Below are 144,179 nucleotides of genomic sequence, written 5' to 3' on the forward strand. Positions count from 1 at the left end.
AACTAGACCATTTCAGCTAATGGAAAATATGTGATCCAAAAGTTAAAATTGAAACTAGCCCTGCGCCGATGACCCTGATAGTAAACTAGTGCTAATTCAAATGGGTTAACAACATAGGTCATCCAAGGATTCAAGAGGCAAAGTATCTGACCTTCAATTGTTCAGTTTAAGAGGAACATACTATCATGAAGTATGGGTTCATACTTCATTATAAAACAGGACAGGAAAAAGATCACAGAGTCTTCTTCTAGAATTCTTTCCAAACCCCCAAAACAATTCCATGACTGGGAGAGAGGAGGGGGGGGGCTTAAAAATGGAAGTGGCCAGTAGCATTAAGAGCAACTGCCTCTCCTGGGGAAAACATTTTTGAACTCAATCTTTCTTTTGTCAACTTCTCCTGCTACATCAAATTTGAGCCCATTCTGTTCAGTTTTCAGAAAACTCTTCTGCTGTTGGACCAGCAGGCAGAATCCTAATTTCCTTCACATAATTCCTTGATAGCATTCTGTTAGACTGGGGAACAAATCAGGAAAAACTGAGCAACTGTTTATCAGCTCAATTGCTTATTCAAGGTGAACAATTTTGTAAAACACTGGCTTACTGTGATGTGGGAAAGCAAGCAGAAATCTCTTTGTGCACTTATCTAAGAATAGGTCCCATGACAGTGCCTGAATTCTTGAACCATAACCTTTTGCATGCAATGCTGTATGATTTCATTCTCCTTAGTCAACCAACTGTGCTTAAGTAAAATGAAATGTGTGAATCTAATCATCATGGCCAAGCCAGGAAAGAAAGAGCATAATGGTTCATAGCAATAGTCTTTTTTGGGGGGGGCGGGGATCTGTGCTGCAAGTTCTAAACTCTTATGGCTTCCTTTTGGAAATATGCAGTCACTGAGCATGCAAATAAAACTGCTGTGCTCAATCCTTTTGTGAGGGATTTACTGTACTTCAGAGCCAATGTGTATGGCTTTGTTCTCCTAAAAAGATGTAACATTTGCGTTGCTTTTTGATTTAGCAAAACTAAATAATGTTGTAGCATTTTCAGTTAAATTGTCTTTTTGGAATCTATTCTCCCACTGAAATATTATTTTGCCCTGGGAAAAAAATTATGTATTTATTTAGCGCATGGCATGGCATACGTGAACGAGCCATATATAGTAACATTTTGCCTAGAAATAGTAAAAAGATAATAAAATGTAAATGCTTCTTATATTGAAAAAGATATTTTCATTTCTAGCAACAGCTTTCCTTCTTGTAATGCTAGAAATGAACACAGAACTGCAAGAAAGCAGGACTTCTTTTCTAACCAACTCCAGCAATGAACACTGGAATCGTCCACTTTGATCCTTCATGCAAAACAGCGATGAATTTTATTGTGGTTTTGAGTGGTGCTGCTATTAAGACGTCTGCAAGCACTTTGCTTTTAAATGCTTGCTTTGATACATCTGCCCCACTAAACATTTGAATGCAGTTGCCAATAACTAAGAATGTTTATATTTTCAGAAGTAAAAGGGTTTTTTAAAGGTCCAGTCAAGGAGGCTAATATGCAATTTCTTAAAAGTAATGTAAATATTTCTCTCACAAGCACATAATTAAAGAATAATGTTATAGAAAGAAATATACATTTTTATCTGAGATACTGGAAAGTTCCTGTCAGCAATGCACAATAATTATAATGGACAAACTATCTTTTATAGGAAGCAACTTCCAAGAGATTCTAGAGACAAGATAAATAATGTTGGTTACAACCTAAAAGGTAATTTGCTTTTCATCATCATTCTTTTCTATACGTTGTAGAGTGGCCTGTATATACTGAAGGACAACTTCCCAATTCTCACAAAGAGGTACCTAAAATATGATGATGTGCATACCAGATTATACACCATGCTATGCCACTGCTTTTCTTAACAGGCAAGTCAAGGTGGAAAGAATTTTCTTAAAACGTTGAGTTGGAAGCTCTGTTAGCTTCCAACTCAGCATAGTTTCCATCTTTGCATAGTTTCCTCCATGCAATAAATACCCTATCATTAATTTATTGGACAAGAACTGCAAAATTTGTTCATTCATGTGATGATCCCATATTTTCTGAGCATTCAATATAAAACTTTCACAAGCAGTAGATTCCTTGTTATATTTTGATTACTAGGTGGTATCTTAGTTTGGAAATCTAGATGCTATTACCATTGATGCAAAAAGGAAGCAAATGACTCTTTTTTGCTTTCTTGACAACAGCAAAATAATTAGAAACTGAGCTCCAGATGTTATATGCTGGCATACAGAGAAATTGCTCTAGCCTCTTTCTCATATTGTGATTCTACTGCATGCAATTTTGTTTCAGAGAAGCCAAACCGGGTGGCTATAATTTTATGTAGTGCAATATATTATAATCACTTGCTGTTTCTAAAAACCTTACCTTAGTGATTACGTTTTGTTTGTATTTTATTCTGGGGGAAGAGAGGCTTGTTGGAAAAGTCTGGCAGAACCATTTGGAACAAAAGGCTTGATTGCTATTGTCTATACATCCCGGGGAATAATGAAATGAAAGGGAAAAGAATACTTTCCTCCGCTGATTAAATTGATTAGCAAAATTCCATTGAGAGAGTCTGCTAATGAACTGCCTGTAAGATTTAGAGAAGTCACACTGCCAGCAATAGGAAAGAATTGATTGAGCCAATCCAGGGCATGATGAGAAAAATAAGGCGTTTTGAAGTACATAATGGATACAAAGATCATAGTGATATTTGAGCAACAGAAGAATTCAAGAAGTCCTGTTATCAGCAGCAACTTCCCTTTTGGCTATAGGCCACATGATCAGGAAGATTTTAATGTGTTTGAGCAACATGGTGGAACTAAGATAACATACAACATACGACCGACAATCTTTGCTGGCATGGCGAGTTTCTAGTTGTTTTGGAACTGTTGGTGAGACCGTTAAAAGTCGTTGGTGCTGTTTGAATTTGTTCTACCAGCAGCAAGATCTGACTGCTGGCCCAGTGATGGATTGTATTGCAAATCAGGGCTGTTTCCAGGGGAGGCAGAGGAGGAGAGGACCTGGAGCTTATGGAGCGAAGGAACTGTATGAGGCTGTCAGCAGGCCCAGAGGAAGAGAGAGAGGCTTTTGGAGGAGTTGGTGGCAGTGGCAGCAGCGTGCTCCAGGGGCGAAAAGAAGCAAGGCCTCTTAAAGGAAAAGGTGGAAGAGTCAGGATCAGAAAAAGGAAAGAAGGCGAGGTTGTCAGAATACAAGCTAACTTGAGGGCTAATCCACATGGAGCCCCATTTCCATCTGTCCTGTTTGCCATCTTTCACTCCCTAGAGACTAAAATGGACAATGTGAAATTTGAGTGGGCCACAAACAAGGAGTATATATTGGAGGTGGTGACCCTTTGAGAGCTGTATGCAACGAAATTTCATTTTGATGTACGCCGATTGGTGTACATTCAAAGTGACAATAAAGTTATCATTATCATTATCATTGAGAAACAGGCAGGTGGACATCCATTTGCATTTTTTTCTCTTTAGACCTATCTTGAGTGCAGCCAGGAATCACATTAATCACATTTTTTAAATATCACTCCCCCAAACATACAGTTAACCTTGAGTCTTGCAGGCCTACTGCTTTCCCTCATTTAGTTGGCTGAGCAGTGGCTGAGTTTCATTTCATTTCCATTTCTTTTTTTCTATGACCTGCTTTGATTCCTTGGTTTGCTTAAGAATATTTTTTCCTATTAAAAAAGCTACTGAGCTGCCCAGCATGATTTCACATTTAGAATGGTATAGCTAGAAATCTTTTTTGAACTCTCACTGTTTAGCAGCAAAAATTGTGCCAGTTTCTCATCAAGACCAGTTCTGCAGTTTTTAATGGCCAATTAAGGAACTCACAACTCTGTGTGTGTGTGTGTGTGTGTGTGTGTGTGTGTGTGTGTGAGAGAGAGAGAGAGAGAGAGAGAGAGAGAGAGAGAGAGAGAGAGAGAGAGAGAGAGAGATCTTATTTAACACTCAGGCTAAGTGTTGTCTCTACAGGCTCTTTTCAAATTATTTGACCACTGCCCTCTGTAATAACAGCTTTGGCATTCCTTCAATCTCCCCACCAGCATAGCTAGATTCATTCCTGGGAAACCATTTTCTTTGCTAATCCTGAGTAGCAGCATTCTGGATTGTACCCATAAATCAGAGGGCATTGCTTCATGTTCTTAACGGCCTTGATTTTTTTTTAATTCTGAACTTAAGATTCTAAGATAGTTGCCTGTATAAAATGTCTACATAAGTCCTTTATACCAGTAATTATACCAGTAATTTATGAGTAATCCAGAAATGAAGTACTCTTGCTTTATTTTTCCCCTTTTTCTCAATATAGCAGGTTTATTTATTTGCATTCATATTCACCTTTTTCTTTAGAAAAGTGTGGTGCAAAACATGTGGGAGACCCAGCAATTTTATTGACAAGCCAACAATCCTGTGTTGTCCGTTGGCTGAGAAAAAACAATGCAAAGCTACTCAGGGAAACTTGTGGCCACGTGGGAATGTGAAACTGGATATTTGATCTTCATTAGATTTCCTTAGTCATCCAATACACTGATATATTTATCCAGTATCTTTATTTTTCGTACTGTTTTCTGCTGAATTTTTTTTCCTATTGTTAGATTAGGAATTTTAAAATTAGTGCCAATCTTTATGCTTTCCTCTTTTAAAGTTAATTATTGCTTGTCCTGTTCATTTGTTTATGTAAATTGGTGGATCTCTGTGAAAAGTAAAAGCGGCCATATCTGCAAGGAACTATAAAAGCGGGGATCCAGATATTATTACTGTTAAATGTATCATTTATCAGGACCAAGAAGAATGTCACAAAATAGTGTGTTATCTTTTAATTAGGATAGATATTACAAAATATCACTCTTGTCAGAATGTAATTTTCACTATGTGTTAACATAAGCGCATGTTGTTTTTCAATAATTTTTGAAATTTGTGAATTCTGAAAGGAAGTTTGACTGTTATTATTGTTGCTCTTTTAAAAAAAAACGATTTCCTAAATATCACAGACATTTGCTGTGGACATGATATGCTCAGATCAAGTAACAACTAGATGAACTTCAAGTTCTTGCATAATTGGGACGTGTGATTCAAAAACTCCGGTATCGGTCAGTAATTTCAAATGGCTGAGCAGATCTTGGAGACCAGACAAAATCAAAAAGGTTAAAAAGATGTTTCTTTTGCAATGATATATATTTAAAAAATAGTTCCTGCCCTTTGACAAAGAAAACAGCATATTAAAAAGTAGAGACATCACCTTGCCGACAAAGGTCTGTATAGTCAAAAACTTTGTTTTTTCCAATAGTAATGTATGACTAAGAGCGTTGTACCGTAAGAAGGCTGTGTACTGAAATGATGCTTTCAAATTCTGGTGCTGAAAAGACTCTTGAGAGTCCCTCGGAGGACAAGGACATCAAATCAGTCAATCCTAAAAGATATCCCTAAAGAAAATCCTGACTGTTCTTTGGAAGGCCAGATGCTGAAGCTGAAGCTGGCTAATGTGCAAAGAGGATGTTGGGAAAGATTGGAAGCAAAAAGAAGAGGATGGCAGAGAGTGAGATGGTTACTGTCATCAACATGATGGACATGAATTTGGCAAACTCAGGGAGACTGTGGTGGGGGTGGGGCTGGCATGCTATGGTCCATGGAGTCGCGGAAAGACGGCATGACTTAGCAACTGAACAACTTTGACAAAGAAAGCATGCCTAGAGAATAAAATTGCAGGAACTGCGCCAAATGTATTGAAAAATAAAAACTATTCTAAGCATCTTTTGTTTCTTCATCTGAATACCAAATACCTTTCTTGCTTGAAAATTGTGCGTGTGGTGTGAAAATTGCCTCATTTTTGAAAAATGTTTCTTTTAGTTTTGGAAAAAGAAAATAAAAAGGGAAACTTCTCTTAAAACCTTGAGGAAAGCAGCTTTCATCTCTTTATGCAATACTGCAACTACAAACTTTTGTACAGGTAGTTATGCAGAAAAATACACCTGCAGGGGCCTACGCACAAATTACAGCAATGCGGACTGGTTGGCTATACACGGAATCTCTTGTATTCTAATGTGATGCTTCTGATGTTTGCCCAGCACTTCTTTGTAATATTGTCATTTGTATTGACTTTCTTAATTTGATTTATGTTGGTGGCTGCTACTGTTATGATCGGGCTACTTTTTGGAAATGCTTCTATAAATGGAGACAAAAAATAAGGCAAAGACTTATGTCAGTTCAGCTGCACACCTAGAGATGGCCTCCACACGGTCAATGCCTTTACTTGAATTCCTCCACCCCCCCAAAAAAAATTCCTACTCTACCTTATGGCTTTCTGCCATTAGAGTGGCAGAAAGTGAAGAAGAACTAAAGAGCCTCTTGTTGTGGGTGAAGAAGGAGAGTGCAAAACTTGGGTTGTAACTAAACATTAAGAAAACCAAGATCATGGCATCTGGCCCTCTCAATTCCTGGCAAATAGATGGGGAAGAAATGGAGGTAGTGACAGATTTTATTTTCCTGGGCTCCAAGATCACTGCAGATGGGGACTGTAGCCAAGAAATTAAAACACTTGCTCCTGGGGAGGAAAGCAATGGCAAATCTAGACAGCACACTAAAAAGCAGAGACATCACCCTGTCAACAAAAGTGCGTATAGTCAAGGCTATGGTCTTCCCAGTTGCAATGTATGGCAGTGAAAGCTGGACCATAAGAAAGGCTGAGCGCCAAAGAATTGAAGCCTTTGAACTCTGGTGCTGGAGAAGACTCCTGCGAGTCCCTTGGACTGCAAGGCGTTCAAACCGGTCAGTCCTAGAGGAGATCAACCCTGACTGCTCTTTAAAAGCCCAGATCCTGAAACTAAAACTCAAATACTTTGGCCACCTAATGAGAAGGAAGGACTCACTGGAGAAGAGCCTAATGCTGGGAAAGATGGAGGGCAAGAGAAGAAGGGGACGACAGAGAATGAGGTGGCTGGATGGAGTCACTGAAGCAGTAGGCGTGAGCTTAAATGGACTCCAGAAGATGGTAGAGGACAGGAAGGCCTGGAGGAACGTTGTCCATAGGGTCGCGATGGGTCGGACACGACTTCGCAGCTAACAACAACAACACCTTATGGCTCGTTCCGTTGAAAAAGTTTGCTCATCTTCCAAGAGAAGCTCCTTCCTTAAACTCCTTTACACACGAGGAAACGCGACGCATGCTCACTCGCGCCTCCAGAGCCTTAGAAGAGGCGCCCGCCTTACCGTAGTAGCCCCCTCCGCTCTCGGGGACCGGAGGCGGGGCGATGATGGCGGGGAGGAACTCCAGAAGGGGGCGTGGCTGGCTCAGGGAGCGCCGCCCACCCAGACCCGGGGAACTCGATTCGGGCAGGGAAGAATGGTTGAAGGGAAGCGCGAGCCGAGGTGCGAGGGGGCGGCGGCGGCGGCGGCAGCGCCCGAGGATGGATCCGCCTGAGGTGTGGGACCCTTATAGCCGGCCGGCCCGCCGAACCCAGTGGCTGGTGAGCGCCTTGGCTTACCACTACGGGCTGGACCGGGGAGTAGAGAACGAGATCATCGTGCTGGCCACGGGCTTGGATCAGTACTTGCAAGAGGTCTTCCACCACTTGGACTGCGAAGGCGAAGGCAAGATCCCCGGCGAGGACTTCCAGAGCCTCTGCCTGGTGCTGGGGCTGCAAGACGACGACGACGAGGCGGCCGCCGACCCGGAGGAATGCGCCGGCCTCTGCGAGAACCTCTCGCCCGAGCTGACTTTCCGACAGTTCCACGCCAAGCTGTGCGGCTACTTCAGCACTAAGGCCGGCTGCAAGGCGCCGGACCAGGGCGTCCCGGGGGTGAGTAGGCTACCCCTGGGCAAGGAGAGCGAGCACATCGAGACCCAGATCCGCCTCCGCAGTCCGCTTCGCCGCCGGCGGGAGCAAGCTACGGCGGGGCGCAGGGCGGTAAGCAGAGGTTGCCCGGCGCGGAGCAGCAGCGCTCGGTCGTGCTCCTCCTCGCCGCCCGGCTCGTGCTCCCGGGAATGCTACGAAGAGATCGTGGCGCTGGAGCAAGCGGAGGATCGCATCGTCAAGCTGGAGGACGAAAATGCCAGCCTGCGCGAACTGGTGGAGGACATGAGGGCGGCTTTGCAGAGCAGCGATGCCCGGTGCTTGGCGCTCCAGGTGAGCGGGCGGGGAAGTCCTGCTGCGCCGCGGAGCCCGAAGGGATCGGAAAAAGTGCGCCTTGGAGCTGTTGAGCCTTCCTTGCCGGACCCCGGTTACACTGCCTGGGTGGGCGTGAAGGCCCCAAGCTGAGCCCCCAACCATTCCCGAGTGTTCTTAATTAAACGCTTTTCAGACGAGATTGCAGTGGGGTGTGATAAATCCTGAATGCTCACCCAAAAGTTGCCCACCGGTCTGCTCTGGGAAAGGGCGCCTGAAGAGAGGAGGAAGGGGAAGGGTCCTGGAGAATGTCCTAAATGCCTTCCTGAGGCCTATCTGCCCTTCGGGAGAGTGGGGTGGCTGCCTCAGGCAGCACATTTTGGATGTGGTGAAGTTCAGCAAACTAATAATTTATCTTATTAGTTAGCAATCTCATTTGCAGCCAGGATGGGAAAGGTGTTGCAGCCAATTTAAACGTTCAGAATGGGGGGGGGGGGGACGACCCAATGGTATTTCTATTTTCTTTCAGGAGAATGGTGAAATGTTGGGAATCAGCCCTCCCCTGGTAAACAAGTGGAGAAATATGCTGTGGGATGGTCTGTTGTGTATAAAGCATGCACTTTGACTTAGGTGGGTTTTCGTGAACTGCCAAAGTCAACCCTTATCGTTATTACATAATAGGGAGTGAGTTTTATTGCCATAGTGGGATATTATAAGAGAAGGGGAAAGAGTAAATTATGACAAAGAAGCAGCCCTGTTTTTTTCTAACAAGTCATATGGAGAGTGCAGCTCCTTTATTGAGCTTTATAGGGGTATATTGTTTGGTGTTGACATATTTTGAGAATGCAAATTCTAATTGACTAAGAAAATAGCAGTGATAACTTCAAAAGTCCTGATTTCTATCCATCCTCCAGGGTTAGCAAACATTCTTGTGATGGGAATCATTCTAAAAAGTTTGTAACTTTTTAATTTCCATTCAAACCTGGTTTTCTTTATATTGTGTTGAATTGAAAAGATTACGCAACAAATATTGCTTAAAATTGCTGACAGTTATTGGCTTTGGGGCTGATGCACAAATATTTTGCTTAGCTTTTGTCTTCTCTGAAGTCTTGTTAGTGGCAAAAGGACAACATGGCACATAAACACTGTGGTCTTCATATATGATATACGGTAAATGAACATTGCGTTGACAGCACTCTACTAGAAATTCAGAGAAGCATGTTTCAGATGCTGTGTACCTACTTCAGCACTAAGTTGCCTGCAAGCTGCTGGACCAGGACGTCCTGAGACCAGGCTACCTCTGGGCAAGGATATCGAGACCCAGATTTGCGGTCAGTGGGAGCAAACTGTGGCGGGGTGCAAAAATCGGTTTAGAATAATCTCAATTGACTGCCGTTATGTTTGCAAGTTTTGCAACAAAATAATATTAATATTTATCTTTGACTGTCCAGTCAAAGATAAGCACTTCTGAAGTTTCATTCTGAAGCACTCTTCCACGGCTTTACTGACTTTGATATATTTCTGAATAAATGTAATTTTGGTTGCACTGGAAAATTCATTGACTTCAGTGGGAAAATCCTACCTATGACTCGACTGAACATATAATAATAGAGTAGAGTTCCCCAACCTTTTCTGCTTTGTGGATTGGGAAGGGGGAGGGCATGGTTCTGTGCGAGCAGCAGGCCAGCACGCTCGCCCACTGTTCACACAAATGGGGATGTGTGCGCATGTGCTCACCCACCACTTCCATGGCCCAGTTCTGAATGGCTCAAGGCTTTGAGATGGGCTGTGGCCCAGAGATTGGGGACCCCTGAAAGAAAGTATGGAGGGCAAAGATGAAGAAAGAACCTGCATTTTCCTATTGAAAGGATATACTAGGGAAGGTCAGATAATATTAATATTTGAAGACTTGCATTCATTTTCATTCCTGCACATCTTTTCAATAACAAGGAGATTGACACTTTTTAATATAAAAGAGGTTGGGTCCTGATAGCATAGCTTACAATGATAAATAATTTCATGATTTTAATATAACTTCAATGCAGAATTAAATATGCTGGCTTCAGTAGATTTAACAATTCAATTAAATTTACATGCCCATTAAAATTTAATTGCCATTAAGGTCAGTAGTCTTTGTTCACAGATAGGTAGGTAACATAAGCAGAAATCTGTTTGAAGCAGCTGTCTGTCTAATACAGATCTATTTCACAGAAAGTCCACTGAATTCAGTAGACTACTTTGAAGCATTTTCTTTGATATGCTTATATTTTGGAATAACTCTGTGACTTAGTAAATAAGTAGATACATCTTTTCCAGTAAATCACTTTATCCACTTCTATTTTAATTGCTCTCCATGTGCATCTGGAGATGCATATATTCCTACCAAGAGCCAAAGATTTATGATATATGCAAATTTTACATTTTCACTGTTTTTGATGGATCTACTCATCAGGGAAATTCCATCTTGTATCCTGCCTTTTCCTCTGGCTCTCCTATTCATTTTGTCTCTACCACTTGTAGTAGCATGACTTCTTTACTCCATATCCCCCCCCCATCTCTTCTTTCTTTAAGCTGTTCCTAGAATTCTCCCCGGACATCCAAGAGTTCAAAATAGTACACCTACCATGTTTTTGTTATGGGATCCCCCTGTCAGGCAAAACAGGAAATTATCTTTATTACATCCTGTCAGCTTTGTAATACTGGCCAGATCTTGCTGCTGTACAGAACACAGGGAACTAACTTTAAATAGGCAGTTGAATCCTTAAAAACCCCATGAGTTTTAACATTTTAACAAAAAAAGGAGAACAGCTGTATACATATAGCCAACCCATCAACAACCCAAATGCTAGCTAATAAATCATTTTCATTATTGGCTTGTTTTTGTGAAGCACTATATTACTTTTTAATGTAATGCTTCATTTTATTTTAATGTGCTGTTGCAGCATGAATCTAGATTTAGCAACAGTTTTGATGCATAAATAAATGAATAAGTCCAACTATACCTTAATGCTTCAGCTGAATGATATACTCTATTTTGATGTCACAATTTTATCTCCCTTTGTTTGACTTATGGGGTAACTGTTGATAGCTCTTGGTAACCAGAACAAATTTCTGGTCCTCTTTTCATCCAACACCCACTGATGACCCACTATCCCAGGGGTGTCAAACTCGCAACATCACTCGACGTGTCATGATGTATCACAACTTTTTTTCCCATTGCCAGCAATGGGATGGGCACATTTTCACCATGACACATCCGGCCCACGGGCCGGCAGTTTTGACACCCCTGCACTATCCTAAGAGCCAACTTTCTTTCTTTGGCTTCTTCCTGTCAAGGAAAGAGAGTACTCCTCCTCACTGAATTCATTGCAGTGAATGCAATGGTGTGGAAAGGAATGGGATTATTTCTGCTTTTCTTTCTCTACTCTACTATTTGTGGGAACACCTGCATGTATATTACCTGGGTATGCATGGGCGACTTCTGCTGATGCCTGTGCCTGCAAAGGTTATAAGCTGCCCAGAGTGATATTAGTGAAATAGGCAGCATAGAAATCCAATACATAAATAATACAGGTTACTTACATTCACTTACAGTAGAGCCGATATCAGTAGGTGAAAAAGCAAAACTTAGAACATGCATGAAAAACACAGAATTATACATTCCCTTTCATAAATTAAACCATGCAGATGTGGGAACAAGGACAGTGAGAGAAATCCTTTTCCTCCTCTGCCCCCTAACCATAATACTATAAGGAGTCCTTTGTCCCCTACAATACTCCCTTCCCCAAAAGAACCATTGACCATTCACTCTTGGATATCCATCCAGTATCTTCGCTTGCTTTCAGTTCTGTACAGTTTTAGAGAGCTTTTGGAATGTGTTGAAGAAGTTCTGGATACCCTTATGAAAAAAATGCTGAGTTTGAGTAATACTGATGTTGAATTGAGTACTATGCTTTTCATGATTTGTTGATGCCTTCAACACCCCTTACTGGAAATACAATAAGGCGCAGTTTTTCAAATACATTACCTTAATGAAGACAATATTGGTATAAGCAAGATATTGTTTTTATACTATACACTCTTAGCTATGTATTCTACTTGACTATACTTTAATAACTTCTAGAGCAGTCTTCTCTGGCTTGGTGATCTTCAGATGCATTAGATATCAGCTCCCATAATTCACAGTCAGCAATGTGGTACACTTCAAGTGCAGCATTAAATAGGATTAGAATGAAAACTACTCAACCTTTCACAATGTCCTATTTTACCAAGAAATTAAGACTACAGTTTCTCTTGGTAAGCATTCATAGTTATATTGACATATTTTATAATGCAATTTTATGTGTCTTGACTCAGAACCAAATGCACCTTTCGTTGAAGTAACTGGATTCATGATTACAATCTTAATGCATGTTGTTGCCATTCAAGCTTGTTTGTTTAATCTGGAACACGTTCCTAAATTTTCATTGGAACGCAGAGTCGCGTAATCTAGGTAACGAAAATGGTGGTAAATTCTACTTAAGAATATGCACACAAAAATTCTCGTGTCAAATAATGCATATAGAAGGCATGATGGGCACTTGCGTGTTTGCTTCAGCCATTGGATGATGATCATTTTTCAGCTACTGGTACATTTGTTGAAGACTAATGTATTAATTGCGATGAGAAGAAATGTCTTTGTTTAAAACCTTGACTGCTCCTAATCAGCTTTTTTTTCCATTTTGCTCCTGATGATTGTAGGTGGGATTGTGGAAGAGCCATGCACAGCATAAGGAAAATGGGACTTGCTTTATAGGCAGCCGGAGACAACAGGTTAACAATAGATTTCAGACCTCCAAGTGCCTTCAGAGTGTTCTAAAGGAAGTTGAATTAATCCGAACTTCTAGAGATGGACAAATTGAAGAAGCAATTAGGTTTAACCAAGAACTGGAAAAAGAACTAAGGAGCTCTCATGAAGCCCTCATAGCCCTGGAAGGTTGCAACCACAGCTTAAAGAGAGAGCAGGCAGAAATGAGGAAGAAAGTTGAAGAAGCAAGATGTGTTATCCTTAACAGCCTTGGAAAAGTAAAGGAGCTAGAAACTAAAGCCCATAAAGTGTCCCAACTGCAGACCTATATCCAGCAGCTAGAATCTCAGCTACACTATTATAGGTAAGGCTGAAAGTTTAAAACTAAATAAATATAACAGACTGAATGCAAATGTGGTTTTGGAGCCCTAGCTGAAATGTGGGTAGAGAATTAGCTGCTACAGTACTTAGTTATTTTCTTAGTAGGGACTCATTGCAAAGCTTTACTTATCTTCTCTCTAGTTAATGTAGCAGCAAACATGATTTCCTAGTAACAGCAGAGACCACCAAAGGAAATCCCAAAATGCCGTCGACAAAAGTTAGCAGATGTCAACAGTCTAATTTACCAGGCATTATTAACAGTATTGAGGCAATTGATGTTTAGAAAGGGTAACTTGTAATCTAATGGGAGAGGCCTTTGGAAAAAACCACACACAGCTGGTAAGCATTAAGGGCATTGGTTATCCACAATGCAACTTGATTATTCAGAGCTTCAAATTAATATTAGTTCAACACTGCACTTTGAGATTTCTCTTGCTTTGGTACTGCATAACTTTTCTTTAAACCATTCAAAACGTATTTCAAGTAATATGTCAAGTATTTTGTCCAAGATACAGTGGTTGTTATGCTTGTTTATAAGCAAACGCCTTGTAAAATCATTTTCAAAATTAAACATTCATAGCCTTGTCAGCTTTGCCATCTGCTACATGCACAATAATAATTATTGGGACTTCATATATGTTCAACTTTATGACATAAATTAATCATCTGATTTGATATGTAGATTTGAGTAATAATTTCTCCATCTTATAGTCAAGATGAAAAAAAACCCAAAACCAAAAGTGATACTGAGAAATGGGGTCGCAATACTACCTTGATAGGTATATTGTATATTAGTGCTGCCCAGTATTGCTTTCAGCTTTGCCTGATGCCCCTGGTAAAGAAAGCTAATGCAAAAGGCTGCAACAGGGGTCAAAAAGGGTCATACTGAGGAAAGGAATGATGTGATGTTGTAACACAAGCCTTTCCTTTTTTCTGAGTGCAGCACAACATCTCACGCCTATCTAAAGGGGCAGAACTTCCACTGCAACACCACAATGCTGCTTTTGTCCTTTTCATGAAAGCAGCAAGATCCTGTGGACATTGCTAACCAAAAGCTGCTTCTTCACCTGTAACTGAAAAGTAAAGGCATCTCTATAGCAGCATTTCTTAGCCTTAGCAGCCTTAAGATGCTAGCTGGAGAATTCTGGAACTTAAGGTCTACACATCTTAACGTTGCCAAGTTTGAGAAAAGTTGCTTTATAGTAAATAATGCATGCATGATTAAAACAGGTTACTAAGATTGGGCTGTAAAATAGAACAATCAGTAGTCGGTGTCCTTCCATGCATGATCTTACCTTTTTAATGAATAGATCTAGTAATGTATTTTCATTGCTTCCTTTGGGTGAAATCCATTAAAATAGACATGGATTTCATGGACATCTCTGTGTGAATATACAGCCAATATACTATGTTTGAAAGAGGCATTTTGTTATGTATTCTATCTATTTATGTGTTATAGGTATGACCAGGTGCTAGATGTCTAAAACTAAATTTGATGATTCATGTGTTACTTTCATTATCATTGGCATTGAATTTTAGCCTCTTAGTTTACCTTAAAGCAGAGGTCTTCAAACTTGGCCCTTTTATGACTCGTGGACTTCAACTCCTAGAATTCCTCAGCCAGCTTGCCTGGGAGTTGAAGTCCACGAGTCATAAAAGGGCCACGTTTGAAGACCCCTGCCTTAAAGCAACAGTGAGGGTTAATTATAAGAAGTCCACGCCACATAACCACTCAATAAAGTTTTGTTCAAGATATAGAATATTAGACAACAAAGCCAGGAATATGATTAAGCAGTCAAATAGTTGGCTTTTTTTAATGCTGAATCTAACAAGGTATTCACTTTACAGTTTTTTTTCTAACCACGAGAACAGTACTTACATTTATGCTGTAAAGAATATATTAGAGCAACATGTAACAATATTCTAAGCAAGCACCAATATTGAAATTTCATTCAGTCCTACTGAAGCCTGGAAGGGTTATTGCTGCAATAAACCATAATAGGCTATAATCTATGGCAGGGATCCCCAACCTCCAGTCTGGGTACCAGCACTGGGCCACAGCATGCCAGAAACCGGTCTGTGCAAACAAGCAAAGCCCCATACGTGGGATGGAGGAAGCACACGAAACCGCACCCCACTCCAGTCCACGGAAAAACCTCTCTCCACAGAACTGGTCCCTGGTGCCCAAAAGGTTGGGGCCCACTGATCTATGTGAACTGATCCAAATACCATTGACATGTTATATGAATATTCTGTTTTATTTTTCCATCTCTCTGTGATGCTCAAAAGTAACTATAAATACTTTTGGTAGCTTAAAATAGCCATTTCCTTTGTTATTCTGTTAGTTCCTTTCCAGTCATTTTATAGGGTTTCAGAATGAGTTATTTGCATTGGCAAGGTATTATGTCTGAAGTTGGAGATTGGTTTAAAACTAATAAGTCATGGTCATTTTTATTGCTATCATAAGTGTTTTTTTTAAAAAAACATATTTGGTGAAATATAGATTAAAATAAACCTACCCTAAATGTTACTTTTTTCCTGCCATGCATTGATGCTTTTGTCATTGACATGTTGCTTCTCCTAGCTTACATTATTGATGAATTCCATTGCTGTTACTAGAACTTGATTCATATTATAATTTCAAATAGGGATTAAGAACTACCTTTACACCATGAGGAAGGGAAGATTTATAAACAAGTGTATAGCCCTCTTGGTATTTAGGAATCAGATTTAGTATTGGATTCTGGCCTTCTAGTGTGCTTTTCCAACTTTTAAATGTGCATGAAGTTCATCCTTTTGGGAGGGGAGATGGGCTAATTTAATAAATAAATATGGACCCAGGCTTGTTCAGGAAGAACTTTTCACAACTGGGATTGTCACATGTATAAAACTTATGATTAAAAGCAATTCCTTGCAATGAGACATCACTGTGTGTTCAGTCTTCTTTTGGAAGGCATTTGAATGGACTGAACTGTAAAATGCAGAATATGACTCCAGTAATTTAATCCTGTTTTTAACTATCCTGTAAGATACTATAAGTGCTTTTTAAGTAGAAAAGGAAAAATAAATTTATTGATGTAAATCAGATACAGTGTTTAATTTAATAAAAGAAAGTAAGAAGAAGATGGGGGAAAATTTTCCTTCATAAAATGTAGGATTGTGGAAGAAAGTTATAGGAAATAGGGACTGTTTCTCCCTCTATATCACATGTCTTTGTTTATTTTATTTCTATTCTGTCCAGAAGCCAAAATTAGTCTAGGGCAAGTGGGGCCCACATATTTATTTTTTTCTCATTGTGGAAATATTCTTCCCCCTCTGTTCTGAAGTAATTTCAACCTTCACTATTGGAGGATGAGGAGAGAGAAAATAGGATATACAAATAATTTACACTTCCTATCTTTTGTGCTGCTTTAGTGTGATGCAATTTTGTTCCAAGAGAAGCATTCTAGTTACTCTTACATTTTTCTTTATACATTTATTTCTGATGCAAAGATATCACAAATATCAGATATCACAAATGAAGCAGAGCAGAACATTCAAATGGTCTAAACTCATTTCCCAAAGTTCTAACTCTTAACAATAGCCCAGTCTGAGGTTGTTTTTGTTTGTTTGTTTGTTTTGCAGTAGATCCATGTGTGGGAGGTTCATTTCTGGCTCATGATTTGTGTATCTTTTTTGTTGTTGTTTAAATTGTGAGGTAGTGTTTGCAGTTAATCGTTTGTTCTTTAATTTGTCCACAGAGCTTAAATTTGCCTAAGCATCACAGGGATAAGATGAAATCGAGGGATTGCTTCATCCATCTTCTAGGTCTACATTGGATAGAAGGTTAGAGAATAAGGTTAGGAGAATATATTCAGGTTATTTCAATACCATCTTTGGGTACAATTTAGAATAGAATAGAGCTGGAAGGGACCTTGAGTTCTTCTAGTCTAGCCTCTTGCTCAAGTAGGAGGACCTATACCATCTCAGACAAGTGACTGTCCAGTCTTTTCTTAAAAATCTTCGATTTCTGGAGGCAAGCTGTTCCACTGGTTAATTGTCCTCACTGTCAGGAAGTTTCTCCTTAATTCCAGGTTGCTTCTCTGTTTGATCAGTTTCCAACCATTGTTTCTTATCCTGTCCTCTGGTCCTTTTGTTTGGTTCAGGTAGACAATGACTCAGAGTGGTTCACAATGAAAAGAGTTTATTCAATACACATAAGTCAACTGACAACTGTCAAATGTTTCAAGCTTTTATACTAGAACTGTTTAAACTGTAACCAATCATCAAACGCTATTTTCCCGCTTCTTTGCAACTTCAACCAATAGTTGCACCAGAATCTCCCGCTTCAAGAACCTTCTTTTGCAACCTGCTATTTACATGTTTGCAACTATTTACAGACACAACACCCCTTACCCCCCAGTTGTTGTTATTTATGGACATAGTCTCTTAAGTATTTGGGTGGCCTATGGACCCTTGATGGATATCTATTGCTTTGGATACCTAAGTCACCTCTATCAGAATGTCTGCTTGGTTGGCTTACACTGGTGGATCTGGACTCTTGACTAATTGGCTCAGATGCTTCTCTGCTAACAAGTTGTTGTTGTTGTTGTTGTGTTTGATGTTGATGTTCAGCTAATGCTGGTCTGCTCGAAGGGGGCAGCTCCCAGTCAATTTGACTGTGTTGTTGGTTATCTGTGGACGGACTGGTTTGAGTTTCTGCTTCCCCACTAACTGGCAGGTTGTTATCACTAAGCCATGATGCACTGTTCCCCCGGTGTATACTTTGATCCCCTTCAACTGGCATGCAACCAATAGTTCTCTTCCTTAGCTGATCTATATGTCTTTTGCTAACCCTATTCCCTTCCCCCTCAATAGTGTAAGACAAGGGTCCCCTTATCTCAGTGACCACCCCTGGGACCCATTTGTCCCCTTGTGTATAATTCCTGGCCCAGACTAGGTCCCCAATTTTGAATGATCTATTTGGGATGTCCGGTTCCGCACTTGATGGTAGTCTGTCAGGATGTAACCTGTCCAGTTTGGTGGTTAATCTTTTTCCCCACCTTATTTCTGCTGGGCTTTTTCCGGTAGCCGTGCAAGGGGTCGTATGTTGGGTCAGCAAGAATTCTGCCAGTCTTTGGTGCCAATCGCCACGGATGATTCTCTTTAATGCATCTTTAGTAGTCCTCACGTTTCGTTCAGCCAAGCCGTTGGTGGACGGGTGGAAGGGTGCTGATGTTGTGTGTTTAATCAAGTTGGCCCTGAGGAAATCCTGGAATTCAACAGAGGTGAATTGGGGCCCATTATCTGACACAATTACATCAGGTAACCCATGAGTGGCAAAGAGGCCCCTTAAGACTTGTATTGTTTTACCAGAAGTCGTTGAACTGACGGGTACTACCTCTAGCCATCTAGAGAAACTGTCCACTACTACAAGAAAGGTTAACCCTTGGAAAGGTCCAGCAAAATCAATATGAATCCTGGACCAAGGATTCCTGGCTAACTCCCACTTATGAGTACGTGTGTGTTGCAGCTCCGGTCTAGAACGCTGACACAAATAACAATTAGAAACACATTCTTCAATGTCCTTGTCAAGTCCTGGCCACCATAAGTGACTCCTAGCCAATGCCTTCATACGTACCATTCCAGGGTGGCCCTCATGTAGTTCTAGTAAAATTGTAGGTCTGTGGATTTCGGGAATGACAACACGGTTTCCCCACAGAACACATCCCAAATGGGACGATAGTTCATCCTTTCTTCTGAAATAGGGAATGTACTTGGCATCCGGGTTAGTACTTGGCCACCCACTAAGGACCCAGGCCATAATTCTTTTTAGGATATGGTCATTATTTGTTGCCGCAGCAATATCTTTAGTGGTTAAGGGGCAATCAGGAATGTCCTGTAAGGACATTATTTGTCCCACAGGAGCAGGGTCTTCCTCAGTGTTATTTAATGGCAGTCTGCTAAGGGCGTCTGCATGTCCCATTTCCTTGCCCGGTCTGTGTTGAAGGGAGAATGAATATGCTGAGAGGAAAATTGACCACCTCAGCATTCTGGGCGACATTATTTGGGGTGTCTGTTTATCAGTTGTAAACAGTCCCAATAAAGGTTTATGATCAGTGAGTATGGTAAAGTTCCTACCATAAAGGTAATCATGGAACTTTTTTACTCCTGCCACGATTGCTAATGCTTCCCTATCAATCTGTGCATAATTCCGCTCTGCTTTGGTAAGCGTCCTGGAATAATATGCGATTGGCTTTTGAACGCCATGACTGTCCAAGTGGCTGATAACAGCCTCCACACCATAAGGTGAAGCATCGCAAGCTAAATAAATTGGTTTATTTTCAATAAAATGGGTTACTGTTGATTGGCTAGAAAGAATATTTTTTAATGTTTGGAAACTAACTCTATGTTTGTTAAGCCACTGCCACGGGGTTTTTTTATCTAAAATGTCTATGAAGAGGTTCTGCTATGGCAGCTTTGTGTGGCACGAATGTGTGGTAAAAATTAACTAATCCAAGGAAGGCTTGTAATTCAGCCTTGTTCCTTGGTTCTGGTGCCAATTTAATTGCCTTGATTTTATCAGGGGTAGGATGAATTCCATTTTTGTCTATCCTAAATCCTAGAAATTCAGTGGACTTAACCCCAATGCAACATTTTTCCTTTTTTAATTTCAGTCCAGCCCTCCTAAACCTTTCCAATACCTGTTCCAGACGCTCTGCTAATATTTCTTCATTTCTTCCAGCTATCAGGACATCATCAAAATAAGGGCATACACCAGGTATGCCCTTATTTTGATGATGTCCTGATAGCTGGAAGAAATGAAGAAATATTAGCAGAGCGTCTGGAACAGGTATTGGAAAGGTTTAGGAGGGCTGGACTGAAATTAAAAAAGGAAAAATGTTGCATTGGGGTTAAGTCCACTGAATTTCTAGGATTTAGGATAGACAAAAATGGAATTCATCCTGATAGCTGCCCTTTAAGGTCCTCTCCATCACTTCTTGAAAGATGCCTGGAGCTGCTGCAATACCAAATTGCAGTCTGTGGACTCGGAACGCCCCCTTGTGGGTAACTATCGTTTGAGCTTCTGCAGCCTCTTCAGAAACAGTTAATTGCAAGTATGCCTGCGCCAAGTCTAACTTGGCAAATATGGCGCCGTCCTGTATCGTGGCGAGGACCTGCTTCACCGTCGGGACCGGGTAAGCGTGTTTTTTCATTCCAAGGTTCAGGGTGGCTTTGTAGTCAGCGCAGATCCTCACATCCCCGTTAGGTTTAAGGGGTGTGACGATCGGCGTTTCCCACAAACCACCCTCGACTGGTTCTAGTACGCCTTGGCCTACAAGCTTATCGAGCTCGGCCTCGATTTTTTGCTTCAGGGCGAAAGGCACCCTTCGGGCCTTAAGCCTGATGGGTTTAACCGACGGGTCTAAATTAAATTTAATTGGGGGCCCTTTGTATTTACCTAAAGACCCATCGAATACGTCTGCGAATTCATTGCAGACTGATTCGAGGGTCTTATTTTTACTAACTGTATTTATTCCCCCTATCCAAATGCCCAGGGCAGGGAACCAGTTAAGGCCTATTAGACTAGTCCTATGGCCTTCAGTAACTATTAAATCTAAGGCTCCCTTAAACCCCTTAAATTTAACACTAAGGGTAATTTTTCCTTTTATTTTTATTGGGGTTTTTTGGAAGTCGGTTAATTGGATTTTGGTTGAACTAAGTGGAATTTTTCTGCCACTTATCTGTTCAATCCTTTCCAAGGTTTCACTAGATATTATGGACACTGAGGCCCCTGAATCTATTTCCATTTTGCAAGGAACCCCTTGCAATTGGACTATGATTTTTAATTTTCCTTCCGGAAAATTATTAATCTTTCCCTTCCTACTATGATTAACTCGCGCCACCTCCCCACGGTTCAGAAATTTAGCCCACGGTCTAGGGGTCTCTTTGCCACTATAGTAAGGGGATACCTTACCCTCGGGCCAAACGTCGACTTCATGTAGGCGATTGTTGCGTGCACGACCCCTGCAGATGGCTTGGATGTGGCCGGTCTTCCCACACGATCTACATCTGGCGGTACGAAATCTGCAAGTTGCGCGGGTATGGTTGCCCCCGCAGCTGCCACATCGGTTGTCGTTGTCGCGCGGTCTCGTTGCGGTGTCTTTCCATTGTCGTTGGGTTGCTGTTACTTGTCGTTGTGGTGTTGTGGTTTGGAATCGGCGGTTCGGTTCAGGCCCGTCGCTACGGGATGGTTTTGGCGTCATTTTTCCAAACCGTCTGGTGACTTCGGCGATGTCATCTTCCCATTGCTGGTCCACCTCCCCGCAGTCCACAAGGCCTTCTTGATTGATTTCGGCAGACGCAGCCATGCTACTACGGGGGGGGTCGCGATACTCGGTGGATTCATACGTTAATAGTTCATCCAGTACTTCTTGCAAATCGCCAGTGGGCTTGGCGATTATTCTATTTTGTAGATGCTCGTCTCGCAAGCCCAGTACCACTCGGTCCCGAATTCTGATTTCCAAGTTGTCATACTTGCATCGTACTGCGGCTTCTCTGACTGCAGCAACGAATTTTTGAATCGATTCGCCCGGCCTCTGGTTTCTTTTTTCGAAAATACGACGCCAAAAGAGTTCGGATCTCCTTGGCGTGAAATGTACTTTTAGTTTAGCTAACAGATCGGCGTACGGAACACTTGAGACCGGCTGTGGTTGACAAAGTCCTACAGAGATCCGATATACTGGTGTGCCGCAAATTGTCAGTAACGCTGCCGCCTTTTTTCGGTCATCCGTTATCCCGTTAACAAGCAGGAATCCTTCGACCTGTCCTACATATTCTTCCCAGTCCTCTGGGAAGCTTGGGTCGAATTCTTTTAAGGACCCAATTTGCGCCATTCGGAGAATTGTTGATTCCGCCGCGGCTGCTTGTGGTTGACTGTGACTTCTTTTCAAAATTGCCGCCTTTGCGCAGCTGTTCCGCCGAACCTTCTCTGGTCTGCCGTCTATCCCACCCTCGTCGCCAGTTGTTTGGTTCAGGTAGACAATGACTCAGAGTGGTTCACAATGAAAAGAGTTTATTCAATACACATAAGTCAACTGACAACTGTCAAATGTTTCAAGCTTTTATACTAGAACTGTTTAAACTGTAACCAATCATCAAACGCTATTTTCCCGCTTCTTTGCAACTTCAACCAATAGTTGCACCAGAATCTCCCGCTTCAAGAACCTTCTTTTGCAACCTGCTATTTACATGTTTGCAACTATTTACAGACACAACACCTTTAGTGAATAATGTGACCCCCCTCTTCTTTGTGGCAGCCCCTCAACTACTGGAATACTGGTATCATGTCTCCCCTATTTCTTCTTTTCTTAATGTTGAGCAGTTATTACTTTCTCTAAGGAATTACATTCCATAATGTTTGTAATGAGGGATTCAGAGCAAGTTGTTTCTATTCTTGCTGTGGAGATTTTTCATTCTATGATCCTTGCTCTCGAGATTTTTTGTGCTCCTTTAGAAATTGTGTCTTATAGGCAGCTGTAATAGGATGAAATAGTACCAATATATGACCTATCAGGATAGCTTAATATCAGCCACAGGATTAAAGATTATTTCATGACATATTCATTCAGGATGCAAATAAATGATTTAAAGAATAGCATTGTCCCTGAGGATCTCAGCTTGGCCAAGTGTACCCTTAAAAGCTTGATTTCATATCGCCTGGTAAAGACCTTCAAGGAAATGGCTGAGAATTCAGAACTATCAAAATTAAAAACTGATTGTTTCCAGTGGCTTGCAAGCTTCTTTCTGTCATTTTATTTCTTTGCAATTAAATCATCCCAAGTACACCTGATTACCCAACCAGGACTCACACACTATAATATAGGTAAATTAGCATTCATAAAGTAGGTACATTAGCATTCATTAGCAGCCATATGGCCTGGACCTAAGAAAAGTACATAACTGCTTTTTGTACTTGAATCTTTGTCAGCTGCCCTACCTACCTTGCTTGTTAAAGTATAAAAGAAGACCACCACCACAAGAAGGAAAAACTACCACTTCCATAACACTGCAAAGAAAATTTCATTCATCCAGATAAATGAATGCTCTCTCATCTTCAGAAAGACGTCTTCTGAATTTCTTAATGTGCAGTTATAACATCTGCACATTAACATCAGGGAACATCTGCTGCCGGCATAAAGCTCCCTGCGCCCTGTGCGTTCCCACAGAGAGGGCCTCCTCAGGGTGCCACCGATCAGAGAATGTCGATTGGTGGCCCCCAGGGGGAGATCCTTCTCTGTGGGCGCTCCGGAGCTGTGGAATCAGTTACCGGTAGAGCTCCGGATGGCGCCCGATCTTCGCTCCTTTCGTCGCGATCTCAAGATGTTTTTGTTTGTACAAGCCGGCCTAGCCTGATGGGATTGGTGGGGTTTTTTATTCTTTGTATTCTTAATTTTATCTTTGGGGTTTTATAATTGTATATCAATTGTTTTAAAATTGGGCAATCATTTAATTTCTTTTTAATATTTGTATTTTGTATTTTATTCTTGCCCTGTGAACCGCCCTGAGTCCTCAGGGAGAAGGGCGGTATAGAAATATTATTAAATTAAATTAAATTAAATAATGGCAAAAGTATTTCCTATCAGCAGACTTCACACCAGTCACAGCAATAAATATCAACTGTCCAGAAACTTAAGTTCCATATTCAATAATAGCACAAACTTCAGAGGCTTATTATAGCTAGATAAGTTGCTTTACTGCAGACAATAAATAGTAGATATTTATCACATTTGCATGCTGTTTACTGCTTATTGTAGAAGTGCTGTATATTGAAGAATTAGGAATCAAATATTTGTCAGCCACAGGTTTAAATCGTGGGACAACTTCTGTGCTTTTAAGTTAAGAGATTTTGGGTTGGTTTTTCCCCCACACACTCTTGAAAATCAGAAAAATCTCTTCCAAGTTTATAAAATGCTTCTTTGTGGTCTGAGAATCAATGGCTTCTCTCTTGCCAGTTTCAACCGTAATCAATAATAAGGCCCTAAGCCTATAGTACTTTCAGGTTAATATCAGTCATTTAAATCTTGTCTGATGAACAGATGGCAAACTGTACTTTAGACCAGATGGCAACCTAGCTGCCGTATTTTGCATAAATTGCAATTTCCAGGCACTTTTCAAGAGTATGCTGTGGTAGTTAATTAGGGAATGTAACAGGGTGTGGATAACTATAGCGAAATCCCACCGACTCAGAGCAATCAGAAGTGGCATACTAGTTATAATGTACCAATGCATTTCCAAAAAATATACCCAGTCTATTATCAAATTTCAACCATGTTCAACAATACCAAGTGGTTCTGTGGATTAGTTGTAAGTAGTGATAGAGCCAGAAACTGGATAGAGGTATTATCACTATCAACATCCCATTGACTCCCTCCTTTTGCTCCATTTCTACAAGGAATTACTACCGGTAAGAGAGATCACAGTGATCTTGCCGCTATCCAGCTTCTGGCATAAGTCATTCATCAAAGTGACCAAAACAGTTTAAGTGACATAACCAATTATTTAAGTGAATGGATATTCTTAAAAAGAATATAATGTGCTAGACTATCATGTTTTCAACTGGCAGAGAATATTCACTGTTAGTCTTATATGTTTCATGTAAAGACTGCTTGAATTAAAGTAAAAAAACTTTTGTACAATGCCTTTCAGTTTTAAATTTATGAAAATTATGATTAGTGGAGTTGTATCTTTTTGGAAAAAAGACTGCCAAACTTCTTGCTATACTCCTTTTTTCTCCTTTGTTTCTTTTTTCACAACATATTGTGGGATGACATATTGTTTAACATTCTGTGAATTGGGGCAATTCCATGGAAACACAATATAGTATCACCCACAATTCTCAGTGTTCATTGAAGCAGACCTACATTTGCACAGTCTGAGAGATTCCAGAAGCCTGTGTGGGAGCTGTTTGTCGTGCATATTGTAATTGTCACTTAGCAACCAACATTGTGATGCACAATTTATGTAGGCTGAGATACCAAGGTCTGTGAGCTGTGGAGTGGAAACGAGGGGTAAAATCCCCCACAATACGAAAACCAAAGGTAGTCTATCACAGTATGAGTGGTAGATTTTTTTTACCTAACAAAGAATCTACTAGAATTTTTTTTAATGTTATAATAATATACCATATGTAATTTGTTGTGTACCATATGTATAATCTCTTGGAAATGAAAGCTATTTTTTCTTATAAATATATGGGTGTTTTTTTGTTTAATTTAATATTTAGACAACTTAAAGCTAATTTTGAAATTCCATCCTACACTCTGACATGTATTTATTTATTTTATTTATTTTAATCCCATTTATATCCCGCCCTTCTCGGAAGACTCAGGGCGGCTTACAATCTAAGCACAAATCAAATGTGCTTAGCAATAAGGATCATGAACATTTTTCAGTTCAGTGTGTGGCTTGCCAGGTTTTTTGGCAAAAGGTCTTTTTTCCCTTTGCATTTGAAGTATTTTGTTCTCTCTACCATAAAAACTAAGAAATACTACCACAACTACAACTACTACAACTACTACTACTACTACTACTACTACTACTAATAATAATAATAATAATAGTTGAGACCTTGGAGATCTAGTCCAACCCCCTGCTCAGACAGGAAACCCTATACCATTTCAGACAAATGGTTGTCCAGTCTCTCCTTAAAAACTAAGAACTAAAGTATTGTCCATTCTGGTTTTAACATTCTTTACTAAGCAGCATTTAGTAGCTCTATCTTGTTTTGACCAGGTGATAATAATGCAGTTCTAAATGCTAAAAAGATTTAGTTCTAGAATACATTTCTGATATGTTCAGTGTGGGGAGTAGAAGTTAAACAGTTAATCACTTAAATATGAGCCAGCAGTGTGCTGCAGCTGCCAAAAAAGCCAACACAGTGCTAGGCTGCATTAACAGAGGGATAGAATCAAGATCAAGTGAAGTACTAATACCACTTTACAATGCCTTGGTAAGGCCACACCTGGAATACTGCATCCAGTTTTGGTCACCATGATGTAAAAAAGATGTTGAGACTCTAGAAAGAGTACAGAGAAGAGCAATGAAGATGATTAGGGGACTGGAGGCTAAAACATATAAAGAACAGATGCTGGAATTGGGTATGTCTAATTTAATGAAGAGAAGGAGAAGGGGTAACATGATAGCAGTGTTCCAATATCTCAGGGGTTGCCACAAAGAGAGAATCAAGCTATTCTCCAAAGCACCTGAAAGCAGGACAAGAAGCAATGGATGGAAACTAGTCAAGGAGAGAAGCAGCCTAGAACTAAGGAGAAACTTCCTGACAGTTAGAACAATTAACCAGTGGAACAACCTGCCTCCAGGAGTGGTGAATGCTCCAACACTGGAGGTTTTTAAGAAGAGACTGGACAGCCATTTGTCTGAAATGGTATAGGGTTTCCTGCCTTAGCAGGGGTTGGACTAGATGACCTCCAAGGTCCCTTCCAACTTCTTCTTCTTCTTCTTCTTCTTCTTCTTCTTCTTCTTCTTCTTCTTCTTCTTCTTCTTCTTCTTCTTCTTCTTATTATTATTATTATTATTATTATTATTATTATTATTATTATTATTATTATTATTATAGTAACACAAACACAATGCATTTTTCAACCTTAGAATATTTTCATGTGTCTGCCTTTGTGCTCTATGCAAGGAACAAAAATACACTTCACATGTCAACATCCTGCAAATGGTGTGTGTGTGTGTGTGTGCACGCGCGCACGTGCACGCACAACTGCAGTCCTGTAATCCATGTGATCCATTTGGCATTCCTGTCAAGAATGGATGGGCTATCTCCTTGGTAATTAAATATACCAAGCATGAAATCTATTCAGTTCTCCAAAGTGATTGATTATCAGCCTTTGTTGCAGAGTGCTGCAAATACAAAGTGCTTAATAGAATATAATAAAGCTTGTATATCTTTTCTGACATTTATAGAATTCATTGGAAATTTTCAGTAATCATGCATGAAGATTGACATTCACTAAAATTTGATGAATGAATATTTAATGTTCCAGTGTATCAGATGGTGAGAAAAACTAATTAGCTCCTGTTTCAATGTGCCACCTATGTCAGTTTGCTAAATGTCTCCTTTGGTGATAAAGTGCTGGACTTTTTGCTGAATGCTGCAGAATGGTTCCTAGGATTGTGTTTTATGATTGTACTCTACAAAACTCTATACAGTTTTGTGTAGAATAACAATATTTCAACTAAGAGTTGTCTCTTCAAAACTGTCTTGGAAATGAAGTGTCGCTAAGTACTATTTTGTAATTCCCCACATCTGCCGTTCAGCCACAAACTAGCATGACTATTAATGTTAAATAATGGAGATAGATACCCTTAGAGTGATGGATGCCACTGGAAAAGCTCCCAAAGATAAAGTTTCACTACATGTACATGCACATAGACAGAAATTAAGTGTCAGTGCTAAGTGTTTTATCTTAACAAAACCTGTTGTCATAATGCAGTATTTTGGGGGAATTCTTGAAGTATACGTAATGCTGAGAATCTGGCATATAAGGATGGATATCTGCTTCTTCTTATTCTCTATACTCAACTTTATGCTGATGCCATAACAATATTCTAATTGTTAGTAGTTCACCCAACAACAACAATATAAGAAAGACCAAATGAAGAAGAGGCATGGCAAGACAACATACTACATGGCCAGTATATAAAAAAAATATCAGGCAAAGCAGATAACAAGAAGATATGGTAAATGGTAAGAACAGAAAAATTGAAGGAGAATGAGATAAAGGGGCTAATTCAGGCTGCGCGAGGCCACGTCTTAAGAACAAACACATACAAAATCAGAACTGAGAAGACAGCAGCAGACAGCAAGTGCCACCTCTGCAAAGCAGCTGAAAAAACAGTGGACAGCCTAGTTAACTGCTGCAAGAAGATTGCATAGACCAGGGGTCGGCAACCTCGGCTCTTTTATGACTCGTGGACTTCAACTCCCAGAATTCCTGAGCCAGCTATGCTGGCTCAGGAATTCTGGGAGTTGAAGTCCACGAGTCATAAAAGAGCCGAGGTTGCCGACCCCTGGCATAGACTGAGTACAAACAATGGCATGAAAAATAATGGTGCATTGGCATATTTGCAAGAAATAACTTTTGACTGCTAGCAAGAACTGGTGAGATCACAAAATAGAAAATGAAGACACTAAAATGCTCTGGGACTTTAGAATCTAATCAGAAAAGCATCTGCCACATAACATCCCAGACTTAACCATTTTTGGTAAGAAAAACAAAAAAAAAAATCTGGATAGTGGACCTGGAGACAGCAAAAGACCAAAGAAAGTACTGAAGAAAATCACAAAACACAGAGACCTGCATTTAGAAATAGTACAGCTGTGGTAAAAGAAAGTAAAGATAGTACCAATAGTAATAGGTGCCTTGGGTGCAGCCCCAAAACATCTGGAGCACTACGTGAACACTATTGGAATTGACAAAATCAACATCAGTCAATTGTACAAAGAAGCTTTACTCAGAACAGCTTACATCCTATGATCATTCCTTTAATACCATCAAACAACATCAATCTGTCCTTGGCAAGGTTTCTTTACCTTTGGCCAATCCAGGATTTAGCAAATGTTTCTTATTTTAACTTTCAGAAGGCTTCATGCCCTTGCTTGCTTAATCTTCCCTAACCCTTCTTGGTTAATTCTACATGACCATTGCTTATCCAGCTATCTCAAATTCTAGCTCTGATTGAATAAGTCAGTCTTGTATACCTTCTTTGAGTTTTTATGAAACTTATTTTTAACCCCTTCAAAGAGAGTCCCAGAGCTAGGGTTTTGTTTTATTCTGGTTTTTTAAAGCTAAATAACTTTCAAAACATTAACAGATTCCTTTTGTATATACAATAAGTAAAGTTTGTTTTTCTTTTGTTTGTCACTTCCACTACAGTCCTTTAAGATCTTAACAGAGCTCTTTTGTATATCCAGTAAGAAAGAGTTATCTAAATCTGTTTCCTGTTTCAATAGTTGTACATCTCCATTAGTGAATAAATCATCCATCAGTTGCATTTGTGTGTCCATATCTTTCTCTATATCCTTCTCATTGCTTATCACATTTAAAATAGTTTAAAAATTATCCATTGCAACTTGTTCTGTAACTCATTATGACAAGCTGTTAAATTCTTTAAGTTCTTAAGCTTGCAATTATTTTTATTTTTTATCTTTTTTGAAGTTAAACTCACTTGATAAAGACTTTTCAATGTTGTTGTTCTAAAGGTCTCCAACACTTTTAGTTTTAAGGTGATTAATAGGCAATTTCCAAGAGTGATTAGAATGTGAGCCTTGCAAACTTAAGTGTCCTTTAAAAGGCTCCACTTTAGTTGCAAGGGAGATGGCTAATTCCTTCATTTCCTGGTGCTCAAACCCGCAGAAGACTTCCGTCCTTTGGTGATCTCCTGACAAGGAGCAGCCATCTGGAGCACATGTATGATCTCCATCCTCTCCTCAGCTGAACAACCAGACTACCCACTGGATCTTTGGCTTTTGCCACAACCATCTGCTTCACTTTCACACCATGCCTCCCTCAGAAGTCAGTCTTTCTCTCTTTCCAACTCTTCCCTGAGGCAAGGAACAAAGACTGAAATAAAAGAAAATGAAGATTGAAACTGTCCTATCTGTATCAGACAAAGAGATGACAATGGGCCTGGATGTGGGCAGCATCTGGCGGATGTGCAGAACATTCCTATTTGTTTCTTTTATTCCACTTGGGGAAAGACTCTAATACATGAAAGGGTTTTTCATGTGTCACTGAAAAACAACAACCCAAGAGGTCTTGTAAACTTCCTCCATCTTTGAAGTATAATTCCTGGTTTTATAATAAGGTAAAAAGCAGTAGAAATACTGTATAAAATATTTTGTTTACGTGTGTGTGTGTGTGTGTGTGTGTGTGTGTGTGTGTAAGAGAATACTATGGGTTTATGCAAGATCAATTACTTCATAAAGTTTCTTGGAACATATGTAGCAATTAAATGCATGTGCTATGGAGCTATTTACAAGCATATATATTGTTTGATAATCATTACTAAGAGGTAAATTCATTCATTCCAAATATATTAATGTGCTCCAAACAGTTTGCATAACTTTTAAGGAGGGAGGTACTAATACCATAAACCCATTTTTATTAATATATGCTTTATTTTTTTCTCAAAATGTTACTAAGTGTAACTAAGAATCAGATTTATGAGGTGGAAACTTGTAAATCCTGCCCTACATAACTCTACCATTTAGCCTCTCTTATAGTTTAATATTAACAAGTACAGATATGACTTGTTCATCTCTGAGTGTAATTTTTTTTTAATCCCATTTATATCCCGCCCTTCTCCGAAGACTCAGGGCGGCTTACAATTTAAGCACAAACCAATGTGCTTAGCAATAGCCTTCATTCTATGTATATGCCTGCTTATTAATTTAATTTAATTTTAATTGTTTTATGTTGAGCTTTCCAGCATGGTTGTACAGTTAGCTAAGGGCATCCACACAAAGCTGAGATTTTGTAAAATGGTGAAAGATTAATACTTATAACAGGAAGAACGAGCTAATAAGGGGAAGAAAAAGCAAACAAGTGATGTATTCTCTTACTCATGTCACAAGAAAATTGAAGCTTGTACCAAATCTTGCTCAAACATTTCCATACTTTTTTTTTCCCTGAATGCAGAATGGGAATTCCTTTTCTAAAATATAATGGCTTTTTCAGTGTCAATTTTAATAGTGATCGTTTTTCTTGCTGGCGATGCATTGCAATATTGAGTCTATAATTGGGAGGAAGAAGAAATGTATCATGCAACAGTATGTAACTCTTCCCTAAAGGTTAACCTATATGTTAAATGCATTGTACACATCAAGATATTATTATTTTTAGATCACTGGAGACCTGTAAAAGCTCAGTCCTGACTAAGAGTTGATCTAATTTTAGGAAAGATTTTTTCCTTAGTCATTTGATTTGCAAGTACTTCTTCCTCACAAGTTGACTGACCCCAAGTTTTTCTTCTTTAAAACTTCCACAGGGGAGACGAGAAATTGGCAAGCCAAATATGCATAGTTTTCCTATGCTGGTAAAATTCTGATGAACAAGAATTGGAATTTTTTGTATTTCTATTACATAATTCATTAGCTGCCCAACTATGAAAGTGCTACTAAAGAGGTTAAACCTCTTCCATCCATGCTTGGAGACCATGATGAAGAACAGGACTCTGAATTTGCTTTTAATTCATGTTTGGCTGGGGAATTCTGGGAGTTGAAGTCCACACCTGTTAGAGTTGCTCGGGTTGACACGGGTGTGTGTGTGTGTGTGTGTGTATATATATACATATACACACATATACATATATACACACACACACATACATACACATACACATACATACATACATTTAATGAATTTAAAAACTGGAATCCCGGGTGTAGACATTTGAAGTTAGTAAAAATAAAAACAATGAACTCCGGGATATAAGAGAAAATTCTTCTTTATTGCTGAGCTTTCGTCAACAAGCTGTTGACATCATCAGAACAAGGGAGTCAGTACATACACTTGTATGGCAGTTATAACATTCAAATTGTGGAATGTGGGTGTGGCCTGTTCGTGACAAGCTCGCTCATTTATAATCACAGTGGTTCCGGCTTTGCTGGAAAAGGCCGGTCTCTGGTTGATTTTTAAAATGATAACAACAATGATAACTTGCATAACCAACATACCATCTGACACTTCTACACATAAAGACAACACCACTTCTGACCACAACACCCAAGACACAAATCTTGCAACTTCACTAAATAACCACACACAACAAAACAAACACACACAACGCCCAAACAACAACAATTTTGAGACCACGATCAAAACTGAAATCTGTCCCACCATGCACAATAAAACAAAAAATAACAAGCCAGATCAGACATCCCACAAAATGACTCACAACTGACAACCACAACACTTACTTTCATTCAAACACACCAAACTTCCATGCAAAACAAGACAGACACACACAACAACCACACACTAAAAGAGTCTTAAGATCCGATAAGTCAAACCACACAACAGAGCCAATTTTACAGCAACCAGGCAAAGAAACACGAAGGAGAGCGAATTGCTTACACACTCCACAAGGACATCTGCTCCCTTCCACAGCACAATCAAGCTTGCGACGACTGCACACAAGGGAACGAGATGACCCCCTTGACTCTACTTCGAATGAAGAGCCTGTCAGCGCATGACTACACATGGCACGATGAGACTTACGCGCCTAACAGCTGATATGTGCCAAGCAGCTGCTAGGCGCGACTTTTAAAAATCAACCAGAGACCGGCCTTTTCCAGCAAAGCCAGAACCACTGTGATTATAAACAAGCGAGCTTGTCACGAACAGGCCACACCCACATTCCACAATTTGAACATTATAACTGTCATACAAGTGTATGTACTGACTCCCTTATCATTCAGCCCTTGCTCTGATGATGTCAACAGCTTGTTGACTAAAGCTTAGCAATAAAGAAGAATTTTCTCTTATATTCTGGACTTCATCATTTTTATTTTTACTAACTATATATATATATGTATATATATAAAGTTAAAACAACTGCTTAAGACGCAGTCGGCCCAGGTTCAAATCTCAGAAGGGTATGGCTGACTGATGAGAACAAATAAGTTTGAAATGATCATATCGGTCTCCCTTTATTCTTTGTTAGCAAGCCAAAAAATTTACACAAATATGAGCTGCCACTGCTGTGGCTACTGCCTGTAGATGACCTTGGGCTAGGCCAGGGGTAGGCAACCTCGGCTCTTTTATGACTCATGGACTTCAACTCCCAGAAATCCTGAGTCAGCATAGTGATTATTTTTGACATATACAGTCTCTTTGTCATATAGATGATGGAGGCATGTAGATGAGTAAATAAGAAAGGGAAGACCTTTTTTCAGTGTTTTTAATATAAACACTGCTGTGCTGGAGCCAATTCATACAAACTCAAGAGAGTTGAGAACCACATTATTTCTAATATATATACAGTAACAGCTTTTCCTTCTATCAAAACTACTATATATCCAAAGCTTCATACATGTTCATGATCACTTCATTTGTTTACCATATATCAAGCTACTTTAATCTTACATGAACTTTCTTTCTTAAATATATCTCAGTCTATATTTGGGACTAACAGCAGACATCTTTTGCATTATACACTGACACACCACAACATTTATATCAGATAGATCAAGCTAAACAGTAAATGTCAAATATTACCATTTATTGCATAGATCTGTTTTTTTAGTGATATTGCAGTCTTTTGAAGTTCAGGACAAGCCTATGGTAAAAATAAATAAAATGGGGTAAGTTCTTCCATTCCTTAATTAAATTTCTGGCCACCTAGGATGCCTCAAGAACAAAAGGTTGCAAAGATTGTTCATATAATTAAAAGTTAATTTAACTTTACCCCGAGGGAGTGGATATATTATATGGCTTTTTTAAAAATGGAGCTTCAAAGGACACTGCAGTCCCATGACTGTTGTAAAAATTTCAGCAGGGTGTACTGATTTTTTTCATGTATTCAAGTTGTGACTATTTGTTTTACTCCTTTAGTTTTCAATTCCTTGGAATGATGCTCAGTTGACATCAACCCATGTAGCTTTATTGCATAATGTAGAGTTTAACACATTCCCAGCTCTTTTTGGGAATGCAGTTTGTACCATACAATCTTTACCTGGAAAAAAGATGATAGGTTTGGTACGAACTGCCTAACTTGCATAGGAAACCAGTGTAGTAATAGTAGTAGTAGTAGTAGTAGTAGTAGTAATAATAGTTAATAATAATAATAATAATAATGATGATGATGATGATGATGATGATGATAAGTTGGAAGGGACCTTGGAGGTCATCTAGTCCAACCCCCTGCTCAGGCTATACCATTTCAGACAAATGGCTGGCCAGTCTCTTCTTAAAAACTTCCAGTGTTGGAGCATTCACCACTTCTGGAGGCAGGTTGTTCCACTGGTTAGTTGTTCTAACTGTCAGGAAGTTTCTCCTTAGTTCTAGGCTGCTTCTCTCCTTGACTAGTTTCCATCCATTGCTTCTTGTCCTGCTTTCAGGTGCTTTGGAGAATAGCTTGGCTCCCTCTTCTTTGTGGCAGCCCCTGAGATATTGGAACACTGCTATCATGTCACCCCTCACCCTTCTCTTCATTAAACTACACATACCCAATTCCAGCAACCGTTCCCTATATGTTTTAGCCTCCAGTCCCCCAATCATCTTTGTTGCTCTTCTCTGTACTCTTTCTAGAGTCTCGACATCTTTTTTACATTGTGGTGACCAAAACTGGATGCAGTATTCCAGGTGTGGCCTTACCAAGGCATTGTAAAGTGGTATTAATACTTCACGTGATCTTGATTCTATTCCTCTGTTAATGCAGCCTAGCACTGTGTTGGCTTTTTTGGCAGCTGCAGCACACTGCTGGCTCATATTTAAGTGATTGTCCACTAGGACTCCGAGATCTCTCTCACAGTTACTACTATCGAGCAAGGTACCACCTATATTATACCTGTGCATTTGATTTTTCCTGCCTAAATGCAGAACCTTACTTTTTTCACAATTGAATTTCATTTTGTTAGATAGTGCCCAGTGTTCGAGTCTGTCCAGATCCTCCTGTATCTTAAGCCTATCTTCTGGAGTATTGGCTATTCCTGCCAGGTTGGTGTCATCTGCAAATTTGATGAGTTCCCCATCTATCCCCACATCCAAATCGTTGATGAAGATGTTGAAGAGCACTGGGCCCAGAACAGAGCCCTGGGGCACCCCACTACACACTTCCTTCCATGTAGATACAGTTCCATTGAGGACCACACGCTGAGTACGGCCTGTCAGCCAACTACGAATCCATCTGGTGGTGATGCTATCTAACCCACATTTTTCTATCTTGTCAAGTGTAGTTAAGCACTTTAAAGTGATACCTCCATAAGATGTGTTTAGGTTACAAGTTTCAGTATGGAAACTGAACACATACTGTAAATAATGTCGAACAGCCTCCATGGGTGGCTGGAGAAAGTGGATGGGGAAAATTTCCTTATTATTATTTGTTAAATTTATTTGCTATAAATTTGTTAAATTTATCACACTAATGTAGATGGATTTAAAGAAGAATTGGACAAATTCATGGAGAGCATGTTTATTAAGGACTAGTCTTAAAAAAATCAGTGTTAGCTCCAGGTTAGGGATGGCATCTAATTACTGGAGACAGCAATGGTTGGGGAAACACCTAGCCTTGGTCTTCATCTTCTGCTTAGGAGTCTCCTACAAGAATATTGTTGGCCACTATGAGAAACAAAATCTTAGACTAGGATGAATTTTGCCCGTTCTGACTAGGCTAGTCTTACATTCTTACTTCTTGTAAATGGAGCCTTTATGTAAACAGGATCGTTGATTACGTGGAACAATATATGGTTTTCTATAATTATATATTCCATTTCTTCCACTTGGCAATCACACAAAGTCTTGTGGATAGTAACTTGAAAATTTTTACATTCAGTTACAGCAAGGTTGGGTTATCTGATGATTTAAAAAAACAACAACATAATTTGTGATACATAGTCTCAATAAAATGGTAAATGATACTGATTACAAAAGTTGTTAAAAGAGGACTAAATAGTAATGTCCCAAATGAAATGAGCACAGTATAATTGTAAGTCTTTACTACTCATTGACACAAAGGGCCAGCTTCTCCTCAGAGAGAGAAAAAGAGATTTGGATCTCTCCTGACTGAGATATAAGATAGTAGTCTGGGTTATTGTTATGATAGTATAAACAGAGGAAGAGATCTGTCTCCCCAGTTAATAACTACAGATAACTGGCAGCCTCCTGCGTAAGTGTGCCTTGACTCAATTAAAGCAATGTCAGGCTCAACATTGTTTGGTCACCATGCTGCCTGGGTCCATTGTTTTTCAAGTTCTTGCCTACCACAATTAAGCTTTTAAAGATATAAATTTCCTTGCAGGGCTATATTATCCTGCAAAGAACTGTATTAGTGACAAATTTTCATGAGCTTGTGAAATTGCTAACATAGATGCATTTGTAAAAATTTCCATGGATAAATTTTATAACTATCAAATGGTTGAATGATATGTTCTCTCTCTCTCTCTCTCTCTCTCACACACACACACACACACACCGATTTATTTTAGCATTGCCAAATATTTATTTCATACTATCTCTTCAAATACTAAATAATTATACAACATTATTCTGTACCATTTCTCTATCAGGCTTGATTTATTCTAGTGTTTAATTAATGATTTTTCTTTATCAAAATATTCTACTGCTTAGCATTGTATCTGTTCTACTCATTGAAAGAAAAATGCTTCATTTTTACAAGATGTCTTTCCAAACCATTAATATAAGATGGACACAAATTTCATTTTGGATAATTGTTTAGTTATTATCACAATATAAATGCAAAAATGTAGTTTTTTTGGGAAATGAAACTTTAAGCTCCTGTAACATCTGATTTCAGAAGAAAGTAAATTGTTAGAAAACTATCTTTCACAGATACACCTATGAATGGAAATTTGTTGTTTTGTTCTTTGCTTCCTGATGCTTCATAGTGCTCTTTGTTATTTATATGTTTAACCTTCTTTTGATTGTGGAGATCAGTGTGAACATTATGCTGCTCTTTTTAACAAAGATGAAAAGAATAGCTTTTATTTAGAAGCATGTGCATCTTTATAATTAAAAGTTAACATTTGTAATGAATAATGTATTGGTCACATTTATATACAGTAGCACTTTGGTCTGAAAATAATTAAGTGTTTTCAATATTCTTAACATAGTATGTTCCTCAGGGGTCGGTTCTCTCGCCTCTCCTGTTCAACATCTACATGAAACCGCTGGGTGAGATCATTCGTGGTTTTGGAGTTGGGTATCATCAATACGCTGATGATACCCAACTTTTCATTTCGACCCCAAACCACCCCAGTGATGCCCTCGCTGTGATGTCCCGTTGCCTGGAGGCGGTTCGGGTCTGGATGGGGAGGAACAGACTTCAACTCAACCCTGACAAGACTGAGTGGCTGTACATTCCGGCATCCCGGGACATTCAAAATGTTCCATCGCTTTCTATGGGGGGTGAGCTCTTACCCCCCGTGGATAGGGCTCGCAACTTGGGAGTCCTCCTAGATTCACGACTTACCTTGGAAGATCATATAGTGGCCGTGACTAGGGGGGCTTTCGCCCAGGTTCGCCTGGTGCACCAGTTGCGGCCCTATCTGGACCAGGATGCCCTGTGTACGGTCACTCATGCGCTCGTGACCTCTCGCCTAGACTACTGTAATGCTCTCTACATGGGGCTTCCCTTGAAGACCACTCGGAGGCTCCAACTGGTACAGAATGCAGCTGCGAGAGTTGTCTTGGGAGTTTCCCGTTACTCCCATGTTACACCTTTGCTCCGCGAGCTGCATTGGCTACCAGTTGTCTTCCGGGTGAGGTTCAAGGTCTTGGTTATGATGTTTAAGTCCTTACATGGCATGGGTCCGGGTTACCTCGAGGACCATCTGCTGCCGGCGTCAACTCCCCTCCGCCCTGTGCGTGCCCACAGAGAGGGCCTCCTCAGGGTGCCTCCGGTCAGGGAATGTCGACTGGTGGCCCCCAGGGGGAGGGCCTTCTCTGTGGGTGCTCCGGCATTATGGAACCAACTGCCGGTTGAGCTCCGGATGGCACCGGATCTCCGATCCTTCCGCCGCGGGCTGAAGACCCACTTATTTGAATTAGCTGGTCTGGCCTGATGGGGGAATATGGGTTTTTAATTGGTTTTTTAGTATTTTATTATTGTTGTATTTTAATTGGGCACTGGTTTAATTTCCTTTTAACTTTTGTACCGCTATTTATATATGCCCTGTGAACCGCCCTGAGTCCCTCGGGAGAAGGGCGGTATAGAAATCAAATAAAACATAAACATAAACATGTGTAGGATCCAATCTAGGTCAGTCACTGGGACCAGAGGTTTAATCTTCTGAGCTTTCGGATTTGTGCTGGAGCCCATCCTTGGGGAACTTCTCTCTCACCAGAATGTGTGGTTTGAGCTATTCTATGTGGTGCCTGGTTGGGTGTGGTTCTTATTGGTCGATTGGAGTATTGATGGCTGCTATTAAGTCGTTCGCTGTTGCTTCCTTGTGCTGCCAAGTCCTCGCTCCTAAGTACCTGATAAGCTGGTGGTAAATCAGCACTCCTGTTGACTGACAAGGGGCCTGTTTCTCAGGCTTCAAAAATTTCCCTGGCTATCTTTGTACCTGCCCAGCCAACAATCTTAATAGCTGTGAAATTTTGAACAATTTGATTCTCTCAGCCTCACCTACTGCCCTGGTTGTTGAAAGGAGAAAATGGGAGGAAGAGAAGCCTAGATTCATTCAGGTTGTCCTGGACTTACCACCATTCATTTAATGACCATCCAATAGCACTGAAAACCGATATTCATCCTTATGATTATTGCAGTATCCCAAGGGTCACGGGATCCCAATTTGGGCATTTGGGAACCAGCATGTATTTACAATGGTTTCGGTTTCTTGGGTTATGTGATCACCATTTGAACTTCCCCAGATTTCTTCTGACAAGCAAAGTCAAAAGAAGAAGTAGGATCCACTCAATTGGGTGATTCACTTAACAACTGTGGCAAATAAAGGTTGTAAATCAGGCATAACTTACTTGACAACTGCCTTGTTTAGCGATGGAAATTCTGGTCCCAATTGTGATCGGAAGTTGAGGACTAACTGGTACCTGTCTTCCCAAGCGTTTTGGAGGGAGGCTAGGAAACAAAGATAATAAAGATAGTACCAGGTGTTTTATTTTGTCTTCCTCTCTGTACAACATGGAACAATACATAACGGTATGTTGAATTGTGCTCTCATCTAAAATAAATGGAACCTGAAGATGAGCGAGTGAATTCCCCAAATTTTTTTCTTTTACAACAATCATATTTGGTCAGGATAGTTTGCTATGAGCCTTTTTACATTTTCTTTACCTTTATTTACTGGTATCTGTTTTTAATTTGGAGTTGGAAGAATAACCTCCTCCTTCTTTAGCACCTCTACAGAGTAGAAAATTTGGAGATTTGCCTTGAGTGTTTCAGTCCTAAAAGTCTCATCATTCATGAAATTTCCTTTAAATTCAGATCTGTCACCATATGTTCCCTGACAGCTTAGGGAAAAGGCAAAAATTATTCCTCCATGGGGTGCTATAACTTCCTTCTCTCTTTCTCTCTCTCTGAATATAAGAAATAGTTGTGTATCATTATTTTTAATAGTAAAGGGAATTAGAACAAACACTATAGTTTTGTGCATAAGGTACCCTTTTGAAAATTTATGCTATAAATGATTTAGGCATGATATATGATATCTGAGAAATGCATTTGAAAAGAGAAATATGGCAATGAATCACAGATTTATCAGCTTGGTTGCAGACTTTCAATGAGAAGGAGCATATTTCCCATTTTCTATCCCATTTTGTATCTACTTCCTTGACTGGCTTTGACTTCTCTGCTTCTTTCATTATAACTTATTGTGGAGGAATTCTCTCTCTCCCTCCCTCTCTCTCTCTCTCTCCCTCCCTCTCCCTCTCCCTCTTCCTCTCCCTCCCTGTCTCATATCAGAGAACATGACTTTGTTCATTGAAAAGAAATCACTTTCTCTTATCTCTTCAGCATCCAGCGACAGAAAAGATCATGTGATCCAATAGCCTGGAGTTTTTCTTGTTTGAACCTTCTGTCCTTATGCCTCGGGTGGAAAGTATATGACCCAATTATTCAAGTTTCCAGAAAAATTCTAAACAATGGAAACTTAACCAAGGTTCAAAGTGAGTTTCATTTTTAAATAAGGTATCAGCTTCAAATTCTCCCAGTCAAAAACTTAACTGCATTTTAAAGTATTTTTTATAAATATTGAACTCCATAATTTTAAGGATAGCAAGCTTTTTTCCATTTGGCATGTTGGCTAAGAATTGAGTAAAATTCCAATTAATCTCCACTTCAAGCAGTCTCTATTCTCTGATGGCTTAGGTAAGCCATACTGATAGACTTGCAAATGAGTGAAAATAGGTGACTGGTTGTTTCCAGTCTCCTGAGAGTTATCCCAGATGGAATGGCCTATGATAATCATTTATAGAAGTGATTAATTAAAGCCAGAATTTCAGCTATTCCTATTCATCACTCAGTGCTTCCTTATTTCAGGGAAATGAGTTGCAACGTGGAAATCAGCAAGCAAAGACTAGAAATTCAGTTACATTTTGGATCATGTTCATCAGAATAAAATAGGGATATCAGATCTGGGCTGAAAAAATATGGACAGGTATATTATATTGGAAATATAATATAAAGTTTCTTTAAAATGTGAATTAGAATTTTAAACTTACACACCCAAAGAATTGCATACTGCTCAGAAATTAGTTTTCATTTAATGAAATCTGACTTATTAGGAAATAAGTCCATATAGAACTTGATGACTGTGGTTTCTTGCAAGTCACAACTATTTTTCTCTGGAAAGTGGATTTATCTATATTGTCATTTTCAGAAATATTTTGATGTCTAGCAAAATGAGGAAGTGGCCATGCCATTTTTCATATCTTGGCCATTGCTCCTTAGTAAGATCCTTTGATTGTAGTATTCATTAAATACTAATAATGGATTGATTCAATGCACAAAAAGAAGCACTAATTATTATATTAAGTATGTTTAAGATTACAGAATTGGAAACATTGTCAAGTAAAGAGAAAAAAATACTCCAGTCTAAAATAATTTCTCATAGGAATGTGACCATAGGACATAAAATTATAGTGTCTGGTTATAAGATGAGGTACCTGTCACATAGACCTCAAATTAAATTCTAGTAGATATCTCTTTCCATTTTTATTATAAACACATTCCTTTGGAGGAGTAATTCTATTCAATTGAAAATCCACAACAAGATTTAGATTTCTGCAAGAATTAAATTTTCAAAAGGGATGTTAAATAATTTTGAAAAACTTCTATGAAATGCTTCCGGATTGTTTGTAGGGTCATAAAAATTCACCCTGTCCAAATCAAGACCTAAACAGAGCAAAAGAGAATATTATAGGCATAGATAGAAACAAAATCAAATAAGGGATCTGAACATTTCAGTGTCAGTACATAAACTAATTATTTTTAGATCCCTGTAAATTAAATCTCCTTGTATTTTCATAAGATCTCTCGTATTCTAATCAGTATCATTTGCATACACCTGAATTTTAGGACTCAATCTTTATTTTTGGCTCGTGGGATTGCACAGTAAATGTTATTCAGATCCTCCAACCCTTGTTGAAACATAGTATTTTGAGTCTATAGGTGTGCTGTCCTGCTCACACACATACTTAACTATGGTTTAGTGGGTTTTGAAGTAGCCGAAGGACCACTCGGGACGACAGGCTAGTAACAACAGGTTTATTAAGAGCAAGGCAAACATAGAATAACTTGTCTGGCTTTTATAGCCGGCAGCTGGTAGCGAGGACCAATCAGAGGTGTTTATTTTGGCGCCGTGTCAGGCAGGGACCAATCCGCGTCGTCTTTCGTTGACAGCTCCGGCTTCCGCGTGGCTTGGTGTTTTGACAGCCGCGAGCTGTCAGTGGTCGCGCCTGCGCTGTGCGGTGGATGCTTTGACAGCTCAGGCTTCCCCGTAGTCCGGAGTTTGACAGCCGCGAGCTGTCAGTGGTGGCGCCTGCGCTGTGCGGGGAACTTTGACAGCTGTCAAAGTTCCCGCGTGTTTTTCTGTCAGGAGGCTTTTAGTTTATACACTTTGCTGCTGCAGTATTATTTGAACTGTTAACATATATACATATCTATTACGGGACTGTTTACATATATAACACACCCCTTACCCCTCCCCTGGTGCGTTTCTTTCCTCTTGGATGTTTGAACCTGCCCACTGATAGTCTTTTAGGTAGGTGGGTGGTCTCCGATTCCTGGTTGAGCGGCGAAGGGGTGGAGGGTGGTCTGGTTCTGGATCCTCGTTTTGGTGTTCTTCTTCCTGGTTTGGAATAGGCAGTATTTCCGGTGGGGGTTGTATGTCGGGATTGGTTGGTTGCTCAGAATTGTGTGGTGGTTGTCTGGGTCTGAGCTGATCAATATGGCGGCGTATGATGCCCTGTGTTTGCGTAGCTATAAGGTATGAGATTGGCCCTGTTTGTTTTATTACTGTCCCTTGGACCCACTTGTTTTTATCTGTGTATGATCGTGCCCAAATCAATTGACCTGGGTTGAGTGTGCGGGCGGGGTGGGGGTGCTGTTTTTCTTCTGGATATGTATCGGGGTGTAGTCTGTCCAGACGTGTTATTAGCCTTCTCCCCCATCTCAATTCCGCCGGTGATTTGCCGGTTGTAGAGCATGGAGTTGTGTGTTGTGCTAAGAGGAACTGGCTGAGGCGCCTCTGCCAGTTCCCTTTAACGAATTTTTTTAACGCTTCTTTTGTGGATCGTACCATAATTTCAGCCATTCCGTTCGACGATGGGTGGAACGGCGCCGACGTGACCAGCCTAATACAATTCTTCATAGCGAAGATCTGAAATTCACGAGAGGTGAATTGAGGTCCGTTGTCAGAAACTATGGTATCAGGTAGGCCGTGCGTAGCGAATATTTTTCGTAAAGCTTGAATAGTGGCTTGGGACGTTGTTTTTCTAAGGGGTGTGACTTCCAGCCATTTAGAGTGGCTGTCTACTACAATTAAGAAACTTTGGCCCTGGATGGGTCCAGCAAAATCTATATGTATACGTGACCAAGGGTTCCTTGTAGTCTCCCATTTATGGATTGGTGCCTGGGGTGGTTCATTCCTGGTCTCTTGACAGGTATAACACCCACCCACATACTTTTCTATTTGTTTATCTATGCCTGGCCACCACACATAACTTCTAGCCATCGCCTTCATTTTTACAATTCCAGGGTGACCTTCGTGTAATATTTGTAATGTTTGGTCAATGTTTTTCTCGGGTATGATGACCCTATTTCCCCACAGTAGGCATCCTCTATGTGTTGAGATCTCATTTTTCCTGTTATAGTAAGGTTGGAATTGAGGTTGTGGATTTTGAGCTGGCCATCCTGTTGTGGCCCATTTGAGGATTCTGGCAAGTATTTTATCTTTAGCTGAATTATTAGCTATAATGTTTGCAGTCAGGGGGCATTCTGGAAGTTGGGAGATTGCTAAAATCTGGCTGGCTGGGGCTGGGTCTGAGTCCCTGGTTTGTATGGGTAGTCTACTGAGGCAGTCAGCATGTCCCAATTCTTTACCTGGTTTATGTATTAGTTGATAGGAATAGGCTGCTAAGAAGGTTGACCATCTTAGCATTCTCGGGGAGAGAATTTGTGGAGTAGTTTTGTTCCACGTGAATATGCCTAGCAGGGGTTTGTGATCTGTAATTATAGTAAATGGTCTTCCATATAGGTAATCATGAAATTTTTTGACCCCTGCTACTATTGCTAGGGCTTCCCTGTCAATTTGTGCATAGTTTCTTTCAGCTTTGGTTAGAGTGCGTGAATAGAAGGCTATGGGTCTTTGTGTGCCGTCCTTGAATATGTGACTTAAGACAGCCCCGATTCTATAGGGAGAGGCATCGCAAGCGATGCATATTGAGGTGTCCTCCCTGAAAAGGGTGATAGTTGAACTGTGACAGATAATCTTTTTTAACGATTGGAAGCTACTCTCATGTTCTTTGGTCCAGGACCAAGTTGTACCCTTGTCTAGGAGTCTATGCAGAGGCTCCGCAATAGTGGCTTTATGGGGGATGAAGGCGTGGTAAAAGTTTAACAATCCTAAAAAGGATTGAAGCTCTTGTTTATTCCTAGGGCTGGGTGCGGTCTGAATAGCCTGAAGTTTTTCTGAGGTGGGGTGAATGCCCTGGCTATCTATTTTGTACCCTAGGAATTCAGTGGATGTGACTCCAATAGAGCACTTTTCCCGCTTAAGTTTGAGGCCGGCTTCTCTGAGCCGGCTCAGCACAGCTGACAGCCTGTCAGCTAAGTTCGCTTCGTTTTCTCCGGCGATGAGAACATCGTCGAAATAGGGGCAGACCCCGGGTATTCCCTTCAGGGTCTTCTCCATGATACCCTGAAATATACCCGGGGCCGCCGATATGCCAAATTGGAGCCTCTTTACCTTAAAGGCACCGCGGTGGGTGACAATTGTCTGGGCCTCCGCAGTGTCCTCAGTGACAGGCAGCTGCAAATACGCCTGTGTGAGATCAAGCTTGGCGAAAAGGGCGCCAGAGCGGATGGAAGCAAATACGTCCCTTACCGCTGGCACCGGGTAGGCATGGGGGCTGAGGGCTAGGTTGACTGTCGCCTTATAATCAGCGCACAGTCTCACTTCACCATTAGGTTTGATTGGGGTGACAATAGGGGTCTCCCAGGTTCCCCCTTCTGTTGGCTCAAGCACCCCTAGTCCTACGAGGCGATCAAGTTCGTTTTCGATTTTTTCTTTAAGGGCAAAAGGTACCCTCCTGGCTCTTATCTTAATTGGTTGGATTGCAGGGTTTAGCTGTAAGGAGATGGGGGGACCCGTGTATTTCCCTAAAGTGCCATCGAAAACGTCGGCGAACTTATCGCAAACGGCTTCTAGGCTGGGTGTTAGAATGGTGTTAACCCCAGTTAAAGCGATGCCTAGTGGACTGAACCAGTTTAGTCCTATCAAATTGGTGCGGTTCCCTGGTGTAACTAAAACCTCCAGGGGACCCTTGAACCCCTTGTACTGCACTACGACCTTGGCTTTCCCTTCCAACGGAATGGGGGTTTTCTGGAAGTCAGCTAGGTGTACCTGAGTTTGTTTCAGGGGAATTTGTCCTCGGCCTTTCTGACAGATCTCCTGATAGGTTGTCAGCGAAATTAAGGAAACTGCCGACCCAGAATCTACTTCCATGTGGCAGGGCACCCCCTGAATTCTGACCCAGATCTTAACCTTGGAGCTTATGCTGTTTACCCTGTCCACTGTCTCTACCAGGGGGCCTGGGTGGGGTTCTCTGCTGGCCTGGGCAGCTGGCCTACCTGGGGGGTTTGCCTCCACCTCATTGATGTTGTCCCGGCCCTTGCTGCGGCACACCGGCTTGATGTGGCCAGTCTTCCCGCAATTGTGGCATTTCGCGTTCCTAAAGCGGCAACTTCCTCGGGCATGATTGCCCCCGCAGCTGGCACAGGCGGCTCGTTGCTCGTAACGCGGTGGTGGCGGTGGAGGGTTCCTGGACCCCCGGCGGTCCGACGTTTTTCCCCTTCTCGGCTGTCGGTGCTCCATTCGGCGCTGTAGGGCTTCTCCGTCGGTGAAATCTACCGACTCTCCACTGTCGCTGAAGGCTGCACTTTCCTGGTAGACGGTCGCGGGGGTCTCTGGGGTCGTGTTGGTCGGCTTCTTCTTGTGGCTGTGTTCGTATGCCATGATCTCCCTGGTCAGCTCGGCCAGGTTCATGTCGGGTTTGGACGTCAGTTTTTTCTGTAGCTTCTCGTCCCTCAGACCGATCACCACCTGGTCTCTGATGTGGTCTTCCAGGTCGGGGAAGCAGCAGTTCCTTGCGGCGTGTCTGACCCCGGCGATGAATTCGTTGGCGGGCTCGTCCTGCCGTTGTTTCTTTTGTGCGAATTGCACCCGCCAGTACAGTTCTGATCGAGCCGGCATGTAGTATTTGCTCAGCTGGTCCACCAAGTCCGCGTAGGAGACTTCAGTGATGGGCACTGGGCTGAACAACCCGACGGCTGCATCGTACACCGGGGGCCCGCTGATGTACAGCAGAGCGGCGGCCTTTGCTCGGTCGTCAGTGATTTTACTGACGAGGAATCCCTCGACTTGGCCGAGGTGTGATTGCCATCTCTCGGGATGGCGGGTATCAAACTCCCTCACACGGCCGAAGTTTGCCATGTCGTCCGGTCCTGGGTTGCTCCGATGGAAGTTAAAACTTCCGTGACAGCTCTTGCCGGGAACTTCCTTCCTCGGCCGTGACTTCAGCTCCGGAGCGATCCCACCTTCGTCGCCAGTGAAGTAGCCGAAGGACCACTCGGGACGACAGGCTAGTAACAACAGGTTTATTAAGAGCAAGGCAAACATAGAATAACTTGTCTGGCTTTTATAGCCGGCAGCTGGTAGCGAGGACCAATCAGAGGTGTTTATTTTGGCGCCGTGTCAGGCAGGGACCAATCCGCGTCGTCTTTCGTTGACAGCTCCGGCTTCCGCGTGGCTTGGTGTTTTGACAGCCGCGAGCTGTCAGTGGTCGCGCCTGCGCTGTGCGGTGGATGCTTTGACAGCTCAGGCTTCCCCGTAGTCCGGAGTTTGACAGCCGCGAGCTGTCAGTGGTGGCGCCTGCGCTGTGCGGGGAACTTTGACAGCTGTCAAAGTTCCCGCGTGTTTTTCTGTCAGGAGGCTTTTAGTTTATACACTTTGCTGCTGCAGTATTATTTGAACTGTTAACATATATACATATCTATTACGGGACTGTTTACATATATAACACAGGTTTATTAATATTCCCCAGCAATTTCTTTCACCAAAACCCCAGAACTGTTCCAATTAAGTCCAGCCACAAGCAGACCAATACTAGTCCACAGAGGAATGGCCAAAGACTTCACAAGTCATTTGAAAGTTTCTCAATCAAAATAAATTCACTAGTGAAAATTAAGTCCACAACACAAGAGAGTTCATAAGGCAAGAAAAGTCCAGAGTTTCCAAGGCACGATCTAAGTCAAGGCACGATGTCAATCTAATCAAGGCAAGAATCATGACAAGAAAGCACACAGCTAGGAAATAAATATTTTGTTCCCAGCATCACCTCCATCTGTTTGCTGTGCTAAATAGCCAGCTTCCAGTGCAGCCCATCAAGAATGACGAGGCTTTCTCCTTACAAGTAATCTGGCTGACCTTCTCTGCTCCTGCCTTTTCTCTTCCCTATGTATTCTTGCATCTGGTGCAAAAGGCAGTTCCTCTTCTTCATCCCTGACCAACTGCAGCTGCATGTTTTCCCTACCTGGAACCTCAGGACTGTTCTACTGCAGTTGTGCTTCAGTCAAATCCCTCACAGACTATCAATCCCTATCAATCAACTCAGCTCCTGACATGCCAAGAACTGGTTCATCCTCTCCTGAACTGACATCTAGAGAGGTATCTGGGGAAGAGTCCGGGGGAGTCATCATAATAGGTAGTCATCAACTTACCATCACAATTGAGCCCCAAATTTTCGTTATAAGTTGGAGTCAATATATGGGTTGCCATGTGACCTGACAGGATTTTATTACTATTTTTACAATGGTCATAAGGCAAATCATCATCATTGTTAAGTGAACCATAGAGTCATTAAGCAAACCATCTGGCCATTAAGCAAATTCAGTATATCCAATGCACATTTTATACTGTTTTATGCCAGAAAATGGCAAAAAGTTGCAAATTATGGTCACATGACTGCGGGATGCTGCAACAAGTTCTAAATCATTAAAAAAGTATTTTTTAAAAATCTGAGTCAAAATTTTATCAATTTATAATTTGTAGAGGATGCCTTTCAGGTTTGCATATGTGAGTGCATTATTTCTTACATTTCTGGAAAGGAAAGAAAAATATGTATAGATATATGAAAATTTTGTCGCATATTAACATTTTGACATATACCTCATGGGGAAAAGTAGAAGGGGGAAGGTGTGTTAGATATGTTCACTGTCATGAGTTATTTGTAAAAATAATAAAGATGGGATGGAAATAAATAAATAAACAAAATGTCCAATAATGAAACATAGATTGATCTAAATTATAAAAGTTTAAGAAGCCAAATGTTACCTTCTTTGGTGTTGAACTTAAAATTAATCCATGTCTATAGAGATTCTCAGTCATCCAGGTCATGGCTATCTCAAAGGTGCTTTGTTTTTCCTTGAAGACATTTTGCTTCTCATCCAAGAAGCTTCTTCACTTCTTCAGTCAGAACTGGCTGAGAAGTGAACCATCTTCAAAGAAAAATAAAGAAAGTCCAGTTGCCTTTAGAAAAAGCACCTTTGGGACAATCCATCAAAAATATTTTGTTCTGAATCTATTCAGTTCCTCAAATAATGTATCAGAAAAGATGGCTGTAGATTTCTTTGTTGACAAAAAAGAATTTTGAATGTACATTAAGTCATGATTTGGTAATGTTTGTCCATATGTCCAGCTTTGATTTATTTTTGAAAGAATATTGTAACAAATATAAATAATACATAAATCCTTGAATCTGTAACTTGAAAATATTTACCCAGTGTTATTCCAAAATTATGGAGGTTGACCATTTTTAGAAGCAGTGACTTTATCACTAGGACAATAGCCAAAAGAATTATTGAGAGATTGAAAAAGTAAGATTATTATAAATATCAAACATTGGATTCAAGAAAGAATATTTTATTCATTTTTAAAAGGGACTTTTTCCCCCTGCTAATACAATGCCCCCCTCCACTATTGGTGCAGTGATTAGAATGCAGTAATGCATGCTAATTCTGCCTACAGCGTGGAGTTCAATCTTGACACGGCCTTCCATCCTTCCAAGGTCAGTAAAACAAGGACCCAGATTATTGGGGCATGCTGGCTGAGGAATTCTGGGAGTTGAAGTCCACAAGTCATAAAAGGGCCAAGTTTCAAGACTCTTGGTCTAATACAATTGTCAAAGATTTCATAATATTTTACCAGAACAGGTAAAATACATATTATTACATAAATGATTTATTGTATAATTAGGTGATTTGTGTTAGTGCACTAATATTTTTCAGTTTGTATTTTTTAAAAATTTTAATATCTTTTTCATAATTAATTAATTTGATGAATATTTACTGTGTTTTTTAAAAAAATGTTTTCGTGGGTTTTTTTATTTCTGTTTTAAACGTTGCTATAAAATTGTTAATATAGTATAGACATTTTACAATTACAGATATTTCATCATCTTGGATGTTTTATGGCAAGTCAGTCTTTGAACTGTCCTTTGATCCTGCATGGCCTTTCACAGAATTCATGCAACAGATTTAAGTTTAATGTTTGGGGTTCATATGAAAGAGTATACCGTATGAATTGCTTTCCATTATTACATTTTCACAAGTGGATCTTGGAAGCTAAATGTATATTCCCAATTTTTCGTACATTAACCAAAGGGGAGGAAAAATGAAAAATTATGAGGCAGTTCAACCAGTGACTTGTTGCATGTGCTGTTCCCATAATATGATCTGTTTTCATTACCACTGGGTGAAAAGAAGCCATTCATAATCTGATTGGATCTTTGATAAGATTAGAACAGATTTACATCTGGATGATGTCTTTACAATATCCCGTAATGTGGTATTTAATTTTTAATTAAAATTAATTTTAATTAAAGACTTTGAAACCAAAATGTAGACATTTCATATCAAAACTAAATAAGCAGAGTGCACATTTCACATTTTCATCAACTGGCCAGTCTATAGCCAAGACTAACTTCCAACAAATGCTCAACAGAAGTTAATTGTAGCCATGTGGGTTAGTTATGCCCCATTACCCGTAGTAGACAGTATGCCTTCCTCTGCATATTTCCTCATTTTGAGCCAGGACAAATATAAAAGGCCTTTCCATGAACATAGCTGATGGAAGCCAGATTTCTGCATGCCTATACAATGGCTTCATGAATCCTTTAAGAAGATAAATTTTACAGCTGGGTTTAATTACAAGCAATACATTCTTTCTTTGAAAATAAATTGTTTGTGAATTGGAACTTATGCAATATCCTATTCAGTTTACTTTTATAAGGCCTGCTTGAAGGGAAGCTGTAGCTATAAGGGCAAAAAAAATAATCATCTAAGAATTACTCCCTGGTGCCAGAACAAAATCAGATTGCATACCTGCTAGGTTATACCCCATTTAAGATGCAGTAGTCCTATGCAATTTTTATGAGTCAATCCCATTAATAGTCAGAGATTTCTGACTAAAAATTCATAGGATTGCATTGTTGGATTATTTACCATGCCTACTGCTTTACCTTTAACCAAGTACCCTTTTTAGCAAATTTCTCCAATATTATTATACATTTTTTAAAACTATTCTAATCCAATACTGTTCTATTTCTATTAAATATCATACTATTAAAAATACCATTTTTGTGTACTCCACCAAAATATAGGTATGTATTTTGCAAGCAATACCCATGCTGATTCGTCTAAACCAGAGCTTTTCAACCTTTTCACCCATTGTACCACTTTTAGGATATGGCAACATCCCAGTACCACCAGTCGCCTAGCAAGGTGTCAAAAACTTGACCAAAAAAAAAGGAAAAAAGTGATGAAGTACAGGTAGTCCTCGACTTACAACAGTTCGCTTAGTGACTGTTTGAAGTTACAATGGCACTGAAAAAAGTGCCCCTCAAGCCACAGCCAAGCAAGACACCTGCCTGGTGGCACTCTTTCTCCTGTCTGAGGTTTTCATTGTTGTGAGCATTTCTGTTGAGGATTGGCAGCGGGGGTGGGCTGTGTTTGGTTTTTATTCCCCCCCCCATCTGGTTGCAGCAGGTTTTGGTCACTTCACATGACCCTGGGACACTGTGACCGTCATAAATATGAATCAGTTGCCAAGCATGTGAATGTAAATCACAAGACCCTGGAGATGCTGCAACATTCCAGCTGATCGGTGCTTCTTCTGGGCTCAGAAGCACCAGGATCAGTGCCAAGCTCCAGCTGGAGCCTGGCACTGATCCTGGCACTTCCGCTGAGCCCTGACAGCCCTGCAGCTCCAGCCATCTCTCGCTCAGGCTTGTGCGGTGCTGCCACCAGTTCACCTTATTCCCCTTCCCAGCTACCACGTTTCTAGGATGGTCGCATACCACCTGCCAGGTGCCAATGTACCACAGGTGGTACCCGTACCACTGGTTGAAAAGCCCTGCTCTAAACTATTTTAAATAAATGCATAGGTTATTAGTCAATTTTTTTAATGGACAGAATTGTGGGGAGTTAGAATAAGAACTTAGAATGCATTTCATTCATTTGTTTATTTATTTATTTATTCATCATGTTTAGAGACTGCCCAACTCTCAGGTGGTATACAAATAGACATAAAAAGCATAAAAAATGAATATAGGCATTATAATAAAACCAGTTAAAAATAAGAATTAAATAATTAAAATTCAGAATTAAAAAGGCAGGGGAGGGGTTTCAGGGTGCTAACATCCCCAAGGCCATGTGTTCCTCTGCGGGCTCCTCGTAAATTGATGCAATGAAGAATTGCATATATTACTATGTCTGCAATATAGTAATATGTCAGTAGGAACTAATTGGTTATAGAGTTGGTGCCTTAAAACAGAGGCACCCAACCTTTTGGGCACCAGAGGCCAGTTCTATGGAGAAAGATTTTTCCACGGACCAGAAGGGGTGTGGTTTCATGTGCTGCCTGCATCCTGCAGATGGGGCTTTGCTTGTTTGCACAGCCGGTTTCTGGCATGCCACGGCCTAGTGCTGGTCCACGGACTGGGGGTTGAGGACCCCTGCTGTAATGTATTGGGCTTTGTCTTGTTCAGGGAATATCACGTGGATTAATTGCTGGAAGGTTGCTCAAGCAGAGAAGCTGGCTAACGGCTCCCAGCTCCTAAGACAACCCATCTCCAGTGCCGCCATTGGCTGCCTCTAGGGCGGCAATATGTTGCTTTAAACCTATTGGCCGCCACCTAGAGGCCAGGGTATAAATTGCTGCTTTTGCAGCCCTGTTTCTCAGTTCAGTTCCTGCAACCAATAAACAATGATCTTTGCTGAACTCACTCACCTCATCTTGTTGATCATGCAACGAACCCAGTATCTAACACTGGCGACAAAGGTGGGATCCTGCCCCTCCAACTGAGCTGAAGAGTCACTAGGGAATGCTGAACACGCCTGGCAGGAAAAGCAATTCCCCCCCACGGTCGGCCTAGCACAGCCACACTAGCGACCACGTGCCCAGAGGACCAGTCCCTGGGTAACAGAGGAGCAGGACGCAAAGACAAGGAGCCCCAGCTGCGAAGACCAGCAGAATGGCCAAGGTCGAAAAGCTGGAAGAATTTGACATAGCTCACACGGAAAGATGGTCTTCGTACCTATTCAGGGTCAAGAATTATCTACGCGCGAATCAAGGCCGCTACGCTCCTGTGTGTGCAGCCCAGCCACGTTCAACATCGCAGAGAACTTGTTCACGCCAATGCCATTGGAGTCTGTAACATTCGTGGACTTGAAGAAGAAGCTCGGAGATCACTTTCAACCCAAGCTTTTGGTAATTGCTTGGCACCATGCATTTGAACAGAGAGTTCAGCATCCAGGTGAAACAGTGTCCGAATTCATAGCAGCCTTGAGGCAGGCCGCATGCCTGTGCCAATTCTCCGACATCGAGGAGAGACTACGAGACCGGTTGGTCTGTGGTCTCTGGAATTGAGAGCTACAGCAAAAACTCTTCACCAAAGAGACTCTGTCGTTCCCAGATGCGCTGAAAGAAATTATGGTGGACAAAGCCACCGGCAGGGCCGTACGAGCCATGCGGCCCGCCAAAACAGCACAGCACGAGGAAGCCGTCCACCACAAGGACGCCAAACACACAGAAGACCCCAAAGACAACACAGAAGTCGACAAGCTACAAAGACACAGCAACCAACAGCGTCACAGCGACAGACAACAAGGAGCGACTTACAAGGCAGATCCCTTCCTTAGGTGCCCAGGGTGTGGTGGCAGCCACTAACGTTTGGACTGTAGGTTCCAGACAGCGTCTGTCTGCAGAGGTCATCAGAGGAACCGGCCATTGAATCGCCAGTCGGATATTCTGACCAGGAGAGGTACTGGGGCCCCGGGACAGTATAGCATGGGGTTTTGCTCCAGCCACAGAAGCATTTGCCATACAGGAGCTCACCGCCCTATTAAGCCGAAGTTTAGACTTCAGGTGGAGTTGCAAGGGGTCCCTGCAAGATGGAGCTGGACATCTAGAAGGCATCTTTTGTTGCAGCACCTGCCCTCTGGAATATCATCATCCCCATGGAAGTTTAGCCTGCTCTGACCTCTAAAAGCCTTTAATCACCTGAAAACTCCCCTCCCCACCCCCCACCCCACCCCACAGCTCTGGAATAGATGCAAGTGTGTCAGTTTGGTGTGCAGTTTTTGTTTGTTTGCAGTTTTTATGTGTGTTTTCCAGGTAGGTGTTCTGTCATGTTCACTTTGGTTTTTATTTTTTAAGGTATTGTATCTATTTTGATCTGTGTACCACACAGAGTCGGTTTTGAATTGGACAGCATTAGAAATCTAAATGATAAATAAATGTTGTCCCATTATGTCCTCCATGATTACAGGTGATTTTTTTAAAGACAGCCCTCATTTTGATGTGGTGAGCTACCAAATTGGCATGCATCTACCAAAAACAATAACAGAGAACACTTGCACATATTAGAAATGGGTATAATTTTAATATTTTGTGGATTATGAAAGGAAATTGAGCCTTAACCAAATCCAGCTTTCTCAGAGTAGATGAAAATATCTTTTTAATGGAAATGGGTCAGGAAAATAGAAATTCATCTATCCCTCTCTTTAAAAAAAAGTAATATGTAATTTCATTGTTTGCTTTTATTTCAAAAGTTACCTGAAATCCATCCCTTCAAGGATATTTATTTCATATTTTCCAATCTCTATGGTTTCCTTTTCCTACTGTTGTTTTTCTTTCCTTATCTATGTTTCCTATCTTTCCTGTGTGTGTTCAATAAGGAAGCTACCTCCAAACAGGAAAAAGATGTGTCTGAAAATCTGTGAGCTATCAAAAGTTTTCTTTCATAATTTCCTAGCTAGCCTACAGTTTTATTTAGTTTTCCCAATTTCAATTTATGAATAAAAAGGCGTAAAGTGGATCATATCAAGGTCCATAACTGATTTAACATTGTGTGTTAGTTGCAACATCAGGTTATCTCTAGTAACTTCACTTGTTCTTTAGTAGATGATTTTTCCTCAGCAGAATTGAATCTCACTTTGTGTTGAGCTCTGAAGAAATCTTAGTTGCTTTATCATTGGGTGAAACCACTTTTCACATTACTTATTTCTTTCTTTATTTATTTATTTATTTATTTATTTATTTATTTATTTATTTATTTGATTTGTATACCGCCCTTCTCCCTAAGGACTCAGTGCAGTGAACAGTGACATAAATGTCAAAATGCACAAATACAGAAAATTGAGAATAAATTAAGCCCTACTGCCCAAATGTAGAAGATAAGTTAAAACCACAATTAAAATTAAACCCGTCAGACCGTCATGCACATCTAACACAAATTAATACAAATTGTATGCATTAATAGTAAGAAACAATATTCACATATTTTTTCCTGGTTGATTATTTTATTGATTCTAAAATGCAAATAATGCATTATAGAAAGCAAACAATATCTGGAATAGTATTTATAAAATAGAAACTGGAAATTGCTGCACTGCACTGATGAGTTAGTTAAATTAATTTCTAAAATGTCGATGAACATAAGGCGGCTTCAGTTGTACAATGAATGCCATGTATGATATTGATAAAAAGTTGCAAAGTGCAGAGTTATTTTATATGAAAATGGTTTAAATCTTTAAGCTTAATACTTAATACTCTATTTTCTGCTGTATTTATTGTTATTTGTGATTGTTAAAAGAGAGAAAAAAAGGGGGGGAGAGAAAGAAAAAAAAGATGCTGCTTGGAAAAAGCACATCTTATTTCTTTTGGATTAAGTGTCTGGCTCATTCCTAACTATTGTGGTTTGTAAATCATGTTATATTTGTTAGGGGTGAAGTGTAAGTCTAGCCAACCATTCAGTGATAATCTTAGCAACAGTTCTTACTTTTGGTGCTTTTTACTTTGGAAAGAAACAATCTAGGAGGGAGGGAGGGAGGGAGGGAGGGAGGGAGGGAAGGAAGGAAGGAAGGAAGGAAGGAAGGAAGGAAGGAAGGAAGGAAGGAAGGATGGATGGATCCAGGTTTGAGTTTCCTCCTGAGGTTGGGGGCTTCACTCTAAACTTGGAGAAAGAGAAGCCAAATCCTCTGGGTTCATGAACATCTTCTAAGACCCCACTTGAATGCAGCTAAAAGTTCCTTTGGACATCAGGTTCTCTCAGTGGATTCCATTCATCTTTGAATGGTAGAAATACTGATTCAATATACCGTATATACTTGAGTATAAGCCGACTCGAGTATAAGCCGAGACCCCCAATTTCACCCCCAAAAACTGGAAAAAGTTGGTGACTTGAGTATAAGCCGATCCGCCGTTCTGCAAGCCTCCGCCGCCGGCTGCTTCGTTCCGCAGCGGAAAGAAGCAGGCAGGCTGCTTCGTTCCGCAGCGGAAAGAAGCAGCCTGCTTCGTTCAGGCTGCTTCATTCCGCAGCGGAAAGAAGCAGGCAGGCTGCTTCGTTCCGCAGCGGAAAGAAGCAGCCTGCTTCGTTCAGGCTGCTTCATTCCGCAGCGGAAAGAAGCAGGCAGGCTGCTTCTTTCCGCTGCGGAAAGAAGGCTGCTTCTTTCCGCAGCGGAAAGAAGCAGCCTGCTTCGTTCAGGCTGCTTCGTTCCGCAGCGGAAAGAAGCAGGCAGGCTGCTTCTTTCCGCTGCGGAAAGAAGGCTGCTTCTTTCCGCAGTGGAAAGAAGCAGCCTGCTTCGTTCAGGCTGCTTCGTTCCGCAGCGGAAAGAAGCAGGCAGGCTGCTTCGTTCCGCAGCGGAAAGAAGCAGGCAGGCTGCTTCTTTCCACTGCGGAAAGAAGGCTGCTTCTTTCCGCAGCGGAAAGAAGCAGCCTGCTTCGTTCAGGCTGCTTCGTTCCGCAGCGGAAAGAAGCAGGCAGGCTGCTTCGTTCCGCAGCGGAAAGAAGCAGGCAGGCTGCTTCTTTCCGCTGCGGAAAGAAGGCTGCTTCTTTCCACAGCGGAAAGAAGCAGCCTGCTTCGTTCAGGCTGCTTCGTTCCGCAGCGGAAAGAAGCAGGCAGGCTGCTTCTTTCCGCTGCGGAAAGAAGGCTGCTTCTTTCCGCAGTGGAAAGAAGCAGCCTGCTTCGTTCAGGCTGCTTCGTTCCGCAGCGGAAAGAAGCAGGCAGGCTGCTTCTTTCCGCTGCGGAAAGAAGGCTGCTTCTTTCCGCAGTGGAAAGAAGCAGCCTGCTTCGTTCAGGCTGTTTCGTTCCGCAGCGGAAAGAAGCAGGCAGGCTGCTTCTTTCCGCTGCGGAAAGAAGGCTGCTTCTTTCCGCAGTGGAAAGAAGCAGCCTGCTTCGTTCAGGCTGTTTCGTTCCACAGCGGAAAGAAGCAGGCAGGCTGCTTCGTTCCGCAGCGGAAAGAAGCAGGCAGGCTGCTTCTTTCCGCTGTGGAAAGAAGGCTGCTTCTTTCCGCAGCGGAAAGAAGCAGCCTGCTTCGTTCAGGCTGCTTCGTTCCGCAGCGGAAAGAAGCAGGCAGGCTGCTTCTTTCCGCTGCGGAAAGAAGGCTGCTTCTTTCCGCTGCGGAAAGAAGGCTGCTTCTTTCCGCAGCGGAAAGAAGCAGCCTGCTTCGTTCAGGCTGCTTCGTTCCGCAGCGGAAAGAAGCAGGCAGGCTGCTTCGTTCCGCAGCGGAAAGAAGCAGGCAGGCTGCTTCTTTCCGCTGCGGAAAGAAGGCTGCTTCTTTCCACAGCGGAAAGAAGCAGCCTGCTTCGTTCAGGCTGCTTCGTTCCGCAGCGGAAAGAAGCAGGCAGGCTGCTTCTTTCCGCTGCGGAAAGAAGCAGGCAGGCTGCTTCTTTCCGCTGCGGAAAGAAGGCTGCTTCTTTCCGCAGTGGAAAGAAGCAGCCTGCTTCGTTCAGGCTGCTTCGTTCCGCAGCGGAAAGAAGCAGGCAGGCTGCTTCTTTCCGCTGCGGAAAGAAGGCTGCTTCTTTCCGCAGTGGAAAGAAGCAGCCTGCTTCGTTCAGGCTGTTTCGTTCCGCAGCGGAAAGAAGCAGGCAGGCTGCTTCGTTCCGCAGCGGAAAGAAGCAGGCAGGCTGCTTCTTTCCGCTGTGGAAAGAAGGCTGCTTCTTTCCGCAGTGGAAAGAAGCAGCCTGCTTCGTTCAGGCTGCTTCGTTCCGCAGCGGAAAGAAGCAGGCAGGCTGCTTCTTTCCGCTGCGGAAAGAAGGCTGCTTCTTTCCGCAGTGGAAAGAAGCAGCCTGCTTCGTTCAGGCTGTTTCGTTCCGCAGCGGAAAGAAGCAGGCAGGCTGCTTCGTTCCGCAGCGGAAAGAAGCAGGCAGGCTGCTTCTTTCCGCTGTGGAAAGAAGGCTGCTTCTTTCCGCAGTGGAAAGAAGCAGCCTGCTTCGTTCAGGCTGCTTCGTTCCGCAGCGGAAAGAAGCAGGCAGGCTGCTTCGTTCCGCAGCGGAAAGAAGCAGGCAGGCTGCTTCTTTCCGCTGTGGAAAGAAGGCTGCTTCTTTCCGCAGTGGAAAGAAGCAGCCTGCTTCGTTCAGGCTGCTTCGTTCCGCAGCGGAAAGAAGCAGGCAGGCTGCTTCTTTCCGCTGCGGAAAGAAGGCTGCTTCTTTCCGCAGTGGAAAGAAGCAGCCTGCTTCGTTCAGGCTGTTTCGTTCCGCAGCGGAAAGAAGCAGGCAGGCTGCTTCGTTCCGCAGCGGAAAGAAGCAGGCAGGCTGCTTCGTTCCGCAGCGGAAAGAAGCAGGCAGGCTGCTTCTTTCCGCTGTGGAAAGAAGGCTGCTTCTTTCCGCAGTGGAAAGAAGCAGCCTGCTTCGTTCAGGCTGCTTCGTTCCGCAGCGGAAAGAAGCAGGCAGGCTGCTTCTTTCCGCTGCGGAAAGAAGGCTGCTTCTTTCCGCAGTGGAAAGAAGCAGCCTGCTTCGTTCAGGCTGCTTCGTTCCGCAGCGGAAAGAAGCAGGCAGGCTGCTTCGTTCCGCAGCGGAAAGAAGCAGGCAGGCTGCTTCTTTCCGCTGCGGAAAGAAGGCTGCTTCTTTCCGCAGCGGAAAGAAGCAGCCTGCTTCGTTCAGGCTGCTTCGTTCCGCAGCGGAAAGAAGCAGGCAGGCTGCTTCTTTCCGCTGCGGAAAGAAGGCTGCTTCTTTCCACAGCGGAAAGAAGCAGCCTGCTTCGTTCAGGCTGCTTCGTTCCGCAGCGGAAAGAAGCAGGCAGGCTGCTTCGTTCCGCAGCGGAAAGAAGCAGGCAGGCAGGTCACGGAGATCCGGAGACCTGCTGACGTTTGGGGAGGTTTGGGCACCTCCCCAAACCTCCCCAAACGTCGGCAGGTCTCCGGATCTCCTCCCCAAACCTCCCCAAACGTCGGCAGGTCTCGGGATCTCCGTGCCTTGCCTGCCTGCTTCTTTCCGCTGCGGAAAGAAGCAGGCAGGCAAGGCACGGAGATCCCGAGACCTGCCGATGTTTGGGGAGGTTTGGGGAGGTGCCCAAACCTCCCCAAACATCAGCAGGTCTCCGGATCTCCGTGACCTGCCTGCCTGCTTCTTTCCGCAGCGGAAAGAAGCAGGCAGGCAAGGCACGGAGATCCGGAGACCTGCCGACATTTGGGGAGGTTTGGGGAGGTGCGCGCGCACCTCCCCAAACCTCCCCAAACTTCGGCAGGTCTCCGGACGGCGGCTGCTTGGGAGAGGTGCGCGCAATCCCGGAAGCACCAAAGCCTCGGCCGCGCACAAGTCCTCGGTAAGTTTTTTTTGTTGACTGGAGTATAAGCCGAAGTGGAATTTTTCAGCCCAAAAAGTGGGCTGAAAAATTCGGCTTATACTCAAGTATATACGGTATCTAGAAATTGTTAGCTAGGTTTATTACCCATGTTCATCATCAGGATCTCACAAATCAGCCACAATAGAATCAGTCACCTGTACTAATGTAATTTAGGCATTTATTCATTCTTCCTTTCTTCCAATTTCTAGGCCATCCAACTCCAAAAATATTGCCGCTACATATGAATGTGAGATAGCATGTGAAAGAAAAGTTGAATTGAAATACTTTCTAGGCAGAATAGATTTTTTTATTGTGCATTCATGTTCTAGACAAAATTAGTTCTTTGTGCCGAAATCAAGGTTACAGTATTTAATAGATAAATGTTATCCCTTAATAACATGTAATTAGACATCAGACATCAAATTTTAAACAATATGTCCAGCAGGTTGCAACACCTGACCAGCTTTTTCTGAGTTTGGAAACTAAACATTGCTAGATATGATTAGTGGCTGGAAAAGAGCATCAGATGGTACCATATTAGCCTAGGAATTAAACAAAAAAACCCACATCCTGACAGAAGACAGTGGACATGTAGACGTGTCTGTCCATAAAATCATCAGGAAATAAGCCTTAATCCAAAGAAACTTTGTATTTCACATGGACCCTATTGATGATTGGAAAAGGGGGAGTGTTTTTCCCAAGGGTCTTCTGTACTAAAGCAGGCATCCTATAAAAAACAAGCATATATATTTTAATCAGTTGAAAAAAGTCATATAATCAGTAAACTAAGATTTCTTTGATCAGGTGATAGCCTTAGTAACCACTAGTTTAATTTGCATTTGAATGTCCTTGCCTAGTTCGCATTCTGCACTGGGTCAACTCACTGAGTATAATATGTGACTGAAATCATACACAACTGTAACTAAGCACTGGGACAAAAGAAATTCTTGACAGAAAAGATGCACCTTAGATGGTTATAGTTGCTCTTTCTAGATAGCATAATGAAGAGTAGGTGTGTTTGTTCATAGGTATGTCTTAGAAGTATTATAAAATCTGTTCTGTGTTAGATTTTAGTTATATGGCAAATATACATTGATGTATTGTCTATCAAATGGATTTGACACGAAATCAAACCTCTTGTTGTCTCCCAATGATGGTCCAAAATATACAGTATATTCCTTTCTCTCTTACTCATAGCTCAAAAAGCAAAATTTATTTGTATTTATAGCTTAAAGTATATTTCTGATTTGTCCACTGTCTTAACAGCAATCAGCCAGATCATTCAACACAAGTATCTCAAGAATATCATGCTAAAATGCTTGGTCGTTCTTTCTCTGTGATTTTACTTGAGACACCACTTCCTCTTTCAGCTCAAAACACCCTGAGTGTTGAGTGAGTGGGCATGGACACTTTATAAATTCTCACAGGGTTTGTTTAATGAAAAATATTGCTGTTTTCAGATGGAGGCTTTTTAATCCTTGTATTTTCTTCCCCCCCCCCAACTTTTAAAGTATCCTCCTATCTAGTTGTAAAAAATTACAAGTAGAGCTGGGGGGGGGGAATAAAGTAAACAGGGCAAGAGATAAGCTTTCAACCTTTTTAGAGAAAAAAAGTATTAAACTAATAGATGTAATTATAAACATTTGTAAACTGATTCATTTGTCAGTTTCCCATGGAGAAATAGACTTAATAAACTGTCATGATTATATCCCAGTTTTCTTCACATTTATTTCTAGGCAGAAAGTATGTCTTCCTTCTGTACCGGCCAGCTGCATTTTAGAAAGAAACTGAGCAGCTTCTATTTAGAAGGAACAGAAAGATATAATCCTCTCGTGGTGAAGACAGTGGTGGACAGTTGAAGCTTTTATTCCAGTATGATTTCAATGACTGAGAATGCATGTAATCAAATTAAATACCTGTATCTGAACTTTTCAATCTCGTTGGATTTATTCTTAACATTTAAGTATCAATAACATTGGAACGTAGATTAACCTCTTCTAATGTTTTGGCCAATGTGCAGTTCTTCAGCTTTGCTGGCATAGCTCAGTTGCAATCCTTATTGATTCTTCTTCTGTTGTTCGCAATATTCCAGTGGGTGTTACATCCATTTCTACATCCTTCTGACTTCTGAAATCAGGAGACAATGAGTTCAAGTGTGACCTTGAGCATTAAGCCGGCTGGGTGATTTGATTCCAATACTTTTTCTCAGCCTGAGAAAGGAAGCAGTGCCAAACTACTTCTGAAAAACCTTGCAAAAGAAAACTGCAGTGACTTTTCCCAGCTCTCTTTGAGAAGTGGACACAAACGGAACCAAAGGAAAAAAATTAATTGACATTAAATGATGTTATGTTTGTAAACCATATTCATTCTTGAGCAAATGAACTTTGAAAGGACTGTTCTTTCTTATGAAACTAAGCTAAAAACTAAGGACAGGATGAAAATGCAATAAGAAGCTGTGTGTACAAATCCATATATTAACTGCTTGAACTATATTGGAAAAGCAATTCAAGTAGGATTGCAATATCCAGACAGTGTAATCTAACAGTATAAGATTAATGAACTATAATAGAAAAAAATTGCACAAAGGCCAGATTGTGGTCTGGAATTTATGTCAGTGGTTTTCAAATTGTTCTCTGGAAACCTCTTGGGTACCTCAGAATCTTATCTATGTTTCTGCATTAAGAAGATTAGAAAGAGCAGATGGGACTGCCCGAAAAACAGCTTGATTATCTCTGCTCATCTCATCCTACAATTTTATGCCCTCAAGGGAACATTTTTAGATAGACCGTTACTGAAACCAAGCAAAACTACTGGTGCACTGCATAAACCGAGATCACATCAATGTCCAATGCACCCTAAAGTATGCAGGGTTTCCTTGGTGCAAAAAGGAAAAGCTATTGCACAACATGGCTCTGGAAAGCAAAGGCGTATAACAGGGCTGCCTTAGCAGAAGGATGAACAGATGGTCTGGGAAACAAAACTCTAACTCCTATTGAAGCCTATGGAAAGCATACATTTTGCATGCCTTATTTTTAAAGAATGGCGAGGAGAGATTCTGCATCCACAGAATTACTTAATAGAGAACTATTAGATTTCTCAAGTAAATGGAAGTCCTTGAAACATACATGCTTATTTTTCTATTAGATAAGAAGTAGTGTTAGAGAAAAGCCAGCAATATTCTGAACACTGGATTGCTGACCCAATCTCTGGAATTTATTTATTTATTTATTTATTTATTTATTTATTTATTTATTTATTTATTTATTTATTTATTTATTTTCTGCCCAAGATGGCGACGGCCGCAACTTAAGCTTCGGGCGCTCTTTGAGGCTCCAAAGGAATTAGCTCGGGAAGCCCACGGTATGTTGAGTCGATTCTGGGGGTGGGGGATCTAAAAACAGCTGCTGGGCGCTGTTTTTCGCGGCGCTGAGCCCCCCCCTTCGAACTAGCGGCGCTTGACATCTGCCGCCTGCCGACCTGCCGACCCTATTATGGCGCCGAGCGCTGCTATGCCGTGAAACCCGGGACGTCTGCCTTGCTTTTTTCATCTGCTGCTGGCCGAGGCGACTTCATGCTGCTGCTGGCCGAGGCGACTTTGGGGATTGGGGGTTTTTAAACAGCTGCTGGGCGCTGCTCTTCGTGGCGCTGAGCACCCCCCCTCCGAAATAGCGGCTTGTTGATTCAACAGACTGGTGGCGCTGGCTAGCGGTGTGAGGATCGACAGAGGCCTGGCCTGCCTGTTCTTTACTTTCTTTGTTGACAGGCAGGCATCATGGCTAGCTCCGTACCTGATGGGAATTAAGATCTCCCTATTGATAGTCCAGTGTGGACGGGGCCGAACCGTGGTGGGAGGACGGTTTTGGACTGGTCAGTGACCACCTCACTGGTGTGAGAGACCAGTTGGGGTGGGCCTGGCTCAGGATCCCCCTTTTCTCTCTCTGCTCCAGTTAGACTCCTCAGCCGGAGTGAGAGGGCAGCTGAGGTTGTCCCTTGGATTTCCATCTCAGGTGAGAGCTGAGATGGCCTTGCAGATTGAGAGATATGCCCACTGGACTTCTTCTTTCTCCATCTATGTACCATCAACGAGCGATCCTCTGGACATATTTACAACATCGGCCCTAAGAGACTATTCGAGCGCAATATGGTCTATTGTTATTCCGAAGCGGACTTGTATGCCCTTAGGGCGGTTCCTGCCTCATGGGCGCGACCTGTCGCCTGTTTCCATGCTCCCCTTAATGACGGGCCCAAGCTTTGGCACTCCGAGAGGTGGTTGGGCTTAGATAGGGGCCTCGAGTTAAGACGTACTAAGAGGCCCCTGATAAGATTCTTAGCCGGTTATTTTAAGAGGTTAGGGAGGGGTAGGGAGGGGGGGGTGGGGAGGGAACCTGTAACCGGCACTCAGTCTGGACCTGTTAGAGGTCCTGACGGGACGGGGTCGGGGTAGGTGGCTGCTGGTGCTGGGAATGTGGGGGTGGGGCATCGAATCCCCACGGCGATAGGGTATGGCAGCAGGTGTTTGCGCGGAGGGCCATATCAACATCTGGGATCGCGCCCCCGCTATCTCCGAGTGGTGGCGCGCTCCGACCCTCCGGTTAGCACCCTCTTACCCGGGGATGAGGGTGATCAGGCCCCTGAGCTCAGGTTGGTCTATTTTAACGCTAGATCTGTAGTTAACAAAGCTCCCCTCATCCGTGATCTGATCGAGGAGGAATGTGCGGATCTAGCGTGCATCACGGAAACTTGGCTGGGCTCGGAGGGTGGGGTGCCTCTCACCGAGTTATGCCCGCCAGGTTTCCGGGTGCTGCACCAGCCACGGGCTCAGGGTAGGGGTGGTGGGGTGGCAGTGGTTATTCAGGAGACTTTGTGTCCCCGGGAGGCCACCATTGTCCAGATGGCCGGGAGTGAATCCCTCCTCTTGAGATGTGGTCCTCGGGTTCACTTGGGCTTGTTGCTTACATACCTGGTGCCCAGCTGTGAGGCAACAGCCCTGCCTGAGCTGCTCGACGCCCTCTCAGGGTTGGCGGTGGAGTTCCCCAGGCTTATAGTCCTGGGTGACTTCAACCTGCCATCACTGGGAGGGTCGTCGGAGTTAGCTCGGGAGTTCATGGCTTCCATGACAGCCATGGGCCTGACCCAGGTTATTGAGGGCCCGATTCATGAGGGGGATCATACTCTCGACCTGGTGTTCCTGTCTGGACAGTGGTTGGATGATCTGGGAGGGGGTTCCCCGTCCATCACCCCTCTGTCATGGTCAGATCATCACCTCCTGAGGCTGGTTTTCCGTCATGCCACCCCCCGCCGCTGGGCGGTGGAAACGACCAGGTGGTTCCGCCCCAGGCGCCTAATGGACCCGGATCGGTTCCAGAGGGCGCTTGGGCCTATACCTATCACCCTTACCCACAGCCCAGTCGATGCCCTGGTGGAGGCCTGGGAAACGGCTGCCACCAGGGCACTCGACTGCGTTGTACCCATGCGACCTCTGACCCGTCGCAGATCCCGCTGGGCCCCATGGTTCTCTGTGGAGCTCTGGGAGATGAAGCGTCGGAGACGAGGTCTAGAGAGCGGTTGGAGATCCAGCCGGTCTGAATCCGACCGATTGCAGTTAAGAACCTTTATAAGGTCTTATCTTGCGGCGATAAGGACGGCGAAGTCTAACTACTTTGCCGCCCTTATCGCGTCCGCAGATAATCGCCCGGCCGCCCTGTTTAGGGTGACTCGCTCCCTCCTTAACCAGGAGGTGAGAGAGGATCCCTTGCAGGGACGAGCCGAGGAGTTTAGTCATCATCTGGCGGACAAAATCGCTCGGATCCGGACCGGCTTGGACTCTGACTGGGCAGAGTCTGATGTGGAGGAATCAGGCGGTCTTGAGCACGTTATCTGGACTGAGTTCGACCCTGTTTCCCCTGATGATGTGGACAGGATCATGGGGAGACTGAGCACCACCACCTGTTTGTTGGATCCGTGCCCCTCCTGGCTAGCTTATGCGGCTTGGGAGGGAACACGAGGCTAGTTCCATGCAGTAATAACTGCTTCCTTGAAGGAGGGTGTCTTTCCTGCCGCCTTGAAGGAGGCGGTGGTGAGACCCCTTCTCAAGAAGCCTGCTTTGGACCCGGCTGTTTTAAACAACTATCGTCCAGTCTCCAACCTTCGCTTTCTGGTGAAGGTTGTTGAGAGTGTGGTGGCGCATCAGCTCCCTCTGTTCCTGGAGGAAACTGATTATCTTGACCCGTACCAATCGGGCTTCAGGCCCGGACACAGCATGGAGACGGCATTGGTCGCGCTGGTGAATGATCTCTGGAGGGCTAGGGACAGGGGTTGTTCCTCTGTCCTGGTCCTATTAGATCTCTCAGCGGCGTTCGATACCATCGACCATGGTATCCTGCTGCGGCGTCTCAGGGGGCTGGGAGTGGGAGGCACCGTTCTACGGTGGTTCTCCTACCTCCAGGGCCGCTCGCAGTCGGTGTTGACAGGAGGGCAGAGATCCGCCCCGAGGTCTCTCATTTGTGGAGTTCCTCAGGGGTCGGTTCTCTCGCCTCTCCTGTTCAACATCTATATGAAGCCGCTGGGCGAGATCATTCGTGGTTTTGGGGTGGGGTATCACCAGTACGCTGATGATACCCAACTTTTTCTTTCCACCCCGAACCAACCCAGTGATGCCCTCTCCGTGATGTCCTGGTGCCTGGAGGCGGTTCAGGTCTGGATGGGGAGAAACAGGCTTCGTCTCAATCCCGCCAAGACTGAGTGGCTGTGCATATCGGCATCTCGGGTTAACCAAGTTATTCCATCCTTAATGATGGGGGGTGAAGTGTTACCCCCCGTTGATAGGGCTCGCAACCTGGGCGTCCTCCTGGACTCACGGCTCAATTTTGAAGACCATATAGGAGCCGTGACCAGGGGGGCTTTTGCACAGGTTCGCCTGGTGCGCCAGTTGCGTCCCTATCTGGACCGAGACGTCCTACGCACAGTTACTCATGCGCTTGTGACCTCCCGTTTGGACTACTGTAATGCTCTCTACATGGGGCTGCCCTTGAAGACCACTCGGAGGCTTCAACTGGTGCAGAATGCGGCCGCGCGAGTTGTAATGGGGGTTTCCCGATACTCCCATGTAACACCTCTACTCCACGAGCTGCATTGGCTTCCGGTTGCCCTCCGGGTGAAATTCAAGGTGCTGGTTATTACCTATAAAGCCCTACATGGCCTGGGTCCGGGTTATTTGAGGGAACACCTGCTGCCGGCATCAAACGCCCTTCACCCAGTGCGCTCCCACAGGGAGGGTCTGCTCAGGGTTCCGCCGGTGAGAGATTGCCGGCGGGTGACACCCAGGGATAGGGCCTTCTCAGTGGGAGCGCCTGCCCTCTGGAACCAGCTGCCAGTGGAGCTGAGAACTGCCCCCGACCTCCGATCATTCCGCCGGGGCCTGAAGACCTGGCTCTTTGAGCTCTTGGGCCCAGGCTGAGGAGAAATTTTTAATTGGGGTTTTTAAGCGTACAGGGTCAATTTAATATTTTTTAATTTGGTTTTTAACTTTTGTATTTTGGATTTTTAATTCCCTGTAAACCGCCCTGAGTCCTCAGGGAAAGGGCGGTATATAAATGTAACTAAATAAATAAATTAATTAATTAAATTGTTATGCCTCCCATCTCTCTGTTGAAGCCATAGAGAATATAGAATAGAATAGAGCTGGAAGGGACCTTGGAGGTCTTCTAGTCCATCCCCTGTTCAAGCAGGAGAACTATACCATCTCAAACAGGTGATTGTCTAGTCTCTTTTTAAAAATTTCCAGTGATGGAGCGCCCATGATTTCTGGTTAATTGTCCTCACTGTCAGGAAGTTTCTCCTTAATTCCAGATTGCTTCTCTCTTTGATCAGTTTTCAACCATTGTTTCTTGTCCTGCCCTCTGGTGCCTTGAAGAATCACGTGACCCCCTCTTCCTTGTGCTAGCCCCTCAGATACTGGAATACTACTATCATGTCTCCCCTATGTCTTCTTTTCTTTAGACTAGCCAAACCCAAGTCCTGCAGCCATTCTTTGTATGTTTTGGTCGCCAGGTCTTTAATCATCTTAGTTGCTCTTCTCTGAATTTTTTCCAAACTCTCAACATTTTTTTTTTGTGATATGGTGACCAAAATTGGCTGCAGTATTCCAGATGTGGTTTTACTAGGGCTTTGTAAAGCAATACTAGTACTTTGCGTGATCTTGATTCCATGCCTCTGTTTATACAACCCAGGATTATTTTAGCTTTTTTGTTTGCTGCTGCACACTGCTGGCTCATAGTCAAGTGATCGTCCACTAGGACTACAAGGTCCCTCTCACCATTGTGTATTTAGGTTTTGCAGTTTGAGCTATGGAAATATTTGTGTGACACATTTCTTTAAGATTTCTCTCTCCAGTGGTTTCTATTTATCCTATTAGATCTTGCAAGAAGAGCATGCTTCAGGTCCTATCAATTTAGAAATGTCACCTTGTGAGACCCAGGAAATGTGCCTCTTCTGTCATAGCTTCTGCCCTGTGAGAACACCACATGGGATCAAAGTGACCCCGATCCTGGTAGCTTTCTGGAGAACATTGAAAATCTTTTTGTATTTCCATACATGGAGTTTAGAAAGTTAATGAAGCCCTGGGGAATTAATATTATATCATTTTAATGTTGGCTGTGGTTTCTTCTTTCTTTCTTTCTTTCTTTCTTTCTTTCTTTCTTTCTTTCTTTCTTTTTTTCTTTCTTTCTTTCTTTCTTTCTTTCTTTCTTTCTTTCTTTCTTTCTCTCTCTCTCTCTCTCTCTCTCTCTCTCTCTCTCTCTCTCTCTCTCTCTCTCTCTCTCTCTCTTTCTTTCGTATACATTTTGATGTGAATTCAATAGGATTTCCTTCCAGGCAGATAGCATCAAATGGCAGTCTTAGTCTCCACCTCAAATGGCCCTCTGGAGAAATCCAGCTGATTTTTAGTCTAAAGTAAAGTAAATTTTTATTTATTGGGTTCCAAAAGATTTTTTTATTTATATATTGCTTTATGAATTAATGCATTAGAAGTAACATGTTATTTCAAAAATAATGTACCGTGATCTATATAAAGACTTAACTTAATAGACAAGAAATGAAAATATTTAGAAAGCCAAGAAGAAGAAAAATTACTTTTCCTTTTCATGTTTATTATCTGAATCATATGCTTCAAACTAGACATCTTGGCTCCAATCAGACAAGCTATGTTTGGAGCTTGAATGAAACATTTTAAATATTAGTTATATATCTAAGAAGAATATATTTATGAATGACTGATAAGATTACAGAAAGCTAATATGTACATGATTACATTATCTGGCTAATTATATTGTCTGGCCTTCAGAATAATAAAATGTTTGTTTAGATTATAATTTTGATTCAAGTATGTTTGAGATATTACTGGAAACTAGTCAAGAAAGGAAAAGTTTATCCATAAATCAGTAGGAATTGAACTTGACTTCATGGCATCCAAGAAATTAAAATTCATTTAAACTAATATCAGTAGAACATGCAAAGCAGATGGAAAGAAAATGCTCTTGTAATAAAATAAGCATACATAAGACTAAAATACTGCACACTGCAGTTTCATAGTTCTCATATACTACATGCCAACTCATTAGTTTAAACCTGAATATAAAATAATATTTTTTCCAGTAGCCTAAAAAAGTATAGACAGTCCTCACTAAGTGACTACAATTGGGACTGGCAGTTTTGTTGCTAAGTGCTGCTGTTGCTAAGTGGAAAAAAGTCACATGACCACAATGGGTTAAAAACTTTACTTCCCTTTCAGTCATCAAGCGAAGCCCTGAGGTCTAAGCAAAACATCATGTGACCACAAATTACGATTTTACTTCCATTTTCTCTATTAACTCTGCTTTTCACAAGCCACTTGCAAAGTACCTGAAAGGCGATCGTTGCAGGACATCGCAATGCTTGTAAATTCAAGGATTGGTCACAAAGCTTTTTTTTTAATATCGTAATTTCAAACAGAGAGCCAATTAGTATAGTGGTTAAGGGACCAGGTTAGAAATCAGGAGACTGGGAGTTCTAGTTCTGCCTGGATGATCTTGGGCCAGTCACTTTCTCCCAAGCCCTAAGAAGGAGGCAATAGCAAACCACTTCTGAAAGTTTTTGTCAAGAAAATTGCAGGGAATTGTCCAGGCAGCCTCTGAGAATTGAATATGAATGAACGGAAGCAAAAAATCTTTCAAAGAGCCACTAACATGGACAGCAGTTAAGGTTAGTCTACCTGTAATCCTATGCACACTTATTTGGGATTAAATCCCACTGAAAACAGTGGTGCACACAGTTTAGGTGAATTGAAGAGAATCCTGCACAGGCTGTATACGTTAGGTATAATGAGGTAGTAGCATACATGGCATACTGGGCATGCTGGTTCCTTGATACATATAGATGTGCATAGGTGTGTATAATTTAATTTCACAGCCACATCCACCCACAAAATAGTATTGCAAAGGAAAAAAGAAAAGTAAAAGGAGCTGACTTTTTTTAAAGGCCTGAAATGTATCCCAAAGGGATCTAAAATATGCCAGATAATTGTCAGAATATATTAAGCTGAATCATTAGTACATTTATTCCCTTTACATTATGGAATTTGGAGTTGTGCTTGAGGGATGTGGAAAGGACAGTAATTCTTTCCATTTTTTTCCCATTGGAAATTACTTCCTTCTTTTTGAAGACTTGATGGACAACTCGTGGTTGTAATGGAAGCTCCGTGTCACTTCCAGAGCCCTTTCTTTGCAGCACCCAAGACTCCTAGAATAGAGCTGCCCCCAACTGAAGAATAGAGATTCTGAACACGTTTGGCACAATTTTCAGTAAGAAATAAAAGGAATAAGTTTTTTTTAAAATCTTCAGAAAGGCTAAGCACACCTAAGAGAGCCTATTCAAAACAGAACCACCACCCCCAAAAAAAGGAAACGAGAGACGCTCATTTGCAGGAGCCTTCGTGGGAAGGGTTGTCAAACACTCAATATTGCGGTCATGACCACTCCTAGGTGCTTGGACTCACCCCTGCAGTTCTTCATTATCAAAAATCAGTTTAGAATAAATGCATGCAGTTCCTCACCACTAGCAAAAAAAATGTCTGCTCCTGCATTAGGCTGATCTACATGTCATTCTTGGTGTGAACGATTTTGTGGTGTGATTTTTGTCAGTGCTGCAAAGAGAAGGGAAAGGATAAGCTCTCTCTCTCCTCCCCCCCAAACCCGGGTTGCCTTGATTGTGTTCATTCCACTTTGTCCCATGAATATTAATTGTTTGATGCATTAACCTCAAAAGTACTTATGCTTCCAGTCTTGAATAATTGCTACCACCATTTACTCTGGCTAATGTGAATGATTATTGCAGTATAACAATCTGGTTAAATTTACTTCATATTCCCCCACCCTTGTGTCTCGATTTCTCATTTAGGTTTTAGTATAAAAGTCAACAATTGCCTTTTTTTTAAAAAAAAGAAGAATTTGATCTTTTCTGAGCAGGAAATCTTTGAAATAATGGAATATTTTAGCTTTGTATATAATGATGCTTGAAAGTAACTTTTTTTTGGTAAAGTACTCAGTCTTGCTCTTAGACTAAGGGATATCCAATCAAAGCAGTACCAAAAATCGGACATCTGATCCGTTAATCTATTCTTGCCTCATCTTCCAACAGTCTGAAGCAACTTTGAGCAAAATGGAGAAAGAGATTTCCCAAAATAATTCCCACCAATAGGAAAATGGGTAAATAAAGTGTTCCAGCCCCTTTGGGCCCATAACTGGGGAGAGATTAGAAGTAGAAAAAACATGCAAACAAGATATGGACAGACGGAGAAGTTCTCATTCCTGCAATTTTCCCTCACAATTCTAAAATTTCTGCAGACTTCAAAAGTTGTTCTTTGCCTCTTTTTCTCTATTTCAGTTCCAGAGTTCCATAAAGGAAATGCCAGGATCTGGGACAACTTGGCATGGCTCGCCACATGACCTCTTCCAACTCACCGCTGCCAAATCATTGCAGGACAATTGAGCACAGCCAATTCACTGCAGGGACGATGTGCCACAGGCAACTGGAGGGAGAGCCAGTCAGAAGGACAGGAGAGCAGACATAGTGCAGAGTCCAGCCATTCCCGTGGGTCTGACACACACACACACACGCACGAGGGGGAGAAACAACGCTGGACTGCCGCCACCTCTGCCAGCCCTGCAAGCCTCGCAGAGGCTTGCAGGGCTGGCAGAGGTGGCGGCAGTCCAGCGTTGTTTCTCCCCCTCGTGCGTATGTGTGTGTGTGTGTGTGTGTCAGACCCGCAGGAATGGCTAGTAAAGGTGGCGGCAGTCCGGCATTTGCGTTTCTCTGTGTGTCAAGCCCCGTGGGCCCGAAACACAGGAGGGGGGGACGCCGCTTCCTTACCAGCCATTCCCGTGGGTCTGACACACGCACGCATGCATGAGGGGGGGGAAACGCCGGACTAACGCCACCTCTACCAGCCGTTCCCACAGGTCTCACACACACACACACACACACACAAACACGCACGAGGAGGGAAACAATGCTTGACTGCCGCCTCCCTAGCAGACTTTCCCTGCGGGATGTGCTGCCAGGAAGGCTGGCAGCCTGATGAGCGGACCCTGCGAACCGCGGCCGAGCCAGCTCCGGGATGCTGCCAGAGTCAACGAGCGGCACAGAATATAGATATGTTGCTAAGAAGGGGCCAAGCTTATAGTTATACTCGGCTTATACTCGAGTCAATAACTTTTTCCAGTTTTTTGGGGTAAAATTAGGGGTCTCGGCTTATACTCGAGTCGGCTTATACTCAAGTATATACGGGTATTTATTACTGTGTTAAAAACTAGGCTGAACGTATACATGTGTTCTCTATCTCAGAAAGGAGTCAGAAAAGAGAAAAGACATAAAGAATCACTAAAATGCAACCATATGCTGTTTAGGGGATGGAGCCACTCACTGTTTGAGCAATATATACACTAGTATTTATTATTTTCAACTAAAAGGCAGTGTTTTTTAAGGAAGATACGTTTTGGGGGGAGGGAATTTGACAGGCTACACACAGATGCCACTCCAGTTTTATTACAAGAGCAAAGTATTAGCATTTTGAAAGTGGCTAGTATAAGCAGAGATGAAAGAATGGATAAACCTTTACTAAACGAGCTTTGCTTTAAAAAAGAAAGTGGCAGATCTGTTCAGATTTGATGTTTAGGACAAGCTGCCATCCCTAGCTATGCTATTTAAATTGAATTCAATTACTTACCATTGATATATGGTCTGTCTGTTCTTTGGAGAATCAAACCAAAGAGCCTTTAACTCCAGAATAACAAGAGTTGGAAGGGACCTTGGAGGTCTTCTAGTCCAACCTCCTGCACAAGCAGGAGACCCATTATATCTTTGCTCATCACGCCGGATAGTCTGAGTCTCTGTAAACACATGTACCTATGTGGAAATACAGTTTTTCATCCAATTCTGCTAACTCTGCAAACTCGTTTAACTTTAAGCGATATAATCTGTTGCTTCAAATTAATTGTAGTTAAATGTTTGGTGCTGTTGAAAAGAGCCCTAATTAAAAAGCAATTAGTCATGGACATTATTTTGAGGTCCCCTTCTATTGGGTCACCTCTGCTTTTAGATTTTCTCTGAAGCTTCCTATTCTCTTCCTGAGAAAAGCTTTGGAATGAATAAAGTCAGTTTGTTCAACATTCTCATAGGGGGTCCCTGTGTGAGGGAGATGGGTGGTTTCAAAAAAATTGATAAAAATAAATAAATAATTTCTCCATGGAAACCTTGTTACAACGCATCGTGAGACATATGCCCTTCCCAGGCTCCTAGGAGTGACCCTGCCTTCCTTTGCTATCCTTGTCTTTGCTACACACAAACATGCTTGCGCATCCAGTCTTCTTCACTGTTTATCGTAGGTTTTATGAATGCTAATGAAAAAGGGCCAAAGTAGAGGCTTCTGTGGGAATGGCAGTGCTTGTTTTTACATTTAAAATAGAAAGCTATAGCACTTCGTTAAAACAAAACCACCCTCTTTCCTTTACAGGGAGAGTTTGAAGACAGAAAAGCAGCCCCTCTCTTGGAAATATGTTGCCTAGGGGACATCTTTTCATTTAGGGATAATCTAGAGCTCAATGATTTACATTGGCTGGTTTGGGTGTATGGACCAGGGTTAATGGCTGTTGTGAGAGCCTTAATTAGACCTTAGAAGAACATATACAGTTTATAGAAAACTATGCAGTGTACATTTGTTTTTATTTATCTATATGTAAATAATTACATTTTTATCATGTTTTATAAATTAGTTAAATGTAAATAACTGAAAATGTTGTTATCTCCTATGTCTCCATAGGATCATTTTCCTTTAAGCATATTTTAGTTTCTTTCTTAGAATGGTTTTTCCCCCCTGAAAATAGAATTTCTTCAGCTTTTTGCTTCTCTTATCTATGTTGAATATCTTGTAGGAATTGATATATCCACATTGGTTTAAAATGTAGATTTCTTACCTCAGGATAGCTAGCAAAGTATGGATCCAGTCTGAGCTAGCTATCATTAATTGTGAATACCAATAATTAATATTTTACCTGAGTTAGAACATCTGTATGTTTTTACTTATTTACTAAACATCAGCTTGAGATGGATTAAGAGAAAATGAAGGAAATATTCAGAGAATTAAATTTCAGGTTTTTGAATTGTAATCACAGATAACATACATGTAAATATGCTGCTTAAACAATCCACAACATACTTTGTTGTGATAGTATTTATCTGGCCAGCATGAGTGCTGGTGAAAGATAACTTTTAGACAGCCATGTTTTGAATTAATATATTAAATTACATTTCTAAACTGATTTTGAAAAGATAAGTAAGTCATTTAAGGGTAAGGGAAGAATCTTACATTATCTGGGTGAAAGAGATATATTCATACCTTGGCAGGAAGCATGCCTGTCCTTTTAACTCACCAATTGAATTGAAACCAGCAACCTTATTCGATAGGGCATTTTAGGAGGACAGAAATAGTTTATTTTTTAGATCTATGCAAACTATAAAATCATAGGGCTGGAAGAGACTTCTAGTCCAAGTCTTTAAAAAACATTATTAATGAAAGTGAAGTCCCTTGGTGGTATGAAAAAAATAGGCCATACTTAACTCTTTATTGTTGATTTGGATTTCTTACTACTTCGTTTATTTTGTTGGTTTGTCTTTTTTTCAGATCAGAAATCTTAAAGTGCCCAGTTCCTTCACAAAGCAACTCAGAACAGAAGACAAATGTACTTATGGAAGGACAAGATATCTTATCACTTACACAGCAAGATAGAAGTTCACCAACTGGTGGTGCAGGAGCATTGGAAAATGGTAGGAAAGGGATAAAAATCTTCAGCTCTGATTACAGACCACTTTAGTGGAAAAGAAACTCTAAACATCAAGGGTGAGGACTCAAAGAAAACCTCAGGAGGATAATTGGTGGTACAAGTAAATGTCCACCAACCCTTCAAGAGTCTCTTCAGAATATGCTGGTTATGTTTTCAATGGTATTAATTTCCGTAATTTCCATAAAGGTATTAATTTCCATAATGCTACTATGGAAAACTTTATTATGGAAACAGTGATGTTTCTTTCTTTGAAATGATTTTATAGCATTGAATGTATGGTGCCTCAGCCAGTACTATAAACGCAGGAGTGTGGTAAGACTTTCTAATAGGATAGTAGGGCTAATTTTTAATAGTAGGGCTAATTTAATAGTAGGGCTAATTTTTATTCATATATTCAGAACTAGAAAGATATAAAAATAGTTTTTGGATGAATTCTTTTTTTATCACAAATCAAAAAGGCATAGCAGTTTGCTTTCTTTTGTCTTCATAGAATCTCCGGTAAAGGTGGATCAGCCATTGCATAATAATAATAATAATAATAATAATAATAATAATAATAATAATAATAATAATAATAATAATAATAATAATAATAATAATAATAATAATAAAAAGAACAGTTGAGCACAAGCCATCAACTGAATTTAAATGGAAAAGTTTTACATGGGTCTCTTAAAGGGGGCAGAGAATCTTCCATTGGGTTCCTGTTTATTCCTGCTTTAAAGATAGATTTAAATGAGTGAGGATAACTAGTTAATCATTTCTATACATTTGATCTTACAGTAAATACAGCAGACCATTTCCTTTTCCAGAAGACTTACTTCTGGAAAACTACTAGTTCATCCCCTGGAATGGCTGAACTAGCACATTCTGGAAGAAAAATGGAACAAATGTTCCATACCCAGAACAGGATATTTTTCACACAATTAGAATAAAGCTGTTATTGAAGTCTGCTGCATAGAAATGTCCGGAATGTTGGTTTTTGTCTCTGTTGACGGAAATCTCAGATCTCCAGTTTATCCTCCAAGATTGTCAAACATTTACTCAGATATGTAGTGATAAAGCTGGAGTTTTTTCAAACTTATTTTAATTTGATTTTTTTTTACATTTTCTAATTGATTTCAATTTGTCCTTCCTTATTTATTTATTTATAATTTATTTTACATAATTTCTATGGGGCTTCATCGTAAGACTTTGGGCAGGTTAAAAAAGAAAATGATAAGCAAAAACTTTGAAAAATGTAATAAATGCAACCAATATAAACGTACAGTGATAGCAGCCTCCACTGTACATTGTGGCCTAAAGCCTGATGAAAGAGCATAATTTCTTTTCGGAAGATTAATGGGGTGGGGGGTTCCTTACATTGAAGGGCAACTGGAAAATAGTGCCTTCAGCTCCCAGTCCTCACAATATGATCAAATATTACTGATAAATCTACCTGAACCAAAGAGATGTAGTCCCCCAGTCAAGGTCTAGATATAGATCATGTACATGAATGATCAGTGCAACTTCTGTCCTATGCTTGACTGGCAGAGATCTACATGACCAGTTTCTTTTAAGACTTTCTGAGGCCCAGTTACCTACTCCAAAATCTTCTCCAAAAAGAGAATGTTGAAGATGGAGTAGAATTATCCAGCACTGCTGGACCACATGATGGCTTATCAAACAAAGCTATTCAGTGGCATTTTCCCACGAAAATGTAGGTCCACATGTGATTTGTACCCCTGATCATATTTGCTGATCCTGATTATTGCGTTTGTCTTTTATGCTTCTTTATCTTCTGAATATTCTTAGTAAACCTATTAGTAGCCCTTGATCAACAGACAAAGGGGATGCTGGAGGCTATCACATCCAGTGCTTTTCACCCACCTGGGACAGACCATCCTAACTGCTCCTACTACCCTGTAGATGTGAGACAGAAATGACCTGCGCTCGTTTCGCCAGGACCTGAAAACCTGGCTTTTCGATTTATCCGGCCTGGACTGAGGGGGGGTTTAGTTTTAAATTTTAACATTGTTTTATTGTTGGGCTATTATTAATTTAATTCTTTTTAATTCTATTTTTATCTTAATTTATATTGTCTTTTAAATATTGCCCTGTAAACCGCCCTGAGTCCTTCGGGAATAGGGCGGTATAGAAAACTAAATAAATAAATAAATAAATAAATAAATAAATAAATAAATAAATAAATTTATTTCACAATAGCAAAAGATGGATGGAAATATCTTCCACCTTCAAATCACAAACCAACTTCTCTCAGTTGGACCAAGTATGACCCATAATAAGCATGACTTGCTATCATGGCCATCAGATCCTGGATCACTCCTTATCCTTCCCCTGGGTATGGAATCCTCAAGTAATTTTATATCCTATCATCTGTGGAGGTTCTCAATTATCCAGGTCAGGATTGTCCCAAAGATGCTTTTTCAAAAAGCAACTGGACTTTGTTTTTCCTTGAAGATGTTTCGCTTCTCTTGAAGACTAGTCAGAACTGGAGAAACTTCTTGGATGAGAAGTGAAATGTCTTCAAGGAAAAACAAAGTCCAGTTGCCTTTTGAAAAAGCACCTTAATATCCTACCCCAATTTAATCTGACATACATATTCTATAAAGTGACTGAGGTAGAACCTTTTCCCAAAATAATTTTAGGACAACTGGAACATAAGGGATTGTATGGAAAAAATCTTGTGATAGTGACCACATGCAAATGAATATTGAGCACAAGCATCTCCTGCTATCATGAATTTGAATAAAACTATCAGGTATTCCAGTTGGGTCACCTGCTTAATGTAGAATTTAAAAGATTTTTTTTTAACCATTACTTTAGGGATTTTATAATTCATAAACAGCTGTTCAAAATTCCTACCATAGATAGTGAGAGAATGAGAATATCCACACATATAAAAGTTTGTTTGCAAGCATGAGATGACTCATAAAATACTTTTTTATATGCTTTATTCTCATGGCTTTATAGCTTTGGGGGTTAAATGAATTGACCTAATTATTAATTTAATTGCAAAGCAATAGAGTAATGACTAGGTGCGTCTGTGTATTTAGGACCAACTTTTATTTAGTGTAAAAACGCACATTTTTTCCCATGGGCTTTTTTATATATACTAACAATTTAAGAAACAGAATTGCAAAAGACTGAGTTTTAGTTTTAGACATCAGAGATTAAAATATTAATATATTAGCGGTATAAGAATACATGCTTCTAACAAACATCTAAGATAAGCATATGACAGAAGTTTCCTTTAAAAGATCACGAGCAAAGATAAAAAAAAATTAGAGTAAATACCCTTACTTCCTTATGCCTACCTGTATGCACTCCCTACAACTTCACAAGGAGTTTTGATCTTAGCTCATTCACGTTTTAAGGCTTGACTTTGGTTTCAGACGTAAGTGTCCATCCGAGCACCAGCATCCATCAGTGTAACTGAAAGAAGTCAGAAGCGCTATCTCTGCTGTTGCATCAAATAACTACCAGATTTAAGCTAAAGGTTTGATGTAGTTTAAACTAGATCCAAGGATGATGCAAAAGCAGCAAAGGGAGACAATGCCAGCTTCCCCACATCCCCTATTGTTTGCTTCTTAACATATTGCACAAATCCCATAGTAGCTGTGATTCTTACAGCTGGGTAGATACAACATCTGTTTATTAATTAATCATTTGGGATAAATGATTATGTTCAAAGGAAAGCCTTGAAGTTGAAAGCTTATCCCAAGAATAATGGATATATGAGGCAACCATGCCTTTGAAGTAATGTTGGGAAATAAGCATTTTACTAACAGTGGATTGTCTACTTCACTTAATTAGAGCTAACGTTACTTACACACACACACACACACACACAGACCACTTTTGTTATTGTAGAAGAGAAGGACAATTTTGTTCACAAGACATTCTTTGTTAAATTTGTCATCTGATTGGCATTTTCTTTATTTTGGGTTTTACCACAGTGCCCTCTGCTGGACCAAATGGAAAGCATTCAGCCATAGTCCCAGCATTAGAAGAAACAATGTTTGCATAATAACAATATTAAAAGTCCCGCTTGCAAATTATATTTCTTGCTAGCAGAACATTGTGCACTCTCTTCTCAAATACCTAACAGGGAGCCGACACAAAATAACTTGTCTTCTGATTCAGGAGGCCATCCCTTATATGTTATCTCAAAAGGAGGAGTCATTTTTTTTTAGAAATAAAATTCGATTAAAGAGAGATACCAGATTTTAAAAAGCTTGAGCAGAAGCATTTTTTTTAAAAAAAGGCTGTGTTTTATACTCCTAGTACCACATAACAGTGATTAGCAGAAAAACCTGACACCTCAGCTTGCAAAATAGCTACTTGCAACAAATGTGTGATAATAGCTAGCAGCAATCTTTATAAATGCAGTTTGTAAAGAAATTTGTGTCAATAAAACAGACAATTGTCTAAATTATTCAACCAATATTGCTCTCCCTTGCAAATATACTCTGGAAATCTGATTGAAAAGGCTGCCTTAGCCTAAAGCTCTTCATTTTCTCTGGCTGAGTGTTTCAAGTACATGATATTAGTGCCAAAATAAATCCCCTTTTCTCTGTCTACCTGCCATAAATAGCTGGTAGAAAAACATCTTTTCCCTCTGAACATGAGATTTCCCCCCCCCCGAGATCTTGCCCCCATCTTCCTTTCATCCTTATATCAGATCCTTTTCTTTCTTTGCCTTTGGTTGACCATCTCCACCATCCTCACTCCCCTGAAACAGGTCAACCTTTCCTTGTGTGTGTGTGTGTATGTGCGTGTGCCTTTGACTCTCCACAATTTTCTTCATGAAGATTTCAGAAGTGTTTCAGCATTGGCTTCTTCCTAGGGTTGACAGAAATTGACTGGCCCAAGGTTAGTGAGCTGGCTTTGTGCCTAAGGCAGAACTAGAACTCACCGTCTCCTGATTTCTAATCTAGAGATTCCCAATCTTGGCAACTTTAAAGACACATGGACTTCAACTCCCAGAATTCCTAGAAGTACACATGTCTTAAAGTTGCCAAGATTGAGAACTCCCGCTTTAGCCTGATGCCTTAACCACTGTAACAAACTGCCTGTCACTTTTATCCTTTGCTCCACTCTATATCAAGACTTGTAAAGGCTCTCTTCATTCCTTCCTCCAGCCCACTTTTTCCATTTAGCCTCCGCTAATCCCCAGGCTTTCCTGTAACTATGGGATTGTTTCTGATCAAGATGTTGCTCATGCAATCGTTCAAGTTCAGGAGCACAATTTAATAAAAGTTCCAGGTACAATTGATTTTCATTCTAATATACTACTTTTCCCTTTTTTTTCTTTTTATGTACATGTACACACACATTTGTTCAAGAGGAAAGCACAAGACAACCCTCTGTGTGCAATGGTGGGTTACACTGTTGGGGATTAGCAAGGTTTAATAAAGAAAGATACTATATATAACTCTAACAATTGTTCTCCTTCTGTTTATAAAGGTTATGCTCCTTAAGAGAGGGAACTTGCCTCCTTATAGAGGACCATACATAGAAATGCTGCAAAGTATGTCTTCAAAGATAACTCACAGATATGGGGGTTATATCACTCAAGTCCAAATTCTACAGCCATAGAAACAAGCATAAATGTGGATTATAAATTACATAATTAGACATAGATTGATATATTCCTAATTTGCCCGATTATGAGGAGGATAAGCTCAAAGGTTGAATTACTAACGATCTAAGAAGAATTTAGGCAAATATATTTCCAAAAGGAGAGAAATAGTGCAGGGCATTTGATAGGAGCTTCAATCAGTAAGATTGCTGTTTATCAAATGAAAATGTGCTTATTGGGAAAAAAATTGCATTCACAACTAATTAACATGTTCTCAGGATTATACTTTCTTTTAATTTGTGATAGAAAATGACGTATATGTACTTGCATATAAACCCATCTATGGATAAGCTGCCTCTCAAATTTTTAAGCAAATACCACGAAAAATGTGCCACCTGTTGTTGATTCACATTTTTGTCATATTTTGGTTCAAATTCAAGAGTCAGCTTATCCACAGGAGGGCCTATATGCAAATTATGTATATATAGGATACATGAGTTCTTTTTAAAAAGTTTTACCATATATACTCACAGATAACTCCATGCACAGATAAGCTGAACCTAATTTGGGGGTTGTCTGTTGTAGCGCCTAGAATTCTCAGCTTCTCTGCTGAGAAGGGCAGCGGTCCCCAACCTTCACAGCCTGGCAGACCGGCGGAGGTGGGAAGGGGAAGACAGGATATGTTGTGATTCAGGGTCAGCCTGTGGGTTCGGCAGTTGGGTCGGACGATTCAGAGGAGGAGGAGGGGGTGTTGGAGAGCCTGCAGAGAACAGCCCTGAGGCTTCACAGGCCCCTCCCATCTGGTTACGACGCAGACCCAGCTGTGTGAGCCTGACAGTGTGGATGAAGATGACCCACAGCTGGCCCTGTTCAAGGACGCCCGACGCAGGAGGCAGTCAAGCAGGAGTAAACAGAGGAAGGCAATGGGGCACCTCAGAAGGATGCAGAGAGAAGCCACGCCTTGAACTGTTTAAAAGGGGAATGTGTGGGAGGGCTGGTTTGCTGAAGGCAACCGTTTGAATAGCTCCTGTTTCATGGTTCGTGGTTCTGTCTTGCTCTGTTTGCTCTGTTTTATGTCAATAAATTTGGCAGGCTTAGTTCCAGCCTCTTGCCTTTTTGTAAAAGGGGTTGTCCCTGCCTTTTCTGCAGGGCCGGTAGTAGGCTGGTACAGAACAGGATAGTTTCGTGCATGCACGCTCACCACTTTCACAAATACAGTTTCACATGCGCTCCCTTGCCACTTCCATGGCCCAGCACTGACCCATAGACCAGGGGTTGGGGAACCCTGTTATGTGGTATATCTAGCACTTATGTATTTAAGGTAGCAGATGAAGAAGAAGCAGGTCCTTTTTTGTTTGGCAATGAATTACTGTAGCATTTGAACTATTTATTCCTAAAGTAGTTTTTTTTTTTCTTAAACTGGGTTAAACAAATGCCACTTGAATATGATGGTGCTAATGATTGTCTTATTTGGAGCGGTTATTGTTCTTCTTTCTTTCCAGTGGAAGATCAGATGTTTCGTTCTGTGGAAGGCCAGGCTGCGTCTGACGAAGAGGAAGAGAAATGGATAGGAGACCAGCCATCCCAAATGGCTGAAGTAAAGAAACTCCTAGCTAGATTTCCTTGTTCCAATAGCGGGTACGTCTCAGTATCTATGTGAAAACATAGTGGCAACTTTTGTCTTTGCTCTTCTTTCTGAAAATGCTGTTGTGCAACATAACAAAAATGTTACAGGTAGAACAGCTTTGGAATATGTAATATGGCTATACAAATAGCCCTTGTTCAGCCACCACCTGTTCAGCAACTGTTGAAAGTTACAACGGTGATGAATGGGTGAATTACTACCTCTCCTTCTAGTTATGGCCATCACAGCATACCTGTGGTCACATGGTGGTGATTTGGGCGCTTGGCAACCACCTTGCAATCACAAGGTGGTTGCATCCTGTAGTCATGTGACCACCATTTATGATCTTCAGTGCTGGCTTCAGACAAGCAAAGTCGATGGAGAAACTGGCTGGAGGTCACAAATGGCAATTACATGACCACAAGATGCTGCAAATGCATAGGATACACCTCACAACAGTAATTTGGACCACCGGAACTGCTGTTGTAAGTCAGCATGACATCACAATTTATAAGTGTGTCACTTAGCTTTAGACTTGCTAGTCCCAATTACTATTGTTAAGAGAAAACTTATCTGTATAGAACAGGCACATGTAAGATTTATTAGTAATTGTCCTTTTTTATGTTTGTGTCTTCAAGTCATTGTTGACTGCAGGTGATTCTCTGGACAAGTCCCTGTGGTTTCCTTGGCAAACATTTAGAAGTGATTTATTTACTAAACCAATTTATATTTCCTCATAATATTTTAATATTGCATATCATTAGACTACTAGGGTGGAGAAAAGCAGTAACCAGAAGTTTTCTCTCTCTAGATGTGATGACACAACACTGAAGCAGCTGAGGTCGTCCTTTGGAAATGACAGTTGCTGCGGCCATGAAAACTCCCTTGTGGAATTAGTCCGACGACTCTCAAAATTAAAAGAAGACTTTCAAATGAAATGGCAGGAAGAGAAACCTCTGGAAACAAATATGGAAGAGGTAAATTCATTTTATATTCTGTCCTTCCAGGAGGTACACTACTTCCGATTTGTGGGCTACTTATTACAAGGTCTGCATATTTCAGAATTTCTTTTTCTTATCAGACCTGCTTAAATATGGTCAAAAGACACTTTCACTAATATCGCCTGCATATTTCAGAACAAAAAGACTGGGCTGTGATAGTGTTCAACTTTCATCACCTCAAAAGCTTAGTTCTTACAGAATTCTTTAATTCAAAACTACTGGTAGTGCCTAATTCCATGGACTTTTATACAATCATCTATTTACTATTTCTTTATCAGCAAGCCTCTAAAATGCAATTGTGTTCTGTTAAAGTATGGGGAGCAGGTACATCTGTATGTCATCAGATCACAACAATTAATCCTCTCCAGTTGGTATAGTCAGGGACAGCAGGATTTTCCATTTGACAACATCTAGATGGACATACCTGAAGCTAGAACTCAAATACTTTGGCCACCTAATGAGAAGGAAGGACTCACTGGAGAAGAGCCTAATGCTGGGAAAGGTTGAGGGCAAGAGAAGAAGGGGACGACAGAGAATGAGGTGGCTGGATGGAGTCACTGAAGCAGTAGGCGTGAGCTTAAATGGACTCCAGAAGATGGTAGAGGACAGGAAGACCTGGAGGAACGTTGTCCATGGGGTCGCGATGGGTCGGACACGACTTCGCAACTAACAACAACAACAGATGGACATAATTACCTAGCTTGGTCTTATACCACACTTTATATAGCCTTGTGGTTCATACTGTGTATTTATTACAAATGTATATTTGTGCATAAATGCAAATAAATATATATTTCATTGTAAGAGTAGCTATGTTCCTTTCTTCCATTGCAAATTCCACCTCTTCCAATTGATGCTGTTAATATATGTAAAAACAGAAAACCAGTGTATAAGTGGAATTAGCAACTTCCCAATTGCTACTTTAGACCTTCCCTTTCTTTCTTTAGTATTTTATCTACTTTGTGCTATTATGAGGCATAGTTTTTTATCCTGAGGAAATTGGAAATAAATATTTGATTTGTCAAGTGGTAGACCTTTTTACACTTCTAGAAATGTCTTCTAAACATCTCCAGATCTCTAAAATTCTGAGATCTGGATAGATACGCTAACTTCCTTATACACGAGTATTTCAGGTTAATTCTGCATCTAACTCCCAAGTCTTAGAAAGAAATATATAAAAGTATATAAAACTAGACATCATTTCAACTCCAGGCAAGTCAAGAATAATGGGCACCAGAAAGAATCAATAATTGATCCAATCTTTTTCATCTGCTTAGATTTTACAAAAGCTAGAAGATGAAAAGAGCTGTTTTCTTTGTTTCCTTTTTAAGTGAATTCCAATAAAGAGCTGCAGTTAGAGAACTATTTTGCAAAGAAATTTTAATGAAGGTGTCAGATAGCAGATGATATACTGAAGCAATCATTAGCAAACTCTAAATCTAAGCCTAGAATTACAAAATGTTGCTTGTAGCATAGATATCTAACTCGCTGTAATATATTTATTCATTGACCAAGTCATATGCATTATCTGTAAGCAATTAACTGTAAGCAGGCATTTTCTAGTGGATAGATAACATGAACATTGGAACAACTTTTACAAGGATTTAGTTTATTTATTATTTATTTATTTATTATTGGGACTTATATGCCGCCCTATCTCCCAAAGGACTCAGGGCAGCTAACAACAATAAAATACAATAATACAAAAGTTAAAAAGTTAACCTTAGATGTAATGACAATGTAGCACCATTAAAACCAGCCTGCAGTGTTACTGTATATTCCAAAAGAGTTTTAAAAGTTGGAAAATAATACAATAATTGCAGCACATTTACAGTGCTAATCAAGAAAATAACTGAGGCTGCATTCAAACCCAATGTAATAAGCTCATGGGAACCTTTTGCAGAATTTCTTCACTGGTTTTGTTATTGGTACAAAATGCAGATACCCAATGAGCTTACCGTTATGAGATACGTGCTGAAAATCCTTTTGTTGAATTTGTTTATCTAACAAAGAAAATATGGGCAGAAAGAAATAGAACATTCTGGAATAATATTGCAGGCAATTGACACATTTCAATCTTACTTTGGATATAGGCACGTGTGTTGTAGGGAAGCCAGTGCTGATGATTATAAGAATGTTGTTACCCATGAAGACAGGAACAAGATGTTGTAGTGAAAATAACCTACCCCAGTTTATCATTGTCTCAGGAAAGACAAATAATGTCTAAACCAGGCTGCTGATCAGATGGTGGTAATATTATGACTGACAAGAGCAAGCAATTATTTATGTGCTTTTTTTGGCTACAAAAGGACTGTGAATATAAGAATTTAAATAAAACATTTAATAGTTGGTGAGACTATGTCATCTTACCAAATTGCAGATTTATCCAGAAGTCAGAAGGTGACTTTATTGTTGAATAAGAGAATTAAGTTAACTTTAAGCCGATCCTGTCAATTAGCAAATTCGAATATATTATACTGTAGCTCTAAAAGAAATGGGTATGTTAAAGAAATTCTGGATGGATCCTAAACTATTTCACACTTTATTCAAATAACAGTTACAAAATAATCGATTATGGTAGTATTTCCTACCAATTTTAAAGCCAACCTTGGAAGTTAACAGCATGCTTTTCTTTTTAATTCTCTCTCAAAGAACTCCAGGTATGGTTGGAACTGCAATAATAATGGACAAAGCTTACACAAAAGGGTGAACAAGGACTGGAAAATGTAAAATGTATGCCTGAGGAAGTTTTGTTTTAAACTTCAATTAAAAAAAACAATGGAATATACCTCTGTTTTGCTACAAGCAACTGCAGAGAGTGATAATATTTAAGGATGCAGCAAGAATTATTATTGCTTGTTACAGCAAAGCAGAATGAGTTTTGTCTGAATTGTTAAAATGTAAGCAGGGATTCAAATAGCCAATAAATATTTAAGCTGGGCAATCTTCCTGCTTGGCAGACTATAATATTTTGGCCAATGAATCAATAGAAACTTAGCCTATAGGATGTTCTTTCTTACATTAATCCCAGTAATACAATCATACCATTTATGAATTGTAAAGGATTTGTATCTAATCCAACACCCCATTCAGTGCAGGAATGGCAAAGTCATTTTGTGATTTTTGTCCCTGAAGGACAAATCCCCCATCTTGGTATCATTTACAAATCTAATTAGTATGTTTTCCATTGCATCAATTAGGTCATTCATAAAGATGGCCTTGGAGCAACACAAGCCACTAGCCCAAGTGTTGCAGTAATTGTACAATGCCAACAGATGAGAATTAAAATAAAGGTATACAATAGATTCTGTATGCCTTCATAGTCATACCACTTACGTTAGTTGAAGTCAACTTAGTGGGACTCATGATATACTACAAGGCTTGTGAGTATAGTCACCATTTTAGGTATTTCCATGTTGAAAATTTTCTCTTAATAAATGAAGCTGTTTAATATTACAGTAATCAGAGTTTATTAGTTATAATTCAGACTACAGGGATTTGCAGACAAGATCTCTGTTATATTATTAAGTCAATTTATTAGTTGTCTCAATTGCTCAATATTAGATTATAATTAGATTCTGTGCAATGTGCAGTGCTTAGAAATTTTGCATCTATTCTGCCATTACAGGAGGAGGATTAGCCATGAATCCTTATTGTTCCTTAAATAACATATCTTAATTGCCTCAACTCTTTATGTTTCAAATTGGAGGTATTGGGGCTTTAATTACTGGATTCTCCTAATTATTTTTCTTTTCTTTCTTCAAATAGCAGAGTAGCATAGACCATTATTTAAAATAAACTAATATAAAATAAAATAAAATAATGTCAGGAAACTATGGATTTGGGCCCCTCTTCCCACAGGTAAGAATCTGTCATGGTTTCTCTTAAAAGAGATTATTTAAGAAGCTGCTAGCTCCTGAAGATCACCATTTTGCTAAATGAAACTTAAGGATTGCATCTCTCTTGTGACATTAAACCATAGTACCAGGGCTTTTTTTCTCATAGAATGCCCAGAACAGAGTTCCGGCACCTTTTTTGGATGGAACCTTGTAGGGTAGGCAAGGCAGGTTGTATGACATGTGTGAGTTCCGGCACCTTTTTTTTTTTTTACAAAAAAAGCACTGCATAGTACTGACTGTACTTTATATGTGTACATATATGTACATGGTGAGAAATAAAAAATATTGGAATCACCGGGTAAGAATTTTCAAACAAAGACTGTGTGCTTAAAGTTAACTTTGTATTGACCATATGCCCTATACCTTGTAGCCAATCTTTCAGTCATAATTATTTGAGCATGCAAACAAACTGAAGCAAATATTTCCTCTTCTGCTTAAAAGAATAATAGTTGAAAGGGACCATTTATGTAATGTATTGACTGTTCCAAATCAAAGGATCTCTGACAAATGGCTTGCCAGCCACACCCTGGTCAAAATGAAAGGAAAGTCCACTTACTCTCTGAATAATGGGTTTTATATTCAACCTGTTCTTAGCAGCAGGATTATTTTTTTCTAACATTCACTTGGAACCTGTTTTTCTATAATCTACGTCTATTCCTCTGTGTATTGCATTTTGTTCTGGCAGAGAATAGGCCTTGGATTGTGACATATCAAATGATTGCATTTGAAGCAATCAAAGGTTTTTCACAGTAGTGCAGCTTGGTCTACATTTAATAAGGTTATTCTGAAACAGTCATGGTTGAAGGAGAAGTATTTTATTATGGCTTCAGTGGGAACTCCGGATTTATAGGGGCAATGAAACTGTAGAATAGAATTAACGGTAGCAGGCAATTTTGTGTATATTGCTTTCCTTGGAAATTATATGTGCATGTAGAAAATATATTTGGAATGGCAGCATTTAAAATCCCCAGCTGATCCTAACTACATCAAGTAGTCAGCAAGATATCAATAAAATAGAAAATCACATACTTGTGCATACTTCCTACTAACTGTTATTTTTCACTGACACATTCCATTTAGTAAAATTAATTTGAAGACAGACTTCCAAGGCACCTACTACAGACTCAGACAGAGAAGTCAGACTTTTTATTTTTGTGATGCGCAATATTTTTCATGTCATCTGTTGTGCAGATGAAAGGCCCATTTCCAGGGGAAATACAACAGAAGGCGGAGGAGTCTGAGCTGATGAAGATGGAATTCCAGATGTTGGAGACAGAGAGAGTAAGGCTGTCACTGGTGGAAGAAAAGCTCTTGGATGTTTTACAGCTGCTTCAGCAACTCCGGGATCTGGTAAGAAAAAAAGACAAAAAAACAAAAATGAAGTAGTAGAAGAAACAACAAGCTTAGCTGCTGCTCCTCATTATAGAATAGATGGACATCCTCTGTAATTTTCTGCAAGGTCTTCAGTAGACAGACTTTATCTGCTATCACACTGAGTTGCTGAAAAAAAGTTCAGTTATAGATAGCTATCTTAGAAAAGGAAAACATGAAAATCTAGATAAATAATTTTCCATTAGAGATATTCAAGGCTCTCTCTACAGTTTAGAGCTAGGAGAGTTTTACACTTGTTTAAGGTAGCTGGTAGCTGTTAGGGACACGGTGACTCAATGGGTTAGGACGCTGAGCTTGTCGATCAGAAGGTCGGCAGTTTGGTGAGTCGAATCCCGAGTGCTGTGTAACAGAGTGAGCGCCTGTTACTCATCCCAGCTTCTGCCAACCTAGCAGTTCAAAAGCACGTAAAAAGGCAAGTAGAAAAATAGGGACCACTACGGTGTGCGCCTTTGGCATCTAGTCGTGCTGGCCACATGACCACGGAAACGTCCTCAGACAAGCGCTGGCTCTTCGGCTTTGAAATGGAGATGAACACCGGCCCCTAGAGTTGGAAATGACTAGCACGCATGACCATTTGTCACGTGAATGCCATTTGCAACCTATACCGACTTCCCTCAAGCAAAGTCAATGGGGAAGTCATCATGGAAGGGTGCAAGTTGCTTCGGTAAGACACACACCCCATTTTATCTCCCAAGGAGTCCTCTACAGAGTACAAGATCCCAGAGAACTCATTCTCTGTAGTAGCCTTCCAGCCACTCTATAGTGCATATACCTGCTGTAGCCCTCTCTTGCCCACAGCTTCTGCCAGCCTGTGCACAATCTCCACCAAGTAGATAACAAAGAAAGGAACATACATCAAAATCTAACTAACCTGTGGAACTAAAAGCTTGCATGAGTAGTTTCAGACAAGAAGCCAAAATTCATTCTGAGGTCTGGAGCATTGAATCAAGTTTGTGAGCCAGTCCAATGGTCAGAGTTTCAGGGTTTACAAGTAGAAATCACCACACAGAACAAGAGATCAGAGGGTTGTTTCCAACGTCAGCAATGGCACACCAGCCTCCAATAATTCAGCATTTGTTCCCAGCAAATGCCCCTCCCCACAGCATCTCCTTTTTTATTTAAAAGTTTTACAATACATTTTCACATACAAAAAACTCCCTCCTCCCCCTCCCCTCTCCCCCACCCTCCCCTCCCCTCCCCTCCCCCCTCCCGGACTTCCCAGAGCTGAATACAGGGTATAACAATGCAAACATAAGCTAGAATATGCTAACAACAAAAATAAAACATTAAATTATTTTTTCACACTTTAACTCTCCATAATCATAATATTGATAAAATAACTAACTAGTAATACATCATAAAAATCCACTAACTATTCAAATACTAAATGAAACTTTTTATTCCCATATTTATTCTGAATATATTCAATCCACCTTCTCCATTCCACAATATATCTCTGTTGCAATTGTTCTTTCAAATATGCTGAAATCTTTGCCATTTCTGCCAAGTTAGAAACTTTCAGAGTCCACTCTTCTATAGTCGGCAAGTCCTCCTTCTTCCAATATTGTGCTACTAAAAGTCTCGCCGCCGTAATTAGATTCAACATCAATTTAATTTCTATAACAGTAAAATCTGTAACAATACCCAACAAAAAGAACTGTGGAGAAAACCTTATCTTTTTCTTAAATATCTTTTGCATGTTCCACCAAATTTTAATCCAAAAAACTTTAACTTTTTTACAAGTCCACCATATATGAAAATATGTTGCATCCTCACAGCCACACCTCCAACATTTAGGCTGGCAGTTCGGATACATACTTGCTAATTTTTTAGAATCTAAGTGCCACCTATAAAACATTTTATAAAAATTCTCTCTTAAATTTTGGGCCTGGGTAAATTTTACATTTCTAACCCAAATCTTTTCCCAAGTATCCATTGTTATAACTTCTTGAAAGTTCTGGGCACATTTTATCATACAATCTTTAACAAGTTCCATTTCTGAATCAATTTCTATCAATGCATTATATATCCTTTTAATATGCGCTTGGCCTTGATCTCTAATTTGTTTTACCAAATTTTCATCAGTCATCGAAAAGCCAGCTTTCTGATCCTCTTTTCATCTTGCCTGTAATTGCCCATACTGGAACCAAGTTTGAACTATCTTTTCTTCTTTTAAAATATTATATGGCTTTAATTGCCATACATTCCTTTCTAAACTTAAGATTTCCTTATATGTAATCTCATCATGTTTAAACCCCACATTTATATTTTCTATTGCGTGTTTAGGTATTGCCCAAATTGGTATCTTATAATTTAACTTATGTCTATACTTTTTCCAAACTTGCAACAGAGCATACCTTAAAATATGTATCTTAAACACATTATCCACCTTCTTATCATACAATAAATATGCATACCATCCAAATAACAAATCATGACCCTCAAGATTTAATAATCTCCCTAGAGTTAAATTAAACCAATCGCTTATCGATGACAAAGCAGCAGCCTCATAATATAATTTAAAATTAGGCATTCTAAGACCACCTCTTTCACGCGTATCTTGCATTATCTTAAATTTAACTCGTGGCTTTTTCCCTGCCCGGACAAATTTGTTAATCCCTTTTTGCCATTCCTCCAAATTTGAGTCCTTTTTAAGTATAGGTATCATTTGAAACAGAAACAAAAATTTTGGCAAAACATTCATCTTCACTGCTGCAATTCTTCCCAGTAAAGACAATTGTAATTTATTCCAACTGTCGAATTCTTTTTGTATTTTCCCCCATAAGAGTTCATAATTATTTTTATATAACTTTACATTAGAGGCTGACAGGTAGATCCCCAAATATTTAATCTTCTTAACTATTGCAAATCCCGTTAGCTCTTCTAAAGCAACCTATTCTTAGACAATATTTTAGTTTTTTGTATGTTTATCTTAAATCCAGAAACTTTCCCATATGACATTATTATCTCCATCAATTCTACAACTGAATAATCCGGCTGAGTTACTGTAATAACCAGATCGTCCGCAAACGCCCTCAATCTGTAATCCTGATCCCTTATTTGAATTCCCTTAATTTTATCTGAATCTCGTATTTTAATCAGTAATATTTCCAATGTTAAAACAAACAGCAAAGGTGACTGCGGACATCCCTGTCTTGTACCCTTTTCAATATTACAAGATTCTGTCAAAATATTATTTACTATTATACGAGCTGTTTGTTTCTGATATATTGCCCTAATATTGCCCACAGCATCTCCTTAAGTCTCAGTCCCCAGGTGTGCCTTGTGGAGAGGGGCAGGATGCTCTCCTCCCAAGAAGTTGGGTCCAACTACGCTGTTCCCTCCTTCTCTCCACTCTCTGTGCTCGAGGATCAGAAGGGGTGGTCCTTGCTCATCGCCTGAGCTCTGCCTCTCTTGGTCATCCTGCCCCTGTTCCTCCCTTCCTTCCAGCTGTCCTAGTCCTGAAAGGCCCTGGCCTGCCTCAGTCTGCTCCTCCCCATATTCCTCCAAAGCCAACGACGCCTCCCCCTCAATCTCCATCGGCTCTGGTTCCGGCTCACCTTCCTCCCCAGATTCAGGTTCCGAAGGGGGCATGACACATCATTAGGTCAGTAGCTCCAGGGCCATATGGTGATCACCTTGTCATGTAGAAATTGTGACTTGAAAAAGAGTAAATGATAAAGAACATGAATTATCAAAGGAAAGAAAAAGAGATACACTGTATGTCTGTGAAACTAAGAGAAATGAAAGAAGTAATAAAAATAGTCTTGGTTTATTATGGGAAGGAAAGTAAAGGGCTAATTATGAATCAAAAAGTGAAAATGTATTTCAGAAACTGAACTGGTATAATTTAGATTGTGTAGAACACGTGTGAAAATGGTCATTCACATATTGGCGATTGTTGTGTGTCACTCTCCAAATAGCACCCACCATTCTGAGGATGCTTCAAAAAGGCCTCCAAGGCTTTCCAAAGGCTTTCTGAAGAATTGCAAGAATGCGCCCACTATTTGGAGGGTGGCATGTGCTGTTTGGAGAACGGCACAAGCGATCTTGAGAAGAAGGCCTGGGGTGGCCAGCAGCTGCCCTGCATTGGGCCTTGCTAGATATGGCTCATCACCAACAGCAGGGCCTGTATAGAATGGGGCAGCCAGGGCAGCATTGCTTTGGGGCACTGCAGTAGCTGGCCATGGTGCTGTTCTGTACCAGCCTGCTACCGGCCCTGCAGAAAAGGCAGGGACAACCCCTTTTACAAGAAGGCAAGAGGCTGGAATTACGCCTGCCAAATTTATTACTACAAAAACAAACGGAACAAGACAAACCAAGAAACAGGAGCTTTAAGAAACATGAACTATCCGAGCGGTTGCCTTCAGCAAACCAGCCCTCCCAGACATTCCCCTTATATAGAGTTCAGGGCGTGGCTTCTCTCTGCCTCCTTCCGAGAAACCCCATTGCCTTCCTCTGTTTATTCCTAATTGACTGCCTCCTGCGTCGGGCGTCCTTGAGCAGGGCCAGCTGTGGGTCATCTTTATCCACGTTGTCAGGCTCACACAGCTGGGTCTCCATGGTGACCAAGTGGGAGAGGCCTGGCTGAGGGCTCTCATCAGCAAGATCTTCAACCCCCTCAGCAAGGTCTTCAACACCCCCCTCCTCCTCTGAGGCGTCCGACCCAACTGCCGAACCCACAGGCTGACCCTGAATCACAACAGGTGCAGGGCTTCAGGTGACATTCCCAAGTGCTGGATCTCCAGTAGAGGCCTGGGTGATGATGGTGGGCAACTGAGATTGTGAAAGCTCCCAAGTCTCTACTTCACACCCAACAGAAATTCCCAGTTTGAGGGCTATCTCTAGACAGAGAAAGCCATTAGATGAACATAATGAAAAGTGAAACATTTATAAAACAATTTGGTATGAAGAAATGATGGACATGATGGAAGTAAGGAAAGAAAGATAAGAAAATGTACAATGAATGATGCTGTTAAAATTAGTTTAGCTATGTTTCCTTTTCTTATCTTGCGGCTCTAATAACTTTGACTTACTCTTTGTTACTTTTCTGTGCTCTGTATAAATTGCTTTCCCTGAAAAGGAATGTATAGATTACATGTATATATGATAACTTTAGTATTTAAAGGATTTTTCTTGCATGCTGTGGAGAAAAGAAAACAGATGTCTTAGGAACAAGGTATTATAAAAATCAAAAACCAGTTTACTAAATTTACCTGCACTGTATCTGTTTTTTCTCTTGTTTCTAAATTGCATTTAAGGCCACTTTTTATTATGAATGTAGTTACATCTAATGAGAGCTGATCTGATAGCTAAAATTAGGCTGATTTGATGCTCCAATTCTGTTAATAACTCTTATGAATATATATATATATATATATATATATATATATATATATATATATATATATATATATATATATATATATATATATATATATATAAAATTTATTTTAATTCCATTTATATTCCGCCCTTCTCCGAAGACTCAGGGCGGCTTACAAGCTTAGCAGTAGCCTTCATTCTATGTATATGCCTGCTTATTAGGGCTTTCACACACCCCCAAGCGGCATTATTACAAAGTCAGCTTAATTGCCCCCAACAATCGGGGTCCTCATTTTACCTACCTCGGAAGGATGGAAGGCTGAGTCAACCTTGAGCCTGGTGGGATGCAAACCTGCACTAATTCCAGGCAGCTGGTGTTACTTAAGGAGGCATTAGCCCACTGCTCCACCAAGGCTCATGTAATAGGAGAATATGTAGTATTCTCCTATTACATTTCTTCTATATTTGTCAGGCTTTCACGTCTTCAGTTGTGGCAATGCTTGCTCCTTGTGACAGTCAGAATCTAATGAAGGATAAGCTAATAAAGTGCCATGAGTGATTATAATTGGCAAAAAAATATCATTACATTCTCATTGTCCATCACCATGCTGAAAATCATTCCTTAAGCAATCCATCAACTGACACATAAAACACCACTGTGAAGATATTACCCTGGGTCTTGTGTGTTATCATATATCATGGCTCTTAAGTGGTAATAATATGATGACTTACCGCTCATGGGCCTGGATGTTAAGAATATCTCCTGCAGAGTTTAAGAATCTATATAACAATACACTCATAAAGAACGTGGTAGGTTCTTTTTCAAACATGGGAGGGAAATAGTTCCTGTGGATTGAGCTCAGTCTCAAAAAGACATCATCTTTACTTAATTTTGAAGGTGATCAATTGTTAGAGGAAAGATGAGATTTAAATGTAGAGAATTAAAAATAACAGTAAAATTAAATTTAGCTTTCACGAATGAATACAATTACTTCAAAGCATAAGGGCTAGAAAATCAAACACTCAAAACTCAAACTCTCAAAACTATTTTTCAAGGATTTCTGTATCATGCACATCTTCCTGGTCCCACAATGTCTACTATATAATTTATTGCCTGTCTGCATCTCATGCTTTCTCCCTTTCATCTCTCCATGAGCATTTTTTTTTATACTTTGCTCGCACAATTGGCAAATGAAGACCAAGTACATTGTATTGAGCCTACCCATTCTGTTTGACTGTATGTAGAACTACAAAACTGACCACGTATACAGGTTGATAGTCTGACTATCCACCATGAAAAAGGGAAAGATGGACTACACGGAGGCCCTTTTCTTAAAGGACATGAAAATAAAACCCAAACTGTCTTCTGATGGGTAAACAATGCCTATCAGTCTTGTTTTGCAGCAACATACATTTTGTGTTATGACATTATCTAGCTGTCTTGTGGAATATGTTTTGCACATTCACCTTCTGTTTACATTCTGTTGTATCTCTTTGTCTCTTTGTCTGATGTATATTTGCACCATTGATGTATACAGTTCCTCTTAATTGCCAACTTGTTTGTTGATCATAAAGGACATTAAAAGTAAGTCCAATAGTTGCAGTTGGTGTGAATATTAGATTTTGGAAGAGGATTAATATATTTCAGTATTGACATGTGCAGATAAAACTCCCTAATATTGTTTTATGTTTTGAAGAACATTTCTAAGCGCACCTTGGGGAAAATCTTACTGAACACTTTGGAATCCTGCTGTGACTCTCAACATGGTAAGAAAGTACAGTAACCTTTGGTACTGAACCTCACAATTTGGCTGGCAAGACCACTGGTTATCAGGAAACCTCTCCGGAGGGCAGAGAATTGGGACTGCTCCAATATATTAGATACTCTGTTGCTCAGAAATGGCTTGATCAAGATAGTTAGATGGTATATAGTTAATGATCTTAAAGATTCAGAGACAGAGACAGAGACACAAAGGGTGGGAGAGAGGGAGGGAGGGAGGGAGGGAGGAAAAGAGAGATTCTTAATGTCTGTTTCATCCTAGTAGCTATCAATTAAGCTAAGAAAGGATTTCAATGAATCAGGGCATACCTCCCTCCCCCCCCCAAAAAAAAGTGCAGTCACTCCGTTGAACCAAGATTATAATTCTCTGATGTGGCAACAAAATGGGTGAGAAAAGACAACTTTACAGGAGGAATGAATAGCTGGTGATATGGTGGTGGTTTGGGGATGGTGCAAAAAACATCTAATGCTACCTTGGTCTAGATCAGGCATGTCCAAAGTCCGGCCCGCGGGCCATTTGCGGCCCGCGGGGCGGATTAATATGGCCCTCGGACAGCCCTCCCTGCTCTATGTAAATGCGGCCCTCCCTTCTGAGAGGCGCAGGCGCGACGTCCCCAACCTCCACTGCAGAATCTGTCTCCTTCCCCTCATTGGGCTTTCATTCAGTTCACCGTCCATAGCCAGAAAATCAGCCTATCTCTACCTCTCCCCCCCCACACACACGATACTCTGCTTTTTCCACCCCCTGCGGGAGAAAGTTTTATGCTCCGTTAAGGACACAACTGGATGCTCATCTGTTCGTAAAAGAAATCGTGAGAACCACCATAAAAAAACACCCCCTCCCCCGAGAGAGAGAGAGAGGCTCACGTCGGCACTTGTTGCCCTTTGAAGATCAGACTGGAGAGGAGCCAAAACAGATTACTGTATATTCGGTCTGCGAAGGTTTCCGATGCTTTTGTGAAGCTCAAGTGGATGCAAGTCCTTTTTATGCAGCCCGTTTAGTTTCGGTTTCTGCTTTGCACCGATTCCTGCAAGTCAGGCGTGTTCGGAAATCAGCCCAGGTTACAAAAGGCGGCTTTTCTACCCAGAACCTTAACTCTAAATCCCACCCTGGATGCTTCAGGCAACTTCCAGAGGCCACCTGTGGAAACTCTGCAGCCTCTCTTAAAATGGGGCATTGCAAATCAAAACGGTTTCTGGTTTTATAAATACCCGCTGGTCGTCTGAATGGGGAGTTCTTTCTTTTCTTTCTTTCTTTCTTTCTTTCTTTCTTTCTTTCTTTCTTTCTTTCTTTCTTTCTTTCCTTCTTTCTTTCTCTTTCTTTCTTTCTTTCTTTCTTTCTTTCTTTCTTTCTTTCTTTCTTTCTTTCTTTCTCTCGATCTCTGAATGTTTCACATCCATTTCTGGCAGGGATCAAGTCAGTTGCCTGCACTTTTTTCAATTCCACTTTAGCTAAGCGATTGGCAACTTTTTCTCATGAAATTAGAAAGAGAGATTAGGTGGGATGTGACTAGATTCAGCCCTCCGTCCCCTACCTTTATTTTTTAAAAGTGACTTGTGGGGGGGAAATGATGAATTCTGTAAGTTTCCAGATGATACACAACTAGATGGGTAAAATTCTAAATCAGATTCCACATTCAAAACCAACTTGAGAGGGTAGGAGAAAAGATGTTAATGTTTTGAATTGTTTTAATGGTTTTTACTGTTTTTTGTTTTAAAATGTTTTGAAGATTTTAATTGTAATACCAGTAAATGTTTTTGAATTGTGAGCCACCCAGAGTTGTTTGCAGAGATGGAGAGGGCCAGCCTGGGAGGACTCGCTGCTACAACTGCATCAATTGCAATTGTTCAAAGAATGTTTGGAAAAATGTTCGGCCCTCCAGCATGTTCACTTCATCCAATCTGGCCCTCTTTGAAAAAAGTTTGGACACCCCTGGTCTAGATGAAGGGGTGGGGATGGGCAGACATCTTGTAATTTATTCAGTTGGTAAAAGAGAAATGAAATAATATATAAAAAATATTGCTTAAGTTTGAAAGAAGCAAAAATGTTATTGAAATTTTGAACTTGAAATAATGTTCCAACTTTGGAATTCCCTGAACATATATGGAGGTTAACATATCATTCTGTAATGTAACTGGAGACATCTAGTGCCAGATTGTGCCTGATTAGTGGTATAGATCTATTCCTAATGGTCCTAGTAGCCTGATCCAGCACAGAGGCTTATGCTGGCAATTTGCATTGCTAGCATAAGCTTCTTCATCCCAACTTCTTTTTCCCAGTAACTTTGTACAGTATAGGATTACAGGAAGGTCTAATGTATGCCCTCTAGCCCTTATTTTCTTTCAAATATTTATTCAACAATCTTAGATTTCCTTTTTTTGCCTCAATGAAAAGAGGAAAAAAAACAGAAGACAGTGTTGTTGTTTAGCAAAGAAAGTAGGTCAGATCTTCAACATAATAACCTTTCATCTTTATACAATACACACATTTCTTGAGTTTTCTCTTCTCCCCAGGCAGTCCACTGTGCAGATCCCATTGTTATGAGATTTTCAGGCTCCAAAGGTTGTTTGATGATTTTGTTCTTTATAGTGAAGTTTGCTATGTGCTTTCTTTTATTATCCTAGGAAGACAGCGCTCCAGATTCTTCTTACAACTCCAAACAAAATTATATTTATTTCAGTACGAAGTAGATATATAGATAGAGAGAGGAAAAAATAGAAATCTTTGATTCCACTTCGATCCTATGCACATTGCAATTCCACTGAATTTAAGGGGACCCACCAAAAAAGTGGTTCATAGGGTTGGGAATTAAACCTCATGGCAATTTTCAGCCTAAGAGATTAATTTAAAAGAAATAGATTTAGTATGCTTATTTGTATATTAATCTGATATTTTTATATAATATGTTGTATATTGATCTCATGTTTTTATAGGCTGGAAAAAAATTTTTAAGTGGCAGTTAAATTTTACAGTGTGGGAAAAATAATATTTATTTATATGGAGTTTTCCTGTTTGCCTTTTCATAAATAATTACAGTAGTGAGGGAAAAAATGCACGTTCTTGATAGCATAGTTTGTAACTGTGTTTTGAACTAGAAATTGACGAAGAGATAAAAGGCCTGCTCTTTTTCGCAATTGTCTCATCTTAAGCTTAAAGTTCAATTCCACCCATGTTTGTGTGGTATGCTTCCTCATTTGATTTTTCAGTCAGAATTACTTATGTCTCAAAATGTGTAGAAGCTGAACTCACAAGCAGGGCTGCCTTAACCCAGTTGTATACTGCACAAGGGTGCTGCATAAGGGGGAAAGTGTCAGTTGCAAGGTAAAAATTGTTTTTAATCAGCAGCTGGAGTTATTTTTAAAAAATGTTTTTAACATTGGACGAGTGTGCACAAGGGCTTATTATATGCCAGTAGTTCCCTGCCCACAAGCTTTTCCCTTAAGATTGCTTTTCTTCTCATGCATTTTTACTCACTAATGCATGAATGCCTTCCCAAAATGTTCATAAAATGTTGCCTATTTGGCAGAACAAAAACAGTGGCTACCATAGATTATCAGTGCGGTAGCAGGCTAGAAGCCAAATTTGATTTGAGGTATGAGATTATTTTTATATCTGCATTCCAACACATTCTGTTCTGTTTTAGAAGGACAAATACTTCGAAACGTTTTCCATTCTTTATTCAAAGATAAATGAATCTTCATCTTAATCACCCCAATGTCTGTAAGGCAAAGCAACATGCCAGATAAAGGGGTTACTTCACTTGGGATTACTTTGATCTGAAGAAAAATATAGAACAGTGATGCTGAAACTGTTTGATTCAATTACCTTTTCTTTGGGTCTCAAATACTATTATTATCCATACAAAAAACACAAGAGTCTTAATAGTTGCAATGCTAAACTGGATTCTTGATCATAAGCAAGCAGTTGCAAATCACTCTGTTACCTCCAGGATACACCCAAATTACTGCTCTGGGTAACAATATGGGCAGCATATAAATTTAGTAAGTAAGTAAGTAAATAATAAAGTAAGTAAGTAAGTAAGTAAGTAAGCAAGTTAGCCCCAGTTTAAGGACCACTGATATAGACGGGCCCTGATGCATCAGACAAAAGGTTCATTTAAATTGCTTACGATTTTAATTTACAAATAGATGATCACCTCCCACAAATAGGATACAAACACAGTCATAAGCTCCTGTTGCCTTTCTTAGTGACATACTCAAAAGCATATTGCCTCTGATACATATGGTGGTCCTCCTCCTACTCCTTTTCCTTCTTTTTTAGGCTTCAGCACACACCCATAGTTGCAATTGCACAAATTTGATTTTGTTAATTCAACACTTTTTTTTTCTTTATCTTAAAGGAAAACCGCCTATTGTTGAAGTCCTAGATGCTCTCTACCATGAGCTGGCTGCCTGCAAACTCACCGGAAGCAAGTCTCTTGAGAAAACACCAGGACACCAGTCTTTGTCAAGTTCTTTGGTTATCTCCTGTTGAGCAATAATGCCTCTGATTATGTTTTGCAATTATAACCATAGGGTTAAAAGTTGCAATGCAAAATCATGGAGGGTTCTGCCACCATTTATGTAATGGTCCGATGCAAGAGATGGAATGATAAAATAAATGGCATAAATATAAAGAGAGAGGCAAATGGAACAGAAAGTCCAAGGTTATCTGTAAGGACCGGCAATGAGCCTTGAATAGATTTTGAGAGATGGATCTTTCATCCTTTCTTATGGGACTTTATACAATTGGATATATGATTTGAGAACCTATACAAGTACAACATACATCTGAAACCTGAAATTATGTTCAATATTTCCAAAGTACCCCAAACTCTCGTTTAATGTACAATTTAATTTTATCCAGTATTTACTCCTTATGGCATTAAGTGGCACCTGAAATCTCTACTTTACCAGTATCATTCATACACTACAATTAGTCCCTACTTTAATGACCCTAACTGGGATGGTCATTTCTATCACTAAGCAAAAATTCACATAAACACTCTGCTTCTGATTATTAAGCAAATGGTCATTAAGTGATTTATTATGTGACTATGACTTATTACTTCCTGCCGGCTTCCCCATTGGCTTTGCTTGTTAGAGCCAGCTGGGAAGGATGCAAATGGCAATCCCTTGACTAGAGGTATGGTGAAACTGTTATAAGCCCAAGAGCCAATCATAAGTCAATTTTTCAGCACTGTCATAACTTTGAACATTTGCTAAACAAGTGATTGTTAAGCAAGGACTAGCTATAATTTATCATATGTAAAATAATATTATTACCCTGTAGAAAGTTACTTTTCTGAACATAGCAGAGAAGATTAATTTGCATTTTTAAATATTATTCCAGTAGAGTTCATTTAAGGGACGTGGTGGCTCAGTGGGTTAGGACGCTGAGCTTGTCAATCAGATGGTCAGCAGTTTGGCGGGTCGAATCCCGAGTGCCGCGTAACAGAGTGAGCGCCTGTTACTCGTCCCAGCTTCTGCCAACCTAGCAGTTCAAAAGCACATAAAAACGCAAGTAGAAAAATAGGGACCACTACGGTGGGAAGGTAACAGCGTTCCGTGCGCCTTTGGAATCTAGTCATGCCAGCCACATGACCACGGAGACGTCCTCGGGCAAGCGCTGGCTCTTCGGCTTTGAAACGGAGATGAGCACCGGCCCCTAGAGTCGGAAACGACTAGCACACATGTGCGGGGGAACCTTTACCTTTAGAGTTCTTTTCTTGAGCATTTCCTTGGTGGCCCAATGCTACATGTGAAGAAAATAAAATTAAAAAGTACCTAGAAGGATTATACATTAAAGGAGGAATAAAACTGACCTGAAGTCTGCAGGAATTACTTTAAGCTATCGCATCTGGACTGCAACAATTATACAAGGGCACCAAAAAGATTCCAGATCTACAGTAATTGTATGTAGCCCTTTGTTTTTTAATGGAATCTTAACAACTTTCCATTGAAGTTAGGTGCAAAATGGGAGCAGGAAAACAAGAAACAAAGTGCTTTGGGAGAGGATGTAAAAGAAGCAAAGTGTAATTCTTTCACATAGAAAAACCCACTCTTTGTTTTGTTTTCTGTTTGGATGAGAGCTACTTTAGTTACGGTATTAAGGGAGAAATACTGTTCATCTACCACAAACCATTCACATCTGTCTTTATCGGTACCTCCTTATCTTCCATCTGTCTATTCCTGCCTTTCAACAATCTGTAAAATAGTTACAGGTTATTGTTATTGCACGTACTTGGAGGAACTTGGGTGTTAAAATAATCTGACTGAACAATGTATGGTATAGCTACTTGTAAACACAGAGTTTATTTGATTCTAGAATTAGGTCTGCATTTTTTTTACTGGAAATTTACAAATGTAATATATCCTGGTAAGACCTTTTGACTGTTATCTTCAACCCTAGTAAAATATAGGTGATTATATTAAGTCACCTTGATTTTTTTTAAAAAAAAATAATGCTAGTGCAGCAAAAAGGGGGGGAGGGTAATAGGAGCTAGAGAGAATCACAGGAAGTTTCTGATTATATCTTTGAAGGTATATACAGTACTTGAATTCTTTAAGTGGTAGTCCTTCCCATTACCTATCTTTGTAAAGTATCCTGGTCTATGTCCTGGCCTAACCTTCCAGTCAGCTCAGAGCAGACACTAGTTCTAATTCAGTCATTGTTCCTTGTGCACTGATTTTCCAAGAATTCTAGATCCTTGATATTAATCAAGGTGTGGTCAGTTGCCTACTGATTTTTTTTAGCTCATGAGAAATTTACGTTAAAGCTTTAGAATTTCTGCTGAAGTTCAGGTGATTGGTGGCAGTCAGAGAGAGGCCAGTCAACTTGGTGCATGCTTCCCTTGGCCTGTTACATAAACAGGATTTATGAAAATGGCTTATCTCCAAAACATATGACAGATGACTGATAACTGAATGCTTGATTATCTCAATATGAAACTATTGATCTGGTTTGAAGATCATGCTGCCCCATGGCTTAACCGTGATTTTTTTTTATTTTAATTCCATTTATATCCCGCCCTTCTCCGAAGACTCAGGGCGGCTTACAAGCTTAGCAGTAGCCTTCATTCTATGTATATGCCTGCTTATTAGGGCTTTCACACACACACCCCAAGCGGCATTATTACAAAGTCAGCTTATTGCCCCCAACAATCTGGGTCCTCATTTTACCTACCTCGGAAGGATGGAAGGCTGAGTCAACCTTGAGCCTGGTGGGACTTGAACCTGCACTAATTGCAGGCAGCTGGTGTTACTTAAGGAGGCATTAGCCCACTGCTCCACCAAGGCTCTGAATGATGCCAACTTAGCTGAGTTTGGTCAGTGTACTGTGCCTAGACAACTTTCAGTGGCTGAATCACACAATTTGCAAACCCAAACCCAACATTACAGTTTAGCACACCTTGACTTTTTTGTCTCTATTTCAGGTGGATATTATCATTGGATAATAATGTGATTTATATAACACATGCACTACATTATATTTTTCCATCTCCCTGGTTTCTTCTTTATTTTTGTTCTGTATATTTTAACCACCTTCCTTCGTGGCATGTTTCTGGAAATTCCATTGTGTGCCACAGTTTATAAGCTTTCAGATAGACTAATAAAGATATTCTCTCAGTATGGATTTGGATGTTTTTTTTTCTCATGGCCAACTTAACTATTATTTAGTTTTGCACCATTCTTTAATTTATATCTTAAGGCAAGATATTTCAAAGCACTGTTTGATTAAAACAGTATTACAGCCTTAAGCATGCATACTTAAAGATTGAGCTTCTTTAAAATATTGGAATAAATGATTAAATTTTCAGGATAGCTGGATTGTACAAAACTTGTCTTCATGTGTTTATTGTGACATTATTCTCTCTTTGATAAGCTCAGAGGGAAAGTACTAGAGCAGTTCTGATAAATGCTGCTGATAATCAAAAGACATTGTGCATCTGTTCTGCCTTCTCAGTGGATTCTTTTCTTAGCATGAAAAGGGAATGCATTAGAAAAACAAGGGAGATGTCAACATTTCGACCACCCATAGAATTTTATGAATGAGAAAAACTTGATTTGCACAGTGAAAGCCTTATTTGGAAGCATTTTGGATATGTCTATTACTTTGTTTTGCTCCCAGATCATGGTTTCAAATGCAAATGCTGATTTGCAGTAAGAGAATGCAGTAGCCAATAGTTTGGCAACATGTTTATTGCTTGCTTGTTCCACTGTGCTGGAAATTGGGCTACAATCCTCGCAGAAATTGTTCTTAGATCTGCTGGCAAATGGACTCCTGAATTATCACACTAAGCCACAGATTATGTGGCCATGTTTGTCCAACACCCCTGGCAGAGTGAGCTGGTTCTTGGGAGTCAGTCTTGATTCTTGTGCTCCAGCAGTGACAAAAAAAGGAATGGTGATTTTTCAATATCTTACCAGCAATTACAGAAAACGATTAGGGAGCATGTTTATTTTTTAAAAAAATAATTAATGAAAAAATAAATATGCAATGATGTGATATCAAGTCAGGCAACTTATTCATCCACCTTTCCCTTCCCATTTGCTAATCCCCTTGCTTGCAGAAGCTGTGTTTGTGTATGTGTGTTAAGAGACAGAGAGAGAGAGATTCATTTTGTCTATCCTGCTGCATGCAATCTCAGTACCTTAACTGACTGGGATGTCTACAGATATAGTGCTGGAATTCTCATTTTAGTAATTTTGGGGGGTTCCAATCTGTGTGGAGTGATCATGTGGATCCCACTTGAAAGGACGATATTCCTGACCCTCATAGGACTGCCCAAATGGTTACTGCTCACATTTTTGTAAAACATTTGTCTTTTTGCTCAGGACCAGAAAATAACGATCAGAACATTAAGAGCCAATATACGGTCCCTTTTTAATTAACCAATCACTAATAGTTTTTATACTATTATACGGACTAGAATTCCTCTGCAGTGGTAGCAGGGCCTAGTGGAATGAATCTAAATGGCTTTCTGACTGTATGGGGCATGTTTTTTTGTGCCTTCAGAACAGAGACTCTGTTAAGGACATGGTCAGTCTGAGGCAGGGAAATGATCCAGACGGTGGACAGAATGGCTTCTGAAGATCTAAAGGAAAGAGCTGAGACCACTGGTTATTCAGGAAGCTCAGGACAACGAAACAGCAGGGTTAGCAGCTAGAACAATGGTGGAGGAAGTCTTGGGATAAAGACTAGCACGGGCTAGAATCTATGTTAAAGTCTCTTGCGCAACTTTGAGGAGAGCAAAGAAAATGCATTTGCTACTAGAATCCATCTGAAGATGAGTTATTCCAAACTGTACTATATTACAACAATAACAGAAAAGCTAAGGTAGGCAACCTGCCTGCCTGCAGTGACTTATTTGGGAAAGACTTGGTAGGAATAAAAGTCACATTTACTCTAACTCTGGCTTCTTGGTTATAGTAGATTCTAATGCTGCATCTCCAGCATCTGCTTGTTCTGGAAAAACTCTTCTCTGTGGTATACGTTGGTGAGAAGACAAAGAGTCTTCTAAACTACGAAAGTCACCATCACTGGAGATATTTGGTCAATGGTACAAAAGTTTCTTCTACAAGAACGCACTCACTCAACAGATAATGTAAACTACTTTAAAACATTAAGACTTAACTTTTATCTACTTTATAATTATAGGGATCTGCTATTAAAACATGCTGGCATCACATGCATCATTGATGACTTGCCTGCTTGCCATGGATATAATTTATATTTGGGGTTTTCATAGTTTTTAAATTTTATTTTTATATGGCTTTGAGTCACGTAGCATATGCAGCAAAATAACAAATGGGGAAATTTATTTCTTCTTTCCTGGAACTATAGTCCTCCTAAATGTTGGGGATAAGGTCCCATTGACAGACTTGCCATGATTTTTCTAGGTCCTAGAGGTTACTCACTATGAAGAAAAATCAGAACAAAAGAGAAAAACTGGTTTTAGTATTAAGGATTACTGAAGATTGACTATTCCAAGACTCTATAACTCATAATACTGAAGGAGGAAATTACAATATTCTAAATCTAGAAAGGCCATTTTCCTTACAGATGTATTAATGTCTTGCAGATAAGTTATCAATTAAGATATCTTCCCTATATATGAATGCTAGGTTATTTAATGAGCATTAGCCATTACAGGTAATCCTCGACTTACAATCACAAGCCCATTTTTGTTGCTGAGACAGTTAAGTGAATTGTGCCCCAATTTATGACCTTTCTTACCACAGTTGTTAAGTGAATCACTGCAGTTGTTAAGTGAATCTGGCTCCCCCATTGACTTTGCTTGTCAGAAGGTAACACAAGGTGACCACGTGACCCCGGGCTGCTGCAACCTTCATAAATATGAGTCAGTTGCGAAGCATCTGAATTCTGATCACGTGACCATGGGGATGCTATAACAGTCATAAGTATGAAAAATGGTCATAAGTCACTTTTTCAGTGCCATTGTAACTCTGAATGGTCACTAAATGAACTGTTGTAAGTCAAGGACAACCTGTACAGGGAAATAGGTAATTGATGAGATATTTCTTTCGCCATAATTATGTAATGAATATACATCATTGTTATAAAAGTGGAAATCATTTATAGCAAAGTTACATATTTCCCATATAAAAAAAAATCCATGCATTTGTATTATGTTTTAGACCAGGGCTTTTCAACCAGTGGTACGGGTACCACCTGTGGTACATTGGCACCTGGCAGGTGGTACACAACCATCCTAGAAAAGTGGTAGCAAGGGACGGGAATGACCTGAACCGGTGGCAGCACCGTACAAGCCTGAGCGAGAGATGGCTGGAGCTGCAGGGCTGTCAGGGCTCAGTGAAAGCATCAGGATCAGCGCTTCTTTGGGGCTCTCAGGGCTCAGCGGAAGTGCCAGGATCAGTGCCAGGCTCCAGCTGGAGCTCAGCGCTGATCCTGGCGCTTCTGAGCCCAGAAGAAGCGCCGATCAGCTGGAATGTTGCAGCATCTCCAGGGTCTTGTGATTTACATTCAGATGCTTGGCAACTGATTCATATTTATGATGGTCACAGTGTCCCAGGGTCATGTGAAGTGACCAAAACCTGCTGCAACCAGATGTGGGGGGAATAAAAACCAAACTCCCCCCCCCACCCGCGCTGCCAATCCTCAACAGAAATGCTCACAACAATGAAAACCTTGGACAGGAGGAAGAGCACCACTGGGCAGGCAGGCAGGTGTCTTGCTCGGCTGTGGCTTGAGGGGCACTTTTTTCAGTGCCATTGTAACTTCAAACAGTCACTAAGTCAAGGACTACCTGTACTTCCTCACTTTTTTTCCTTTTTTTGGTCATCAAGTTTTTGACACCTTGCTAGGTGACTGGTGGTACTCAGATGTTGTTGTTAGTTGCGAAGTCGTGTCCAACCCATCGCGATCCTATGGACAATGTTCCTCCAGGCCTTCCTGTCCTCTACCATCTTCTGGAGTCCATTTAAGCTCACACCTACTGCTTCAGTGACTCCATCCAGCCACCTCATTCTCTGTCGTCCCCTTCTTCTATTGCCCTCAATCTTTCCCAGCATTAGGCTCTGCTCCAGTGAGTCCTTCCTTCTCATTAGGTGGCCAAAGTATTTGAGTTTTAGCTTCAGGATCTGGCCTTCTAAAGAGCAGTCAGGGTTGATCTCCTCTAGGACTGACCAGTTTGATCGCCTTGCAGTCCAAGGGACTCGCAGGAGTCTTCTCCAGCACCATAGTTCAAAGGCTTCAATTCTTTGGCGCTCAGCCTTTCTTATGGTCCAGCTTTCACTGCCATACATTGCAACTGGGAAGACCATAGCCTTGACTATCCGCACTTTTGTTGACAGGGTGATGTCTCTGCTTTTTAGTGTGCTGTCTAGATTTGCCATGGCTTTCCTCCCGAGGAGCAAGCATCTTTTAATTTCTTGGCTACAGTCCCCATCTGCAGTGATCTTGGAGCACAGGAAAATAAAATCTGTCACTACCTCCATTTCTTCCCCATCTATTTGTCAGGAATTGAGAGGGCCAGATGCCATGATCTTGGTTTTCGTAATGTTTAGTTTCAACTCTCCTTCACTCGCAACAAGAGGCTGTTTAGTTCCTCTTCACTTTCTGCCATTAGAGTGGTATCATCTGCATATCTTAGGTTGTTGATGTTTCTTCCGGCAATCTTAATTCCAACTTTTGATTCATCTAGCCCTGCCTTTCTCATGATGTGCTCTGCATATAAGTTAAATAGGCAAGGCGACAGTATACAGCCTTGCCGGACTCCTTTCCCAATTTTGAACCAATCAGTGTTTCCGTGTCCAGTTCTCACTGTTGCTTCTTGGCCCGCATATAGGTTTCTCAAGAGACAAATAAGATGGTCTGGTATGCCCATCTCTTTAAGGACTTTCCACAGTTTGTTATGATCCACACAATCAAAGGCTTTAGCATAGTAAATGAAGCAGAAGTAGATGTTTTTCTGGAACTCTCTAGCTTTCTCCATGATCCAGCATAATGTTAGCAATTTGATCTCTAGTTCCTCTGCCTCTTCGAAATCCTGTCTGTACTTCTGGTAGTTCTCGATCAACATACTGCTGGAGTCTAGCTTGTAGAATTTTAAGCATAACTTTACTAGCATGCTCAGATGTTGCCATATCCTAAAAGTGGTACAATGGGTGAAAAAGTTGAAAAGCCCTGGTCTAGACTGACCTGAATGTCAGAAGTCAGAATAGAGTTGGAAGGGACCTTGGAGGTCTTTTAGTCCAACTCCCTGCTCAAGCAGGAGACCTTGTGCCATTTCAGACAGGTGGCTGTCCAAGTCTTTTCTAGAGATCAAACATCAGATGGTTACATAAGCTTCCAGACCTTCAATGCATACTCTTGATAGCTTATTTTAGTTCTTGTCACTATAAAGAAAGTTGGAGTAGAGCGAATAATGAGTTTCCAAAAAGGAAATGCTTTTTCACACAGGGAAGTCACACCACATTAATTAAATAGATTGGATATATATCTTGATCTGTGCCTTTTAGCAATGTCACTTCAAAAAGAAATTGACTTGAACAAGATTGATAAGGTGGTGCAAAATTCAAATTGGTTTCCTACAAAAGAAGAGATGTTTGCACTTAGTATATTATTAAGAAAGTGCCCAGTTCGATTGAGCTGAAGCAGCATGACTACTTCGTATATCTTTCACAAAGTCTGAACTGAATTGCTTCTCCAAACTTTTAGAAGAGGCAGATTTGGCAATATATGCTATATGGAGGAGAAAATGGATGGGAAAATGTAAGGCCTAATACATTATTAAAGTGAAACCAACACAATTCTGGGTGAGCAATGACCATAAAGCAGCACCAAATCTACAAAATTGGTAACAGAATAGTAATAATAAGAAACTAGAACTGCAGAAAAACATCTAGTCTGACGAACAGTAAATGTTCAAGGTCTGTAATATCTATAGAGCTCTACATGGAAAAAGAGATGCCAGATGTTCATGTTTTAGGAAGGGCTGAGAAACACAAGACATTATTACTGATGCACATTGGGCATTGAGAAAGCTGAAGAGTATCAAAAAGAAGGCAGTATGCAATTATACAAAGGCTTTGAGCTTGTCAATCATGTCAAGCTGTGGAATGTACTCAGGAAAATGGGCATCCCAGAACATCTCATTTTCCCATGCTGTGCTGATGACACTATTATAGCTAAAAATGCAAAGAATATGCAAGGCCTGGTACTCAAAGTCAAACACAACAATGAAAAATGAGACTAAAATTAAATATAAAGAAAACCAAATTAATGACAACAGGCTGAACAACTAGTCTTAAAATAAACAGTGAAGATATTGAAGTGGTAGCTAGCCACTTCAATCAACCATCAGTAATAAAAGACAAGCAGTCAAGAAATAGGCTGCAGACTAGCACTCAGTAGAGAGCCATGAAGGTGTTGGAAAAGATATTCAAATTCCATGCTATGTCTATATCAACGAAGAGCAGAATTGTGCAAGCGATGGGATTTCCTGTGACATTCTATAGAAGTGAATGTTCATCTTTGAAGAAGCAAGATAGGAAGAGCATTGACTCCTTTGAACTTTGGTGTTGGAGAAAACACTTGACAATTCTGTGGTCAGCCAAGAAAACAAATGAATCTTTGACCAAATTAACCCAAAGTTCTCCCTCAAGGCACAAATGACCAGGCTCAAACAATCCTACTTGAGACCCATTGTGCAAAGACCCAGGTCTCTGGAGAAGGCTCTGCTGGTAGAAAAGGTAGAAGAAAAGAGTAGAAGAGGACACCAGCAGCAAGATGGATAGACTCAGTTGTAGTGACAATGAAAGACAAGGTTAGAAGACCAGTTGGAAGACCTGAAACACCAGGTTAGGAACAGGTCATCATGGATAAATTCTATCTATGTTGTCACTAGGAATCAAAAACAGCTTGATACCACATGATCAATCACATATCCATTAACCAGGTATAATGCATAGGAGGGTTGTTCTTCCATGATGATAACTGATGTTGTCATTACCTACAGTAATTATAGCTTAAGAGGGCAAACACAAAACTAAATTTTGGACACATAGGAATAACTTTTTCCTTCTCTACCTGTGCTTTGTACTACCATTTGGGAAATAATACATTGCAGGCCTGTAGGAAATTCCCATTTAGCTCACCCCTCTGTATAATGACTGACACTATTTTCCATGCAAAGTTTCAGAGAGAATTATCTCCCAGTCCTACCTAAAGATTCAGTTGAAGATGGGAAAATATATCTTCTGCTACTGATCTTTAAATTCTCCAGGAAAAGTTTTTATCTGGCTAACTTTAAGTCATCATTATGCTAAATCAGTATTTTGATTTACTGAAAAAGCCATAATAGGTTGTTTCACAGAACATTCAGAAATCATCAATTATGATTAGCAAACCATAATTGGTACACATAATAGCCTATATTAGGAGTCATTTTGTGGCAATAAGGACAGTGAAGTGAAGTGTATTTATTTATTTATTTCTCCATCCTTACTGCATTGGCAAACAGTTATCCAGTTGCCCTGTTTCAGGTGATCGGGTCCCTCCTAGATAAAAAAAAGAACCATGTCTTGGCATCAGATGGATAAAATTGCTCAGCTTTGTTAGGGGTTGGATTCTGGCTGGGCAGATCTTTTAGAGATGACCAAGATATATCTGAGCCCTGTTATTTTGATGGAGTTTGATCTTGAAGAAGTGGACAAAGGTGCTCACAGCTACAGTATAAGCTTGATCACCTATGTTTTGGACTCATACCCCCAAATTTGTAAAATACAACAATAATTTCACTGACACCATTGTTCAAATCTTCCATAATCCTCATCTCCAGTCACCAATTCTTCAAAAATGTATTATGTCACCAAAGTTCAAAACCTGTTCCAAACCTCCATCTTGCCTTGATGCCTCAAAATGAGAACAATTAGCTGAGTAAAGAAACTAGCTGATTGCAAGAAAGAGCACCACCAACCATAGTGGACATTTTAATGTGAAATGTTATTTATAGTGATAATGAAATCCAGGGCTTTTTTTGTCATAGAACGCTCAGAATGGAGTTCTGGCACCTTTTTTGGATGGAACCTTGTAGGGTAGGCAAGGCAGGTTGTATGATGTGTGAGTTCCAGCACCTTTTTCTTTTACAAAAAAAACCACTGATGAAATCTATACATAAATCATCCTCTACCACCAAAATTTCTTGCCATCCAGTTAAAGATACATTTGAGACATTGTATTGAAAGAATTGTTCTAATCTGAGGATAGAGCTGATGATCTCTAAACATTCCTTCCTCTCTCCACCAAGTTATTCTTCTTGGACAAACAACAAAACATATCCCTTCTTTTTCTATTCTATGGCAGCTTAACTTTTAAGCTGCATATTGGAGGTGGAGCTTCTTATATCATTTTGAATCTTATACTAAGCCTTGGTGGAGCAGTGGGCTAATGCCTCCTTAAGTAACACCAGATGCCTGCAATTAGTGCAGGTTCGCGTCCCACCAGGCTCAAGGTTGACTCAGCCTTCCATCCTTCCGAGGTAGGTAAAATGAGGACCCAGATTGTTGGGGGCAATTAAGCTGACTTTGTAATAATGCCGCTTGGGGTGTGTGTGAAAGCCCTAATAAGCAGGCATATACATAGAATGAAGGCTACTGCTAAGCTTGTAAGCTGCCCCGAGTCTTCGGAGAAGGGCAGGATATAAATGGAATTTAAAAAAAATTGGACATCTCTGTCCTATTGTGCTTCATGCTGTGAAGGAGCATTGCCTTACTCTAATAAATGTTAATGAGTTGTTTTAACAGAAGCCTGTATAGGCTTGTTGTAGGCTTATCCTCATTAATTGGTTCCACTGGGTCTCAATCATACTTAAGTATTCTTGAGTATTACCTCTTGCTTCATAATTTTCTCCACATTGCCTGTCTGGTTTTCTCTTGCTTTAAAAAAACTGTTGCTGATCACATTATGTAAAAGATTGTAGGGATGAGGTATTGAGAGTGCCCAAAACTTACAAGCTGTCTGAAAGAAAGAAAGAAAAACTACTTTCCTGCACTTTTCTTATTTGCACAGTTAGGGACCATTGCTTAAAGGTGTGGGAATAGAGTGGCATAGCTACACAGTTGGTGCTTAGTTCCTCTTCAAAAGCACGAATTACCATGCTGGAGCATTTAGGCACTCAAAGTCAACCTGCTGTCTCCTTGCCAGCTTTTGTTGCTGCAAAGTGTGTGTGGATAAGAGGCATTCTCATCATAACTGTCATTTCATGCACAATCTGCATTTCTATCATTGACTTAAATGATAATGTGATTATTGTCACAGTGAAGGGCATCTCAGCTGAATTTTACTAACCACTCCTTCTGCTAAGACATGCACCAACAAAATGAAGAGCATTTCCTGCACTAATAGCGCAACATGCTATTGTAGGCATAACAACTTAAATCCAGACTTACATGTATTTGGAGTCAACCTACTGAAATTAACCGGACTTAAGTTAGAGACTTAAATTATCTAAACATTTTTCCTTCATCATTTAAATAAAGCCAATCCATGTTCCATAAGGACCCATTACACAGAGTCTTTGGCCATATGCATTTTGATTTCGGCACGGGAGAGTGGGTAGAAAAATCATTTTACAATAATAGTACATTACACAGAATTTCTCAGCAGATCCTTATGACATTAAAACTCCTAGCATGCGTATGCATGACAAATCATATTACTACCCACATGGTTTTGCCTAAGAAAAGTAATTCCATGGACATTTCATGCCTATCTTTTCACATTTTGCATCAGCTTACTTGCTGGATAAGCCATCCACAATTTCATTCAATGCTAAAGCATTACAGCTGGAATATTAGCATTTAATTGAACATCATATATCTTTCTACAGTATTTGACTTTACTGAGATGGCTTTTCTACTCTTTTTTGCTCCTTATTATTGTTATTATTTTTTGCTCTTTATCCAGCTCTAACTTATAGTATCTGTATTTTGAAATGCAATTTCTTCTGAAAGAAATTTTTAAAAAGATGGATGGAAGGAGGATGGTAGGCAGGTAAAGAAGGAAGGAGCTGGGGCCCTGGTAAAGCTATGAAAGGAGAGGAAGTGAAGTTCACTTGCAATGCCTTTCAGGTAGACTTGGAAGATTTTAAACATTTTGATCCATTGTCAGTCTATGTTTTAATATGCATTTGGTCTTTCCTAAAAGGATTACCAACACTAGAAGACAAAGTGATGAAGTCCAATCTGCTGGGCTTCTCAGCAGCTTCAGTACCACTAATTAGAACAGGGGTGTCAAACTGCCGGCCCACGGACCGGATGCGTCATGTTGAAACCATGCCCACCCCAGCTCTGGCAATGGCAAAAAGTTGCGATACGTCACAACATTTCATATGACTTTGACACACCTGAATTGGAATATCTGTCTGAAAAGGCTCTTAAGCAGAGCTGTAAATTTCTCCAGTGGCTTCATTGTTGTGGATGTCTATTTTAAAAAGGCACCGGTGCAGTATTACTGCTTGGTTCTGTGCTAATCAACCAAAAGTGAACAATCTACAGTATCAGAACTTCTGGATAGAATAGACTAGAGCTGGAAGGGACCTTGGAGGTCTTCTAGTCCAGCCCCCTGCTCAAGCAAGAGGACCTATACCATCTCAGACATGTCACTGTCTAGCCTCCTTTTAAAAATCTCCAGTGATGGAGCACTCACGATTTCTGGGGGCAAGCTATTTCACTGGTCAATTGTCCTCACTGTCAGGAACTTTCTCCTTAATTCCAGGTTGCTTCTCTCTTTGATCAGTTTCCAATCACTGTTTCTTGTCCTGCCCTCTGGTGCTTTGGAGAATAACATGACCCCCTCTTCCTTGTGGCAGCCTCTCAAATACTGGAATACTGCTATCATGTCTCCCCTATTTCTTCCTTTCTTTAGACTAGCGAAACCCAAGTTCTGCAGCCGTTCTTCGTATGTTTTAGTCTCCAGGCCTTTGATCATCTTAGTTGCTCTTCTCTGAATTTTTTCCAAGCTCTCCACATCTTTTTTGTGATATGGTGACCAAAATTGGCTGTGGTATTCCAGATGTGGTCTTACTGGGGTTTTATAAAGCGGTACTAATACCTCGTGTGATCTTGATTCTATGCCTCTGTTTATACAACCCAGGATTGTATTAGCTTTGAAAACACCTTTATGATATTTTCCAGTGGCATTTTCATGTTTTGAAAATTAAAGGTTACAAATATTAACACGAATCCCTCGTCACAGCAGAAAGCTTGCAGTGTTAAAAGCAATATACTCTAAACAGTGATTTTCCATTAGAAAAAGAGGAGAAATAGAGAAATAACCCTGGAGCAAATTCCTGCTATCATAGCAGACATTTAAACATAACCAGCCAAGTTAGAAATCAAATTCACAGCATGTTCCATTTATGTCCTGCTAGCAGGAAGAAAAGCTCTCTTTTTGTCTTATGAAGTTTGCAGGGGAACAGGCAAGCTGTCAGGCTGCGAAGACAAATTACTATTTAAATGGCCAACAAAATAGGAGATACATGTGTGATAGCTATTTAATTTTCAACATTTTTCTAGAAGCCCAAGAGATCAACAAACTTCACACATTTTAAATTAGCAGGATTTTAATTTCATGTCGTGCACACTGTTTTACGAATTCATACTTTTAAATTCAGATGGGAAAAAATCTCATCTGAAAAGATGACATTTTACATTAAGATTAAAGAGAGTCACTGATTAAATGAAACAGTTTGGGGAAGGAAAAGCAGCTTGTCATCCTAGATACACTGATCAAAGCAAGTTCAAAGTTCAACCATATACGACAAGCTGTGGTATAACACAACGGTGCTCCTGTAAAATGGACTTGATCTAATGGGCATGTTTAAAGCACAAGTCCTGCATTTCTACTGGACAATGGTTACCCCAGATCAGTATGGCAATTCATGCACCATAGAGGCATTCATTGTGTAAAGAGGGACAAAGGCAAAACCAATTATATCTAGCTTTGAAATCTAGCTGCAGGATTTACCAAAACTGTGATCAATATGTGGCGGCCACAAAAAATGACAGTAAGATGTTCTCTTTTTTAAAAAGTCCTTGGAAATGGCAACTTTTTGAATTATGAATGCTTGGATATTCCATTTGAAGTGCCACTTCTAATCTTAAGCCCTAAATGTTTTGATGTTGGATATTTTAAATAAGATTCATTCCAAATAAGTCTTTTTACAACTTGAAATGAATTTTCGAATCTAAGATTTGGGTTTACCATCATTTTGCTTTGCCTGCTAATGATTCTTCCAGAATTTGCTCTTTTAGCTCTCTTTCTCTTCTTCTTGCTCTTTTTCTTTTAACGTTTGTTACTGCCTCGCCTGCGAAAACATGGAGTTTAAATGTGGATTAAAGTACTTAATAAACAGACAATGATAATGAGAGAAATAGTATATGCCAGGGATCCAAAGCCAATGTTGATACATTGCATTGCTGGTAAAGTAACAACATTACATTACCCTTCCATTGGATTAAAGGACAAATAAATCAATATGGTTAGTCATTTCTAAAGACTCTACTAATGTCCACTGAAATTTTCTTACTTAGAAGGAATGGCTGTTGATACCGTAATTGAAAAACAGGCATCCAATTCATTTTCTACTTACTGTGGATATCAATTCTCTTCCTTAGGAGAAATGCGCAGCTGGTGTTTCAACATCTTTTCCAGCCATATGACATCTCTGCAGTTATCATCTTATGATCCTTTTGCTCTGAAGACTTACAAGAATCCAGCCTTTCTGAAAGCTGATTGTATTTATGCAAGTGCCAAAGTACACAAGGGTTCTGGCAAAAGTCAAGAATTCTTTCTTTGGGGCAATTTCAGAAGCTGCTTTATGCCGCTATATCACTTTTGTTCACACAGAGTTGTCCCTGACATTTCAAAAAAAGGAAGGCGACAGCACTTGTCAAGAATATCAAAACTGGCCTTTCTACAGAAATGTAGACTGGAGTTACTGTGACTGTTCTTCATTTCACTGGTGGAAGGATCTTTCTGTCATGTGGGCGGTTCCAAACAGCGCTTGGGTCCCCACCTGCCTCCTTTGCTCATGGCTCGGCCGATGCCCTGGTGGAAGCCTGGGAAAAGGCAGCCACGGAGGCACTCGACCGAGTTGTACCCATGCGGCCCCTGACCTGGTGCAGATCCCAGTGGGCTCCATGGTTTTCTGTGGAGCTCCGGGAGATGAAGCGTTGGAGACGGGGCCTAGAGAGCTGTTGGAGATCCAGCCGATCTGAATCCGACCGATCGCGACTAAGGTCCTTTACGAGGTCTTATCTCGCGGCGTTGAGGGCAAGGTCTAATTACTTTGCTACCCTTATCGCGTCCGCAGATAATCACCCAGCCGCCCTGTTTAGGGTGACCCGCTCCCTCCTTAATCAAGAGGTGAGGGAGGAACCCTTGCAGGGTCGTGCTGAGGAGTTTAGCCAACATCTGTTGGACAAAATCGCTCGGATCCGGACCGGTTTGGACTCCGACTGGGCAGAGTCTGACGATGAGAACATGGACAGTCTTGTTGATGTTATCTGGGAGGAGTTCGACCCTGTGACTCTGGGTGATGTGGACAGGATCATGGGGAAGCTGAGCTCCACTACGTCCTTATTGGACCCGTGCCTCTCCTGGCTGGTTTATGCGGCTCGGGATGGGACACGAGGCTGGGTCCATGCAGTGATAACTGCTTCATTGAAGGAGGGTAGTTTTCCCGCTGCCTTGAAGGAAGTGGTGGTGAGACCCCTCCTTAAAAAGCCTGTCCTGGACCCAGCTATATTAAACAACTTTTGTCTGGTCTCCAACCTTCGCTTCCTTGCGAAGGTTGTTGAGAGTGTGGTGGCGCATCAGCTCCCTTTGTTCCTGGAGGATGCTGATTATCTGGACCCGTACCAATCGGGTTTCAGGCCCGGACACAGCACGGAGATGGCATTGGTTGCTCTGATGAATGATCTCTGGCGAGCTCAGGACAGGGGTTGTTCCTCTGTCCTAGTCCTATTAGACCTCTCAGCAGCTTTTGATACCATCGACCATGGTATCTTACTGCGGCGTCTCAGGAGGTTGGGAGTGGGAGGCACTGTTTTTCAGTGGTTCTCCTCCTACCTTCTGGAACTTTCGCAGTTGGTGTTGGCGGGGGGGCAGAGATCGACCCCGAGGCCTCTCGTTTATGGAGTTCCTCAGGGGTCGGTCCTCTCACCTCTCCTGTTCAACATCTATATGAAGCCGCTAGGTGAGATCATCCGTGGTTTTGGAGTGGGGTATCATCAGTATGCTGATGATACCCAGCTTTTCATCTTGACCCCAAATCACCCCAGTGATGCCCTCAACGTGATGTCCCGTTGCCTGGAAGCAGTCCGGGTCTGGATGGGGAGGAACAGGCTTCAGCTCAACCCTGACAAGACTGAGTGGCTGTACGTGCCGGTATCTCAGGAAATTCAGATTATTCCATCTCTTACTATGGGGAGTGAGTTATTACCCCCCGTAGATAAGGCTCGCAACTTGGGTGTCCTCTTAGATTCACAGCTCTCCTTAGAAGATCATATAGGAGCTGTGACTCCTTCACCCAGGTTCGTCTGGTGCGCCAGGTGCGACCCTATCTGGACCTGGATGCCTTGCGTACAGTCACTCATGCACTTGTGACCTCTCATTTAGACTACTGCAATGCTCTCTACATGGGGCTGCCCTTGAGGACCACTCAGAAGCTTCAGCTGGTACAGAGTGCAGCCGCGTGAGTTCTGTTGGGGGTCTCCCAATACTCCCATGTTACACCTCTGCTCCGTGAGCTGCATTGGCTTCCAGTTGCCTTCCGGGTGAGATTCAAGGTGCTGGTGATGACATATAAAGCCCTACATGGCATGGGTCCGGATTACCTACGGGAGCACCTGCTACCGGCGTCAACTTCCCTCCGTCCAGTGCGCTCCCACAGAGAGGGCCTCCTCAGGGTACCACTGGTCAGAGAATGTCGACTGGTGACCCCCAGGGGGAGGGCGTTCTCGGTGGGCGCACCAGTCCTTTGGAACCGCTTACCGGCTGAACTCCGGATGGCCCCCGATCTTCACTCCTTCCGGCATGATCTAAAAACTTATCTATTCGAACAAGCCGGCCTGGTCTGATGGGTTTGGGGTTTTAACACCGTTTTTAACTAATTTACTGCATCGGGCACAATCATTTAATTTTAAATCTTATATTCTGTATTCTTATTTTTATTGCCCTGTACACTGCCCTGAGTCCTTTGGGAGAAGGGCGGTATATAAATCAAATAAATAAATAAATAATAAATAAATGTGTCCTGAAAATGTCCTCAGGCAGGAATCACTGTAAACCTTGACAACATCCAGTAAGAAAGTAATTAAATAAATAGCTGGCCAATGTGCTACAAGACTTTATTTAAAATCTATTTATATGTTTTGGGAAAATGGGGTCCCTTATGCTGAGATAGAGACTTGAAACAACTCCTCCTTCTCCTCCCTTTAGGTGGAATTTCAAGGCTGGAATCTGTTCTCTGTGGTCACAACCTCTCTTAATTGTGAGTGTAGAGGCACCAAAAAGAGGGTCAGATATGTTTTGCTTCTGTTATTTCAATTCTTGTCATGTAAGTCTCTGCAGGCAAGTTGCCAGTATCTTAAATTGGCCTCCAGAATGGACCATTTCAACAGAAGGTTTATTTCTAAAAGCTTATGTCACATGTGCAGGATTGGTTCTAACCTGTGGATGATCACAGATAAGAAACTGGGCAAAAACCAAATAAAAACTGCAGCAACCGGTGGCTATTGGTAATCACTCCAAATCTCTTGTTTGTTCCATAGCTATAAAGAAGGTATTTATATTCTAAACACAATGAATATAGTGCAATTCTAATGAGCAAGGCTAATGAACAAGTTTGATAAGGATGTGCAGAGTACCTCTTGAGTTAACAAGAGCGTGCACAGAAAAAGGGGATACTGAGATTAGTCAGGTTTACGCAGCAACCACACAGATACACTGAGGTGTGTTAAAAACTTTACTTGTGGAATAATACAGTAGCACACGAGTAAAGAGATGATAGCAAATAACTTTTTCTTCCTTCCTTTTTTTTGTCCTCTGTCTGCTTTAGAATAATTAATGATCCAAGATGTAGAAACACTTATTTTGGGCACTTGACATCATTGTTTAATTGAAATCTAAACTGAAACAGCTGCCGTTCCATAAGACAGAAATTTATCTTGTTAAAAATGTCACAGTTTACAACTGCAGAACAAGTAGCAACATTGACCATTGCATGTTTGTAATTTATAAAATGCCACAAAACTTACTGTATATACTTTCAGATAAGGCAAGAGTTTTAGGTGCCAAAATACAACCCCATCTTTCTTTGAAGTACCCATATACACTCCTGGGTAAGCCCATCTGTAGATAAGCCAACCCTCCATTTTTTAACCCAAATACCATGAAAAGTGTGACATGCAAGGACAAGCCAATTGTGAATTTATTTATTTATTTATTTAATGTATGGCAGCTAATTGTGTAAATTAAAGCATACAAAACTGTTGAGGATCAGCTTATTTGCAGTGGTTTAATGGTATGTTGGTTAAAAATTCAAGGGTCAGCTTATCCATGAATGGGCTTATACACAGGTATACATAGTAGTTTACCAATAATTTCCTTTAGTTCTAATAATTGGAACATATGAACTTTCTTAAATATTTTGGATTAAATGCAAATTGCGTTGAGGAAGGACCATGCAGGAAAAAATAAGAGCTACTTGTATTTGATATTGGGAATAAGGTTTCAGCATAGTTGTTATAAAAATATTTGCTATTTTATTAGAGTAATATATGAGATGTTATGGACAATTAGTATTTTTGCATCATGAAAAATAAATCTATTAAAGAGCAATAATAATATTAATTTTACCAAAATATGAGCGTACTTTTTTTCTTCCATTGAGTTTCTCGGAGATTGCCCAGACAAGTTGCTGCAATTTTCTTTGCAAGATTTTTCAAAAGTGGTTTTCTGTTCTCTCCTTCCCAGAGCTGAGAGAAAATGACTAGTCCAAGGTTACCCATCTGGCTTCATACCCAAAGCGGAACTGGAACTCATGGTCTCCCAGTTTCTAGCCTGATGCCTTAACCATTCACCCAAACTAGCTCTCACGAGAATAGAGTTTTAGAAAAATGTTAAACTCTCTTCATGAGGCCTCTTTATTTGTAATCAAACTCCTATGAGGGTACAAATTCTGGTTTTCAGTTCTGATTTGTTCCTGTTCACTACTCTGGGTAAGGTTAAAAGGAACAGCAGTCCAGCAACATCCCAAGTTTTGTTTTATTTTATTTTATTTTATTATTTTATTTTATTTTATTTTATTATTTTATTTTATTTTATTTTATTTTATTTTATTTTATTTTATTTTATTTTATTTTATTTTATTTTATTTTATTTTATTTTATTTTATTTTATTTTATTTTATTTTATTTTATTTTATTATTTTATTTTATTTTATTTTATTTTATTATTTTATTTTATTTTATTTATTTTATTTATTTTATTAGTTTAGTTTAGTTTAGTCTGGTTTGGTTTGGTTTATTTTATTTATTTTATTTGTTCGTTTGTTTTGCAATTTACTGGATACCAACTTTTTTCTCATATATTCCTCATTTCCTGTCATGATTTATGAACTGAAAACTTTCTATTCTATCTTTTTAGTTTGAGTTACATATGCCAGAAAGAAAATTCAAGATCTTCTTGCTTGCCATCTTCATCGAGGGAGACTTGCACTCCTTATACTAATTACCTCACTGCACAAGTGATCAATGATAGTGCTCCATTCACAAGGGTGTGTGTGTGTGTATGTGGGGGTGGGGGAGGCAGAATGATTCTCAGGAATCGCTTAGAATCCTATTCTGCTTTTCTGTATTATGTTTTATGGATGCGTGGAAAAGATTGCAATCTATATAGTTTCAATGAATTCAATTGCTCTGGCAACTATGTGTGCAAAAAACCACTGGTTCAGTGGTGGGATTCAAATATGTGAACAACCAGTTCTCTGTGTGGATGCCACTTCTGGAAGTCCATTCTGGGCCTGGGCAACAAAAAAATAGCTACCGGTTCTGCTGAACTGGTGCAAACTGGCTGAATCCCACCACTGCACTGATTAGATATTCTGCCTATCAGTTTCCTCGTTGTTATGTTTTCATTCAAAGTTTTTGGACAATATTTGGCAAAATATTGGACTTAGGAAGAGACAGCACGATCCTTTGTAGCCAAGTTCAACTACAAGTGATTTCCTGGGTATGTCAATGAAGTTTACTTGAGATTTATATGGAAGTGGTTTGCCAACGTTTCCAGATTCTCGGAATTTCCTGGTTAGTTTCCCATCTAAATAGAAACTTGTCTGTCCTTGCTTAGCCTTTGAGATCTTTCTAAGTCTATTGAATGCCATCACTTAACTGGGCTCCATATTTGAAGGAGCCATAATTAGCCAAAGGCTTTCCACTTATCCAACTTTCACTGCCATACATTGCAACTGGGAAGACCATAGCCTTGACTATACACACTTTTGTTGGCAGGGTGACGTCTCTGCAATGTATGGCAGTGAAAGTTGGACCATAAAAAAGGCTGAGTGCCAAAGAATCAAGGCCTTTGAACTGTGGTGCTGGAGAAGACTCCTGCGAGTCCCTTGGATCGCAAGGCAATCAAATCGGTCAGTCCTAGAGGAGATCAACCCTGACTACTCTTTAGAAGGCCAGATCCTGAAGCTAAAACTCAAATACTTTGGCCACCTAATGAGAAGGAAGGACTCACTGGAGCAGAGCCTAATGCTGGGAAAGATTGAGGGCAATAGAAGAAGGGGACAACAGAGAATGAGGTGGCTGGATGGAGTCACTGAAGCAGTAGGCGTGAGCTTAAATGGACTCCAGAAGATGGTAGAGAACAGGAAGGCCTGGAGGAACGTTGTCCATAGGGTCGCGATGGGTCGGACACGACTTCACAGCTAACAACAACAACTTCCACTTATCTGAAGGTTTTTTGCTAGGGCTGGACCAATGGGCTGCTCATAGTTCCCAGTGAGGATATTTTCATAAGTCCACCTGCAGCAACTCAAAATTAATTGTGCTTTTTTAAAGAAATACATCCCTTGTCTTAATCTGTGCATCAGATAAATGCAGGCCTTTCACTATAAATTGAATTTAGTTGGTTAATATTTGTTATGTAAATGTATATCTGTTACTTTAATTGAATTTTTCAAAATTAATGGGAGTGTAAATATGAATCGTTTTATTATTTCTCACTCAGAAATCTGAAGTGGGCACAGTTGACTCATTGAATTTGCCCTCTTTTCCCTTCATTTGATCAGCAGATATTACAATCGCTCGTGAGGATAGACGAGGCAAGTTTTCCTCCCAGCTAGGAAGCATGTGGCTGAAACAGAGTTGTATTACTATTGTTTCTCAATGGCGCTAAGATCCCTGATCATTGTTTCTACCACTTAATTCAAGGTGGGCTGCAGTAACTCCTATGATTCATGGATCCCTCTCTTCCACTAACATATTTCCCAGTCCCCCATATCACTGAAGCTCATCTGTTTCAAGGAATGGATCCCAAATGTTATATTTCTCAGATGCCTGTAGGCGATTTTTTTTATTTTAATTTTTGCTCTGCTTGTGTCTCACTATGCAATCATCCTTCCAAAAGGATTTTCCATGCTTCAATTAAGTCTCACAGAGAGATATTATGAGAAAACTCTTCCCCCGGGCCTTTCAGACTAGAAAGTGTGGTCAACCAGAGATCCTCCTAAGAGTGGAAAGGCATATCCTAAAGCAACAATAGCTAGCTAGCAACACCTTTCACCAGCAAGGACACTGCAGTTGAAAAATATTATCAAGAGAAATTCAAAAATAAACATCAAGGGTCCAGTAAATAAGGCAGAAAAAAGTTATTCCTTTTTCACCAGGAAAAAAACTTTGTGAAATTACAAAGTCAATTTCAACCTAGCCTTAGTTTCAAATAATAACACACACACATTCACACACACACACACACACACACACAAACACATACACATTCCCATTACATAAGCTAAAAATGCTTTTTTGTAATTTAATAGTAAGTCAAGAGATGGTTTTAGGCACAGTGCTGATGTTACTCTAAGAAAGTATCAATGTACCAGTTACTAACTATATTGATAGGAAAATGAAGACTTATATACTTAACTCTGAGGTTTATCCTTCTATAAGAATGCATGTAGCACCATTTATATTAATAAACACTATCTGCAAAAAAACATTCAACTTGAACAACAATTTCTTAATTTTGTTAAAATACCTGGATCCTTAGAAGTAAACAGGTACCGTTTCACAGAATTGCTGAAATTAACCTTATCTTTATTACCTAATATAACTTAAAAAAAGGGACACGGTGGCTCAGTGGGTTAGGACGCTGAGCTTGTTGATCAGATGGTCAGCAGTTTGGCGGGTTGAATCCCGAGTGCCGCATAACAGAGTGAGTGCCTGTTACTCGTCCCAGCTTCTGCCAACCTAGCAATTCGAAAGCACGTAAAAAATGCAAGTAGGAAAATAGGGACCACTACGGTGGGAAGGTAACAGCGTTCTGTGTGCCTTTGGTGTCTAGTCATGCCGGCCACATGACCACAGAGACATCCTTGGACAAGCGCTGGCTCTTTGTCTTTGAAATGGAGATGAGCACCGGTCCCTAGAGTTGGAAATGACTAGCACACATGTGCGGGGGAACCTTTACCTTTACCTATAACTAAAAAATGCTAAACCTGAGCCTTGCTGATTCCATTTAGTCTTACAACAAGACATTGGGAGGGAATGTTTATTTCTAACATTCTACTGGCAAAAGTGAGCAGCAATAAATATTTTAATTTAAATTCATCTCTACATTCATAAAGGTAACATAAAGAGAAAAAAGTCTGGAGTAGATTGGAGCTCCTTGTGTCAACAGCATTTAACATTTGTTTTGTTGCCACTTTGTCAAAGTTGTCCTGCAATCTTTCTATCAGCTCTTCTACACCCTGCCCCTCAAATATTTGGACTTATCCCACCCCCGAATATTTGGACTTTGGTTAGTACAGTTATTTGCTAAAACCAGGATCTGCAGGGAATGATTTCATTTGGTCATATTATTTTTGCCAAGTTGATTATATTATATAATCTCTTTCTCACCCCATGGAGTTATTTCAGAAAATCAGTCAGAAGATACATCAAGGGAAGGCAGAAAGAAATCGTTTTTACAGAACCTTTTACAGAGATGTGACCCAAATGTGAATTGCAGAGGATAAACAGCTTATTAAAACTAAAAGCTGGGAATGGTCCTGAAAGCAGCTTACTGTGCAGTGATGTTTGAATTTGGTACTGAAAATTCAAACCTGGGAGAGCCCATGAAAGATGAGACAGTTCAGCCCAACTTTTGAAAGGAACAGAATAGTAGTGATAATAATACAACAATACATAATAGGAATAAGAATAAGCTATGTATCTGCATCCACAAAAATTCATGATTACATTATAAGGTATATCATCTCAAAGTATGTACTTTTGAAACCTCATTTTCACTTAATTTTATATTTGAACTCCCCAGGGACGGCAGTAAATTTCAGAGAATGAGCAAAGCCAGTGCAAAGTAATATGGGTTTGCTACAATAAGCAAGAACTTGAGACCTAGGAATCTGGCTGCCTAGGTCTAAAATTGGCAATATATAGGAAAAAGACTTCAGATATAAAAAAATAAGGGGAAAAGAGATGTTAATAGATCACAAGATAAGAGCTTCATCAGATAAAGTGGGTCCTGCAAAGAATTGGGGACCTTCTGAAGGAAAGTGAAAAGTCACCTTGAAGAGGGGAGCAATGAAACAAAAAGTAAGAATTCAGAAAATACATAAAACGTGTGAACTTTAAGGGTGTAAGAACACAGAACAATGGTCTTTGTTTTACATTGTGGGAAGGCAGGACCTCCATGTTACCCTTGACTCCCAAACCAGGCCATCCCTGAATAGAATCAATGAGCTTTTTTTTTAAAAAAAACACATTTTATTAATTTTTCAGTTTTACATCCAAATACTTGGAAAGCAGTCATGCTTTACAGCCACAATGTTTAGTGATGGCAATTCCCTAAACAACTGCCACTGTAACTCAAGGTCTGCTTGTATTTTTCTACACCATTGCTAATGGTGTATCCTAAGAATGAAGTATATTTTTCTCAAATGGCTTTTCTGATTCACTGAAAATGCTGTGGAAGTCTGCTTCTGCTTTCAGCGAGCTGCCTGAACACTCAGGGAAAAGTGACTTTCTCATTTGGAGGTAATTTATAATAGTAGTCGTACTGGTGTTGATAACTTTGAGATTTTGAGAGCAAGGAGCTCTCAAAAAGAAATGCTTGGAATGGAAGGAGACCACTTTGTGTCTTTCTGCCAACAGAATGGTGTAATGGATCTGAAATCAATTTGGATCTGAAATAAATCAGAATTAGTCTAACACTGGGGATAGCATTGTGTTTGCTGCAAGTCTAGTTATAACAGCATCTATTATCACATCTCTGATGGCTTCTCTTCAGTTGTCCGAGGTATATTTTGTGTCTACAGAAATTTATGTATTCAATGTAACTTTCTGATTTGCAGTAATATGAAATGAAAGTTAAGAAAGTTAAGACTTTCTTTCCCCTTTTTTTAAAGGACATGATGGACACCTCACTTAACTGCCTGTTATAGCTCATTAAAATAGTTAGGTGAGCGCTGCTTTTATTAAAACATAAATTTGAGTATTATATACAGTGGTCCTGACCCATAAATCCATTAGCTGATTGGGGTTAGACTGAGGTGACAAACATGTCCAGTTCGGAGACCTCAATTATGATTATGGATAGCACTGCAGATGAAAATTACTGTCGGTGGTATACTGTCAGCAACGGACCACAAAATGAACTATTTGCTTGTAAAGCCGACTACTCCTAGAACTAAAGGGACAATAAACAATAGCTCTGGAGACCCTGCCACCAGCTCTCTATATGCTGGATCAACACAGTTTAGCAGGGACTAGGAAACAGGAGGATCTATGAATTTATATCATACTAGAAAACCTGTGACCCACTGGGTCATCCTTTCAGAGACATTTTCTTATCAGATTCATCAGTGCCTTCAAGAGTGACAGAGATCCTAAATCACTGCCTTCACTTGAAAAGTTGGGATACATTAAGACATGTATCTGCTTTGAAAATAGCCCAAGTTGAACTGTATAGCACAGTCAAACATCAGAACAGGAAATGCTTCATAATATTATGTATTATGCCATAAACACTTTTATGATGATTTTATGTCCATAAAATGTTTTATAAAATTTGCCACATTTCAGTTCCATTGGAGCCATGAATCCTAGAACTTAGACACATTCTGTAAGCTAGCCCATTTGAGGTACCTTGTTCTAAACATTTTGCCTTGGGATGCACCATTTTGCTCAGTCAAAGGGAAGAAGAGTTTTAGTAGTAGATAGACAAATTCAGAGTCCCATTTAGGATTTCTCTAGGAATTATCGGGAACTGTAATAAGCTGGCTGACTAAAAGGGAATGCTCACTGGTTAGGCACCCTGCTGAACTTGTAGGGTTTTTCCACTTACCATATCAACTGGCTTACTGCTTAATCGACATTACAGCTAACAGTGGTAGTCACACAGAGGAAAGGATCTTTTGTTTATTAATAGGTGGGGTTTCTGGTTTCTGGTTTCTGACCGCATCACTTACCAATGGCTATCGAGGCAGTCCTGGTTGTTGTTGCAGGGATCTGCAACAAGGGATGCAGATCGTTAAATGAGAAGCAGAAGGAGTCCCAGATCAGGAGTGCAAGGAGCTACATGGGGGTGGGGGAGGCATTGGGAGGTCCAGGGCGGACTCTACACAACTTGGGGTGTTATAGTGCAATGCAGGTTCAGGCCGTCTGAGAAAAGAGGATGCGGGGTACATACATGCGTGTGTGTGAGCACGGGGAGGCTGGGGAAAAAGGCCTTGGTGTGTTCAACCAAAGAAAGGCTGGGAGGCAAAAGCAACTTGTTCCCTGCCAGCTTCCCCATTGTTTTTTGCTTGTGAAAGGTCAGCAGACAAGGACAACAACAGTGGTACATGTCCATGGGATATTGCAACTGCTCATCAGTGCAGGCTAGTTGCCAAATACCCAAATTTTGTTCACATGACGATGAGGCACTGCAACGGCTGGAACTTCAAGGACCAGGTGAAGTGCCACCATAATTTGAACAGTTCCAGAATGAATGGCCATAACTTGAACACTATTGGCAACCACAAGTTCAGATTTCCCAAGCATATGGCATAGTAGGCAAATGCAACTGTAACATCAGACTGCCTAGTGCAGAGGCCCCCAACCTTTTGGGCACCAGGGACCGGTTCCACAGAGAGAGGTTTTTCTGCGGACTGGAGGGGATGTGGTTTTGTGTGCTGCCTGCATCTTGCGGATGGGGCTCTGCTTGTTTGTGTGGACCATTTGCTGGCATGCCGTGGTCCACTGACTGGGACTAGTGAACATAGCAAACAATTATTATTTTCAGATTAAGATATATAAATACTTCCGCAAGGAAATCTCAGTGGATGCAATGAGTTTGACATCTAAGAAATTATTTATAGGATTGCACTGATAGGCTTCCAAAGCACTCCTGGGCAATTAATTAATGTTATAGGATCATCCTATTTTATTAATTTGCCTTTAAGCTCAAAAACATTAGTCTAAATGAAAGTCTTAATTAATTAATACCAATTTCTCTTAATAAGGTAAGGAGACTTCAGTTTTTGATTTATTACCATCATCAATACCATCATCTGTGTGTTTTTTTTATTTTTGTCACAGGGCAACCTAATCCCAGTAAAATATGAAAAAAGTAAAACAATTAATTAATTGATGTTTCCTTTCTCCCATGCAAGAAAATATATTGGGACAATTAAGATATATTTCTTGGGAGACAATTACTAATCTTTCATATGAACCAAACCTAACGGTTCATATAATTGGTATTTTTTGTTTTTTAACCACAATATTTATTAAGAATTTTAACTGCAATAGTAAAAACTAATTTAAACTAAACTTAGAGAAAGAGAACAGAATGGGGAACAAAAGAATAAAAAGTGCAGGACAAAAGAAAAAGAAGAAAATGAGAAAAAAGAATATAATAATAAAAAAGAAATATATAAACAAGTGACATCCAACCTTAGTCACAAGTATAAGCATGTTTAATAATTCTTTAATATTTCTTCATTCCATATCCCATCCTTTATTAATCTAAAATCATTAAACATCAACTTTTCAATTCTGGTGGGAACAAAAAGTCCATAAAGAATTATTAGAACTTTGCAAAAGGATATCCTATTTAAACTTTCATCAAATACACCAACTTTATATTCCTTCTTTTTACTTCTACTGTAATAGTCTTAATTTTTAATTCACTCATAGGATTTTGTCTGATTCTTATTTATCCCATCACATAAATTTCTTCAAGGTTTTAACATGTCACTTTTGTAGATTGAATAAGAAAACATTTTGGCTTATTGTTTCACTTTTGGTATATCATTTGTATTTCCTTTTTAATTTTTAAAAGTTCAGCCAGTATCTTTGTATATCCAGTAACGTTTAGCGCCCTAAAAATGTGCAGAAGGGCCAGTTGGGGCAAGTGATGAAAGGTGTACTATGACACCAAGATGAAAATACAACAGGATGGAGCTTGGATTGTGGTGTAATGATACATGTAAAGGTATTTACAGACAAGTTGAGTATTGTTAGATATTGGGTTTGTTGCTTCAATGATGAGACGAGGCGAGTGAGTTCAGCAAAGATCATTGTTTATTGCTTGCAGGATCTGAACTGAGAAACAGGGCTGTGAATGTAGCAATTTATACCCTGGCCTCTAGGCGGTGGCCAATAGGTTTAAAGCAACCTATTGCCACCCTAAAGGCAGCCAATGGCGGCACTGGAGACGGGTTGTCTGAGGAGCTGGGAGCCTTAGCCAGCTTCCCTGCTTAAGCAACCTTCCAGCAATTAACCCACGTGGTGTTCCCTTAACAAGACAAAGCCCAATACATTACAAGTATCACAAGTGAAAATGCAAGCTCATCCTTTCACACATGTATGCAACATCATTGAACACAGCACAACACTCATTTCATCATTTGTCCCATTCTGCAGACATTGCTGGACATGTTTTATAAATTTTAACTTTTGTAAATTGGTACACGCTAACACTTTTGGTGTTATCGTAGTTAGGAAAGAACTCCTGTACACTTATTGAAAGAATCACCAGAAGTTGAATTGGAATCGAGCATTTTTTACCTAAACACTGGAAGAAAAAGAAAACCCCATCCACCATTACAATTTGTAATAATGTTCTGGAAAAATACCTTCTGTTTAAAGCAAAATAAAGCAGGGATAACAAATCAATTAGGTTTTGTTAAGGGAAAGTGACATTCATAACCCTTTGGATACAAAAACAAAATCAAATGGCTTTTAGAAATGACCTGGCTCATCACCAAAACCTTTCAGAGTTCTGAGGTCACAAACCATAGCTTTTCTGATTCTCACTCTTTTATATTATCCATAAATCCATTCCTAATTGCTGTGGAGGACATCAAACTGTCAGGACAATGCCACACAATTCTTCAACTTATAGCTCATCAGGCAGAAATATCAGCAATGTTTTGTGCCAGGGCAAAGCCTCTATTTATGCCAGTTTTTTTTATAAAGTCAACAACAATCTGTTCTAAGTGCTGTCCAATCTCATCACATCTATAATATTCTATAATCCAGTCATTAGTACTATTCGGTCGGTGGTAAAATTAATTGATATAACTTCTGGGCCCCTTATCTGCTCCATTCTCAGAACATAAAATAGAATCAGTTTTAATTGAAGCAACAACCCAAATCTTAGTGGGTTTCATATAATGTTTATTTTCAAAATAATTCTATTTGATTAAAAAGGACATTCCTCTCACATATACATGTGATTGCAGCAAATATGCTGGATTTGAAACAAAACAAGTTTTAAGGTAATTATCTGATGGAGGAAGCAATTTGGAGGAAAAGTCATGGTACTGGGATGATATCTCTATGCATTGTACAGCAGGTGATGTTTATGTATTACAAGGATCTTAGGAAATTTTGTCAGCCCTTTAGGTCAGGGGTCCCCAATTCCTGGACAGCAGCTATCGGGCCATGACCTATTTGGAATTGGGCCATGTAAGTGGCTGGTTGGAGCTTGCATGTGTGCACAGCTCAAATTGTGTTGAGCTGCGCACATGTGTGTCGCCACCACTAGTGCAAGCGCTGCATGTTCACACATGCTGGCCCACTGCTCGTGCAGTCCAGTTCTCCCCTCCCCCCCAGTCAGGCCACTAAGCCACAAAAACTGCTGCTTTAGGTAGATGAGACAAGGAAAGCAATTCCATATACAGGCTAAAAAGATTTTTATTGACACTGATTATAATAACAGAATCTTCCAAATCTGATTGGATTTTAAAATGATTTTTAAATCATTTTTGATGGAAACAATGAGAACACACTATTCTTAGCACCATAAAATATGAAATAAACAGATAACAGACTTATCTATTTCTGTAAATAACCATGAGTCAGTCATTAAATCTAGAGTAAAGAGAATCATTTTAACATGTCTTTCAGTTGGCACACCTCCCTTATACGTTTTCTCACTATTTTGAGATACTCTTGTTGAATCTCTCTCTCCTCTCTCTCTCTCTCTCTCTCTCTCTCTCTCTCTCTCTCCATTAACAAATGCAAATTGCACCCATAAACACACCATTTTACCTGCACAAAACAGCACAACACAACACAATGTGTCCTATCATTTTTTAAAATTTCCTTGGGGCTTAGTTACCCCTGCAAATGTGCTTTTGTTCCCACAGAGCCAATTTCCAGAATTATCCATTTACTCTGCACAAACCTGAGACCATCTATTTCCTGCGCTGCACACACCATCCCAAGTGCTTATTTTTTTGCCCATTTTCACACAATCCTTCTCTACTGCATGATCTTTGAATGAGCAAGACCAGATAAAGATGGAGGGGAGAGGGGTTTGAGACAATTAAAAAGCTTTAGAAACTCCAAATATTATCCTAATCAAAGAAAGGACAGTAATAACATCCACAACGGCTATATACTTTATATATATACTTTACTTGACTTATATGCCAGATATACCATTTTCTCCAGCTTGATCGGAGAAGTTCAGGAGGCCAAAATAGATAACTGTGCTCTTTTTAAAGAACAGACACGTCACAACAAGAAGACTTTATTTACTGCGACAGAAAGAGAGTAAATCTAATTCCTGGGCGCCATGATTATGATATTGCTTGGACCCTACTGGAGGATATGCTTTAAAATATTTTAATTGTCCCTATGCAATAGCCCCTTCTATCCTATTATTTCAAATTCATAAGAGAGAAAGAGAAGCATTCAAAGGTTCATTTAAAAAAAAAAGAAGCAAAATCACCACACACTCACTTTCCAGGACATTTTTTTTTACCTCAGCAAATGAACTGTAAGGACTGCCCCACCACACAACTAAGATAGCAAGTATAAAAAAAATCCAGCTCCATAAACCAGTAGAAACTCGTGATTGGTTATGTAAAGGGCTGTACTAAACAACTATTATTGACAAGAAGGGAAATAGGACCTGCCGCTCCATTCAGCACAAACCATCAATGCTTTTCAGTAGGAGACTGACTGCCCAAACTCTCAGCTACAGAAACACACAACGGGAGCACTAAAATTATTGATTTCTTTCCTCAAGATTATTGACTACAATCTAAGAGCTGTAAAACAGAATCTAATTATCTCCATAAGAGGCACCTGGATGAAAAAAGGTCAAGTGTTGTTATAGGAGAATGGGGGAGAGGGGAGGGAGGGCAAAATGGTGTCCTTGAGGTCAGATTTAGGGAACACACCCTTGACGGTGGACTGTTCAAGGGTGAATTAATATACATAAATCATCAGTCATCCTATCTGGAAGTTGATCTGAACTATCATTCTGTGAACAAGGAGAAAATTTAAAAAAATACCTTTGTCTGAATTTGGATGGTAGCAATCTATTTTCCAGAATACACAGAGATAAAAAGATGTTAAGGCACCAAACTAGAAAAAAGGAGATGATAAGTTCTAGTCTTGCCTTAGGCATGAGAAGCTAGTTGGGTACTTTGGGGCAGTCACTTTCTCTAGAGAAAATAGGAGGAGAAAAAGAGTATTAGGTAAGTTCGCCACCTTGAGTAATTTATAAAAATAATAAAGGCAGGCTATAAATAAATAAAAATAAAATATATACTAAAATGAACGTTTCAATAGTGCACAAAACCTTCTGCACAAAACCTAGTGGTAGCTACTACTGTATCATCACAGGAAGAATTAAATGCTATTTTGCTTTTGCAGGATAAGTGCACTAAAGAAAGCAGTGACTTAAAGTATGCTTTTTCACAGAAATAGAAATTATGTTACTGATTCGCTTATTTATCCATAATGAAGTGTTGTTGTGGATGGCTCCATGAGTTTCTCCACCCCAAATGATCCTGGCTCATCTGTATGCTGCTGACCCACAGATCACCTATTTTAAAATGAACACTCTGGCTCAGAGAAGATGGATGGACTCACGGTAGCAATGAATGCACGGTTGGGAGATTTGAAAAAAGAGGTTAGGGAGAGACTATCATAGAGAAGAATTATTTATGTGGTCACTAGGAGTTGAAAACAACTAGATGACACTTAATCAAACCATGAATTCATCTCAGAGAAAAACAGAAAGGAAGCAAAAAGTAGTGGGATTAATATTGTGAGAAAGCAACTCCATGTATTATTTCTATGGATGTAGCATTTCTCCAACCTGTATTTTGTTCTCCACTTCTGTTAAAACAATAACTGTTGATACATACCCATAGGACAGGGGTCAGCAACCTGAAACAGTGAAAGAGCCACTCGGAACCGGTTCCCTCACAAAAGGAAAAACTGGGAGCCGCAAAAAAAATGTGTGCGCATGTGCATACATGCGCACATACGCAGAACAGGGTTTGACTGAAGAGTGGAGCCAAGGCGAGATATTTTATTTATTTTTATTTTATTAGATTTATATACCGCCCTTTCCCGAAGGACTCAGGGCGGTTTACAGGGCATTTTAAAATCACATCAATACAAAATACAAAGTTAAAAGACAATTAAAAGATTAAGTTATCCCTGAAAATAAAACCCCAGTTCAAAATTCTCAGCCTGGGCCAGAGAGCTCAAAGAGCCAAGTCTTCAGGTCCTGGCGGAATGAACACAGGTCAGGGGCAGTCCTGAGCTCCACGGGCAGCTGGTTCCAGAGGACAGGCGCACCCACAGAAAAGGCCCTCCCCCTGGGTGTTATCCGCCGGCAATCTTTTACTGGCGGCACCCTGAGAAGACCCTCCCTCTGCGAGCGCACTGGACGAAGGGAACTTGATGCTGGCAGCAGGTGTTCCCTCAAATATCCCGGATATTTGGATACCTACCCTGCATATTTGAATTGATTGGTTGAACTTTTTTAGTCCCACTTTTTTTTTTTGGACTGCACATGGCAGAGGACTGGGAGCTGCAGGAGACGGCTGAAAGAGCCGCATGCGGCTCCGGAGCGTGGGTTGCAGACCTGTGCCATAGGATAATATAGTACCTTGTATTATAGTCCAATACAGTATGACCTGAATAATTGTGGGGGTGTTATTTTTATAAGAAAAAAAGAAATAAACAAAATTGATGGCTTAAGACAGAGGTGCAAAACATTATGTTCTGTATCTATTTTTCTCACTCAGTACTAGTCTGGGGCAGTGGTGGGATTCAAATATGTGAACAACTGGTTCACTATGTGGATGCCGCTTCCAGAAATCCATTCTGGGCCTGGGCAACAAAAAAATAGCTACCGGTTCTGGTGAAGTGGTCCGAACCAGCTGAATCCCACTACCGGTCTGGGGACTTCCAGTCCAGATCAGAAAACCCTAGTTTACAAACTTATATGGATGCCTATCTTATGCATGATAACCTTAAGTGGTTCACAATAGTATTCCATAAAATCAAAATAAATATGACCCACAAATTTCATTCCCTGTATTCACTTTTCCATATAACCTCCACTGTTCTCTCCCTACTTCTGCCAATGGCAGTCAAGCTTCTTAAAGGTGTCACCAAAGAACTCCACACTGTGTCTTTGCAACCACATCCTCACAGCCCTTTTTACTCTTCTTTCAAATCAAACCAATGCCTCTGAAGGCATTATTTTAATTTAGAGAAAAACCGAAACTTGTATGTCACCAAGTCTGTATTGTATGGGGTAAGATGGTAAGATTCAACTTTGCAATTGCCTCTTTGGTAGCCTAGCACTGCTGAGATGCAACAATATTTCGGGGGGGGGGGGTGGGCTTCCAAATTATGCCTAATTGTTTATTTCTCTTTCAACATTTTCTGTGTTGCAATGTGGTCTGCACTCAAGGAAATCCATGTAAATAACAGACCATCTGTGTTCTAAAGTCATGAATTTTCCTGCTGAAGTCTGGCAGGTTTTTCCCCCTCTCACAGATAAAGCTTTGTAATGACATTGCATGGATTGATGCTTCATTTCTCGATCATAATGATAAGCCCATGTTTCATTAGCTGTCACAATGCTGTGAATAATTTCCTTACCTTCATGCTCATGGAGTGACAACAAATGATGGCAGATGTCAATTCTTGAAGCTTTTTTCTTTGTTGTCATGCTGATAGGAACCCATTTTGCAGAAATCATTTAATACTGGGGAACATCAATAATGTCATCTACATGATCCTGTGAAAATACTAAGCTTGACTGCAATTTTCTTTTTGAATGATTTGCCAATCATCCTTAATCAGTTCACCTGTTTTTCTCATGTAAAACTCACTGATTGTACCAATTGTTTTACTTCATTTATCTATAAAAAAATAAAGGCAGAATAAAAATAAATAAATTGGCTCTTCCCAGTTCACCATCTTTACAATTTTTGGCCCAGAAATGCACAGTATTCACTTCAACACCATTGTTGCCATAAACACCCGCATTCAATTGATCAATTGGAGGAACTCCCCGGGCAATTAAAAAGTCAATAAATAGCAGCAGATTATTTAATGTGCACTGATGGCTATTCACTGCAGGCTTTCATTTCACAAACAATAGCAACACAATCTTTTCTCAAGCAACTTCCCATTAACTCAACTAAAAAAACAGATGTTAAACAATATATAAAAGCTATCGCTGGGTGCAATGCTTGTATAGCTATCCAAATGGCCTATTATGACAAAGTAAAGTCTTGAAGAATGTGATACAGATTTGCAGCTTAAATCGGACAATAAAAACTTCATGATTATGGAATTAGAGTCCATATTTTATTTCTTAATGATATGGAAACTAAAGTGGTCCTGATATTCCATTTCCATTTATTAAAACAAAGGCAAACGTTTCTTAATATTGGTCTTCTGTATCTCACCTAATCTAAACCCAAGTCTCACTAACCCTATATCCCATTATGGGACACGTGAGCACTCATTCAATACGGTAATAATTTAATAAGTATAGATTTTCTTTCAATGGATGACAATACTTCTGGTTGTCAACCCTTTCGCAAAAGCATTAGAAGCAATGTCACAATTTGAAACAGAAGGAAAGTAAAACTACCATATTATATATATTATAATACTAGATTATAGAAAAGTGCTTTAGTATCAAAGTAGAAAGATAGATGCATTGAACTACAAATAACTAAGAGAAATGAAGAATAACCCAATGTGATTGAATGCTACGCAATAGTTTGTGTTCTGGAACAGTAGTTTACATAGTCTTGTTCTCAGTGAACAGGTTTATGTATCTCATCTGGATGCTTAGTTTTAATCCAAATAGCCTAAATTCCAGCTCCTGAAGAACAATCAGTTCATCATTTGTATGCATGAATAACTTTACAAGAGAATACAAGCGGAGCTCACACAACTGATGGGATAATCAATTCCCAGAGGAAAACAGTCCCTTGGAAGAAATCTTTGAGAATGCAAGAAAAGGGGAACATTTATTAGACTCTGCTACATTTTAGCAAGGGACGCAGTGGCTCAGTGGGTTAGGATGCTGAGCTTGTCGATCAGAAGGTCGGCAGTTTGGTGGGTCGAATCCCAAGTGCCGCGTAACAGAGTGAGCACCTGTTACTCGTCCCAGCTTCTGCCAACCTAGCAGTTCAAAAGCACGTAAAAATGCAAGTAGAAAAATAGGGACCACTATGGTGGGAAGGTAACAGTGTTCCGTGCGCCTTTGGCGTCTAGTCATGCCAGTCACATGACCACGGGGACGTCCTCGGACAAGCGCTGGCTCTTCGGCTTTGAAATGGAGATGAGCACCAGCCCCTAGAGTCAGAAACGACTAGCACGCATGTGCGGGGGAACCTTTACCATTACCTTACATTTTAGCTTTTCCATAAAGATGATGGAAATTCTGCAAAGGATCACATTCTCTCAACTTAATGTCAAAATAAGGGTACTATGTGAATGTTAGAATGTACTCTTAAGATTAATGTATCTTGAGCAAATTTGGTCAGCCAGGGAGAACACTGCACCCAGGACATTTTTAAAGGAGGGAAGTGAAAACTATTGATCCAGGCTCCACACATGAGGGGATCCCTTCTGAAAGTTTCTTTGTATTTGTAATGACCAAATGGATCTTCCTTTTTTTTAAAATTAAAGGCAAAACTAATCAGTTACAATACAATAGCAAGAGTTACTGCAGAATTTCCAATCTTATTATGCACTCCAAATTACTGGAATATTGTATTCAAAAGCAAACACATGGAGATAAGATAGATATAGATTGGGTATATGCATGTGTTTTTTTCTTATGTTCAGTTGTGTACAATTTAATACAGTTGTGTTCAATGTGTTTCTCAGAGATTGGCAGGACAGGTCCCCACAGTTTTCTTGACAAGATTTTTCAGAAATGGTTGGCCATTGTTTGCTTCCTAGAGAAAATAACTGGCCCACGGTCACCCAGCTGGGTTTGTATTTAAGGTAGAACTAGAACTCACAGTTTTCTGGTTTCAAGACTGATGCCTTAATCACTGCACAAAACTGGCTCACTTTATAGATCCATAGATATAAATAGATAGATGTAGATGTAGACTGCAGCAAGAAGCATGTGTTGAGGGGGCTGGGGTTGGCAGTATTCAAAAGAACACTCTGCCCCCAGCTTCCCAAGATCTCAAAAAGCCTTGACTATACTGTATCAACTCATTGAAAAATGAAGGAAGACGTTACTCTGAATAATATGCTAGCATAGTGGGATGAACTATAAAGTCATGCATAAATGAGCATGATAAACATTTTAAAAAAATGAAAAGATAAAGTTGTTTATTTCAGATGATGTTTTTACAACAAACTATTCCGCTCTCAGAACTAAAACATAACAGATTGGAGCTGTGCATACAGTATGTCTCTCTTTTTTCTTCCTTGATCCTTCCTTATTTCCCAGTGTTACATTCTGCTCTCTGGTGTAGCCAAAAGCAATCCTGTTGCTTAGTAAGTCGTAAGAGTCCATCCCTTCTCAACATGTCCAGACTAGTACTACGATATAACTGTTGTATATGCAATCAAGTAGTTAAGCATTACTCTGCCCCTACTGCAAATAGAAGGGTTGAGATTGAGACATACACTGAAGAACACGACTGCAGATAAGAAGTGAATGCGGGCTTTGGGGTAAAACAGCTCAGTGTCTTCAGTGGGACTGTATTTGCTCCATAATACTGTTTCCTTTAGGAGGACTCCATTATTGAAGCCAACATTTCTCCTTCCCAGGGGGATAAACTTCGCAGCTGATAGAGAATGCATTCCCTCCCTTTCCATACCAGTGATTGGGGCTGAGTTTCTGCCACAGCAGCTTTTTCCTTCTCCTCCAATTCAGTTCAGTTGCGTTTTGTTCAGTTCACCGTCAAGGAAAGCTTTTGAACAGCTTTTCCATGGCTCTTCTTCATGCCTCACAAAATCTACTCCTGAGCTGCTGCAGCATTTTCCCTTCTCCTCCCTTAATTTGCAGTTTCTTCCTTTTTTTTTCTTTTCTTCCCCTTCTCCCCTTCTCCTACCTCCAGCCTCCTCAGGCAGGCTCTCTTTTCACAGCTGTTGATGACCAATCAGGCTTTTGGTAGGCTAATCTCCTGGCTGGTCATTATTGCTTGTTTGTTAGTGCAATGGGTGGCATATAAATTAAATAAATAAATAAATATATATATATCAACAGGGGAAGATCTATTACTGTTTTTAGGGTTTTGAGGTGCTATTTCCATAGCCAATAGAAAATGGCAATAGTGTTGCAGGACCCAGTAATCAGATCTGCAGGAAGTAGCACCTCTACAGCAGATTTACCCAACCAATAGTTCCTGGGCAGATCCCATCCTCTAGCCACATCATCTCCAGATTAATGTGCCCTCGACTGGAGGCCATGGGGTGGGATGAGAAAGTAAGCACTATTGCTATACCTGAACACTAAAGCTGCCTGAGAATTGGGCTGGCCATGAGATGGATCATGACGATATATCTTCTAAAAATATTAGTGGGGATTCTTCATTCTGTGGCAAGCAGGATAAAAGGACAAGCCCCGAGAATAAAATAGCAATGGTAAAATATTTTTTTATTTTATTTTATTTACTGGACAGGTAAAAAATGATTATTGCTTAATAGTCTAATTTTCAGCCTAAATCTCTTTTCCAGGGTATTTTAAATTTGCTTTTACTGTTTAACTGCAAACTATGGATGTTAAGGGGGATGCATCAGAATGTTCAGCACTATTTCAATTGTTGGGGAACTGACCTTATATCAACCATGCTGTCCTCTGTCTTTTTCTTAGCCAAGGCAGAATGCTTATTCTTTCCTTATTTGACCCCAAATGGAAACCACAACTTGTTCAGAATTCTAGAAGTGATGTTCCAATACATTTGTTGGCTCATTAGATTTGTGAGTTGGGCTTTGATACAATCAATGCCCATTTTTTCCAGTTTACATACATGACACTTCTGCAATTCCTATCTGTGATAAAATTATTCATTGTCTTTTGTCATATTCATAGTTCTCCATACATCAAACAGACAGGAAGATCATCAACAACAATAACAACACAAGTAATATATTTACTGCTGTACTGCTCATTAATCATACTAATTGTAATATTTTCCTATCAAGGACATATAACAGACTTTTGCTAAACTATTAATTTTTAGATGTTAATTTTATTCCAAGATATCTCTTTGGTTTTTGTGCATCAAGTCAACTGAATCAATATATGCAATGATTAATTCTCTCTTCTCCTCCCTTTTAGGTATGAAGAAGCAAGAATCACAGCCATTTCAGGAAGGGAATAATTTGGGATGCTGTGGAATTCATTCAGAGCTGTCCTGCATTTAATGAAATAGCTAATTCCCCACATCTTTCAGCTGCCCATGTTATGATAGTGCTATATAAGGTTCATAGACAGTCTCAGTAGGTGATAGCATCTGGATAGCCTTGTCTGGACTAGAAAGCTAAGGAGGGTTGGACCAGGTTAGTACTTGGATGAGAGAATTTTTTAGGACTGTCAGCTACATTGGGAGGTCTACCATCTTGTAATGGTCTACAATCTTAATATTTGTTAATGGTCTCCAAACCATTGCTTTGGTTTTTTGAGACCAGCCAAGATTGGCTATGTTTTGGGAAAGAGAAATGGATGAGAAATAGATTGGAGATGTGCTTCATTTTGGATCCAAACTCAAAAAGGTACTTTGGGGTATGCGTGGGTTCATGTGCCATACCTGTTGCCCGCTTCTTTAAAAAGTTAAGATTTTTCCTGGGTTTATAGGGTAATCATGCATGCCTAGGAAAATCAAAGAGCTGGTGACTGGACACACATACCTGCAGAGCAGCACCTTTTTGATTTGGATCTAAAATGCTACATCTCGAAAGATGCCATTTTGTTTGCTGTACTGATAGGATTCCTCTTTCTTCATTCTGGAGGGATCAGTGGTGTAGACAAGAATAACTGAATTTCAGCTCACTGCTGGGTTTCTGTGGGCCAATAGAGGCATCTCTCATGCTACCAAAAGAGACTGAGCAAAGTGCAAGAATTTGATGCTACTCCAGAATTATTTAAGAAGAAATTCTGTTTTTTGTCCGCTTTTTTTTGTGGGAGTGAACCTGAATATATACCAATAGAATTGCCAGAGTGGTGCTGAGAAAGAAAAAACTGGTTCCAGTTCTAAAATGGAACGTGTTAAGGGAGAAACAAGCATACGTCACTTCTAGGTGAGATGGGTGGCACACAGATATGATAAATAAATTAAACTAATAAATTAAAACGTAATGGTAATGAGTGGCAGCATGGAAAAGAAAATTGGAAGGAGAAATAGAAGAAGATTGGTTTGGAAAGCCTATTTCTTAATATAGTGAAATCAGTGAAATAACCAACGAGGAGAATAGATAACAATCAATAAATTCTCTACTTATTAAATGCTCAGGCAATTTTAATTTGGTGGCTGTGTCTACTCATAGTGGAAGCAAACAGATATTTCTCAGATCAGGGGTATCCCCAGGGGGAAGTATAAAAGAAAATCAAACAATGGCCACATTCATGTGGTGCAAACCTTGCCCCACCTATAATTAAAGTAACAAAGATAAAAAATACAGGTGGGCTTTCAACTGCGTAGCTGCCATTTGACTTTTTTGAACCTCACCCCACAGACACTCTACCTCAGATGATTGTTCTTACAATTTTGGAGCCTCCAGAGAAAAAACTATTTTGAAGCTAGGAGTGGTTTGATGGAGTAAAATAAAGTAAAATAGAGTAAAATAAAGTGAAGAGGATTAATAACACTTGGACTTCATTTAGAAATTCGATCTTTGAATATTCTCCGAATCAGAACATCTTCCCTTCTCCTTACACAGTCTGATGATGTGGACAGGAAATGCAGAAGATATGTTTCAAGGGGGGGGGTAGGGCGTGTTGAACTGACTGACTGAATCTTTGCTGGCTGATTCCAGCGCTGCATTCATTAAGAGTCTCTTCGGCAACAGATTGTGGCAATAGAGCTGACAAGCTGGACAGGGTGTTAATTTTAATCGGAACCCTTTCTATTTCCACATGAAGATAATTTTAAAAAGGGTTGAAAAGGTTTATTCTCCTGCTTGTAGCTATTTTTCAAGCAGCTCTTAACTGTTAAGAAACAAATGTGTACTATAAATCATCTTATAAGGAAAGATTACCAATTAATCTTTAGAGTTCTAGGGAATAGGCCTAAATACCCTTTAGGCCACTTTTTTTCAAAATAAATAATAATTAAAGAAAATCTCAAAATAGGTAGTGGAGCATGGCATAATTTTTATGCCAAGATTTCTTTTGACTCCTCATTTTTCTCCTAAGACAATCATTTATCATCGTTTAAGAGGCAGGGAGCCCAAATTACAAACATAAAAAACTGTGATTAATTTAAAGTAACGTAGGATATTTTAAATGTCTGCATAGGAGAGCTGGTCTACAAGTTCCAAAATTTTCTATGATAATCATAAAGCACGAAGACTTGGCGGATGTTTATTGATCTAGTCAAAAGCAGAGAAATGGGAATGTCCATGGGAAGGGAATCAAAAAAGTCAGCTGCAACTGCATGACTTTTTTATACAGCCCATGCATGGAAGATATGTAAAAACAACAACAACAGGGTTTCAATTGTATGGTTGCAGATGCCCTCTTGACTTTCTTGACCACCTCTGTGGATGTCCCTGCAGGGTCAGGCAAATCTCGTCCATTAAAACCAATCTGCTTCATAGAGTACTATCTGGGCTACTGTTCACTTGTGCCCTTCACTTACCTTGCTTTTCCACCCAAAATCACTGGGTTCAAATGTCAGTCGTGTCATTCCTAATTGTCTCTGAAGCAGCATTCTATTGAGTGAGACCAATGGTCCATCTAACCACGTTTGTTTCCTCCAGCCTCAATGTCTCTTGTTATTAGACCAACCAACATACATAAGACATGGATATGGGTAGAATACTTTGCTGGTGAGGCAGTATGTAGAGCAAGGATGAGAGAGAAAGATGTGCATCTTAAAGGAAACTTCCCCCCCCCTTTGCAGGAAACACCCATCTTGCATCTGAATGGGCCTTGGGTTCAGGAGATAATGACGGAGACTTGTCTTCTGTGGGGAACCCTTGCTAAACTCATTTCCTTCCTGTGCCAAAAAAACAACACTTATTGCATTTGCTCCATTGGTGCCAGTTATGAAGCTTCAGTGAAAAGAATAAAATAAAAGGTAAGAAACATGGTTCATTTCTCTTTTTAGCTTGCATCTTTCTCTTTTACCTTGCTTATTTTTCATGTTAAACCACTGAAGATAATCTGCAGCAGATCCATATTTAAACAGCTAAAACCTAATTTCATATCATGATTTCTTCTTGAATAGATGCACCCACAAAAAACAAACCATCTTTTTCCTACTATAAATTCTATTCCTCTTGATGGACTACCATGCATGGGGGGAAAGCATGAAAAGCAACATGGCCCTGGAAAGCCAAAGCAGCCACTGGGTAGAATTCCCAGCCAGCATGCCATCTCCATGCATCCACAGGAGTCAAGTTGGGGAAGGCTAGTCACAGTGTAGACAAGGATAGGGGAGATCTGAGTTGAAACCCCATTCACCAATGAAGTCATAGAGGCCTTTTCAATTCACAAAGCTATTGCAACTACATTACCTTGCCTGATTTTTTTTTTTTTTGGCTGCCCTTTCTTCCTCACCAATTCTGTTTTTCCCTCTTCTGGTATCTGTTTGCTCGTGTGGTCTCCTTATGCAAGTGTCCCACTTGGGAAGACAGAGGGAAGGTGAGCAATGCATGTACACAATCATTTAAAAAAACTCCCATAAAGATTGGAAACTTGCATGCTATTCATCATGCTGTCTTCTTATAGCCTTTGTCTGCATTCCCAAAAGTTGTTTGTAGTTTTTGACCATCCATAGGTGGCTCAGCCCGGGCTTAGATAGGCAAATGGAAGCCCCTGTCCCCTGGAAATTATTGAAGCCGTCCTGCTTATTCCCATTCATTCTTCATCTCTCTGAATTTCAGTGTCTATGAGGAAACTGACAGGAATGACATTCCAGGTCTAAATATTGTACAAATGAAATTTGGTTTACCATCATATTAACTGTTTAAAATTAGCAGGTTAGATGGTTTATGTTTCAGATAAGAAAATGACTAACAGTTTACTCCATTAAAAGCAAATGTGACTGACCTCAAGAGACTTAACTTCCAAATAAATGTACAGAGGGCTGCATTGGAAGTGCTGAGTAATCATGTAATGCAGAGACAATGGTGTCTCAACTTTCTATTCGGTGCTAATCATTTTTATAAATAGTACTTCATACTAAGATAAGGATTAAATATTCCATTTGTTTTATCCTGATTAATTCTAAGCACCATCTCTCTGTGCTTTAAAAAGTTCTATACATTATACTGAAAGATTCTTAGGGACGATTTATATAATAAAACTGAATGTAGTAATAGGGTGTTATTGTATTTTGAATAAAACCTATAAGCCCTTGGTGGATTATTCTAGACTTCATTAGAAGAAACAGTCTATCAAAATACCGTATTTTTGTCTTCTCTACTTTGCACTGGTGAAACCAGTGGCATGCCTAGCACATTTGACACATAGACTGGAACATTTTTGACCACCACCACCCCTTCATAATTGACAGGGAAATTCATTAAGGTGTTATACTAGAAACCAGTAGACCGTGAGTTCGAGTCCTACTTTAGGCACAAACCTATCTGTGATTTTGGGTCAGTCATTTCTCTCGGCCACTTCCATTCTGCCTCTTGGGGATTCTCTATTTCTAGAAGATTTTAAGAAGAGGCTGGTCAGCCACCACTTGAGAACTGTTTAACTAGTTTTCTTGCACACTACAGAAGGTTGGTTTAGCTGAATCTTGTGGTCTCTTCCAACTCCACAGTTCTGTGATTTTATGAATGATTAAGCTAATCAGAGCTACTTGTTGAGATGGGCAGCTGTGGAAATCAAATTAAAAAATAAAGTTAATGCACATCCAACATGTAGGAGAATAACTATCTGATTGGCTTTTATTTGTGCTGCTTTAGATAAGTTGGTCATCTACATAGCATTGCAACTATTCAGTCCCATTTAAAACATCTGATCACTGCCTGTGTTACGTAGGGTGTCATTTCTTAAGAAAAAGAACACTTACATAAAAGGCATAGAACTCAAAGCCTCAAATGCCTGTGCATCATTAGCTTATTTGGCACTTTTATCTCAACTGAATGCATGCATTGACTCCACTGAAAGCAAACCACTTAGGATAACATCAGATTCTGAAAGATGCATGGATTTTTTGCTACGGTATATAATGCATCACCAACAATTGCAAGCTGCAGTCTTCAGAAAATGAGAGGCTGAGTTAGCCATCAAAGATAGAACAGAAAAAGAAGATGGAAAGGAAGGAAAGAAAGAGGGAGAGAGAGAGATGTGATTTTAATAATTTAATTTAATTTAATTTAATTTAATAATTTAATTTGTATACCGCCCTTCTCCCGAAGGACTCAGGGCAGTGAACAGGGCAATACATAATAAAAAACAGGATACAAAAATTAAAAAGTGATTAAACAACTATGCCCATAATTAATACATATTAAAAATTAAAACTAATTATAAAAAACCCAACCCCATCCCGTCAGACCAGGCCAGCTTGTTCAAAAAAGAAGG

The 144,179-nt window shown here is 40.4% G+C and overlaps 1 protein-coding gene across 1 annotated transcript; it reads left to right on the forward strand.

The window, feature by feature from the left end:
* Positions 1 to 7,398: 7,398 nt before the first annotated feature.
* On the forward strand, positions 7,399 to 99,395 carry EFCC1 (EF-hand and coiled-coil domain containing 1; the record flags this gene model as incomplete). Its single annotated transcript, XM_083351713.1, has 8 exons — positions 7,399 to 8,170; positions 12,890 to 13,299; positions 74,136 to 74,278; positions 81,382 to 81,517; positions 82,315 to 82,480; positions 87,595 to 87,753; positions 94,818 to 94,887; positions 99,262 to 99,395. Exons 1-8 carry the CDS (start codon positions 7,451 to 7,453, stop codon positions 99,393 to 99,395), a joined length of 1,938 nt encoding a protein of 645 aa, XP_083207839.1. The 5' UTR covers positions 7,399 to 7,450.
* Positions 99,396 to 144,179: the final 44,784 nt, after the last annotated feature.

The sequence above is a fragment of the Vipera ursinii genome, assembly GCF_947247035.1.
Source record: "Vipera ursinii genome assembly, chromosome: 2".
NCBI lineage: Eukaryota > Metazoa > Chordata > Lepidosauria > Squamata > Viperidae > Vipera > Vipera ursinii.